This window comes from Lagenorhynchus albirostris, chromosome X, assembly GCF_949774975.1.
Source record: "Lagenorhynchus albirostris chromosome X, mLagAlb1.1, whole genome shotgun sequence".
In the NCBI taxonomy this organism is placed as follows: domain Eukaryota; kingdom Metazoa; phylum Chordata; class Mammalia; order Artiodactyla; family Delphinidae; genus Lagenorhynchus; species Lagenorhynchus albirostris.
Genome location: NC_083116.1, coordinates 20,121,433 through 20,262,054, shown reverse-complemented (window position 1 = coordinate 20,262,054; position 140,622 = coordinate 20,121,433). Strand labels below are relative to the sequence as shown.

Genomic DNA, 140,622 nt, shown 5'->3' with positions numbered 1-140,622 from the left:
GGGAGTGGGGCAAGGGGAATATGTATAGCAAATTGATAGTGCTCAGGAAGCATCAGCAACTGTATTTGGACATTTTTTATTTTGAGTTGCTCAGTATTCAAGCACTCTGATGATTTGAAGCAAATCCCAAGACACACGAAGGCAGATATTCCCTTTCTCTATCCACCAGCAGCTTGGTAGCAGGGATATGGCCCAGGGTGTGCCAGTCAGATGCCCTCTCTCCCTCTGGACTTTGGAACTTGAGTGGTACAGCACTGCAGGGGAGAAAAGCAATTATTCCTGGAGATCTCAGCAGCCAGACATGCAGAAGAGCAGCAGTTAAGTCTCTGGAGGGGACCATGCAGTCACAGCATCCCGGGCAAGCACATCCTTGGCATGATCCTGACTGTGCCTGCCTCCCCTGCTTCCTACCCTTTTCCTGAGGCTGGTTCTTTAACATAGTCACGGTCACAGTGAGATCCCCAATAGCCTCCCAACAAACTCCTTTCCTGCTTCAGTTAGTTCGAATTAGATTCTGTGGTTTGCAACCAAGAACCTGACTCATCAGGCTACTAGGATTTAACTATGGAATTTACATTGGCAGATGGCATGAGGTGCTAACTTTTTTCCCAAAATAATCAGATATCCACAAACCATTTGTTAAATAATCCATTCTCTTCCCACCGACGTGAAATGCGTGACATTGTCCACCGAATGAGCTTTTGCTCTTGGGACTGTCCCATTGACTAGAATTCCTTGTCTCTCCTAGAACACCAGAGGGTTTTTCATTCTCCTCTCCCCAAGGGAAGTCTCCTGTTCTAGAACCCCAGACTGCCTGCTTCACACTGAACACTCTGGATATCTCAGGACTTCTCTCTCTTTAAGCTGGAGGACTGCATTAAGAAACATGTCTGCTGACTTTAGGTCTCCCCATAGCAAGACATCTATTTGACGATTCCAGCCCCCATTTGGAGAAACTCAGAGGGGTTAGAAGTGCTTACCTAATGAAAAAAGAAATGCCCCAAGACAAGCACCCACTCCCACTCCACCCACCTCACTGGTTCCTTATTCTGTGTAATTCTCACTGTCATCTGTGGCAACGCCCAGGAGAGAGGAGGACCTACTAAGCTTCCTCCAGACACAGGAGCTTGATCTATAGCCCTCCTGAGACCTGCCAGAGGCTACAGTGCTTGTCTCCTGGTCTATTTTCTTGGTGACATCAGAACAGGTTGTTGGGAGTTCCCTGGTGGCCTAGTGGTTGGGATTCTGGGCTTTCACTGCTGTGGCCCGGGTTCGATCCCTGGTCAGGGAACTGAGGTCCCGCAAGCCGTGAGGTGTGGCCACAAAAAACATAAACGAAAACAAAAAAACTGAAACTGAGGTTGTAGAGCAGTGGAGGTGCCATCTCTGGCTGGAAGGGTGGAAGTGGAGTTGGCATCCAGAGAGTCCTTAAGGAACTCGCAGCCCAAGCTTAAGGGGCAGGCTAGGGAGTGGGGAGAGGCAAAGGTGGTGAGGGGGAGGAGGAGAGGGTCCTCTGAGGCAGGCACTGTGTTGAGTTACAACATGGTACCACACGGCCTGAGAATGTCTGGCTGCCAATGAGTGTATGGAAGGGCAGACACTTGTGGAAACGCCCAGGTGAAAGGACCAATCCATGTCACAGAAAATAACTAGATCTGAACGTGGCGGGTGGGAAACAGGTGCTTCCATAATTGTCTTCAGCAAAGACATGGTATTGCCGGGCTGGTCATGGGTAAAGGATAAAGGAGACAGTAGGACTGGGAGCTTTCATTTATTTTATTTGTTTATTTTCTATTTCCCAGCTTTATTGAGAAATAATTGACATATAACCTGGGAGCTTTTAAAAAGCAACAGGAATCGACACAAGGGGCTATTACATGGTCAATAAAATGATGTTTACAAGGATCTTTTTAATAACATGAGGAAATTCTTATTATAATTTTAAGTAAAAATAAAAAAGGCACGCTATAAAATGGTATATTGATGGTATATCACAAATTGTATGGAAAAACTATGCATTTTTGAAAAGACTGGAAGGAAATGCACCAAAATATTGACCGCAGTTGATTGTCTTTGGATGGTAGTTATTTAACAATACTAGGTACAGGCAAACTATCAAAGACCTATTAAGTATCAGGTCTGTGCTTGGCATTTTACTTAGATAAATTATCACGTCTTTGCACAACAACCCTGTGAGGCAATTACTCCCACTTTACAGGTGAGAAAATTGAGTGTCCCAGAGGCTAACTAGCTAAAATCCACACAGCTCGGAAGTGACATAATTAAAAATTATTGATTAAAAATTATGTTTCTACTTTTTTCTATTTTCCAAATTTTTGACAATGAACATGTGCTTTCTACCTTTTCCCAACTGTCCCTTTCTTCAACTAATTAATCCTTCTTGGATTAGGAACAAAGGGAAGCATTCTCTCCCATTCCTCAGAATTTGTGATCTCTTTCTCAGTAGAGCAGGAGTTCCTGGTGGGGAGGGACTCAGTCCCCAGTCCTGAACACAGACGGGCACACAGTGATGCTGAATAAATGTTTGTGGAATAAACGGACTGAATGAAGGAATAAATGAGTAACAGTCGTAAAAAGTTCATTGTGGTGATGTTAATACCGTGTGTCTACAAGGTGTTTGGGGAAGAGACGGCCCTTTCACCAGAATGTTGAGAAGGGTACCTTTAGGGCTATACACCTTCCTATGAGACTTGGGTCCCCTTGCCCTGAGCAACCCAGCTAGTCATATCTCAAGTGATATCCCTAATCTTGGGGACTCCATGTACTGGGCCTGCCACCCAAGGCTTGTAGCTACCATGTCCTTCCTTCCACTGAAATACCCCTGTGTTTGTCAGGCCCCAGCTCCTCGCGGGCTGGAGCTGGGAGGGGGTCTAACTAAGCTCAGGGAGACGCTGGAATTTCAGAGCATCCTGGAAGGCCCTGAGGATAACAGGGAATTGACGGGTATCTTGCAAACTAAAAAAGATGAAAGATAAAGGAATTCACACGATTAATATGCCAATATGCAAGGCCTGGGATAGCCAAGGAACACCTGACCTGCTCACAGGGACCTGGAATCTGGATTCGGAATCCCTGCCCAGTGACCCCAATGGTGAGGCCAAGCAGGCAGTGAGAGGGGAGGGCAGGACCAAGGCAAACCTCTCTGTGCCCCTGGCCCAGACTCATCAGTGGGTGGTCACCTCCTAGCCCTGTGGGGCAGGGGGGACAGGGGACAGGATACTGACTTCATTTCCTTCTAGCCCGTGCTTCCCCAATGGAAAAAGTGGAAAAAGTGGGCTGAGGAAAGTTTTCATTGAACTGGTAGCACTTTGTAAAATTATAGCCAATTCCCAGTAATCAGCATGAACAAGGGGCCAGCAGTAGGGCCTGCAATTAGATCAAGAAAAATATCAATGTTTACAATCCAATTTGTTTTAAAACAGCAAATTTATCTTTATAATTATGAACCAGTGCAGGTTCCTGCTAGAAGGAGCTAGCCTGTGCTCCAGACCTTCTGCTCAGATTAATCCCTCCACCTGCACCTACATCCCCCAGACTCCAGAGCTCTCCTCAGCCTTCAAGGCCATGCTCCTCCAAGAAGCCTTGCAGTTAGTTCCTCGGTCATTTCTCCTTCTTCCATACTCCCTCTAGCTCTTTCCGAGTGCTGGGTAGAGCCCTTTCACAGTCAACTCTGACTGTCCGACTGTGACCGCCTCTCCTAGGGCGGAAGCTCCCAGAAGGGAGGTCACAGCCTTTCAGCTGTGCTGTCCATCTCAGCAGCCCCCGGACTCAGCACAGTGCCTGGCACAGTGGACTCCTCACCCAAACCTCATTTCTTGTTGCCCAATGGACAACAGTGTCTACCCCGCGGGGTCCCAATTCCCAGTGGACTTGCAGGGACGGGGGTAGCTCTAAGGTCTGGAAGATTCCGGATTCCCAGGGCCCTGGGGAAGCCCCCCTGCGGATAACAGGGAGTTGCCCTTATTCTGCAAGCTAGAAAGGAGTATTTACCAGGCCCAATTACAGCTGATTTTGTCGTTCCAGGAATGGGGAAGCGTCAAGCCTAGCTGCATGGGCAGAGTGAGACAGCGAGGGGAATAAAGGGCTCCTTCTGCGGGAGGATCGGGTCTCCGGCCCTCATTGGATCACTGGTCTCCCCAAGTGGGAGACCTGAGAGTTGAGGCTGGGGAGGAGAGGGAAAGGGAGGGGGAGGCCCGGGGCCGCGCTGCCCTCCCTCCGGCTCCTCCTTCTCTCGCGGGCCCCGCCGGCCTCCCTCTTGGGCTCTTTGTCTGTCGGTCGGTCTGTCTGTCGGCTCTCTCTCGCACTGGCTCTCTTGCTCTCGCTCTCTCTCGCTCTCTCTCCGCCCCCCCTCGGTTCACGTGACCGACTGCTCTCAACGGCTCCGATCACCTCTTCCTGAGGCAGCACCTTTCGGTTGGTAACAGGAGACACTCGGGTGTTGGGGGCAGGATGGGTTTCCTTCCTCCGTTTTTTCCTCCTCGCCTTCTCGGGCAGCTCCGGCCGCTCCTCTCGGCTCGGCCTCCGGCCCCTCCACCCCTCCAGCCTCTCCCAGCCCCCATAGTGCTCGCTCCCTCTCCTCTCCCTCCCTCCCCTCTCCCCCCCACCCCTTGCCCGGACCTCCCTCCTTCCCCGATGCCAGCCCTCTTTGGGGAGGGGGCTTCTGCGCGGGGGACAGACAAAAGGGCTCGGACGGACTCCGGGGGCACCCCTCTGCAGCTCCCCACCACGTGGCCCCTCCCTCCGCGGGCGGCTTGCAGCTCCCCCGTCCCCTCCCCAGCCAGAGGTCTGGGGAGTTAGGGCCCCCGAGGCATCATCCTTTCCCCGTTCGCGCCAATCGCTCTGCCGCGGGTGCTGAGCCTCCGGGCGCCTCGAACATCAAGGAATGCACCGGGCGCCGGTGGGGGGAGACGCTCCGAGGACCGAGGCAACGCTCTCGGTTCCCAGGCTGGGGAACCGCCAGCCTAACTGGGGAGACTAGGACCCCGCCGTCGGAAGGCTCCTGGTCCTGTGAGGGTGGATGACAAGGACTCCAACCTCAGGGAGCCAGAGTCTGATGAGAGACACTCAGTCTCCCTCTCTTTTGCAGTACAAACTCAATGAAAAAAAGGATGAATCCGAAAGTGCCCTGCAAAAGCAGAGCTGGACCTACATATTCGTGAACTTCTGGCAGAACCAGATTGTGTTTCCCTGCCCATCTTGGCCAGCACTTAGCGAACTGCCACTCCCTGGCCTACCAACCCCCGCCTCCAAAATTTGGAATTAAAAGTGAACTCTCTCTCATTCCATACCAGGGTAAATTTTTAAACAAAGGCCATTTAGAGATGGAAGTTATCAAGTAAATCAGGCAAACCATTTTCAAAGCTGCCTCACTGTAAATGCACGCTTAGCTGGTGCCTAGAGCCATGGCACTAGCCTGGCCCCAGATACCATGGGCATGTGTTTTAGAGCTTACGGAGGGACAGTTTCCCTGAGCCCCGCCCCCGCCCCCCCCCCCCCCGCGCTGACCACAACTTAAAACCATTTTAGTCAATAAAGCTAAATTCCCTCAAGGGATACTGCCTGTGGCCAAAGCCACCCTTGCCGCACCTTAGGCATATCCCGAGCCAATCCTGATAACAATTACCCAAATGCTGGGAGGGGAGGGGTGCCGGAAGGAATTCCATCTCTCCAGGATCTTAGGGAGGGACTTGAGCTGAGAAATGCCCCAGGTTTGATAGGTAACAGGTAACACAATACTTAACTTGCAATTGTGAAGCAATTATACTCCAATAAAGATGTATAAAAATAAAACTTATTAAGAATGGTCACCACAGCTACAACTTATTGAGCACGTAAGCAAGTGCCAAGTGCATAGTACACATCATATTTAATCCAATAACAGTCTCATGTGGTAGGTACTATTATTATCCCAGTTTAACAGATAAGGAAACTATGGCTCAGAGAAGGTAACTTGAAGAGGTCACACAGCTGGTTAGTGGCAGAGCTGGGTTTGGAATCCAGGTCTGGCCAACACCCAAGTCCAGGCCCTCAACCACTCACTATACTATCTCGCCTCTTTCCCACAGCGAGTGATTCTAAAACTCTCCCAGAAGGAATAGGGACAATCATGGGCCAGGGCACAATCTTGCTGGAAATTGGCTGGCTACCAAAATGTGGGGGGTCAACAGTGGCCCTGGCTTACCCCACTGGCATTGTAAATGCCACAGACTCCCAAATGAAAGTCCAGACTCCTAGATTCCGAACCTAGAATCCAAAGAACGCGTCCTGTCTGCCCATCCCCACAGAAATCATCCCACTTCCGGTTTCTGATTTTCTGGTAGTGGGGAGATTTGCAGGCTACCAGGCCTTCAGTGAGCTTTTTGGAGGCAGTGTTATGGGGGGTGGGGGTGGGCATGATAATGGACCCCCACTGCCCTACCCCCAGTCCTCCCTGGAGGGAGGACAAATAGGCCCATTGATTTGAAACTCTCCCAGAGGGCATTAGAGTAATGACTCTGGACTGTGTGATGCCTACACCCCCTTTGACCTCCCTACTGACCCCTGCCCTGGGAGGTTCCAAAGGCCACAAATCTCGGTTGCTTGTGGGCCATGTGGTTTGTGGCTGTTTGTAGTTTTGGAAGGGAGGGGGAAACTACGGGGGTAGGGGACACTGCTTCTCACTGTGCCTGGCTTCCCGAGAGAACTAGCAAGGGGCGGGCAGGGCCCCTTCCAAACCCTGCCAAGACACACTGCAACTACTGATACGGGCTCCATCATTTATTTTTGAAAGCAGCAGGGCTCTTGGCTCATTTGCATAAATGTTTGCACTGCCTGCTATATTTTGGTTCGGGAGAAGGGCACCAGAGTACAGAACATACATAACAGATTTGTAACTGGGCAGCTTGAGCCTGCCCCTGGCTAGGTGAGCTAGCCAGTCAGCCCAAGACGGCCCCTCCCCCCCCCGTGTCTACTTTTGAAAGCCCCTCTAACTGCAGAGTCCAGCACCAGGGATATGTGGCAATAGAAAGATCTTGCGCCTAAAGGGGTACTTCTAAGCCGGGTGTGTAGGTGGATGGGTAGATAAGAGAGCATTTAAAAGAAAAATATTTATTTATTTATTTGGTTGTGCCGGGTCTTAGTTATGGGATAAGAGAGCATTTTGACTTGAAAAGGGCTGGGAGTCTGGACTCCTGATTTCCATTGTTCAAAAAAGAAACATTTATTGAATGACTTCTATGTGCCAGGCATTTTATTAGGTACTGAGATCACATAATAAATATCAAGACCCTGTCTCCATCATTGAGGCACTCACAGTCCAGCAGCGCATGGGTGACAGAAACGTGATTTAAAAAAAACCAAAACAAACCCTAAGTGCGTTGTGCCATCAGAGAGAGGATAAGAGAGGATTGCTAAGGTAGCACCCAGCTAGTGGGAGGCATGGAGTCTGGAGAGACTTGGTGGGGGGATGTGATTGCTTAATCTGAGTCTTAAACATCAACCCCTACCCCATCTCCAAGGTGTGTTTTAACCTCTATTACTAATTCCCTGTGTGAGCTCAGCAAACGTCCAAGCTCTCTGGGCTGCCTCAGTTTCTTCATCTTCAAAATAGGAGCAATAATCTGTGAAGTGGGCCCCTGTGTGCCGTACCTCCCACCCTGCTTGGTCCTATATCCAACCTCGACCCCAGGTCGAGAGCATAACTACCAGTTTCATCGAGATGCCACGCAAACACGTGGCGAAGCCAGAGAGTGGGGACTACTGAGAGGTGATGGGAGTGGGAGATGCGGTGGCGTTCAGGGGGTGTGGCCCCAAAGGAAGGTGCGGGTCGGGGGGTGGTTAATCTCCTCGTTACGCAGTTAACTATCTTTCCCCGGCGACTTCTCTCCCCCGGCGTCTTGAAGCGGGAACTAAGTAGCAGCATCGGGGAGGAGAGTGGGGCTGCTGGGGAGAAGGCACCTCAGGATAGCAGTCGAGCGTCGTCTGCTTCAGGCCCCCCACTCCATGCCGTCTATCTTGAGGACGGAAGCACTGAGGGAAGGGCTGTCCTTTCCTACCTTCACCCCCTCCGCGATTGGGATCACCTTAGTTTTTCTCTGGAGTCGGGTATTTGCCCACACTTTTTTTTTTAATCCTAAATCTGGCCCACCTTTGGGGAGGGAGGGGGTCACCCGTTCCGTTAAGTTTCCTCCTCGCAGAGTAAAGAAGGGCTTCCTTTTACTCGCCCTAAACGACCCCCCTAGGGCTTCAGGGGGGCGCGAGAGCCGGGGGCCGGGCCGGGGCCGATCCGGCTGCGCTGCCCCTCCAGGATTTCCTGCACTCGGCGCGGCGAGGTCGGCTCGAACTTCGGCCTCCGAAGCAGACGACTCGGCTTCCCTTTAAAATGCAGAAACTCCCGGCCCACACCCCCGCCCCTTCGGCCACCTCCTCCCCTTCCCCCTCCGCCCCCGCCCCGGCTTAAGCTCCTCCCAGAGCCCTGGGCGCGGGGGCCTCCCTGCCACCTGCCCGCTGCCCATCCCACATGCAAAGCGTGACCGCCGGGGAAGGAAGGCGAGCGCGCGCCCACACCGGCCCTGCGCCGCGGCGACAGCGACAGCGAGCAGCTCGCCTACTCTGTCCGTCTGCGCTTACCCAGCATGCACTTCCAGGCCCCGAGCTATCTCGGAGCTGCAGCCCCAGGGTCAGAGCGGCCGGAAGAAACAGGAAGTTTGGGACGGTCCTAGTCGTGGGGCCGGGAGTCCTAAACGGCAGGCCCTTCGCTCGGCTCTGCCGCTCCCTTCCCCCGCCCCCTCCCTCTGGCGGACTTCCCTGGGGTCCGTTTCGGGGGCTGGCCCGAACTCCAAAAATCCAGATGTGTTTGGGGGGTCATTCAAGGCGCACTCCCAGGGTTCCCTTCGCCGTAGCATCTCCTGGCTTTAGGGATCGAGGGGTGGGAGGGGGAGGGAGTGCTCCCGCCCTGCGGGTGGGTGGGTGGTGGTAGGCCCCGAGGGTGGTTTGTCTTCTGCCCGCGGAGAGGGAGAAGGACGCTAGGTGGGGTGGAGGTTGAGGGCTGGAAGTTAGCCTCCCACAGCTATCTCTTGGGCAGGTAGGACAGAGGTTGGAACCTCTGGTGTCGAGTCCAGAGTTACTGTGTCCCCTCCCCTCCGCCAGTTAGCTTCGCTCTAATCTGCCCTCCGCACCGACTACGGCTACCCCATCAGCAACCATCGCAGTAACGTGCACTGCTGTTAACCAGGGCTGCCGGGGCAAGGGAGACAGGATGCCTAACGCAGCCACGTTCCTCGGGCAGAAAACTCAAAGGGCACGCCCTGTTGAAGGCGCTCTCCATCCACACACCCCTTTGGCCAGGCAAGAAGGACTGGAGTCTCAGTTCCCTTGGCCTCCCTCTCAGTCTCCATCCCTCCAACACCAGGCAACCTCACTCAACTATCTGCAACTATGGCTCTCCCTGGCCTAGAGCTGAGAGGGGTGGGGGTCACGGTGGATCCCAGTGGGTGGTGCTGATCCTAGCATGCCACTTGGCCAATCCTTTTACGGTTGTGCAGACAGGCCCTTTGTGTAGAGGTGCTGGTTCTCTTCTCATAGCCTTATACTCCCAGCCGGGAACTTCTCACTCCCAGCTCACTAGGAGTTTCTAGGTTCTCCTGGTTACCTAGACCTAGTGTGCATCTTCCTAGATTTCCTGAGAAGAAGGCTGGTTAGGAGAACAAGGATGAATATTTTGGAAGTAGGAAAGTGAAGGTGAAAGCTCATTGGCTGTAGAATGATTGTGAGACTGTCACTGTAGTTTCTGTCCCAGACACCTCCAGGCGGAATTAATTGGCCTTTCCTCTGGGCTCCCATAGCATAGGATTTATACCTCTATTATCACATTGTATTGTAATTGTTTGTTTACATGTTTCTCCCCCCTGCTAGAGGTGAGTTCCTGGAGGGCAGAAACTATGTCTTATTTATCTCTGCAGCTCCCCCGCACAGATCCGGGCTCACAAAAGGGCTGTTGAATAAATGAATCAGAAATGGAAGGGATTCAGTTAGATGACCTCCAGGATCTCGTTCAGCTCTAATATTCTGTGATGCAATTTAAACACGCACCCATAGTTGCACTTACATACATGTAAACACACAGCAAATAGACAAACACCATCATGCCACAGTCCGGGTGGAAAGCGAACAGATGTTACATGATGCCAAGTAACTGGCCTTTTGAAAGTTGAATCTTCAAACCTAAACATCTGAAGTGTCGACAACCAACGTCACAACTGGTTTGGCTCATTTTTTAAAAAAATAAATTTATTTATTTGATTTATTCATTTTTGGCTGCGTTGGGTCTTCATTGCTGCACGTGGGCTTTCTCTAGTTGCGGTGAGCGGGGGCTACTCTTCGTTGCAGCGTGCAAGCTTCTCATTGCGGTGGCTTCTCTTGTTGCAGAGCACGGGCTCTAGGCGTGCAGGCTTCAGTAGTTGTGGCTCACGGGCTCTAGAGCGCAGGCTCAGTGGTTGTGGCGCACGGGCTTAGTTGCTCCGCGGTATGTGGGATCTTCCTGGACCAGGACTCGAACCCGTGTCCCCTGCATTGGCAGGCGGATTCTTAACCACCGCACCACCAGGGAAGCCCTGGCTGATTTTTTTTCCCACTGCTCTGACTTTTTAAGTAGCCATAGCCCTACATGTGGAAACAGTGAACATTTGAGCTGAAAGGGCCCTCTGAGATGCTCTGGTACAAGTCTCTTCATTTTACAGAGGAGAAGGTCCAAAGTCAGACAGGAGCAGAAATGTCAATCCCGCATTCGTGCCACTTGGAGCGTGAACATGTATGACACGCTAGTATGCAGACACAGCTGCTGACATGCACAGACGTGGGTGCATCCCTGAAACATGTGCCACCACTACACCTGGGTACACCCTCCCCGCAACACCCACCTAGCAAACAAGGACGCCCCCACCCCCGTGTGGCTGCTGAGCAAGGAAGGGAGGGCAGGGGTCAGCCGGGCCTAGGCAGCCCTTGCCAGAGTTCGAAGGGGACCGAGAAGCCTACAGGTTTGCAGCTGCCATTAACGTGCTTGGCTCTCCCAGCTCCCCTCGGCTCTCCTCGGTCTGCAGAGGGCGAGGAGAGGAGACATTCCGGGCTCATTCCAGCGAGCCGTGTGCACGCTGCAGGCGTGGTATGTGAGCAAGCGGCGGGCTTCCAGCTGCTGCCTTCGAGGGCTGACAGGCAACCCCCTCCCCCCAGACAAAACTCCTTACCCACCGCTGGCCTCTCTTCACATGGGCATGATTAAGGCAACCAGGACCATTGCAAGCCCTTCTCAAAAGGAGAGAAATTACGGCTTTTTCTCCACCTCGCCTGCCCACCTTTTCCTAGGGGGATCTCCTCTCTCAGACCCACCTCCAAGTGGAAGTCCAGGCAGACTTAAACGCCCCGACCCCCGCCAGCCCCGCTAGCCCTCTTACAGCACGCTCCTTTAACACTCCCGTGGATAGCTTGCACTCTAATCATTGGTGCCCATTCATTTCCCGCCATCAGGGTCCTCTCTCCCACCTCTACCCCACTTAACGTGAGCATCCCTTCCTTGCCTTTGTAGGGTGCTCTATAGCTTTCAAAGCGTGTTTTATTTTACCTTTACCACAACCCTATAAGGCAAGTATTAGCAGCTTCATCCTACACACCAGGAGACTGAAGCTGAGAAGATAAGCAAGCTGCCCAAAGTCACACAGCTAATACGTGAGGATGGGGCAGGGCCACAACCTCCATTTTTGACTATCAAGGGCATGTTTTGCCCACTCTGCCACCCTAATGCCCAGTTGATGTCCAGCTCCCCAAAGCGAGGGAGACGCCTTTCTGCTTCTTTTGTACCTCCAGGGTACCTGATGTAGCACGGGCTCTGCACACAATGGGCATTCCGAGGCCTGGGTAGACAACAGACCGATGATGCCACCAGCCAGAGAATCCTGGAAGCTCCAGGAAGGGAGAGGCACTTGCAGACCAAGGGTGTTGTGTACCACCAGAGTCTTTTCAGCAGCACCCCCCCCCCGCTTGTCTCAGTCCTAACTTGCTCAGGGAGAGCAGTGCCAAGGCCAGAGAGGGGAGCATCTCTAGGGTCTCCCCTCCCCCTCTCTACTGGGGCTTCGGAGTGCTCAGAGCTCATGAATAAAGCTAATATTGGAACTAGTCGTCTACTAGTTCGAGAGGGACTGTTGTCTGGATCGTTCTTTGCAGGGACAGATTGTGCCAATAGAATGCCCCAGGCCCCAGCTCTTTCTTGCGGCTGGCTCAAACCGAGGGCGTGCCCCCCCCCCCCGCCGCTCCACACCGCCTTTTTATGAGTCTCAGCTGATTTCCCTTGAGGGCCGCCCTCCTCGGCAGCCCCGCCCCTCACCAATCGGACTCCCTCACTGTACCTGGGCCCCGCCCCGACTGTCCTCAGGGGCGGGGCCAGCCCTAGGGCAAGCTGGGGCAGGAAGTGGTTGCAATTACACACTCCCGCCCCACACTGGCTGCCACTGCTGGAGCGACAGTGCTAACTCGGCCGGCCCCAAACGTCAGGGTAGGAGCTGGAAGAGGGCTCGGCCGGGGGCTCCTGCGCTGGAGCGAAGCTCGTTTCCTGAAGGAAGGGAGCTTCCAAGGCTGGGCAACGCTGGAAGCCTCAGTTGGCTGCTGGTCACATCCAAGGATGAAGGGAGGAGATCGTGGGTCTCCGTCCCCATCCCAGCATGGCAGCCACTAGGCACAATCGTCCCTTTTAAACCTGGCCACTAGCTAAAAGCAGCTTTTCCCTGCTGTTTGGGCCCCCTGCTTGCGACTGCCAGGACTGACGGCCCTGACCCCTCCTACCAGGGGAGGACAAGCTTTGATCCTCTACTGCTGCAAATCACCAGAGCACAGTGGCTTTATACCCCCTACTCCTCTTTAGTTGCTTGGGCATTCCCATCTGGGGCCAGCTCTGGGCCAGGTGGAGGGTGTGGCTGGTATGGCCCAAGCCATGTGCTAAATACCACGTAGAGAGAGGGATGGGGGAGTTTGAGAACGTTTGGCTGTGATGGCTTCAGAACAATCTGGGGTGGACTTTCACTGAGAGCATTTTTAGCTCAGCAAATTGGGGCTGCATTAGAGGAACGGCGGGAGAAGAGGGCTCAGTGAAGAGACTGGAGAAATGAAGGGGATATGGGAGTACGGGAGGGAATGGGGATGAGTGAACTAGTTAGGGTTTTAAAAAAACGGCCTAAAAACCCGGTGGATGCAATGGGGGCTCCTCTTTGCCCTTCACTAACATCTTTTCCTGCAAGACCCAGGCTCCTTCAGTATGTCTGCACCCTGCAAAGCCCGCACTCAGCCGTTCGTTGCCTTCCCAGCTTCAAAGCCCCATTTCACATCCTACTAAAAGCTTCATCACACCCTCCTTTCCTTGTTCAACTGAAAGTGCTCCTCTTCTCCCAGGCCAGGCCTGCCCAATCCGCTGAGGTGGTTGAGGGCTCATTTGGGGGCTACCCAAAGAGGAGGGTCTCCCCTGCTCACCCCACCCATCCATCCTGGCAGGAGCCAAAGGCTTTGTGGCCCCGTTTGAGGGGCTACTGATCAACAGCCTTTTCCCATGGGCTTCCAGGCTCCCAAGAGACTGGGAAGCTGAGTCATAGGCAACTCCAGGCTCCACAGACAGCACAGCAAGAGAAAGAGGGAAGACAAAAAAGAAAAAGGTGCAAAAAGACAAACGGGGGGGCAGGTTCATTACCTGGGGAGCGGACTCTTAGCCCTGGCTTAGTCTTGCTTCACTCATACGTGGAGATCACAATCAGAAGATTGCCTCTGAATATGAAAGATGATGACAGGACACAGGATCAAATAAAGAAATAAGGATGGAGGTGTTTTGTAAACTAGTAAGTTCTATACAGATGTGAGGGATTACTATTATTATTGCTATGCATTATGAATTTTCATTTTGCTCCCATGGGTCTGGTTTATTCAATACTCTCCTTAATAGAGGAGCATGACACAGCCAGGTTAGCCTTGAGGCTTTTGAGGCCCTGAGTGAAGCAGTGTGTGTGTGTGTGTGTGTGTGTGTCTGTGTGTGTCTGTGTGTGTATGTGAGTGTGTGAGAGAGAAAGAGATCCAGAGACACAGAGGGAGGGAAATGGGAGGGAGCGACTGGGTGGAACCCCTTCCCTCAACATTTGCCCCTGGAAAGATAGGGTTATAATGAACAAGGAGCCATTTGAAGGGGAGAAGACCTCACAGATTACATGGCCAGGGAGAACTAGGAGACAAGTCTTGTTCATCTCTGCACCCTCAACACCCAGAACAAGCTCCTTCTGAGCTCAAGTGCTCAATGTCTGCCCGTTGAATGACTGATGGAAAGGCTGCTGGAAGGAAAGAGCGATGGGTGTGCCCACGCTTCTGTCTCCTCTGCTGCCCTAGTGCTGACTGTGTGCAGATGAGTCTCAGCTCCTCCCTTCAGCTGTAGGAGCCATGTGCACCAGCCCAGTCCCCCGAGAGCTGATATGTCCCTGCAAGTCTGTGACAGTCACTGTACCCCTGATGTCTCTGCCACAACTAAGTGCCTGGTGTTCGGAGGCCCTGCACACAGCCAAGGCCACTTGCACCACACGTCATTGCTCTTTGAAGCTTCACAAGACCCTCCAGTCTCTTGCAAAGCCTCGGGACCATTCTGAACATCAATCAAAAAACAAATGGGGTCATGGATGGGGAAGCACTTTGTGACCAGCAAAGCCCCATACAAATGTAAGGGATTATTGCATTGCATCTCAAAAAGAGCATTCCGACTCTTTGAGGGTTGTAGTTATTTGGATTTTGGCAAACAGGAGTTTACCACATTATAAAATGTGTGTGTGTGTGTGTGTGTGTGTGTGTTGGGGGGGCGTCTGCACAAGTGCATGTTCAGTGATAAGACCCACAGATAGAAACCTACTTGGCCAAGTAACACAAAGAGTCATTTAGACCATGCAGAGCCATACTGGTAAGTTAACAAGAATTCGAATTCCCTGGCCTTCTATCTTTTTCAATATGCTTCTATATAGGTGCTCTCATCAGATTCTCCCCACAACACTATGCCACTGTTAAGTCTCTGTGACTTGAGTTCAGTAGAATAAAGCACACAGTGAGCTCCGAGGAATCTACTTTTGAGACTTGCAGGCTCTGAGAACTTTGCCTGGGAGAAATTTTCAGGCAGAGAAAAACATGGTCTGTGTAGGTCCTGGCAGGGCGCTCCAGACCCATGCCAACTTCCCTCCATTCTCTGTCCCCACAGAGCAGCTCTACAATGCCTCCATAACGACCTCCACACCAAGAAGAAGGCTCTCTTTCAGTCAGTCATTCAATCAACAAACATGTTTTGAGTGCTTTCCCATCAGTTCCAGGCCTTCTGCTAGACCCTGGGGCTACAAAAATGAAGAAGCCTTCATTGCTCACCATTCACCTCTCGCCTCTCAAGCGACATGTTTTGTAGCATCTTTTCCCCTTCAAGGCTCTCCTTGATGTTCATTTTATTCTGCTGAGTGAAGCCAGGGCTAATGGTTTTGAATCCAGCCCTGGTTGTTCAGTCTCTGATTGGGCAACAAGGGGCCCCTTTGGAGAGGGCGGTGCTCAGAACATCAAATGGGGCTCTCAGACATGGGGCGCAAGTATCACAAACCTCCAGAGGAGATGCAAGCCTGACTCTTTTTTCTTTTTTTTGTCCACACCCTTGAAGAACCAGGAGAAAAATCATGCGATTAGCATTGTGTTGGAATAGCATTCTCACCTTGGGTTTTGTCAGAGCAGATGCTCTGCTCTGGGTCTGGAAATCCTCTCTGGTAAGTACAGCTTAGGCTGTCACCTTTTGGTGGGGGTAGTTAAAGGGCTGTCTTATTGGTCCTCAGTACATGGCCATGTGCATCCTTGGTGGGGAAACTCTAATTAGTTAACTAGAACATTCAAACAGAATGCCTTCCTGGATTTTGGAATTTTCCAATTTAGTAACGGTTAACTTCCACCTCCTTTCTTGTTTAGCTTCTTGGTGTGGAAAACCTTTCTCACGTGCATGAGACCACTTTCTAGATTGTCAGTAGACTTTAATGAGCAACTCAATAGAACCTCTCTGTTGACTGGGTGTCTTGCAGGGATTTGCAACCAGTGGATCCCAAACTGGGGTCCCTGAACCCATAAAAGCCTGGGAGATAATCAACGAATTGCGCTGGTATTTCATAAAGTCTAGTGAAACGTACCAGCATGAGGTTGCAGAGGTTAACTACAAGGGCAAGTGTTTTTGGCTTTGGCTGGAATTAAATGACCTCAGTGTGACTATCTTGGGCTGATCTGAAGTTCTGGCCCAATTTTGTATGTATCTGATACATTATTCAATGGAAAATTATTACTTTAAAATATATCCTGTTTAAGTAGATAAATATTTTGAGTACAGAGGGTTAAGAACACAGACTCTGGAACCAGACTGCCTGGATTCAGATACCGACTTCAAAACTTAGTAGCTGGGGGACTTCCTTGGTGGTGGAGTGGTTGGGAATCCACCTGCCAATGCAGGGGACATGGGCTCGAGCCCTGGTCCGGGAAGATCCCACATGCCGCGGAGCAACTAAGCCCCTGAGCCACAACTACTGAGCCTGCGTTCTAGAGCCCACGTGCTGCAACTACTGAAGCCCATGCGCCTAGAGCCTGTGCTCTGCAACAAGAGAAGCCACTGCAATGAGAAGCCCACGCACCGCAAAGAAGAGTAGCCCCTGCTCGCCACAACTAGAGAAAGCTCGCGCACAGCAATGAAGACCCAATGCAGACCCCTCCCAAAAAAACCAAACAAAAACAAAACTTAGTAGCTGGGAATGGATAAACAAATTACGGCACATCCATACAACGGAGTATTATTCGGCCATAAAAAGGAATGAAGATACGTGCTACAATGCAGAGGAACCTTGAAAACTTGATACTGACCAGAAACTAAAAGCCACATATTATATGGTTTCACTTAAATGAAATATTCAGAATAGTTAAATCTGTAGAAACAGAAAGCAGATAGGAGGTTGCCAGAGTCTGGAGAGTGAAAGGGGAGCAACTGTTTAACAGGTACAGAGTTTCATTTTGGGGTGATGAAAACATTTTGGAACTAGTTAGAGGTGTGGTTGCACAATGTTGTGAATGTACTAAATGCCAGTGAATTGCACACTTTATTTTTTTTCAGTGTTGAATTTATTTTTAATGAAAACATTGATAAATATTTTCTAGATTTCTAATTTTTGAAATGGAATGTTTTTATAGAATATTTTGTTAGTTCAAAACACTTTAAAAATTTTTTAATTGAAGTATAGTTGATGTAGAATATTATATAAGTTACAGGTGTGCAATATAGTGATTCACAACTTTTAAAGGTTATACTACATTTATAGTTATAATAAAATATTGGCTATATTCTCTGTATTGTATAATATATCCTTGTAGCTTATTTTATACATAATAGTTTGTACATAATAGTTTTATAGAGCACTTGCTTATTCTTTTTACTGAAGTATAGTTAATTTACAATGTTTTGACAGTTTCAAGTGTACAGCAAGTGTATCTTCTATACACACACATATATATATTCTTTTTCAGATTCTTTTCCATTATAGGTTATTACAAGATATTGAGTATATAGTTCCCTGTGCTATACAGTAGGTCCTTGCTGTTTACCTATTTTACATATAGTAGTGTGTATGTGTTAATCCCAAACTCTTATCTCTCCCCCCACCCCAAATTGCACACTTTAAAATTGTTAATTTAGGGACTTCCCTGGTGGTCCAGTGGTTAAGACTCCGTGCTCCCACTGCAGAGGGTGTGGGTTCCATCCCTGGTTGGGGAACTAAGATCCCGCATGCTGTGTGGTGCGGCCAAAAAGTGAAATAAAATAAAATTATTACTTTATTTTATGTGAATTTGACCTCAGTTAAAAAAACCTACTAGCTGGGCGACTTTGGGCAAGTCACCGAACCTTTGTGGGCTTCAATTTCTTCATCTGTAAAAGGGGAAAAGAATAGTATTTACCTTATGGAGTTGTTAGGAGTATTTAAAGAGTAACTATTTGTAAAATCCTTTTAAAAAATATTTATTTATTTATTTTTATTTATTTGGCTGCATTTGGTCTTGGTTGTGGCACGCGGGATCTTCCATTGCAGCGCGTGGGCTTCTTTCTAGCTGTGGCGCACAGCTCAGTAGTTGTGGCACGCAGGCTTAGCTGTCCCACAGCATGTGGGATCTTAGTTCCCCGACCAGGGATCAAACCCGCATCCCCTGCATTGGAAGGCGGATTCTTAACCACTGGACCACCAGGGAAGTCCCTGTAAAATCCTAAAACAGTGTTTAGCACACACTAAGTGACATATAACTGTGTGTTTAAAATGGGGTCTATGAGGGGGAAAATAATGAAACCTTTGGTAGTGAAAAGTTTGGGGGTCCCTGGTGAAGATAAAAATAGAAAAAGTGCTCAATGTCTTTCAAAGGGTCATCTAAAAATCCTCTGGTTCCAACTTCCCGGTAGCGCTTGTTAGAAATTCAGAGTATGAGGCACCACCCCAGACCTATTCAATAAGACCCTGGGTTGGGAGGGTGTCTTGGAATCTGAATTCTGACAAGCTCCCCACTCCCCCCAAGTGATTATTGTGTATATTAAATTTGAGAAATTTTGGTGTGAGCAATTTTTTTTTTTCACGGTACGCGGGCCTCTCACTGTTGTGGCCTCTCCCGCTGCGGAGCACAGGCTCCAGAAGCACAGGCTCAGCGGCCATGGCTCACGGGCCCAGCCGCTCCGCGGCATGTGGGATCTTCCCGGACCGGGGCACGAACCCGTGTCCCCTGCATCGGCAGGCGGACTCTCAACCACTGCGCCACCAGGGAAGCCCTGGTGTGAGCATTTAAAGTGAGTATGTACTGACGGCAGAATGCTGGCTTCCTGGATTTTAAAAAAAAGTCTAAATCCCAGGTCTCAACTTGTTTTTTTAATCATCTTGTGACGACTGTCTTCCCAAAATGGACAGTTCTTCCTCTGGAGCCCCTTGAAGTTTAATGAGCAAGAACAGACACACAAGAACACATATAACACACAGGCCCAGAATAAGCACGGTATCTTTACCAAGTTATCTACAGCAGCAAAACCATGTGCTCACTCTAGGCTGTTAATGTTGGAAGTACTATGCTGGGCTGTGTGGAGGACACAGTAAAACATGGCCCTTGCCCTCCAGATACTTGCAAATTCTAAGAGAGAAGATGGCTACTGAAAAGGCTGGGTGGGGTGTCCTGGGAGTGGTTGATTTGAGGAGTGGCGGGGGGGGGGTCGGGGGGTTGGGAGACAATAGTGTGGCCCGGACTTGAAGGGTCCCATGCCCCCACTGAACACCTACTGTCAAACAATCCCAAAGTATTCCTGGAGTTCTGCCTCCTTGAATGCTCCCAGAAACTGTGGGCGATACACCTTCTATGACTATGACAAGTCCCTCAGATGGGGAGGTAGAACTAAGGCACAGAGCACAGAAAAGAACTAAGTGCTAAGTAGTACTTGCCATGGGGCCAAGAGTTCAGAGGCAGAAGCATTCAGAGAAAGCTTCATGGCAGCGGGGCTTGAAGGATTTGGCCAGGTGAAGGGGCGCTCAAGTATAGGCACACAGATAGGGGTGAGAATAGTACGTGTAGCTTCAGCAGGGCACGTCAATCCTGTGCCAGCATCCTGAATCACCACCACAGCCAGAGGAATGCACCGCTCCAGGAACTGGAATTTGGTGAGCTCCCACTGAATGTGGGCCACTGGACTGAGTGCTATTCTCAATCTTCTTTAGCCTCTTTGGAGGAAGAGGTAATAGTTCGACTGACTCAAAGGTCTTTCTAAATTTTATTCCATTCTCCTCTTCAAAAATACACCTCTCTTTTTCTTTATGTTCAGGTTGTAGCTTTTATTCCCAGGCTTGAATTAAGCAGGTGCTCCGAAGTTCTGAACTCTTTAAAAACTCCTCACGTTTAAAAAAAAAACAAACTACTATGGGGTGTCTACTAGGGGCCAGGCCCTTTTCTAAGCACTTAACATACAAGAACTTATCTGATCCTTAGAACATTTTCAGGAGGTATTTATTAGGTCTCATTTTATAAATGAGGAAACTGAAGCTCAGAAGGAAGTCGAGTGTCCAAGGTAATGTTGCTACGAAGTGGCGGAGCCAGGATTCAAATCATATCTGTCTAACTTCAGAGACTGCATGAATTAAATGGGAAGAGAAAGACTAAAAAGGACCAAGATTTAAAACTGAGTCTTTGGGAATTCCCTGGTGGCACAGCAGTTAAGAATCTGCCTGCCAATGCAGGGGACACAGGTTCAAGCCCTGGTCCAGGAAGATCCCACATGCCACGGAACAACTAAGCCCGTGCGCCACAACTACTGAGCCTGCGCTCTAGAGCCCACGAGCCACAACTACTGAAGCCTGTGCGCCTAGACCCAGTGCTCCGTAACAAGAGAAGCCACCGCAATGAGAAGCCCGCGCACCGCAAAGAAGAGTAGCCCCTGCTTGCCGCAAGCCACAACTAGAGAAAGTGCACGTGCAGCAACAAAGGCCCAACGCAACCAAAAATAATTTTAAAATAATAATAATAATAATAAATTTAAAAAACCCCGAGTCTTTAATAACTGGCTAGAAGGGAAGCCAGGTCTGGGCCTCAGTTTCCCCACTATAAAATAAGAGGGTTGGATTAGATGATCCATTCATTCATTCACTTAACAAACACTCATAGAGCGCCTACTCCGTGCCAGGGTGGGGGATGTTTGGAGGAGAAGACGGAGCTGTGACACACCGATGAGAAATACTGGGTTCCTTCATCCAAGAAAGGGAAAATCTGGTTGGAGAGCTAAATAGGCAGAGCATAGAAGTGCTAACTAAAGGGACAAGCTCAGTACTGTGGGGTACCACTAAGGAGGGAGTAGGGAGGTAGTGGGGGTCAGGGAGTGGGGAATCAGGGAAGGTGGCAGGAAAGAGCTGGCTTAAGTAATGGTTGAGTGGCATTTCAACATTGCTGAGAAGGGCATAAGACAAAGCTGAGGGAGCAGTCAAGGAAGCGCTCCTCTTGTCCAAGGAATGGCAAGAGGGCCAGTTTGGTGAGAACAGAGGCCCTGTGAGCGACATGGGAGGAAAGGAGGCTGGAATCGGATCGGGGAAGGCCCTGAAAGCTAGGTGAAGGCTCATGAACTTGATTTTGTTGGCAGCGTGCAGCCACAGCCAGTTTTTCAGGAGGGCAGATGATTTCTTAGAGTTCCTTCCACCTCTAACACTGTCTGTTTGATTAAGAACCTTGTTAAGTGCCTAGGAGTCTTAGGGAAGGGGGGAGGCTTGACCCGGAGAGACCTCTGGGGTGATTTTAGTCCCCTTCCTCATTTCCCCCCCTTTGGCTATAAAATCCAGAAAGGTTGTTGGTTGTTTACAGAGTTAAGTTTAACCAGACATACTGTCTCCCCATCTAGACCCCGGGCTCTGAGAGGGCAGAGACCAGGCCTTCCTTAGCTGCAGTGAGCCGCTGGCATGCTTCTCCAGCAACAACCTGCTGCAATAGGGTTTGTGCATTTGAGATTTACGTGAATAGGGGGCAATGAATTTTCCCCTGTGGCCCCTCCTAGAGCATAAAGTGAAACACTTGAGAGCACATAGTGTTTGTAACTCGTGGTCAGTCTTGCTGACCTAGTACCAGCCCCACTCTTTTCCCACGTTTGCAAGGTTCTTTCTGTACCGCGATCTCCCCTGGTCTGCTTTCAACTGGGGTGACTTAGAATGAGCCCTTCAGCAGTCTTGAGACCCTGGGTTCCAAACGTGACTTCACCTTCAACTGACTGGGGTGCAGGGGATGAAGGGATGACCAGAAGCTTCAAACGTGCTTCATTCTGACACTCTAAAGATCTAAACCACCGGGATTTTACTGTTGTTATTGTTGTCATAGGGCTGGGCTGCTTTACCAGAGAGACAAGGCCTGTGATTGCAGAACAAAGCAGAGAATTAAAGCAATTATCCTATGAATTTAGCCAGAGGTTGGTTTGGAGCTTAAATTATCCTGGGACCCCCCCCCAAATGCCCTGTTTTGTCTGGTAAGCTTCAGGAAGGTAGGCCCCAGGCCAGTGTCACCCCTAGGTCTCTGAGCTACACCTAGGGAGGCTGGTGGTGCCAACGCTGATAATAATAAGTCTTGCATGAGCCCAGTGGTTTACAGTGTACAAAATTCTTTCCCATCCATTATCTCATCTGATGCTCAGGGGTGTCCCTGTAAGGGAGGTATGACAGGTGCATTGATTTCCATATTTTAGAGCAGGGGGAAGACCCAAAATACAGTACCGGGCATCAGGCTGGCACTACTTAAATGTTAGGGCTTGCTTGAGGTCACACTGCTAGCTATCGACAAGACAGGACTGGGATCTGATTCTTAGAACTCTCCAAACAATCCTCTTTCCATTACACCAAGCTGCCTCTCTGAGTCCAGCTGTTATCGATGGGAGAAACAATTAGAAAAACAACCCTGCCTGAAAATGAATATTTTGACATGAAATGGAGGTGCTATTCCATATTAAAAAGAGCTCCGGATGTGGAAACAGGACTACTGGGGTTGAATCCTGGCTCAGGCACTCACTAGCCATATGACCTTGAGCAAGCCACTCATAGCTGCTCATGGACTCAGTTTCCTCAATTACAACATCAAGAGTTGTAGTGAGAAACAAATGAAATAACACAAGCGAAAGGGCTTTGTAAACACTCTGATGTTGTACAAAGGTAAGGTATTATTATGATGATGTTGTGGTTCTAGCCTCAAATAAAAGAATCATTAAACTCTACATTCTTTACAAGGTTTCCCACAGCTCTCCCCACCCTGCTCCTTGGTTTCCCATCATCTCCTGTAGGGCAGGAAGTGTGGCCCCCCAACAGGAAAAGGCTCAGAAATGCTAGGGCTTCAGCCAGGAAATAGCCATCTTGCCCCAACCTTTATTTCGCCAGATAAATGATGCAGCCAAATGGTGAGACACAGACGAGTGGGAACGGAGGTGTCCAGAATCTGTTTCAGCCTCAAACCAAGGAGCAAAGTAGCCCTAAGGCCCTAAGGGCCTTAAGAGACGTGGAGATTTAGTAATTACCAGATTAATTAAAATCAGTGAAGACAGCCAATTTAAATCAAAGCAGAAGTGGTGGGGCCTGCATTATCAGGCCCGATAGAGGCAATTTCCCCCCTTAATAATGCATTTCGAGTTCATATGTTGATTAGCTTAAACAAATCATTTCCCAATCTCCACTTTCCCTTGGTGCAACTTAGGCCAAACACTTTTTAAGGTGTGTGGGGGGTGCATGGCAGGGCAGGAGTGGTCAAGTAAAACAGCTAGTGAAGAGGTTCCCAAAGCAAAGTAAAATGGCAAGCGGTATGTCCACACTGCTGGCAATAGATTTTGACGCTGGTGAGGACAAGCAAGAGGGGTCATAGAACACCAGGCCTCATCCAGCAGCAAAGCCACTGCAGCCTTAGAGGCTTGCCCTCCTCCGCAATACTCACACACATCCTTCAAACCAGGTGAGGGAGACATACCAGGCAAGTCTCAACTGCCATCTCTAAAGTGCTTCCAAAGGAGAGGAGAGAAGACACCCCACAGCTTAGAGATGGAACCTCTGGGCCTAGGACAAAGGAGGGGGGCGGGGAGGAGGGGGAGGAGGAAGACATTAATCCTGCAGGGCTTCCTTCCAGTCCACATCACCCTCTGGCTTCCTTAGTATAGATAAATATATAATAAATAATATCAATATATCTGCACATTAAAGATTTTTTTTCAAATTCCTGCTATTCATTTCACATTCCGTTTACAAAGCCCTGAACCCTCCAGGAACTGCAGGGCACCTCCCCTAATACCCTGTAGGTTGAGGCGATGCCTTTGAAGTCCCCACCACCAAGTCAGGGTTGGAGCTGCTAAGAAACACCCTAAGACTGAAAGTAAGTCCGCCCGGCAGCTTCAGCTCCATCGCAAGCTGCTCTCCTCAGAGTTAATGTAAAGTCATCAGAGTTCCAATGTGGACCGCAGGCTTCTCAGCCCTTCAGTGCCGGGGATAGCCTGGGATGTAAACACATACGAGGATTTATTCCTTTGGCCAGGAGAGGAGTCGTTAGGGTAAAGGGTAAGGGTCAAGGGGTTCAGTTTGGTGACTGAGGAGCCTTGGAAAGAGAGCCAGGTTTTCGGCCCGAGTCGTGCAGGCTCCCCCCTTTGCAGACCTTTCGTCCCCCTCCTCCTTCCTCCCTCGGGCCTCTCACTCCTACCCGCCCCCCCCCCAGATGCCTCCACGCCCAGGCCGGGGGCTGCCCTTTGAGTTCTGCCCACGGGGGCTGCAGACCCGGCCGTTGCCACGAAGGGTGGGCCGCCCCGGAGACGCGAGGCGAGACAGCGAGCCCCGGCATTTTCCCTTCCCCAGCACCTGTCCCACTTCGGCGCCGGGGCTGGGGCTGCACCCGCGGGCGGCCTCGGTGCCCGTGCCGGAGCCACGCACCGAGGTCGCCCGGGTTAGGGAAGTGGGGGGCCGGGGGAGGGGAGGGGCGGGGCGTCCGGTGGGGGCACCCCCCGCAGGCAAGACCCCACCCCCCCGCATACACAGAGGCTAAACGGAGAAAGAGAGAGCCACACATAAAGCTCGAGCGAAAACGCTTGCTCTCCGACCCCAAGCGGCGTTGCTCGCCCCCCCCCCTTCCTGGAGCCACGGGCTGGCCGGGGAAGGTGGCTCCGTTCTTCCCCCGTGGCCAGTGCGGGGTCTGCGGCTGCCCGGCGAGGTTCCGGCTTCCCCGGGGCTGGCAGGGGGAGCCCCGAGAACTGCAGGCCTGCCCCCCCTTCCTCCTCCTCCTTCCCCTCCTCCCCCACGTGTCCTCCCGGAGCCCAGCGGCCTGATCCCAGCACCCCCCTCCACCTCCCTCCTCCTCCCGCTTCGCCCGCTTCCCCGGCAGCGTGGAGAAGAGCAAAGTTGCGACAGCGGCCGAGGGGCTCTGCCCAGGTGAAGGGGGCTCCGTGGGAGCGGGGAAGGGGGGGACGGCGCGGCCCTGCGGCGGGGGCGGAGAGAAGATAAAGAAACTTGCTTTCCTCGGCCCCCACCCCGCGCGGGTTCGGATCTTGCGTGGACCCAGCCCTCGTGGCGAGACGCGGCAACGCCGCCGGGACCGAGGCCGGCACCGGGACCGGGACCAGGACCGCGCGCCTGAGTCGGCTCGGCGGGCGCAGGCAGCGGGCCAGGCCGGCACCCAGGCAAGGGCGGGGTGGGTGGCCGTACACCGGACCGAACCGGGGACTCCGATGGCCTGGGCGCGGGCCGAACCCGGATCGGGCCGAGTTGGGTGGCGAAGTAGGACGTGGATTCGGGGGCGGGGCGCGGCGGGAGGGGGAAACCAGGCCCGGCCGGACTGGCCTGGGCGTGGGGGCGGGGGGCGAGTTCGGGGCACTTGCTGGGCTCGGGACCGAGCAGTAGGGCGGGGCGGCGCGGCGCTAGGGGCTGGGCCGGACCAGCGGGGAGAGGGCGAGGGGAGGGGGAGCCGGGGGTGGAGTAGGGGCGTGGAGTTGCGAGCGGGGTCTGGCCTCGGCCGGGGGCGAAGGTAGATCGGCGGGGCCGCCAGCGGAGAGAGGGAGGCCCGCGGCAGCGCGGCGGCGGCGAAGGCCAGCTTCCGCGGAGTTTGTGCCCGGGCTTCCCGGGCTCCGGCAGCCTCAAGCGCACAAATGGGGCTAGGGGATTGACTGGTAAGCAACTACGAGTGTTAGACGGTGTTCGGTGGCGATTCCGGGAAAAGCTAGGAGAGACACTGTCTGCAATTATGCCGCACCCCCCCCACCCACCTCTTTAGCATCTGGATTCTGCTCTCAGGGGGCCGCGGACCCTCCCCGCCGCAACCCTTTCACTCTCCAGCACTCCCACCGCCTCCCCCCGCCCCTTGCTCGGCCATCTGACTCTCCTAGGGTTGTGTGTTTGGGGGTGGACGACGGCAGGGGGGGTAATACTTTTCCTCTCGCGGCGGCAGCCTAGTTCCTATCTTATTCCTACATGTAGCGTTGCTTCGAGTAGCATGGACATTGGGGGTTAGATAATCTACCCCCAACTAACGCCCCCCCCAAGCGATTTGATGGCTTTTAAGAAAGGGGACGAATCCCTGGATTTCCACGCCTGGGATGAGGTTTGAGGATTGGGATTCACCCCCAGCTCACTTCCACTACCAACCCCTCTTTCCTTGTGAGCCATTTCCACGGGGATCCGAACTTGAGGGGGGGGGAACGGGAGAATTAATGTGCTTCTCTATCTCTACACAGGGTCGGCGTGGCCAAGGACGGCTAGTCTCGGAGGGAAAGTAGCCACCAGTCCAACTCGGGTCGCTCCCACTATTACTTCGGTGAGGGGGGCAACGCTAAGAAGGGGATACTGGTGGGTAAGGGCCCAGTATAAGGGAGGGGGCTGGGTAGTCGCCCCCGAGGGAGTCCCTTTCTTGGCTGGGAGGGAGACGCGAGCCCCGGCTTCAAGGGAGGGGTTCCGGGGAGGGAGATGGGGGGTGGCGATGAGGGGGGCGGGATGAAGGGGGGAGTCACGCCCTGCCAGCAAGGGGAGCCTCCCTCAGGCCCCTGGGAGAAGGGGACTGAATGTGTCTGCTCTGTGCTGCCGGGCAGGGGAGATCTGGGGTCTCCGGATTTGCACACTGGATCCAGCACCAGTGGCCTGAGAAAGTCAGGTCGGGGCATAAGGTGGAGAGCGTTGGAAGAAAGAGAGAAACCCCTGGCCGTGGTGCACTGATCATTTCCCTTCCTCAACCTCCCCCTTCGTGGGGCGTACGGGGGGGGGGCGTGGAGCTCCTGCAGCCTCTCGAATTGAGCGCCTCCGCCTCTCCTGGGAGTCTAGCTTTTTGCCCGGCTTGCTGCAGCTACCGCTGCCTCCCTCTCCGGAATCCGCTCGGTCCTCGCAGCGATCCCCTCCTCCTCCCCTCCCCTCCCAGTGTCACCGGGGCTGCTTGGCTCTGCCCCCTTCGCCGCCGCTTGCTCCCTGCTTTCGTCCCTCCCTCTCTTGCTCTCTCCCTCCCTTCGCCTCCTCCTCCCCATTCCTCCCCCCGGGCAGGCGGCATTCTGGGAGTTGTAGTCCCGCGGAGCGGTGGCTGGCGCCGCCCGCGAATCCGACCGGACTCCACTTCCCGTCGAGCCCTGCGACCGGCACCCACTCCACCAGGCTTCGCTCGCACACACAGACACACACACACACACACACACCGCTCTCCCCCTCACTCTTTCGCTCGCCGCGGCTGCTGCCAGTGTGTGGCTCTGTCTCTCCTCCGCTTTGCTGAGCCCTCCCTTCTTCCTCTCAGTTCCTAGAGTCCGACCGCCGCCGCCGCCGAGAGAGAGGAGAAGGAGGTCGGTGGCAATAAGGGGCGGAGGGGGCATCAGATCGGGGCAGTATTAGGCGGGTGGTGGCTCAGAGGGGGTAAGAGGGAGTCCGGGTGGCGGCCTGAGCCTCCCCGCGGAGCCGACTCGGGAACAGGTGCGTCTTTTTTTTCTCTCCTCCAACCCCTCCACCCCTTTTGACTCCCCGGCTTTCTCGTATCCTCCACCCGCTCCTTTCTACCTCAAGCCTTTCCCCAACCCTGTCCCTTCTTCGCCCCGCGGCCGCTCTGCTTGCCCCCCGGGGGCGCCGTCCTCTTCGTGTCCCCGGACGTAGCGCTCCCTGGAGCTCGCTCTGTCCTCGCCCCTCCCTTCGGGACAGCTCCCCTCCACTTCCACCTTCGTACCCCATTCTTGCCCTACCCTACCCCCTCCTCACCCCTTCTCCCTTAGCCAGGTGAGACTTGTTCGCCACGATCCGAGAGTCTTCATCCCGGCTGGGCGGGGGTCTCCATGGAAACGGGGGTCGGGTTGATCCTGGGGGGGAACCATTGGAATTACCCCACTCCTCGGAAAGGGAGGTGGAGGCTACGGTCTTGTTAACTACCTGGCCCCAACCCCCTGATCCAAGGATCCGACGATCCGAAGGGAGGCTGGCCAGCAGGGCAGGGCGAGAAAGGGCTTGTTTTTTTTGGGGGGGGGCTGTCCGTGATGAAGTCCTGAAGAGACCAGGAGAAAATACCCTCCAACCTCAGAGGGGAGGTGCGACGGGTGCTCTTAAGGGCTGCTTTCTCCCTGGTGTCGGGGTGCAGGAACCGTAGGGTAAGGGGTACCCCTAGGTGGCGGCGGGGCCTGGGTTCGGGAGTGGGAGTGCTATGATGGGGGCAGGGGCAATTATCCGAGTCCCTGGAAAAAAGGCGGGGGATGACTTCGGAGCGCCCTGGCTCCGCTGCCCTCGCTCTAGGGGCGGGGGCGCCGGGCCGGGCGCGGCGGGGAGGGGGCTTAAATTGAAGGAGGATGAGATCGGGGGCAATTCATACTAGCCCCGGCAAGCCAGGGGGGAGATCCGGCGTGCAAGCTCTCCACCCGCTTCGCGCCAGGCCTGGAGGCAAGGGGTCTGAGAGCGAAGCCGAGGGCTGCAAGGAGGGAGGCTCCGGTTACTGGGCCGGGTTTCGGGATCGGGGGCAATCCCCCAGCCCTTGGAGAAGGAGGGAGAGGGATGGCCGCGAACCCCAGGGCTCCCCCACCCCGGGTCCTAAGGGGCGTGAGGAACGGACAGCAGGCCTGGCGGAGCTGGATTCGAACGGATCGCGGCTGGGGACTGGGGGTGGGGGGGGCTTAGTGGTGGGCTTTGGGGGGAGCAGTCCCGCGGCGGGGCGGGCGGGCGGGGCGTGGGGCTCCGGCGGGCGGCGGGGCGGGGCCGGGGCGGCGCTGCTGCCGCTGCCGCCGCCGCCGCTGCTGCTCCTGCTGGGGCCGCCGCAGCCGTTGCCGTCGCCGCCGCCGCCGCTTCTGGGTGGGGAACGGAGGCCAAAGGGAGTCCCGTGCCGGGGCAGAGGGCGCCGGCGGCGCGCGGTGGGGAGGGGGCCGTCCTGGGGGCGGGTGCAGGCGGGGGGTGGAGCCCCCGACGGGGGGCGGTACGAGCCGGGACGACGACGACGAAGAGCCCCGGGGGCCGGGTGCATGGAGGACGAGGTGCTGGGAGAAGGAAGCGGGGGGTGGGTCCCGCGACGGGCCTCGTGGGCTTGGCTCCTCGAGGTTCTGCTTCGGGACAGAGCCCTGCGGGGGTGCCCAGAGGCCCGGGAAGGGACCGGGAGGTGAGCTGGACGATGGAGGGGGCCCTCCTTGCTGGGGTCCCGCCGAGAGGGAGGCTGGGCCAGAGGGACGTCCGGGGCAAGGCTGGGAGGAGCCGGCCGCACCTCGGCTGGGGATTTCGAGTTATGGAGGTGCGGGAGATTGTTGTAGGCAAAGACGTGGTCGAGGGGAAAGGCGGGAGGGAACCACACTGCAAACCTGGGAGGCCGGTGGGGGTGCCCTTCTATTCCGCCCCCCCCCAGTGGAAGCACTCTGGTTTTGTTTTATTGTTTTGAAAATTTTCAGTGTTGGCTGTACGAAGCTGTCGATGCGGTGATACTTATTTATTCTTGGTGTCTTCTAGAGTAGACAGTAAGGACAGGCGTACCTTGGTGAGGACGCGTCTAGCCCACGGTTTAGGGGCTCTTTATGCGAGTGTGGGAAGGGGACCCTGTAACTTCTGCGGCAGCGGAATACTCTCAAGGCAGTTTGGAGACAGTCCCCGTGGCACAGAGGTGGAGTACAATTGCAGAAATGTTTGGTGAGACTTCTGGGGGTGCAACTGTAGGTTTGCATTGCCCTGGTTAGCTCGTGGTTCTTTCAACTTAGAAGGCTATTTCTCAAAGTCACATTCATTTCGGGGGAAATGAATGGGGTATGTATTCGGGGTTGGGATTAGATTAGGTCGATAATAAAATTACCAGGTTGGAAGGGACTTTAAAGGTCATCTAATTTTCTGTTTACCTGTCCTGTCCTTGAATGTTGGGAGAGAGGAAGCTTTATTTGGGGAGAGATGGTAGGCAGCACAGTGGAGCAGAGTTTAGGGGTACTTAGATTGGATGGGGATGTCACCACGTAGTACTGAAGAGGACAGTATGTAGGAAAGAAATTTGGAGGATTCCACCGGGGGATTAAATGGGGTAACCTAATCCCAAGAATCATCCAGAGGCTCCAAATAGAAGCAAAATGCAGAGGCAGGAACCTGTAAAATTTTGATGGAGAAGCAAAGTTAGTAGGAAAGACTGGGGGAGCTAGGAGGAGCAGGAGGCTTGGTGATGCAAGTTAAGAGAATCTGAAGGCTGATGGAGTTGAGGAGGGACATGGCCATCTGACCAAGCTATGTGGATATTGCTAGGCAGTCTCATCTTTTGATATGGCAACTGAGGCAGCTGCTCTTGGGGTGGATGTAGGGGACAAGAGGCACAGGCCATGGGGCACAGAGCCTTACTCAAATTGATGTTACGAGGGTTGACCCCGTTGCTAGCTTTGCAGCAAAGGTAGGTAGGTTTCTTTTTGTTATGGCCCTGAGAAGTTGCTGATGAAGGAAGGGGAGAGGACTCTGACGTCTCGGTTAAGGAGGACTAGTTCTTGAGGCCACAAGGAAGAGATGGCAAATTGTTGGGACAGGGCAGAGGAAAGCTAAGTCCTTGGGAAACTCTGCAGTTGGAGTCTGGATTGGGCAGAGTGGAGGGGGAGGGGATTTCCACAAGCAATGGTGGCTGTACCAAGGGCACTTGTAGAGTTGGTTGTTTTGATTTACCAGGAGAGGATAGGGAGGCAAGGAGGATCCCTTTCTTTCTCAGTGATGTAAACTTTCTTGGGAAGCAAAGGGGGTTCCTCCAGATGTCTCTTTGCTTTACTCATGCTACAATTCACTACATAGGAAAAAAAAGGTTAGTACAGGGGGCAGAGGATCTCAACATGATGAGTCTGGATTATGGGTTTTAGAGGGTATTCTTTTAGGGGAACAGAATTATGGGAGAAAAGGACTTGAATACTAGAAAGAAGGAAGGCAGAAAGAGAAGTCAGAAGTGGGTTGGTTGGACAGTGAAGAGGGAAGAAAGGTGATCACACTGGTTCCATGTTAGGGCTAAGTAGGAAAAAGTGGAACCTTGAAATCTCCAGGATAATGTTTTCCAAAGTAAAGTTTGAAGAATCTTTAAGGCTCTTTACACTTCCATGCTAGAATCAGTAAGGTTTGGGCAAGAGAGAAGGATGATCTTGGGTAAAAATAGGGCTACAGAGAAACTGATATGTAGAAAGAAATAGAAATATATTTACACATAAGGAAATAGGGAGTTTAGGGATACTGTACAGGCTGAAAAATGCAGAATAGAGAAAGAGGGTGGGATAACAAGCCAAAGAAGGAAGGTGTTTATTCAGATGTCATTGGGAGCTGGTGTGGGGAAGGTAAAAACTTGCCTTTGATAGCTGCTGCCCTGGGAGGGCCCAGGAAGCAGAAGTTAGCTGGGATCCAGGGCTTATAAGTCTAAGCATTAATTAGAAAATCTAGACTAAAGTAAGGATATTGAATGGGGGAAGGAATTAACCGTCCTAAATAGAATGGCCTTGAAAGAAGGAGAAAGTGGGAATACACCAGTTTTTCCAGTCTGCAAGTGGGAGGAATCCTAGATATATGGAGATGGATGATGGAAATTCCAGAAAGAAACAGGATAAAGAACAGTGGCCTGAGAGCCTTGGGCCAGAATTGGAGGGTGGGGTGGGGGCATAGAGGAGAGGCGCTAATCAGGGGTTGGACAGCTGGAGTGGTTCATTGCTTCTAGGCTGAGCTAAGTTTGAGATGGACTAGAATGGCTTCAGAGGGTAGAGAGCTGTTTTCCAGTGTCAACCAGCATCTGGGATTGAGAGAGGAGGAGTTCATGGTTGAGTTGGGTGGGAAAGTGAACACTAGAGTGGAAAGGAGAGAGCACTGGGGAAAGTGGAAATTGTTGGGATAAAATAGACAGGGAAAAGGAGAAGCCACTGATGATTACATGAGGGAGGAAGGAAGGCCCTAGACCTTTGAGTTTTCCAAAAGAAAGGAAATTTCTTAATGCTGGAGTTCCAGTTGGGTGTGAGTCTCTGCTTGCCAGAAGGTTTAGCATCTGACCGGCCAAAGAGGGAGGTAATAAGAAGTAATCTACCTTTCGGCCACTAGGATGCTATACAGTATTTTATATAATTTCACATACAAACTAGGCTTTATTAACGCCAGTTTTTGAATGGTCATCCTTAAAATAACGTAGAAACTGTTCTCCTTCTAAATCATATGCTTTCCTACTGTTCATAACTTAAAAGCACTCTTTTATGATGAAAACTTTCTTTGGTGAACTAAAGTTGAATTCTGGTCAAGAGTAAAATTTAACTCTTTTTCTATCCCCATCATTCCAATATGCTGTTCTGGTTCCCTCTTTTTTTTTTTTTTTTTTTTTTAAAGCAGAAGCCACCCTTTCCCCATAAAACATTAAAAAGTGAATCATTGTTTAAAAAGTGGCTGCAGGCTGCATGTCAAGGTCATATTCTCCCTGCCCAATGGATTGTGATGAATTTGAAGAGAGATGATTTATTATTTGTAAAACGGGGTAATTTTTAGCTTATTCATGAGAGTATGTGACGCAGGATACATCTTCATTTGGATTTTAAGAAGACCTTAAGCTAAGTATCCGTGAAGAATCGAGAGTACTGAGGGGCAGGCAAAGTTTTGTGTTTTAGGCTTCTTTGACTGTCTGCTAAGAAACAAAATTTGGTTACCTCATTGCTAAGGTATGCCTAGAAATCTTAGTGTTAGTGCCATTTAAGGGTACAGTCGAGTTTTGTTATAATGCTGGTGTCCGGGGACAAGGAGAGCAAGCAGGTTTTCATTTTTCCAAGTTCTATAGAGAAGTGCACTACATGTGGCTCTGAGCCCCGGAGTGAGGGGAGGCACTCTATACCTAGACCTGAGAGGTGATTAGGTGTCTTACTATGACAAGGCTTTACTCAGCGTGACTTGGTGGTACCACGCACGGGGTAGTGTGGTCCAGTGGTTCTCAGACTTTAGCCTGCATCAGAATTATCTGGAGGCCTTTGGAGACATAACAGCCCTCGGTTGCAGTCCTCATTCTTCTACTTCCTAGTCGTGTGGAACTTTCTTGAGCCTCAGTTTTCTCATCTATAAAATGGAGATGATAATCCCAGTCTCACAGGGCTGTGAGGATTACACAAGATGATGCATCTATAGTGCCAGGTCCATAGCAGGTGCCCAATAAATGGCATCTATTATTATAGTATAATCTAGTTTTTCTTATTCAACTGTGTCCTATGACATTACCTTTTTATATTACACTATGGTAAACATGGTGGCAGAAAGAAAACTATCAATAGCTCCTGAGTGCTCCCCTTATATCTTGTTTCTCTGTGCTCTTTCTCCATATTCCTGTTGTATTAGTACATATTTAGCATTTACGACGTGGTAGGAAGAAAGAGCTTGGCTCATCACTGCATTATTGCATCCACCTTTGAGGTGGAAGTGGCAGCTTCTTTAACAGCTGTGCTGTAACCGTGCTTAGTATTTCAGAACAGGAACTGAAGGGTGTATATCCAGTCAAAACTTCAGGGCACATTTTGGTCCGTCCTTTAGAAATGACCCAAACGTAGTTTACCAGGGTGACATTTTAAAAAGCCATTGCTTTCTGAAAAGGGCTGCTGTGTTTAATTATGACTGGTTGGGCTTTCCAGCTGTCTCTGACATCTGGAAGTTCTACAAGAGCTGGTAGATAGAGCCCAGGTCTGGTATGCCTCTATGACAAGGATGTTCATCAGTGATTGGATGAGAGAGATTAACGCCTCAAATAGCTCGGGTATCCCCAAACCAAACTTTTGGGCAGAGAAAAACGATGGGCTGTAAAATATAGTCCCTCTCTGCAGCCAAAGTGAACTTTGATGCCAACAATCAGCTATGCCAATATAGGGAGAGTGTGATACCAGGCCAATTTAAAACTAGATCAGTGAACAAATTAATAATTTCTGTTTGACTTCAGAAATGCATTATTATTCTCTACCTGTCCCCCTCCCCAGCAGATCTACCTTCCTATTTATATTATGCTTAGGCAAATATTAAAGTGAGTTGTTCCCTGAGCACACATCTACTATAAGTGGCAGAAGGCAGTCCATAAGTCGGCTGGGTTTAAAAATTAGCTGCGGCTAAGCTACAGATAATTGGAAGTTGACTTTATTGTTTTGCCCCAGCCCAATTTTATTTTATTTCTGTGGTTTCTTTATCATGGAAGTAAGGAGAAGAAAGAAAGTTTATGAGAGATCATGGGAAGTAAAAGGAATTCAAAGACCCAATGCCTTTTTTTAAAAGTTAACTAATTATTTATTTTTGGTTGCGTTGGGTCTTCATTGCTGCACACGGGCTTTCTCTAGTTGCGGCGAGCAGGGGCTACTCTTCCTTGCAGTGCACGGGCTTCTCATTGTGGTGGCTTCTCGTTGTGGAGCACAGGCCCTAGGTGCGGGTGCTCAGTAGTTGTGGCTTGCAGGCTCTAGAGTACAGCCTCAGTAGTTGCGGCGCACGGGCTTAGTTGCTCCATGGCATGTGGGATCTTCCCAGACCAGGGCTTGAATCCGTGTCCCCTGCACTGGCAGGTGGATTCTTAAACACTGCGCCACCAGGGAAGCCCGACACAATGCTTTTTACTTGGGGTTGTTCTTGGTTTCTGTATTGGGTAGAGGGAATTTTAGTTTTTCCCTGTAGTTTAGCAAATAATTATCTAGCGCATATTGTGTACTTTGTGTCATGCTAGACACTATTGGGAGGAACTATTAAAAGAAGTAGAAAATATTTTTTCTGGCCTTGAGAAACCTATAGACTGGTAGCAGGTTGAGCCAATGTTGAGAGTTTGAAATTCTGTGAGCTAATTTGTGTGTGTGTGTGTGTGTGTGTGTGTGTGTGTGTGTGTGTGTGTGTGTACCTTTGAATGAGTAAATGTACAAAATGAGTTAAGCCCATATTCTGGGGTGAGAGAACAGAAAAAAAATAGGCTGATAATGGCCTCTCCAAGTATTTATGTAAGAGGTCCAGGAGAGTTTTTTTTTTAAAAGGCCAGGGCTTCCCTGGTGGCGCAGTGGTTGAGAGTCCGCCTGCCGTTGCAGGGGACACGGGGTCGTGCCCCGGTCCGGGAAGATCCCACATGCCGCGTAGTGGCTGGGCCAGTGAGCCATGGCCGCTGAGCCTGCGTGTCCGGAGCCTGTGCTCCGCAACGGGAGAGGCCACAACAGTGAGAGGCCCGCGTACCGCAAAAAAAAAAAAAAAAAAAAAAAGGGCCAAAGTTTGGTGAGGAGGAATTCTCTTTAGGTGAAAAATTCCATATCATGCATGCTGTATACTGAAATGGAGGACCTGAGAGCCACTGTCACAGTTTATGGCAGGGAGGACACAGAAGCATCACAAAAGGGATTGAAGTCTCAGATTACAATGATTCAACTTTGGAGTGTGAAAGACACACCAAATATTCACATGGTCCTGCTGAAGACCAAATTGAGGAAAGCCAACTCATTTTTTTGATCTAGTAGAAATGAGAAGTGTTCAAAGGATGACCCTAGTTACTTAGGGTGACATTTTGAGGTGGCTTTGCATTTGGAAAAGGACTGATTAATTTCATGATGTTTAGGTTTTCTAGATATCTGTGACATCTAGAAGTTGCACAAAATCTTGTTCCTAGAGCCTAGGTCCAGTTTAAAGCTATGATGAGGTATTTTCCTTAGATGGAGTAAAATAATTTCCTTGCAGCAGGAAATGGAAGTGAGTACTATTTGAATAATAGGAAAAAAGTATCTTGGCAGTGGGTGGAAAAGCTAAAATGATCTGGTGGTATGAAAATATACATGAGAGATTAAAACTTTTGTTTTTGCCTACTAAACTGCTGAAATCGATTACCTTTGGTCTGTTCAAGTGCTTTTGTGTTATTCTCAATTTTTGCAGATGACATAGTAACTGCATATAGTGAGATGTCTCAGATGGTTGAGAAGTGGGGGCTGAAAATGCCCTCCAAGTTTTGCCCCCCCCACAGTTTAGGCTTTGGGTACTATCGTACAGCCGTCCCTTGGTATCTGCGGGGTATTGGTTACAGGAACCCCCGTGGATATCAAAATGGATACGAAAATCCGTGGACGCTCAAGTCCCTGACAAAAAATAGCGGAGTAGAAGGAACACAGTCGGCCTTCCGCATTCGCGCGCGAGGTTTGCATCCCCGATTCAGCCAACCGCGGATGTGAAACCCACGGTTACCGCCGGTAAACTTTATATCATTCTTCAAGGGTATTGCCAGTTTTGTGATTAGATGATTCTGAATGGGTGTTGGCAGTTTTAAAACATCAAAATGACTCTGGATGGATTCAGCGCTTGTGAGGAGACTGAAAAGGCTGTGAGTTGGCTTGAGAAAGGTTTGGATGGTAATGCTCACCGGGAGAGCTCCAAAGAGATCACAAGCCTTGGTCACTGCTTTGAGATGAATGTCTAGCTTCCCAAAGTGACTACTTTGGAGGTAACGACATTTATTCATTTGAATGAATAAGCTCTCATGCGTTTAGCAGATAGTTAACATTCCTTTGTATCCAAGTCTCATAAATGTTTATAAGGCAGGGTTTTCAAACATGGAGGTACCCATGGAGTCTGTGAAGGTGTCTTTGCTAGAGCCGTGTGCAGACAACTCCTTAGCCTTCTCGGTAAATACAGGAATGAATGCATCTGGGAACAGGATGCAGTGTCCCTTATAAGACTTATCCCTTGGAGTAGAACTTGTGGAACTATTTGGATGAAAAAAAATAAAAAACTCAGGGTAACCAGGAAGTGCTAGAATAGAAGGTGGGGATGAACAGTGCAAAGGGCCCCTTCCTCCTTTCAATTGCCCAGCAGATTATTTTCAGTTGATTTTGTGTGTTTGTATGTTTGTGTGTGGTGGTGTATGGTGGTAGAGGAACCTGTTTTGCATAAAGGGAAGCAGAATGATTGGGGCATGTATACAGGACTCTTGAGTTTCAAGGAATGGTATTTGGTTAATGGTAGGGAAAGAAGAGGGCATATTGATATTGAGGGGAGAGCCAGAGGAGAATATTAGAATATCCTTATATGGGAAATCATTAAATTAGACAATTTAAGTTGGAAGAACTTCCTCATTGGGGGGTGAGGTTTCGGATATGTAATTAAGTAGGAAAAATAGGAATGCTAGTCCTACACGTGGAAGAAGGCAGAGGGACAAGGAGGGTAAGACCTGTGGTGAGGGTTCTATATCTAAAGTCAGGTAAAGTTATCCTTGTTGGGTATGTGTAAACTTTCCTATTGAAAACAATGATTTTGAGACATTTTGACATCTCTCTAAAGGCACTCCAGTGACTGGGTGGAAGCCGTGGCCTTTTCATGTTCCCTAGGATCTCAATGCCAGTGATCACTTGGATCTCCTTGGGGGTGTCTTAGATGCTGCTTCTCCCAAAGTGGGGTAGTAGGGTGGCCTTTCCTTTGCTTCTGTGAAATCAGAATGCGAATACCTCTGTCTTACGGGAGCTTTCCCCAGGGCTCTGGACTTCTCTTGGAGCAGTAGGTCCCAAAGTTGGTTTTCTTTACTTATTAGTCATCACTGACCCAGCCCTCCTTCTTTAACTGTCTACTGGCCACGCCTATCCTCTTGAGGACAGATTCAGGGCCAGGCTTCAAGAGGAATATTTTCCGGCTCTTTCATTTTTTTAGAGTCATAATTGCTTCCAGGTCACAAGACAGTGTGAACCAAAAGAGTCCTGGGGGAGTACTACCAGATTTAGTTTAACTGAGGCCTTCTTAATCTTGAGTTTCTAATTTACTGTCTGGGTGGCAGAGTCCAAGCTGGAGTAAATGGGCAGGTTTCATGCTATGTGTAGGGGTCCTAGTTGTATCCCATGCGTTGCCAGCACCAGTTGTTCTGCGCGTAAGGGGTCTTTGGCCACAAAAGGAGCTACGTGATTCTGGGGAACTGGTCCACTAGACTAACAAACACCCTGTCTGGTCATTTTCTTTTCTTTCCTTTTATTTTTTAATAAATTTATTTATTTATTTTTGGCTGCATTGGGTCTTCGTTCCTGCATGTGAGCTTTCTCTAGCCCCACGGCGAGCGGGGGCCACTCTGTTGCAGTGCGCGGGCTTCTCATTGAGGTGGCTTCTCTTGTTGCGAGCACGGGCTCTAGGCACGCGGGCTTCGTAGTTGTGGCTCACGGACTCTGGAGTGCAGGCTCAGTAGTTGTTGCGCACGGGCTTAGTTGCTCCACGGAATGTGGGATCTTCCCAGGCCAGGGATCGAACCTGTGTCCCCTGCATTGGCAGGTGGATTCTTTTTTTTTAAAATAAATTTATTAATTTTATTTTATTTATTTATCGTTTCTGGCTGCATTGGGTCTTCGTTGCTGCGCGTGGGCTTTTCTTTGGTTGCGGCGAGTGGGGGCTCCTGTTCGTTGCGGTTCACGGGCTTCTCATTGTGGTGGCTTCTCTTGTTGCGGAGCACAGGCTCTAGGTGTGTGGGCTTCAGTAGTTGCGGCACGCGGGCTTAATAGTTGTGGCTCATGGGCTCTAGAGCGGAGGCTCAGTAGTTGTGGCCCATGGGCTTAGCTGCTCCGCGGCATGCGGGATCTTCCCAGACCAGGGATCGAACCCATGTCCCCTGCACTGGCAGGTGGATTCTCAACCACTGCGTGGCAGGCGGATTCTCAGCCACCGTGACACCAGGGAAATCCCCTGTCTGGTCATTTTCAAGGGTAAAAACTAAAAGTTTTTAACAATGTCTACTTTCGTAAAAAAAAAAAAAAAAGTCAGATAGATGCTCTGTTACCTCCTGTCATGCCCTCCTCTTCCTCACATGCTTTTGCTTGTCGTTGTTGTGAAATCTGCTTGTTTGGGCATCTTCCTTTCAAAACAGAACCAAAAAAGTCTACCCAATCTGTACAATCTCCTTTGAGATTTTAGTGCTGACTGTCCCTTACTACCAGCTCTCTCAACCCTAACTTGGGCTACAATTCGATGTTCTTCCCCTTTTGAGAACATATTCTCTCTAAACTTTTCTAAAATGTCTGTCTTCAGTGCTTCCCCCCAGTGTTTCAGTTTGGCCCACTATGGTGAAATATTTCAGGTTCCCCTATTTCATTTTTTTCTTTTTTGGTTGTTATATGCTATGGGCTTCTCTTTTATGCCTTTCACACCTGCACTTGTCTTCGAGCATTTTTTTTTTTTCCGTTTGGATTTTTTGGGGAAAGAGTTCTACCTCATCATGGTTTTTCGTCTGCTACCTGCTCGCCCTCAGCTTAGTGACGCTTTTCACCATTTTAAGGTTATTGCTCTCCTATTAGTCCATTTCTCTTTGGTCTCCCCCGTTTCATAGGGCGGTGATTGTGCCTGGCTACCTGCTTCTTGCCGCCCGCTTCTTGGATTCATTCCCTTGTGTCTTGGTCAGTCCTTCTACTTATGTGTACATGTGCCTTCTAAATCAAAAAGTTTTCTTTCTTTATATTTTCAGCCACACTTATCACTTTGGATTGGTGGAGCATGTGTTCTCCTTTGTTCTCACCACGAGTTGGATGTGTCTTTTGAGTTTTTCCCCCCAAAGTGGGGACAGCTCACAGTGGTCCTGCTGCCTTCCAGGCAGTGACCAGCATTCGATTCTGGGGCCGTGCAGCTGTTCATTTCTTAGCAATTACATGGTTGTGACATCTGGGAAAATCCTTTGCGGTATTTCGTATCCCTGTGCTTCCTGGGTCACTTGAGATTACCAGGTTTCTTCCAAGTTCCTTTTAGGAACTTCGCCTTTTGCCTTTGATGTGATGGTTCCCATCAGAGAGGGAGTGAGAGAGAGATGGAGAGTTGTACACCACACATGCGTGCAGGCACTACGAGCAAAAGCAAGCTGGGCCCCAAGTGTGTACACCAGTGAAACCTACCAAGTGTGGCGTGTCTGTAGGATTTTTCCTTTCTGCTCACCTCTCCTGAGGCGTAGTGTACAGCTGAGTGGTTATTAATTTGATTGGATATGATAATAACAAAACAAAACCCTGGGCCTACTGGATTAGAATCTCCAGGGCTGGGACCTATGAATCTGTATTTTGAACCAGCACCTCGGTGATTCTGACTCTTGGGAAATGTTGGTGTGCATTGTCCTTGACTCCTCCTGCCCTATGTGGGCATTGACGCCACCAGTGCCTCTTTAGAAGTTCCCTTTGCCTACTCTCTGGCTTGGGAGAACCCATCTTTGCTTCTTGTGTAGACCACTTAGCTCTGTGCTCTCCTGACTGTGCTTTCTACCCCTCTCCTCCCCTCCCTGCCTCCGCAAAGGCTACTATTAATTAGCAGCAGAGGACTTCACGTAAGAAGAGGTGTTGGTCTGACAAAATCATAGTGGAAGAGTGGGAGGTTGAGATTTAAGCAGATGCTCTATCTTCAGGATCTTGTGAAAGTGGGGCTGCCTAGGGTCAGGTTTGCTCTCTAGGTGGTCATAAAATGCACATTGTATGGTAATTATTTTGGTTTTTACTTGCTTTTCTTGTTGTTATTATTGTTATTTGGGGATTTGGGGGGTCTAAAAACTCCCTTATCTAGGTAATGATGTTTTATACATTATTCTGTTTGCAAATGCCAGGATTCCCCCCTCTGATTTCTGTCCCAGGCTGGTCAGCCAACAGGCTGAGCTGTTGTTTCCTAAACTGGGATATTCCAAGATACTCTAAGAAACAGTCAAAACTTGATCAACCGGGATGTTTAGGGAGTGGGATCCCGGTGACCTGATGTGACGCAGACAGTCAACCCATTTGTCTTACCCCTTGTGGAAATCTCTCTAAAATTATGTGTGAGCCCACATAACTGTTTTAGGAATGTTAAAGATAACTTTCAGAAAAAGATAAAATCATGAGTCTCTTACAGATATAAAAATGAACACGTATTAAAGATTTTATTTTACTCGTTAATCAGCAAGAGAACCAGACAGATGTTATAGCCGGTTCAAAGAAAAAGTCCAAAAAGCACAAATTTATATGGAGTAAAGGAATTGAATTGCAAATGGAGGCAAAACTGGTTTTTCCACAGTGGGGAGGAAAGTCAATCCAAACTGCATGGGACAAGACAGAGTTTGCATATCCATCAGTTACCTGCAATTTACAAAGGTGCAAAATAACTCAAAGACAATGAACTGGGCTAGAATCAGGCAGCTTGGAAGGGTGTGCTATAGATAGTGCATAGCGTTTTCATTGAAATACATTTTTTTTTTAAACAGTAAGCATGGTGAATACTTTTTAGGGAGGTTTCTTTTGCTTCATGTAATTTCTCAGGGTCACCACCTCAATTCTCATCCAGGTTTCACTTCCATATAACACGTATATACTGAGTACTTACTATACGTAAGATATCGCAGAAGAACCAGAGACAGAAAAGACAGTATTTCTTACCGTAAGTAGCTGATTGTCTGGGGGTGGGGGCAAGACAGATGTGCCACATCCCCAACTAACCACACAGCAGAGGGACTAAGAATCTGTGCTGTGGTAGGGGTGGGAATGAAATGTTTGAGGAGAACCAGAGAGGGAGGAGTTAACCGACCAGGGGCTGGGGCTGGGGAGATGACATGATGATATTTAAGCTAGGCTTTGAGAGAGGACAGAAAGGAAGAGGGGACACAAGAGAGGCCACTTCAGGGAAGGGTCAGGAGTTGGGGTGGCAAGGTTGCAGGGAAATAGGATGTGGCTGAAGAGGAGGCTAGACAGGAGGTTTGAGACCAGGTTGTGGAAGGCCCTGAATGCTGTGCTAAGAAATGTGGGCTTGATTCTGAAGACAGAGGAAAGCTATTGAAAGCTTTGGAGGAGGGAGGGGGTGACGTGATCGAACTGGTTCTTTAGAAGATGAATTGATTGTAGAATTAAGAGATTGGAGGCAGAGGGACCAGTTAAGAGGCTAGTGTAATATTCTGGTCGAGAGATGATGAGGGTCTGCATCAGGGCAGTGGTGAGAGGGGTAGAAGGAGAGGATGGAGATGGCATTATTAAGGCTTGACTCCTGATGGCATGTGGGTGGTGGGGGAGAGGAGGAGTTGAATGCTGAAATTTCCAGGCTAGGGGATAGTGGCGCTATTACCTAAGGTAGGAAACACGCTGGGTATGGGGGTGGGGAGCAGGTTTATGGTAACAGATAATGAGTTCGGTTTGATACACTGAGTTTGAGGGGCTCGGTGGACATCCAATTAACAGCAAGTTGCTGCCAGCTGGAAATTCTGGTCTGGGTCTAAGGAGAGAGGTCAGGGCTAGAGATACAGATTTGGGAGTCATCAGCGCACAAAGGGGTGAGTTGAAACTGTGGGAGCTCTTGAACTAAGCGAAAAGGAGGGGCAGGACACACACACACACACACACACACACACACACAGAGGGAGGGGGTTTAGGGCAGAGGGAGGGGAGCGGAGGGGTTGGGGAGAGCCAGACTTGAGCTAGAGAGACAGGAAGAGGAGAGACAGAGGAAGACAGAAGGACAAGAGAGGGAGACTGAAGGCTGAGGCCCGAGGACTAAGAGTGGGAGGGGGGCAGCGGGGAGGGAGGAAGGGAAGGAGGAGGAAAGGGAGGAGAGAGTGGAGCCTGAGGGGAAATAAGAAAGGTGAGATAAAGGAGGGAAAGGACAGGGGCAGGAGGGGTGGGAACGGGAAGAACATTGGAGGAGAGGGGACCATGGCAGGGGAGGAGAGAGAAGAGAAGCAGAGGAGAGGGGAAGACAGCGAAATCTGGGAGAATAATAGGGGGCAGGGGAATGATGAGGAGAAATAGAGAGAAATGGGAGAGAGAGATTGAGAGAGGAGGGGGAAGGGAAAGAGACAGAGAGATGGGTGGGGTAGGAAGAGAAAGAGGGAGGGAAGGGGAAGGGGGATAGGAGAGGGTGGCAGAGGTAAGGAGAGACCGAGGGCCAGGTTTCTGGGGTGGCAGGAGAGAAGGGCCCCAGAAAGGCCAGCAGGCACTGGGTCTGAAAAGCCAGGAAAGGGGCAAGTACAAAGGAAGGGGCAAAGGCAGCGGTATCCTATGCGACAGGGACAGGAGTAGGATGAGGACCAAGGAGAGAATGGGGGATGTGGCCCTGCTGTCCTCTCACTGACTCTCTCCCTTGTCTGCTCCCTCTGTGCCAGCCACGCTGGCCTCCTGGCTCTTTTCTGATCTTAGCAGGCACCTCGTGCCTTAAGGACCTTTGCAAGGTTGTTCCTTCTGCCTGGAATGCTCTTCCCCAGATATCCACATGGCTCGCCTCTTTGCTTCCTTCAGGATGTTTAAATGTCTCCTTCTCAGCAAAGCCTACTCGGTTCACGCACTTACACGTTGCAGCCCGTTCCACTCCCCACCCCCAACCATCGCCCTTGCCCCTTAGCCTGTGTTATACCACCTTCTAACATACTGTAACACAGACTCATTTAACGTGTTTATTGTCCATCTCGTCCCACTAGAATATAAGCTCCATGAAGGCAGAGATTTCTGGTCTTTTTTGTTAATTGTTAAATCCCCAGTACCTAGGACAGTGCCAGCACATAGTAGGTGGTCAATACGTATTTGTTGAATGAGTAAGTGATATTGTGTTGAATATGGACAATCTCTGAAAATTGTATAAAGGATAAATGAAACAAATTCCTGAGGTGACTGTATTTTACTGTGGTTTACTTCTTTGGAAAGTGGAGAACAGCATAAAATTCTGATCACTGTAGGGTTTTGTTCAGTTGAGCTTTGATGAATAAGGCTTTTAGCTAATAAGTTAATTCGAGTTTGAGGGTCTCAAGACAACCTCATTGGATAAACCTCTTTCTCTTGATGCCTCATTTTCTCTGGAAGGTGAATTGGCTGTGCAGTGGTTGTCAACAGCGAGAACCCGACATTGGCTGGTGAAGGGGGCGGTAGGTCGTGGGGATGACAGACAGATAGGAAGGGCCAAGGGCAGACATGTGCGGTTCTTGATGGAGCATTGTTTTCTGTTTGTTTGTGGTCAGAGCACAAGGAGTATGGCATCTGATCTGAAGGGCACTTTAAACCAGGTTAGGTATATGCATTATATCTATATAACTCCTAACTTGAAATTAGAATGAGTATTTTTGAAGGGCTTATAAAGAAAGCATGTGCTTCCTCTGGAGAGTTTAAATTGGTTATGTCACTCAAATACTTCAGTACTCATGGATTGGAGAGTTGACGAGAAAAAGATTCCCCAGTAGTCTTTCGATGCCCTGTTCATATATGGGAATGACCCCCTAATTGTAGTTGGTTAGGCTAAAAGTGTGTAGAACAATATACTGGCATCTCACTTGTCTGAAATAGATTGAATTTCCTCGAACACTCATGCATATCTGTCTTTCAGATAATTTAATCACTCTAGGTGATTAACAGCATCCTCGTCTCCATCCTGAAACCTATGGATTCCTGGAAAGCTGGTGCCCCCTCATCCCCATTTGGACCTTAATTTTCCATAGCAGGCTGGCTTGTGAGAGACTGCTTTAACATTTTGGTGCTCTAATTACCTTTATTTATTTAAATGTTTCCGCATAAAAGGTGGTTAAAGCAGCTGTCCGTGTTACAAGTTTTGATTTTTGGGAGTTCTTTTTCCCCAGGGGGAGTGGCCACAGCAGGTCCTAGCTGGTGGTGAGTGGCTGTCATGATCTCTACAGCACCGCTCTACAGCGGCGTGCACAACTGGACCAGTTCTGACCGGATTCGCATGTGTGGCATCAACGAGGAGAGGTGAGAAGGCTGGGAAGGTGGCTGTTGCCGGCTTCCAGTGAGCGGTGCCTGCTCCCTAGCGAGGTAGCTGCAGCAGCGCCTGAGGGGGGACCCTGGGGAGGAGGCTGCTGGTTGTTTCTAATTTTCCTGAGATGGGCTGGGGCTGGGGCTGTGTGAGTGGCCTGCTCTGCCATGCCATCCCTGTTCAGATGAAAGTGAGGAGGCCAACAGATGACCTTTTGCCGACTAGTATTTGTCTGCTCATTAAGAACTGTCAGATTGTGGATTAAAGGGAAGCTTGGGCAATTGCAAGTTTTATTTGCTGCATCCATGTTCTGTGCTCAAGGATACGTGTAAGATATTTTTGGTCCTTGATCTAAGCCTGGAAGAAAGGCGATTTTGTCATTCAGCTTTATACTGGAAACTGTTAGTGGGTATTCTGGTGATCAGCACTTTCCTGCCTCACGAGGCTAATGATGATTCGCAGTGAGATCCTTATGAAGTATCAAAGGAGGATCAAACTGCTTAACGTAGTTTTCGTATGAAATTGAGAGTTGGTGATGCTTGCCTGATCTGCGTGTGTTTTCAGTTTTCTGTTCACCAAAATACTGGGTTGACCAGGCTGTTCCATTTCCTGATCATGCCCCATGTGAAGAGCACTCAAAATGGCCTTCAGATTCTACATTTGATTTTCATAACCCTTGGCCAAAGAGCTGTGTGTGATGGTTACATTGCCTCTCCCATTTTTAGAGAAGGTATGACTCCCCCATGCTTGCTGGTTTCAATATATCGACTGTTGAAATCCAAATACATCAAGTCAGTCACCTAGAATACAGAACGATATGGCTTTTCCTGGGACTCAAGATCTGACATTTCCTTGGGGAAATCTTGGAAGTGTGTGCATGGGTGTGTGTGCATGTGGGAGAGTGTTGGTAATATTGAAGGGAAAAGGAATGGGCATCTTTGTGTGTATCTACTTTCTTCTGTTCTTAACTGGAGAAGTATGTACTTGTGTGAGGTTCAGGTTAGGAGAATAGACCTTTTTATTATTTTTTTAAAGCCATTAGCTCCTGATGGTTTAACGCTGTCTATACTGAGGAACAAGTTAGAGATGGACTTAAAAGGAATTTAATTTTAGAATATAAAAATCAAGATCAAGGAAAATAAGACAAAATTCTCAGATCTGCACGAGAAAGATATTTTCCTTTGCATATGACGTATGTCCTTAGATAATAACTAATAGATGATCTGGGGAAGGCAGAGTGCTGGTATTGATTTGCGGGAGTATTCATTGACAGCTAGTTATAAGTAGTTGAGACTTTGATGTAGAGATCTGGACTAGAGCCTTCAAAAAATCAATGAACAAGTTACCTTAGTTTACTGTCTATTCTAAATCCCCTCTGAAAAAGGACCAGGAAGTGGGCCCGAACCTGATTTTCCCTCCTTATGGACCTTTCTTGGGACGTTAGATTACCAAATATGCCAAGTGGTTAAGATGACCTTTTTTAAGTGTTGTCACTCCTGATCTCATCTACCCGTTGCTGTCACCTTCCCGCTACAGCCCAGGCCATGCTATAGCTGATTTCTAAAATGTGATCTCACCTTATTTAAAAACCATCTTCCTTAGCCCTTGACCACCTGTAGAACTTCGACATTTTGGGTGTAAAGCTGCATCTGGGGGTTAACTCTTAAAGTTATGTTTGAGAAGCCTGCCTAGCACCATCAGATGTAGCTGAGGGCTGTAGAAACTGGGGACAGGGGCTTTATGCTGGCCTCAGGTGGCCGACTCTAGACAAGCCTCCAGCTAAATCCCTCTGCTTGCTTGCTGCTTCCTTTCTTGTACCCATTCATGCCTTCATTCACCAAACATTTATTAAACTCAATCAGAGCAAACCAGTAGTCATGGGATATTGGTGGTAAGTGCTGTTGAGTGGCGTGTACAGGTCCCGTGGGAGTCTAGAGGCCAGAATGAAAAACTTCCTGGGGGAATACAGGAGGGCTTCCCAGAGGCAGTGGCCTTTGCGCCGGGGCTTGGGGGATGAGTAGGTGTTTCAGGTGAGGGCTGGTATTTCTCACACGGTGTGTTTGGGGGAGACCTTGGCTGGAATGAAGGCAGTCTTGGGGTGCTATGGGAAGTCTGCAGGGACTGCGATCTAAGCGAGATGTGTGCCATGTAGTTAGGACCCAACAGGAAATGAAAAAGGTCTGGTTTGACAGTGGTGCTAGCCCTTAATAATTAGGAAAACAGCCCTGAAAGGTTATGGCTGTTTCTGGTTTAAGTTCAACAAAGCCTTGAGCATAACGGCCCAGGGTCATCTCTGTTGGGAAGAAAAGGTGGGATTGATTTTCAGACCTGACTGAAGACTGCTTTGACCCCTGCTCCCTTTTCCCCGCCACCCACGCCCTCCTAATCTTGCCCGGTTGACCCTCCTCTCCCCAGGCACCCCTGCCCTGCAAGCTGTCTCTGTCCCAGGCTCTTCTCTCAATGGAGCAATTTAACGTTTGCTTGGCTTTACACACCTCTCTCCTCAGAGGGTTTGAAACGTGGCCACAGGGCATTTTCCCAGAGCCTTGGGGGCTGGCACTCAGGTGTGGGTATGGCTGGAGTAGCCAGGACTGCTGTTGTCGCTGCCACCTCCAGAGTCTCTGGGCCGGTGGCTCTGCCGTTCTCTGGTGGCTGCCTTCGAAGGCAGGGTGTCTACTTTCAAGGTGACTTTATGCAGGGTGGGAGCCGAGCAAGGAGGGCCGAATATGCAGCTGAACTCCCCTTTGTATGGTCAGGACGGGGGAAATGGAAATAGTGTCTCCCCTCTGCGATCCCTCATGTGGGGCTGGTGAAGGGGGTGGTTCCCTGCCGCTCCTTTTGCCTCGTCACCATCCTCCCCGCAAAACCATCCCTGGCCTGGCCTAAGGCTGGTTATTGGTCTTGCTTTTCTGGGCTCTCAGGGGTTGATGTCGAAGTGTGTTTGCCCTTTCCCTCAGGCTCCCCTTCCTCGGGACCCCTGACTGCATCTCCAGCCCTGCTCTCTTCTTATGATCATTTCTGTTTGTCACCAGCAGTCACTGCCAGCAGTGGAACCCTCCCACTTCTGCCAGCCTAGATGCCTTTTAAAGGGAACAAGCCTTTCCCCCCCCCGGTTAGTCCCTTCTGGAGCCCTGAAAAGATGGGGAGAGGCCCGCGGTGATCCCCTTGCCTTTTTTGCTTCTCTTGCCCCAGGTGCAATTTTGGGGTCCATCAACAGTGCCCTGTTCCAGTGGGAGGGAAGGAGTTAGTTCTTGTGGGGGTTGGTTGTGGGCGCCCTGACTGCCCTTTGGTTAGGATGGCTGGTGAGGCAGCTGCTGGCTTCTTCCCTGGCTGTTGCAGAGCTCAGGGCGAGGCTCTGAAGAAGGGGGGCAAACCCCAAGGCAGTCTAGCTCCCCAGAGGTGCACAGAGCATTCCTGTGCTTTGCACCCTAGGAACCACATCTCAGGGTTTCTTCTGGAGCTTTATTCTTGCACCTCAGCTTTCCACTTGGCCACTCACACCATGGCTCCTGCCCCACTGGTGTCTTCCCTAGGGCAGCAGTGGCACGTTCTTGCTATAACTCAAAATACCAAACTTCCAGGGGGTGTTTGTCTTCTCTTCAACTTCACCCTCCCAGTCTGACCTTTTTTTTTTTTTTTTGGTCAGGATATACCATTTTCTAAGATTCTTGCCCAAATTTTAGAGAAGACATTTTGAGGAGGTGAGGGTACAGTTGAGTTTTCCTCCTTTGGGAACCAGCTCTCTGGCCTTGAGCATTTCCCTCTGCAATATACCAACTTGAATTCGGGGTCTGTAGCCTTGAAGGCTTCCTTCCCTTTGCGATGGGAGAAAATGCAGTGGTGCTGGGAGGCCAAGCAGGGAGTGGGGGAGCTGGCAGGGGATAGGATGCAAGCAAGAGCAGAAAGGTAGGGAGGAGGGTGCTGGCTTGAGCTCTCTGGTGCCCTAGAGAAGAGGAAGAGATACCCTAGAGGGAAAGAAGTTGTGCCCTTGAAATGCCCCTTGATGCTCAGTGACCTGCCTCAGATGAGTATCATTATGTGCGCTAGTAAACGTGTACCTGCTCTAGGCAAGCTCGTCGGGTGACTAGGTGATGATTTGGATTTGGAACATGAAACACAATGGGGGTGGTTATTTGTTTTAGGAAAGGGTTACCCTTATGGTACCTGCAGCCAGCTTTTCTTGTAGACTTAAAATAAGATCATATTTACAAGAAAAGCAGTTTGCATGCCTTTTGGGATCTTCTGTGAATGACCTCTCCCCTTCTGGCAATGCTCAGTACCTCCTGGGCGGTCACCTTGATGGATAAGCTCTAGGGACAAGGCAAAGGTGCTGGGGTCCTCCACACTCCTGGTGAGAGCCCTAGGACACACAGCCCAAAGAGGGGAGTCTAGTCAGATCAGGCTCCTTTGCAGGAACTTGAAAAGCTGGGCACAGAGGCTCCGGTTTTCAGCCTGGACCTCCCCCACCCCTAGTTCCTTGTGATTTTCCCCAAGCCACCAAGGGAAGCGAGACAGGAGGATTTTGTGGGAACCCAGGCAGGCAGGGGGCGTTCTGGGGAAGGTGGTGGTGGCCTGAAGACTAGGTCTCATGTCCCTTTTCTGGTTGTGTCTCCCATGCTAGAAGAGCACCTCTTTCTGATGAGGAGTCCACGACAGGTGACTGCCAGCACTTTGGATCTCAGGAGTTTTGTGTCAGCAGTTTTTCCAAGGTAAGGGGCCATGCAGAACCACATGCCACCTGCCAACGGGTGGAGCTGAACTGCTCAGGCAACGTGCCCAGCCTGCCATCCCAAGAAGGGGGCCAGGAAAGGACAGGGTGTTTCCCAGGAGTTGCTGTATGTGAGACAGAAATTGGCCAGCTTCTCTTTGCTTCTGCCTGGTTGGTCGAGTTGCAAAGAGGACCAGCAGTCACCTCTCCCGGGCCTCGGGACACTTGCACGATCTACAGAGAGCTCGCTAAGATGGGCACGCTGCTCTGTCGTTGCAGGTGGAGCTCACGGCAGTTGGAAGTGGCAGTAATGCCCGGGGGGCAGACCCAGATGGCAGTGCAACAGAAAAACTTGGGCACAAGTCAGAAGACAGGCCTGACGACGCCCAGCCGAAAATGGACTATGCTGGGAATGTGGCAGAGGCAGGGGGCCCCTTGGTGCCACTGAGCAGCCCGGGAGACGGGCTCAAGCTTCCCACTTCTGACGGCCCAGAGGCCAGCAACGGCACGGCAGACTGCTCCTGGACTCCCCTCAGCACCCAAATGAGCAAACAGGTGGACTGCTCGCCAGCTGGGGCGAAGGCTTTGGACTCTCGGCAGGGTGTCGGGGAGAAGAATACTTTCATTTTGGCAACTCTAGGAACTGGCGTCCCCGTGGAGGGCACCCTGCCTCTGGTTACCACTAACTTCAGTCCGCTGCCAGCCCCCATCTGCCCCCCGGCTCCCAGTTCAGCCTCTGTCCCCCCATCTGTTCCAGATCCATTCCAGGTCCCCCTCTCTGTCCCCGCCCCGGTGCCCCATTCTGGGCTCGTTCCCGTCCAGGTTGCCACTTCGGTTCCGGCCCCTTCCCCTCCCTTAGCACCAGTCCCGGCTCTGGCTCCGGCGCCACCGTCAGTGCCCACACTCATCTCCGATTCGAACCCTCTTTCGGTTTCGGCCTCAGTCTTGGTGCCCGTGCCAGCTTCTGCTCCCCCGTCGGGCCCCGTCCCCCTGTCGGCTCCAGCCCCTACCCCCATCTCAGTCCCAGTTTCAGCTCCTCCCTTGGCTCTGATCCAGGCTCCTGTGCCCCCTTCGGCTCCGACCCTGGTCCTCGCACCTGTCCCCACTCCAGTTCTGGCTCCGATGCCGTCGTCCACGCCTCCGGCAGCTCCCGCCCCTCCATCGGTGCCGATGCCCACCCCGACCCCGTCCTCTGGCCCGCCTTCTACCCCCACCCTCATCCCTGCCTTTGCTCCCACGCCGGTGCCTGCACCCACCCCAGCCCCAATTTTCACTCCAGCCCCCACGCCCATGCCGGCTGCCACGCCCACTGCCATTCCCACCTCTGCACCCATCCCGGCGTCCTTTAGTTTGAGTCGAGTGTGTTTTCCTGCAGCTCAGGCACCAGCTATGCAAAAAGTACCCCTGTCCTTTCAGCCAGGGACAGTGCTGACCCCGAGCCAGCCGCTGGTCTATATCCCGCCTCCAAGTTGTGGGCAGCCACTCAGCGTGGCCACACTGCCAACCACCCTGGGAGTCTCCTCCACCCTTACACTCCCTGTCCTGCCATCCTACCTGCAGGACAGGTGTCTCCCTGGGGTGCTGGCCTCCCCAGAGCTGCGGTCTTACCCATATGCATTTTCTGTGGCCCGGCCTCTGACTTCGGAGTCCAAGCTGGTCTCTCTGGAGGTGAACAGGCTCCCCTGTGCTTCCCCATCCAGCAGCACCAGCACCCAGCCTGCACCCGATGGGGTCCCCGGGCCTTTGGCAGATACTTCCCTCTCCACTGCTTCTGCCAAGGTGCTTCCACCACCACAGCCTCTGCTGCCAGCCCCCAGCGTGAGCTCAGCCCCACCGCATCCTGCCAAGATGCCAGGTGGCAACGAGCAACAAACAGAAGGGACTTCCGTCACTTTCTCTCCCCTCAAGTCACCTCCACAGCTGGAGCGAGAGATGGCCTCTCCGCCTGAGTGCAGCGAGATGCCCCTGGACCTCTCCTCCAAGTCCAACCGGCAGAAGCTCCCGTTGCCGAACCAGCGCAAGACGCCTCCCATGCCCGTGTTGACCCCCGTGCACACCAGCAGCAAGGCCCTCCTCTCCACGGTCCTGTCTAGGTCCCAGCGCACGACCCAGGCTGCCGGCAGCAATGTCACCTCATGCCTGGGCTCCACTTCCTCGCCCTTCGTCATCTTTCCTGAGATCGTGAGGAACGGGGACCCAAGCACCTGGGTGAAGAACTCCACTGCGCTGATCAGCACCATTCCCGGCACCTACGTGGGAGTGGCCAACCCAGTGCCTGCATCCCTCCTGCTGAACAAAGACCCCAACCTGGGCCTCAACCGAGACCCCCGTCATCTCCCCAAGCAGGAGCCCATCTCCATCATCGATCAAGGAGAGCCCAAGAGCACTGGTGCCCCCTGTGGCAAGAAGGGCAGCCAGGCTGGGACTGAGGGACAGCCAAGCACAGTGAAGCGTTACACCCCAGCCCGCATCGCCCCTGGGCTGCCGGGCTGCCAAACCAAGGAGCTCTCCCTCTGGAAGCCCACAGGGCCAGCAAATATTTACCCACGGTGTTCAGTCAACGGGAAACCCACCAGCACCCAGGTCCTGCCTGTTGGCTGGTCACCATACCACCAGGCGTCTCTGCTTTCTATCGGCATTTCCAGTGCCGGGCAGCTGACCCCCAGCCAGGGGGTGCCCATCAGGCCCACCAGCGTCGTTTCTGAGTTTTCTGGTGTGCCATCCCTTGGCCCTAGTGAGGCTGTGCATGGACTTCCCGAGGGGCAGCCACGGCCCGGGGGCCCCTTTGCTCCAGAGCAGGACACGGGCACCAAGAACAAAACTTGCCGGATTGCTGCCAAGCCTTACGAGGAACAAGTGAACCCTGTCCTCCTGACGCTCAGCCCTCAGACAGGGACCCTGGCACTGTCTGTGCAGCCTAGCAGTGGGGACCTGAGAGTGAATCAGGGGCCTGAGGAATCAGAGAGCCACCTCTGCCCCGACAGCACTCCTAAGCTGGAAGGCCCCCAGGGGGCTTGCGGCCTGAAGCTGGCAGGAGACACGAAGCCTAAGAACCAAGTGCTGGCCACCTATATGTCCCATGAGCTGGTCCTGGCCACCCCCCAGAACTTGCACAAGATGCCCGAGCTGCCTTTGCTACCTCATGACAGCCGCCCCAAGGAAATCATCTTGGACGTGGTCCCAAGCGGCAAGAGGGCCTCCAGCACAGACCTTGCACAGCTCGGAAGCCAGGTGGACCTGGGGCGGGTGAAAATGGAGAAGGTGGATGGTGATGTGGTCTTCAATTTAGCCACCTGCTTCCGGGCCGATGGCCTCCCAGCAGCTACCCAGAGGGGCCAAGCTGAAGTGCGGAGTAAGGCTGGGCAGGCTCGAGTGAAACAGGAAAGTGTAGGTGTCTTTCCTTGCAAGAACAAGTGGCAGCCAGACTCGGTGGTGACCGATGGGGTGACCGAACCTCTGCCACCCAAGAAAATGAAGTGTGGCAAAGAGAAGGATGGAGAGGAGCAGCAGCCGCAAGCCAAGGTTGTGGTCCGCAGTTCCCTTGGACCCAAGGTGAGTGCTGGGCTGAGGTTGAGGGCCGGGCCGAGACCCCAGCGGTCTGCTTTGTCCTGCAGACGTCAACCTCGTGCAGCGTTCTTTAATTTTAATCTATCTATCTATCTATTTATTTATGGCTCCGTTGGGTCTTTGTTGCTGCGCATGGGCTTTCTCTAGTTGCGGTGAGCGAGGGCTACTCTTCGTTGCGGTGCGCAGGCTTCTCATTGCGTTGGCTTCTCTTGTTGCGGAGCATGGGCTCTAGGTGCGCGGGCTTCAGTAGTTGTGGCACGTGGGCTCAGTAGTTGTGGCTTGCGAGCTCTAGAGCGCAGGCTCAGTAGTTGTGGCACACGGGCTTAGTTGCTCCGCGGCATGTGGGATCTTCCCGGGCCAGGGATCGAACCCGTGTCCCCTGCACTGGCAGGCGGATTCTTAACCACTGTGCCATCAGGGAAGCCCTCGTGCAGTGTTCTTGAGTAGCTCTGTGAACTGAACTGATTGGAAGGCTTGTGTAAAGTGAATCATGACCCTTACCAAGTAACATTCTCCATATATGGTGTTTTAGCGTGGGGAGGGGTGGGCTTCTATTTTGTAGATGTGGGAAATGATTCGGTCCCTGAGACTAGGAAAGCCATTGTCCCAGATGAGGTTGGAAAGTGGAAGAATACCATACGATATGGGGAGGGAAATCAATTAATAACAGGCCCTTCCTTGCATGGCCATTCTTCCTTTTCCTCTTCTAAGATGACTGCTGGCCTTGAGAGCTTAGGGTCCAGGGAGGCAAGGGGCCTTTGACAAGGTTGTTCTCTGCACCACCGGGGTAAGCCTGCTTAGGATTTGCTTGGAGTTTTGTGGGGCTCGAGCCAATTCAGCTTCTGGGCTTATCCACCAGTTTCCTTTCCCCCTAATGCTTGGGGTGGCAGCTGTGGGTTTCAGCCCATTGGGAATTTGATGTCCAAGGCAGATGGGCATCTAGGTCTGGGTTCTTAATAGGCTAAGGATGATGGCAGGGTTCTAGGCAAAAAGGTGGGCTAAGAGGACTTGGCCTGAATCCAGTGTTCCTCCAAAGAGGATCTGAAGGACACTAGTGATCAAGGAGATTCTTGAAGCAGTTGAGGATAGGTAGGGCTTATTCAAAATATGGAGCAATTTGAGGTTATGTTAACAGCCTTCAGATTGGATGTTGAATAGATTTCTAGCCAGAGCACTATGAATTTGTTTGTGGCAGAAGCTCTTAGTCTTTTTTGGACCATAGAGCACTTTGGGAAGCTGATGAGAGCTGTGAACCCTGTCCCCTGAAACATGACCTCAGAACTTTGCCCATAATTTCAAGGGGCTCACGGACCCAACCCACTCCCCAAAGCCCACCCATGGACTCCAGGTTAAGAACCCTGGGAGTAGAGTTTGGGTGGGTTTTTCTCAGTGACCCCATGACCACCTCAGTACGGCAGAGACATGCCAAGTAGGAACATAGGTCATTAAACAGTACAGCGTATGTCTAGCGTTTGCTCAGGTGACTGCAATCTGCTCTTGGTGGTAATAATAATAGTTCATGTCGTTATAGTTGTTACTGTTTGTTGAATTCCTACTACATACCAAGTGCTTTCTACGTATGTTATCTAACTTAATCCTTCAAATAACCCTATGACCCAATTCACAGATAAGAAAATGAGTAAGTTACCCAAAGTTACACCGCTACTAAATGACAGAAGTGGAACTCAAGCTCCAGTCTTATTGGCTCTGAAGTTCACGTTCTAAAACAACTATACCCCAATTTAAAAAAATTAAAAGAAAAAGAGAAAAATAAAGTTCATGTTCATCTTGAGCTATGCCACACTATCTTCCACTCTGCTTATGTATAGCTGTTTCACTGACCATTTAGCAAGTGTTTGTTGAGCGGCTACTATGTGCCAGTCCTTCCCAGGCAGTGGGAATACATCTTCAGGAGGACAGTACAGCATTTTGGTGAGGAGTATGCTTTCTGGAGCCAGGCACAGTGCCTGAGTTTGAATCCTGGTTCTACTTCTTCCTAGCTATGTGATATCAGTCAAGTTACTTCATCTGTCTCGCCCTCAGTTTCCTCATCTATACAATGAGACAGTGATAGTACCTACTCATAGGGCTGTGTAAAGACTAAATGAAATGATGATGTGAAATGTCCAGAATGGGCAAATTGACAGAGACAGAAAGTAGATTAGTAGTTGCCTAAGGCTGGCGGGGATGAGGAATTGGAGAGTGACGGCTTAATGGGTACAGGGTTTCTATTTGGGGTGATGAAAAAGTTCTAGAACTAGATAGTGATGATCCTTACACATTTCTGTGATTGTATTAAAAACAATTGAATAATAAACGTAAATAAGTGTATGATATATCTCAGTAAGTTATATGTCAACAAAGCTATTGTTAAAAAAAGATAAAATGAAGTGATATGTGTAAATGCTTAGAACAGTGCCTGGCACATAGTAAATGCTCGGGAAGTGTTAGTGGCTGCTGTTGATATCATTAGTATTACAAATAGGATAGACCCTCATGGAGCTTATGTCTTGCAGGCGACTCGCTGACAGGCAGGCACTGCCCCTTCCTATATTAGATGAACAGTTCACTGGGCCCACTGACAGATGCAGAGGGCAGAGAATAAAGTCACAGTGTCAGGAGCCTTGAAGCAGCCCTTGGCAGCCGCCTGTAATGATTTAGTAAATGTCCATTTTTCCAGAAAGCAAATAACTTAGATCTTTCTTTTCTTATGTTCCATTTTCCTGAGAAAGAAACCATTGATAAGCAAAACTAAAATCAGGGGTCACCTCTCCACAGTGCCGGAAGCCCAGTCTCCAGGGTATGGCCCCTTTCAGGGTATGGCCAAGAATCAGAATACTCTCCGTAGTGTATACAGCAGTAGGAGTATAATGTTATGTACATGAAACTTATATAATGTTATAAACCAATGTTACTGCAATAAAAAAATTAAATAAAAAAAATTTAAAAAAAGAATCAGTCTCCTGTCTCCTACACCACCTGCCCCAAGGCCGTGCGGAATCCTGAAGGACCTTCTGAGTCATCAGCAAAGAAAGTTCTGCTTCATCTGGTGCTGGTTGTCTTCTCATCTTTTGGAAAGTTCTTTGGAAAACCCTTCAAAACTCTGTTAACCAGAACATTCATCTTACATGGTCTCTTCATCACCGCAACTTTTTGCCTAAGTTGGAGTGTGCGATATATTTTTACTCTGAGTGTTGCCCTTGCAGAACATACAGACACAGATCCCTTCTAGATGTTCTGTTTTACTTGTTTTTGTCTCTCTTAGGAAGTAAAAGTTAATGATCTGTACTTGAAAGAGCCAGCTAAAAATGATATTCAGAAATAAATGCGACATGTTCAAATTGACATGCACTGAACTTTATTCCGCCTGACTTGAGGTAGTTGTTCTGTGGCCATACCTGAAGGTCACACTTTAAGCAGCAGTTGCCCATCTTCCTCTTTCCTTCCCATTTCTTTCTTTCTCCTAACACTTTGGTTTATAGGAGCTGGCAGCAAGTAAAGGGAGAAACTGAATTTTCAGCTCAGCCCTCTGCTGAATAAGAAGCAGGAGTTCATGGGATAGCAGGAGTCCCTGGAATTTGATGGGGAATGGTGGCTCTATGGAGACATATTCCCCCCGCCCCCACGCCGGAAAAATGTTGCGTCAGTAAGACATCTGCCATCCCCTTAGCTGGAGCTGGACCGTGATAACCTTTTAGAATGTGGCGTGCGGGTCTGCTTAGGGGGAAAACAACTCTTCCTTTCTTCCTAGGGCCCACTGTCATTGTTAAAATGTTTTGCTTACTCTGCACTCCTTGGATACTACAATACTAGAAATCCCTACCTTGCCCTATTTCTTGTTGGGTGGCGTGGAGAGATCTCAAAGCTTGTGAGGATGTGTGACTGCTAGGCTCAAGAGTGTCCTTGCAATGTGTAAGCACAACCATTGTGCCTACCGCATGCGCTGGGCAGTAGGTATGAGTGGGGATGACCAAAACCAGTGGAGGACACAAGTGAGGGAGAAGAGGAGTGAGAGCTGAGGTGAAGAGGCCCGGGATGGGCGCCAGGAGCCCTGGGTCTTAGTCCTAGCTCAGCCATTTTCTCACTGCAGGCACAGAGCAGCTAACTTGCAGGTTTGCCTGGTCCCGGACGGCCCCTGAGCAAGTGGACGCCTTGGGCTGTGTTGCCCTGGACAAATCATTTAACCTCTTATCTTGGAGGCTCAGTTTCCTCGTCTGTTCAAGGGTGTGATATTAGGTTTTCCTCTCTGGGTTGTTGGGAAGAACAAATCGAATATTAGAGAGAGTGTTTGGAAAAGGTGAAAGGGCCTCAGAGTGTAAAGGGTCATTATTGAAAATGCCTGGGCCTTTTCGGTGTCTTTCCTAAGTACGGGGAGATTGGAATTGCTGCCGTGGTAGACTTTTCTTCTTGCCTTAGCTGAATCTTTTTTCTGGTATTAATCTACATGTGCAAATAGATAATTTTTCTTGAGTTGGCCCATATGAGAATTAGTTTCAGTTGTTGGTGTCAGTACTATTCACAGTGAAGTTATTTGAACAATGTAGTCATCCAACTTGCAGAAGAGGCATTTTTGTTTTCTGTCCATCTCTCTATTGCTGTTCGGATATAGAGAGTATGGGGCCTGACTTTGCACCTTTTCAAATGACTTTGGGTGTTTATTCGGCTTGTGAATGCAGACTCTGTGGACGTGTTTCAAATGATGGGGTATGGATGTCTGTGGGGATTAGCTAGGGCACTGGATTCAGTCCAAAAAGCCTCTGTAGCCCACTGTGGAAGGCAGCGGGCGGCCCCTTCCCCCAGCCTCCACGTGGGAAGCTCGTGTCCGTGTGTCAGTATCAGGGCACAGGGCTCAACATTAAGAGAGCTTTCTTAAGAGGTGAAACTGACCTCAGACCTGACTCTCTCCACCTCTCCACAGTGCCGGAAGCCACCTAGTGACCCCCAGGAACCCACCAAGAAAAGCCCCAGGGGGGCTTCAGATTCAGGAAAAGAGCACAATGGAGTCAGGGTAAAGCACAAGCACCGGAAGCCAACAAAGCCGGAGTCCCAGTCTCCAGGAAAACGAGCCGATGGCCACGAGGAAGGTAGGCCCCGCGGGTCCTGGCCCTCTTGATGGGCTGCAGAGGGATCCCTATGGCGGGTGGGGGGGGGAGGGGCTCTGCAACTGACCAGGAAAGTGAGACTTCCTCACTGTGGGAGAAAGATATAATTTGAAAAAAATATTTATTTATTTATTTGTTTGGCTGTGCCGGGTCTTAGTTGCGGCACACGGGATCTTCGTGCGGCGTGCGGGATCTAGTTCCCTGACCAGGGATTGAACCCGGGCCCCCTGCATTGGAAGCATGGAGTCTTAGCCACTGCACCAGCAGGGAAGTCCCAGGAGGAAGATATAATTGACACCTCTGAAATCTAAGCGGAGGGAGAAGGGAGACAGGAGTGGGGGCTTAATGCTGCTCACCCTGGTTGCTAGAATAAGGCACACTCTGAAGTGGTGCTTTTCAGATAGACAAGAGTCAGTCCTACAGCAGAGTAGCCAACCTATTACCCTGAAGTGGGTCTAGGCTCAGGGAAGAAATGGGTTTAATGAGGATTAAGACCAAATGGGGGTTATTTACACTGTTTTGTCTACCTTTGGTATATTTGGAAACTCCCATTATAAAAGTTAAAAATTAATAGCTAGCTAGCTAGAAGGGTTGGAGGAGTCCTAAACCCTTATTATTTAGGGACACACAGGGTGTTTGGGTTGGGGAGGTGTGTACGTAACCCGTATGCTCTGCCACTAATAGTTCCTTGGCGCCCTCAGCAGAGAGAAGCCCGCGTATTCCTGCCCATAGTAGCCGGTGTTCGTAGCCTTGCCTGTCTGATGTGACCTGCCTCTCTCTAGTCTGTTCCTATATAGCAGTTTTCCGCCGTCCGCCGTTCCCTGCTCCCATCTTCCTGCCTTGCTCAATCCTCTGCGATTCATGGAGGTTACCCTTCTCTGGGACCTGCTCCAGCTCAGTTATAACGCTGTGGAGGCGCAGCAGCCTCACAGTCGTCCAGACAACCGGGCCTTCCACTTTGTGGCGTGCCGGCGAATCGATGCCGTGCACTGCCTTTTTTGGTGTCAGCAAAAATGACCCAACTCCCAGTTTTCAAAAACCACCGGGAAAAGCTCCTTCTCTAAAAGAGATACGTAGGTGATAGCAGCATAAGGGAAATTAATAAATGTAATGCAGGGAGAACACAAACCCTCCCTTGAGTTCTCCATTTGAGCCTCTCGGGTTGGGAGGGTGGGGGAGGCTTTCCCGTCCTGAGACTCTGATTGTGATATCTCTGCCTTCTGCTCTCAAACCACACACCACTCCAGGTTCCTTGGAGAAGAAGGCAAAGAGCAGTTTCCGCGACTTCATCCCCGTGGTCCTGAGCACCCGGACGCGCAGTCAGTCTGGTGAGTGAGTCTGAGGCTGAGGCCCACCTTGGCACTCCTCTGCAGAGAGGTAGAAGTCTGGTCGAGCGACCTTGCCATTGGCCCAGGTGGAGAGTTGGGAATTTGATTCACCGTGCCAAGATGCCCAGCTCCTTGCAGAGACGAGAGAGCCCAGGGTAGGAGCTGGGTCGTTGCCCACGATTTTAGGATGATTTACTTAGCATTTCATAACAGGGATTTGACATCTCTTGTTGGCAGCCAGTGGTGGAAGGAGGAAAGGCCTGTGCCACTCAGGAAAACTGATTCTACTCCAGGCTTTGGCATCTCGTGATTTTGGGGGCCAGTCTCTGGCACAAACATTTAACCTTTGGGCCTCTGTCCTCTTGCCCTGTGTGCCAGGTATCCAAATTGGAAATGGTCACTGAGTCGTCAGGGCCAGCAGAATCACCTCTGGTCCCCTGAACTTGTATTGGTCAACCCCCAGGGTCTAAAAAAGGATAGCCCTTTCTAGCTACTACTGTTGCCTGCTAGCCTCCAAGTTGGTACTTAGTGCTAGAAATGGTTGCCCCGGTTCACCCAGATTTCCATGCAACGTGGGTGGAATGGGGAAGCAGGGCACAGTGTAAACTCAGTTATCTGACATTCTATTAACGGGCACCTCAGCACGTGGAGAGCGCGGTGGTAATTGGGGCTCGTAATGACAGCCTGGAGGCCTCGAAAAATCCTGAAGTGTCCTCTGAATCATCAAAGAGCGATTACATTACAGCCGTTCCCATTTCAGTGTTAAACACATTGTAGTGTATTTGATTCTTTGGAAATTGGTGATCCCTGTGTGATCTCTATGGTGATTCGTGTTAACCAGAATATTAGATTAACTAGAACACTTCGTTCCCTGCCTAGTCTGTATAATGGAAAGTTTCCTGGATATTTGCTGTCTTTAAGCAGTCTGACTGACTGACTTGAAGCTTTGGTCAAGAGCCACTGCCACCCTGTTGGCCTCGAACCTTTTCTTTGTTTTTTGGCTGCACCGCTAGGCTTGTGGAATCTTAGTTCCCCAACCAGGGGTTGAACCTGCGCCCTTGGCGGTGAAAGCGCGGAGTCCTAACCACTGGACCACCAGGGAATTCCCTCGAACCATTTCTTTCTTCTGACCTCGCTTGGGTTTGGGGATTGTTGAGTTAATAGCTGGGCCTCGGGAGAAAGATGGTGGTATCTCAGAGCTGCTTCTGAGAAAGATGTCAGATCTCCTGGATCACTAAACCGGGCCAATTGAGGACTGTGTTTGTTGTTAGCAGAATTGAAGGCAGGCGTGGGGAGGAAAATGGCCTCTTGGCCGGGTGGCAGAGGAGGGTAGGAAAGGTCCCCTCATCCTGGGGTGGTGAGGAGAGGAGGGGGAAGTGCCTGCCCAACGGTGAGGAACAGCTGCAGTGGGGCAGGGGGTGGAGCTGGAGAGAAAGCTCCACCCCTGGACTCTTGGCTGCTCAGTAGGAGGTGGGGTCAATGACGGGAAGAGGGCGTGGCTGAGGAGCATTTGGGCGGGACTAACGCAGGCTGTGTCACAGGAAAGGGGCTCCTTCTTGCTTCACTCTTCCTGAGACTCTTTGGTGACAACTCTGCTTGCCCAGGGTGGCTCTGTCAGCAAGATTGGGGGGTCACATAGTGAGCACGGGCGGGAGCGCCATGTCAGTCTGCCCTCCCCCACCCTCTACTAAACCCTGTGGCCCTTTCCTGCCCCTCAGACAAGTCTTGGCACCTTATAAGCACTAAGTAAGAGTTTGTGGAATGAATGAAAGTGGCAGGGCAGCGTGGATGAGGAAGGGTGTGTGGTTTGGATACTTGATAGCTGTGTAATATATTGGACTCTGTAAAGCGCTTAAGGGTGAATTATCTCATTTGAGCCTCAGAACAGTCCTGTGAGGTCAGTAAGGCAGAGAACAGTATTCTCATTTTATAGACGAGGAGACAGAAGTGAAGGAACTTTCTGAGAGCATACAGCCAATAACTGGCAGAGCCTGAACTCGAACCCAGACCTTCAAACTCCTAATCCAGGGCACTTGCTTCGACACCGTACTCTTGGTCCTTTGAAGAGGTACCTGACCGTCCTCTGTACATCCCGTCCACAGGAAGCATCTGTAGCTCCTTTGCTGGCATGGCAGACAGTGACATGGGAAGCCAGGAAGTCTTCCCCACCGAGGAGGAAGAGGAGGTGACCCCCACCCCGGCCAAGCGTCGAAAGGTGAGAAAGACCCAACGGGACACCCAGTACCGCAGCCACCATGCCCAGGACAAGACCCTGCTGAGCCAGGGCCGCAGGCACCTGTGGCGAGCCCGAGAGATGCCCTGGAGGACAGAGGCTGCCCGGCAGATGTGGGACACCAACGAGGAGGAGGAGGAAGACGAGGAGGAGGGCCTGGTGAAGAGGAAGAAACGGAGACGGCAGAAGAGCCGAAAATACCAGACTGGGGAGTACCTGACTGAACAAGAAGAAGAGCAGCGGCGGAAAGGGAGAGCAGGTAAGGCCGGCCGGGGGCTGCTGCCCCAGGGAGCTGCTGCCCCCCGTCCCCAAACCACAGTGACTCTGGCTTCTGGGGACCCTCGGGCATCTTGGGTGTTCCCACCTCTGCCTCCTCTACGCCAGCCAAAGGCCTCTGCACCCAGAGAAACATGGTGCTATGAGCTCCAGCTGCCAGAGGGGGTCACTCAACTCCAGTCCCGAGGTCTTGGCTTGGGGTTGAGATTGAATGACATTGGACTGACCTACAGGTGAGCTGAGGACATGTAGCCCCGAGCTCTCCAATTTTTTATAAAAGTCTGGACCTGTGGGCAAGGCCACAGTGACGTCCTTGGTGTGGGACAACTCAATACCAGGGAGTTCTCTGGTTGGCTTGAGGGAGTCGGGTCTTTTGGGAGGTTGGGTTTTCTCTCCTAGAATCCTGGCTTCAAGAAGAAAGAGGGTATTGGCTGCCTTTCCTGGGATGCCTCCAGCCCCTAAACTAAAAAGAAGCACAATGGTTTCCTCAACCCAACAGAAGAACTTCAAGTAGAAGCGGGCACAACTTGGCTTTCTTAGTTAAAGCCACAAAGGTCATTAGGAGGCAGAGTGAAGCTTTCAGATGACATCATTTTTGTTGGACCTGCAGGCATCATTTTTGTTGGAAAAGCAGGCAGCCCAAGGAGAAAACACCAGGCTTTGTTTGGCCACGTTAGACGCTGTAATATGTAATCATGGAGGCACAGACCGTCACCAAGGCTAATATCAGTTTGTTGGGCTAAGCGCTCTTCGGGCCCATTCCTATAGTGGATTTCTAGATGAGCAAAAAGCACGTCTCTGGGTTCAATGAGAATACCTCTGTCTCTCACTCTCTTTCTCTGACCTCTGCCCCTGAAACAACAATTGATTGGCTCCTATAATGTATTCATCCTGAGCTGCCGGTAAATATCTGCGGTCTCCATATTAGTGAAAACTGAATAACCACATGTGAGTGGGTAGTAGATTCTGGGTTTGCTATAATGCAAAGAAGGCTAAGCCTCATTTCCAGCTGTGTTTAAGTAGAGATATACACAATACCTATTCCCGCACTTAAGAGAGTGATCGAGCCAATTTTCATCAACCGTGTGAGAGCGTGGAGATGATTTTCCCAGTTCCCTGCCACAGCCATATGGATTGGTCAGGAGTGAGTTGTCAAGCAGTTGGCCTCAGCCACTTGTGTTAGGATGAAGAGGAGCTTTTGTACCACCCAGTCTTCTCTAATGAGATCTGGTTTCCTAGAAGCTTGGAAGCTTCTTATGGAACTTATCGGCTTTTGGAACCAGAAGGACCTTCGAGATTACCTGGCCCAGTTTTCCACTCAATGCGGAGATCTCCACAGCACTCTGGACAGGTAGCCTCAACCACCTCCAGGAGTATGGGAACGCCACTCAGCAAGGCATCCTGCTTGTCGTGGAGGCAGCTCCGGCTGTTGGAAAGTAGATCATTCTCCCTCCATGTGTGTCTACGGGTTTTGAGTTGAGTTTGTTGGCTTTGGCCTGTGGTCTGGTCACCTTCCTCTAGATCTGATGGTGACTCTTCATGAAGGAATTGCCTGGCAAACATCTCTTTTCTCCGAAAGCTCTGATCCCTCCTATTGCTACCCTCTTTCAGGTTGACATCAGAGAGTCAGGCAGAGACCAAACTAAACAGGTCACTTTACTCCTGTCTGGGCCTCATGATCTTTCCTTTCGTCCTTGGCTTGGGTCTCTCTCTTCTTGATTTGCGGAGGGGATAGGAAGAGCAATACACCTGCTACCTTCACCCTCTGTTCCTTTCTGTGCTACTGTGAGGCTGCTCCACCACAGTTGAATAAACTCCACAGCCTGCCCTGCCCTGAGTACACAGGGAAGGGGCTGCTGCTTTTCCTGTGGCGTTGAATGCTGTAATATGGCTTCCCTGTGTTTCCTGAGGTCCTCATAAGGCACGGTTCTGTTCCTTCCTCTTTTGCCTCAGCCCAAACTTGTTGCATCAAAAGGCCTGGTTGAGAACGTGCTGGCTGGAAGTGCCATTAGAAGCCATCCAACACAGCAGTTCTTAGACAGACGTGGGGACCCACTAGTGGGTTGGAGCTAGTTGGGAGGAAGGGGTGGTACGGCAGCTGGCCTTCTAAGAGCTGTGCATAACCTGCAGACAGTTCCTCATGCTGTAATGATGGTTCCTACATCCGGATCTGCCCTTGGCAATTTCACACATAAGAGCGCGTGCAAAGGTCAGGGGAGGCGAGTTGAGAACGCTTGGATCTTGCTCAACCCCTTCGTTTCACAACCTGGAGAAACTGAGGCTGAAGTCACTCACTTCACAGACATACTGATCTTTTGCCGTGTACTAGGCATGGTGGCCAGGCCTGTGGGGGAGATAAAGAACACACGGGCATGGCCCTACCTAAAGAGCTTACACTTAAATAATACGATAATGATACCTTACTCTTTATAACACTTTATAAGGGGTTATGTGGGTTTTATGCTCCCCATTTTCCAGACATGGAAACTGAGGCTCAGGGAGATTATGACCTGCCCTCAGCAGTCACACAGCTAGTGGCCAAGTCATGTAACAGTAATGCTAAGAGATAAGGATAAACTCAATCTGTCCCCCTACCTCTGGAGTTCAGGACTGACCCTGTGGGATGAGGCTCTTGGTAATGGAGTTCCCAGCAGGCCTTTTTGAAGCTGGAATGTGCTCTGTTCAGTGAGCTATGGCTAGAATTAGAGATGTTGCCCAGTGTGTCCCAGTGACTTGATTTCCAGCCATGGAGGGCAGCAGGTTTCTGTGATTGCCCACCAGTTAAGTTGGCCCATGGCAGCTTCTGGTTTCAGGGAGTTTCTGTGGCTTTGATCTTTGTGTGCTTGGAGAGAGACCAACAGGGCAGTCAGGCGGGTAGAGCTGAGGCTACGAAGGAAGCCTTCTACCATTTACTCCCCACCCCAGTATACTTCACATTTCACTTCAGCAGAGCTGCTAAATTTGTTTTCGTATTAGAGTGGAAAAAAAGACAAAGTGGGGAAAAGCTGAAAAGAAAGTTCTGATTTGCTCTGGGCTATGGGGAAATCCTTTTAAAATTACCCTCATCTTAGGGACAGCCAGATGGGCCACCCGCTGCTAGCAGGGCTGGGAGTTGTCTCCTGCGTGTAGAAGAGGGACTTTGATGCGGAAGCACAGTGTCCGTTCGAGAAGCGTTTAGTGGAATAGTCAGCACCGTGCCAGATATGGGTAGCGAATAGTTACACAACTTTGTACTGAGGTTCTAATCCCCAAAGTCCTCTGATTCAGCTTAGAGGAAGGCGTTGCTTTTCTGTGTTCCATTTCCCTGACATCCATTCTTTCCTGTTTCTTGCCTTTAGATTTAAAGGCCCGTAAGCAGAAGACTTCCTCCCAAAGTTCGGAGCACCGCCTCAGGAACAGGAACCTTCTCTTGCCCAACAAAGCCCAGGGGATTTCGGATTCACCAAATGGTTTCCTCCCAAATAACCTAGAGGAGCCAGCCTGCCTTGAAAATTCAGAAAAGCCATCAGGAAAACGAAAGTGCAAGACCAAGCACATGACGACGGTCTCAGAAGAGGCAAAGGTACATTACCAGCCAGGGGAGCTGTAGAGAAGGGGCATTGTGGCGGCCGGGGCCGGGCTAGGGTGGCACATTTTCCAGGCAGGCTCCTCAGTCAACAGTCTTCCGAGTGAGTGAGTACACCGTGGGGAGGGGGGGGATCAAATTAACCCATATTTATTAAAATATTTTAAACTAGTTCTAGAAGGGTTGGGGTATGGATTTGAAGAATGGGAACTAAAGTTAGAGCTGACAAGAAGCATCTGCAAACTATGGGGTTTGGCCCATGATGGCTTTTCCTTGACAATCCTTGAATCTCCTTTGAGTTAGGGAAGAGCTAAAGAATATGGCGGGATGTTACCCTGAATAGCTTGTTAACATCCAATCAAGAAGCTTTTGTATGGGCTTAACTCACTGGAAACCGATCAGGGAGCTTTCTGAGTCAATCAAGGTAGAAAACAACTTACAGAAGCAAGGATGTTGATGTCCAGACAAAGGTTGCCTAAGGGTGGGGCTGAAGGAATTCTTCCACTTGGGCCGGTCATAGCTGTACTTCCCCAACCCCACTCCTCAGTTCCTTTGCTTCTCATGGAAGCAGAGGAGCAGGTAAGTGGGCACTCACCGATCAATAGCTAGGCAAGCGTTCTAGAACCCCTGTGCAAAATTGACGTCTCTTTTGGGTCTGATGTTCATGGCACTGGTGTTGAGTTCCGCATTGCACAGTTCAAAAAAAAATGACACCGTCCTTATCCTGGGTGAGCTGTACATTTGAGAGGAGTGAGGTTCAGGTTCAAATGTTTACCTGTAATATGTGTTTGTCATGACAACTAAAAAAAAGGTCATATTGGGCTTGTTTTGGTGGTTGTGATCCTTATGGTTCTCTCCAGCTCCAGAGCAGGGATCCCTGTGTGGCACTGGCAAAAGGTAGGAGACCCAAGTGCCTGAGTCTCCCCTCCTTTCCCCTTCCTTCTTCTGGAATCTGGTTCCAGCTCAAACAAAGTACTCAAGCCTGTTTCTTCATCTTTAAAAATGGAGATGATACTTCATGTCCTTTCCATCTCAAGAGGGTGCTTGGGGGAAGAAAGGAGGCAACGGATGTGAAGGGCTTTGAGAACAGTAAAGTGCTCTCTCTGAGGCTGGTGTACATCCTCGAGCTTCAGGCCGAGGTAAGAATGAGGGGACAGAGGCTCGGAGAGGCAAGGTAGCAGTGCCAGTTCCCTGGGACCTAGGGGAAGGAGAAGGGGAAGGAAGGAGGGGGCCTAGGAAGGAGAGGGGAAGTCTGGTCTGTGCCGGGTGCTCTGCTTGCATGATCGCTCTTAATTCCCACAGTAGCTGTCCTCATTCTATGGTGAGGAAACTGAGGCTTGGGGAGGTTAGGGGACTTGTTCGAGGTTACTCGGTGACCCGAGTGAGAGACTTGGGGTGTGAGGCCGGCCTGGCTGCCCCTGGCGCACGCCCCCCACTCTTTGCCTATGTCTCCACCCTGTGGATGGGTGGCTTCTGTCTATCCGGGGGACACTGGGGGAGGGGGCAGCTGGGCAGGGAGACACTGCAACCCCGAGCAGCTCTGGCGAAAGCTGGGCGTCCCCCTCCCCTGCTCTTCCCCACACGCTCAGATGACCCCGTCCCACGCAAAGGTGACCAGCCGCCTCGCGTTCAGCAGCACGCGCTGATGCCTCTGTCTGGTTATTCTGCCTGGCGGTGTGCCCACCGAAGTGTTCTCCCAGAGAGGTTTTCTCCCTTCACAGGGCCTCCCTTTCTCCCTCCCACCTTTCTTTCTCTCCTAGTCACCACCACCTGCTCCAGTTGCCCCCATGGCACAGTGCTTTGTAGTGGGAAGCAAGGTGGTGGGAGGGCGGGGGACGCACCTGCAACACTAAAGCTGGGGCATCGGTCAAAGGCTTCTTCCCGCAGGGGCTCCGAGCCAGGGAGGAAGGGGGGAGGGGGAGGTGGTCCCCATTTGCTGTTGCTCCTCCCTCAGGCAGCCTCCCTTGTCTCTGGCAGCCTCCCTTGTCTCTGGCAGCTCTGGCGCCTAGAAGGAGAGTCACCCTTTGGCTCCTGGCTTGGCTTAGCAAAAACCTGGGTACTTTACCCAGCATCCTCCAGTATCACCATAATGCACCTCTATCCTCCCGGCAATAAAGCAGCATTCTACACTCATAGCCGGTGCCTTCCTGCCAGCTGTCGTACCTCTCTGCCCTTCTGGGATGTGGACGTATAGCAGCTCTTGTCTTGGGATTTACCAGAGGAAACAAATGCCCTGGGACCTTGTCTTTTCCCTGCTGCCATTCCTTTCCTGGCTTCGTGTCTTTCTAGGCAACTCTTCTGGCTGCCCAGGGCTCTATATATAGCTGCCTTGGATCAAGTCAACAAATGCTTGTTGCAGCGATGTGCCCAACCCCGAGTTAAGTGCTGTAAGGAACAAAAGGGAAGATGAAAATGTGAACCCTGACCCCGGGGAGCTTCAAACGTAGCAGGGGAGGCCAGACTTGTCTGTGAGACAACCAGAGGAAATTGACAGTCAGACATAAGGCATTGGATTATGTGATTCAGACTAGGTGTTCTGGGTGTTGCAGAGAAAGAGGGCAGTGGGGACCAGAGTGTTGTAGAATGTTGTAGAAGACACAGGATTTAAGTGAGACTTTGATGCTCTGAGGGACTTGGGGAAGTGTGATGTATTAGTTATCTGTTGCAGTGCAACAAACTACCCTAAGATTTAGCAGCTTAGCCCAACAATAAACATGTATTATCTCGTACACTTTCTGGGGGTCAGGAATTCAGGAGCAGCTTCGCTGTGTCTGGTTTGGGGTCTCCCATGCCTGAAGTTGCAGTCATGGTGTCAGCCAGGGCTCCATTCATCTGAAGGCTTGACTGGGGCTGGAGGATCTGCTTCTAGAGTGGCTCCCTCACATGGTGGCAAGTTGATGCTTGTTGTTGGCAGGAGGCCTCCTTTGCTTGCCCCGTGGGCCTCTCTAAAGGGATGCTTGAGTGTCCTCATGACTTGGCAGCTGGCTTCCTCCAGAACGAGTGATCCAAAAGAGAGCAAAGCAGAAGCAACATTGTCTTTTAGGACCTAGCCTTGGAAGTCACACACCGTCCTCTCTGCCTTCTCCTGTTGGCTACACAGATCAGTCCTCTCCAGTGCAGAAGGGGGCTACACAAGAGCATGAATTTCAGGAGGTGGGGATCATCAGGGACCATCTTAAAGTCTGATGAGGGTACATTCTTGTCCTCAGGCCCCCCAGTGATTCATACCCTTCCACATGCAAGTCATACCCTCCTCTCCCAAGGCCCCCCCAAAGTCTTGTCCACTTATGGTATCAACTCCAGGTTTCGAATCTCATCATCTAACTTAGGTCCAGGTGCAGATGAGGCGCCTTGGGTCTGGTTCCTCTAGTACAGCTCCTCGAACACAGTTCCTCCCCATCTGAAGTCCCCTCCCTTCATCTGAAAGAGACAAGTTACCTGCCCCTATAGACTCACTAAACAGTGCTGGGCCAGGCATGGGAACTTTCTCTAGACATTCCAGTTCAAGATGGGAGGATAAAGGAGACATGCAGGGGTCATTCATGAGGAAAGGACACTAACGTTTTGTGAGCACGCACCTTGGGCATTGTTCTGGAGCTGCTCTAGTTCATTATCTCAAAGACCCCGCAAGGGAAAAAGTGAGGCTCCAAGAGGTTGGGTCTTGCCCCAGGTCTTGTATCTAGTGGCTGGCAGAGGCAGGATTCAAAAGCCGGTCTGTCTGCTTCGTGGGCTTGATCGCTTTCCACCAGCCCAGCGGGGCGTGAGTGTGATCGGGGACACAGTGTGATGAGAGGTGGGAAAAGCCTGGTGAGGGCTGGATGTGGGGGAAAGGTTTTTGCAACACGAGTGAAGGCTTCCACAGCCGTGCCTCTTTAGTCAAAGCTAGCTGTCTCCACTTCTCTTTACTCTGAGAGTTTGCTCCCACTTATTTATCGAGATGACTTGTAAAAACCGCAATAAACGGGGACCGAGGCAGGTAAAGACGGCATGCAGAGTGCTTGAGAGAGGCTGGGATGTCTCCTCAACCTGTGCTTTCCAATCCCATCATTATTCCTTGGTTTCTGGGGTTGAGGACTTGAGCCCCTTAGCATCTGCTCACCAGGTAGAAATGAGTGAGGACCTGTGCTGATCTAGGACTGCGTCTCTGCTTTCCAGGGCAAAGGGCGTTGGAGCCAGCAGAAGACACGATCTCCCAAATCTCCCACCCTAGCGAAACCCACAGAGCCATGCACGCCCTCCAAGTCCCGAAGTGCTGGCCCAGAGGAGGCCTCCGAGTCACCCGCAGCCCGGCAGATCCCCCCAGAGGCTCGTCGGCTCATAGTGAACAAAAATGCTGGCGAGACCCTCCTGCAGCGGGCGGCCCGTCTTGGCTATAAGGTAAGGAGCACCCCCCCAGCCACAGGATGCCATTGCCCGAGCATCTGTGGAGAAGCTTCTCCCCATTGGCTCTTCTGTGGCCTGGGCAAGGCTTGGTTTGGGGCTTGAGCCCAGGCTGGCCTCCTCCTACTGCGCAGACGGCCTCTGGGGCCGCCCTGACCCTGGCATGGTGTGTGGGAACGCAAACCCTTTTGAAAGGCAATTTAGGATGAACAGAATTGAAATGGTAACACAGTATCATCCAGTACATTCCTAGGCCAGAAATGGGATTTGGGGGTTTTTATGTCGTCTTGAATTTCCCTGTGCCATGGCTCCCCCACTCAGAGAGGGACAGGGGTGATCATCGCTCACTCTTTACGTCCCTCTCCAGCTTCCCCTCGTTTTGGCTTCTGGTAGTGGGGGAGTCAGGAGTACATTGGAGGGGCAGAGATGAGCTCACCCCACCTCATGCTACTTCCCTATGGATCGAAAAGAAATTAGGAAAGGAAACTGGTGTTTATTTTGTCGTGTTGAGTTCTCATTACGTCGTGTCCTTTCATCTTCACCGTAAGCCTATGGCAGTAGGTTTTATTAACCCCATTTTATAGGTGAGAAAATCAGGGGTTAGCACTGTTAAGTGATACATCCACAATCACTCAGCTACTACGTACATGTGAGTATGAATTCACACCAAAGTCTTTTTGATTCCCAAATGCCAGGGTAGGGGTAGAAGCCTGACTCATTTGCCATCATGCAGTTACCTGGTTGGACATTTTTGTTGATATGAGCTCCTTGACCATGTGCCTTTGCCCGCCACACCAATTATTTCCCCAGGATTTGCTCTGAAGGGTGGAGCTGCTGGGCTTCAGAGTAGGCCCTCTTTTCTTTTAAGGCTTCCGACACCCATAACTGACTCATTTAAAGACAGCTGCACTCCCAGCCAGCCTGGTTGGCATGGGAGAGCCGCTTTGACAGTGTCTTACTGGCAAACCACGTATCTGTCTCGAGCACCTCGTGTGGGGGCCTGGGTAGCTGCCAAGGGAGATCGAAAGAAAAAATGATGACCAACGCTTGCCCTTTAAGTGAACTTCTTTTACCTGGGGCCAAACCAGCCAACAGGAAACCACAGGCCAACCAATCAGGATGGGGCAAGAGCAAGTTGGACAGCCTGTCATGGGAGGGAGGGAGGGAGGAGTAGTCTGAGGCCTGGAGGAAGAGGCAACATCTGCACTGATGAGGAGGGTAGGGGGCCTTGTGGTCCCCTGGGTAGAGGCAGCGGGCACACGCAGGCTTGCACGCTCGCTAGCTCTAGCCAGCCAGCCAGCCAGTGAGCTAGCTGTCAGTCAGGACGGCTGAGTCCCATCTCACCAGGCCCTGGGCGAGCTGATGAGAGGCCCCTGGTAGCTGCTGTCAGCCTCTTTCCCTCAGAAGAGGGGCTGCCTCTCCCCTCCCCGTCAGCGTATTCACCAGCTTCATCCTAGACTAGCTAGGCAGCTTCTAGGCCTGGAGTCCCGCTTCTGGTCCTGTCGTCTCAGCCCAGGGAAGCTAATCACTACTATGGATGAGTGACCTTACTGGCTTATCCTTGGAACAGTCTTGATTTGAGGGGAGGCCTGGAATTGACTGCCCAGGGATAAACATCCAGCGATAGTACTTAAAACAATTAAAACCAGCATCCAGGGATAGTACTTAAACCAATTCTTTCTTCCTTGTTCTCAAATTACTGCCAGGGGCTGTGCTTGCCAGCACATGTCTCATTTCTTTGGTCTGGGGCTGTCTCAAAAAGCCCCAGACTACAGAAAGAGTGCTCAGACACTTGAGGCCTGAGGGTTTAAGCTCTGGGTGGGCAGGTGAGCCTCTCTGAGGGCCTCAGCCAGCAAACCACACCCAGACGAGTGTTCTCAGTCATTAGAACTGCCTCCCCGTGGCTGAGGACACGGCCGGAAGTTGAGCCGCTGGCGAAGGCACCTCAGGACTGATTTTGTTGGCAAAAGATTTTGAGATTTGCCTGTCAGTCTCTGGACTAAAGAGCAGGTTCTGAGACTCTTTGGACAGTTGGAGAGCTTCAGACCTAACTAGGGTGATTTCCAGAGTTTGGCCTCTGTTTGCTCACGGCGCTCTCCCTGTTCCCACAGGACGTTGTTCTCTACTGCCTCCAGAAAGACAGTGAAGATGTGAATCACCGTGACAACGCTGGCTACACGGCCCTGCACGAGGCCTGCTCCCGGGGCTGGACTGACATCCTGAACATCCTGCTGGAGCACGGTGCCAACGTAAACTGCAGCGCGCAGGACGGCACGAGGCAAGAAGGCTGCTCCCCTTACCCCCCGCCGCCTCCCAACTCCCCACTCAGCCCCTCCCTCAAGAGAACCTGCCCCAGTTCGGACCGGTTTAGGGCAAGGCTGGATGAGTTCCTGCTGGCCAGTCCACGTTGGTCACTGAGGGGAGGCTGGTGTTGTCTAGGGATCATCCTGTGCACCTGTCTCAGGCAGAATCTCGGGCTTTAGGAATGGGAGGTTGACCTTAGGGTAACATCCCAGATTTGATTCTTGAGTTGATCTCTGTATACTTAAAAAAAAAAAAAGACACCTGCCATTGTCTTAAAGAAATTGCACCCATTCTCCTGTGCTCTATTCGAGGGCCTACTTCCTGAGTGAAACTGACACAAGTTGCATACCGAGTGGGGGGACTTGGGTCAGAGGGTGTAGGCTCCGCTTGGCCACCGGCCTGGTGTGTGGAGCAGCCCTGCTCATCCCTGCTCTGGGGCAATCATCTGGGTTTTTCCATTCATATCCCCCAGCATCTGCTCTAAGTTTATCCTCAGTCAGGGACCTGTTCTCTCCTGAGCTCCAGAGCTAACAGCGGAGCTCCGTTGTGCCACGGGGACTGTCCCGTCATGGTGGGGGAAAGATAAGAGAGAGAAATGGGAGGGAGGAGAAAGGTAGGGATAGAGGACAGTGCAGGCCAGCAAGTGGTTCCCCTGCCCTAAGTCTTACCCACGTTACACTGGGGTCAGCTCAGTTTGCTTTCCCTGATGAGGTGGCCTGAGGCCTAGACACCCAGGTTCCCACTTGGGCCCTGCTGTTCTCACCCTGTATCACCTCGCAGGCCAGTTCATGATGCGGTGGTCAACGACAACCTGGAAACCATCTGGCTCTTGCTGTCCTACGGGGCTGACCCCACGCTGGCCACCTACTCGGGACAGACGGCCATGAAGCTGGCCAGTAGCGACACCATGAAGCGCTTTCTGAGTGGTGAGTACGGCCCAGACTCAAAACCTCGTTCCTGGGGCTGGCCTCTGATCCCTGAGCTCCCGAGATGCCCTTCATCTTCCTCCATCTCAAGCACCTCCTGTGAGGGGTGTCAGCCCTCTTCACGGGCTTTCCTTCTGGTGGCTCAGAAATCTCTGTGAACTTTAAAAAGTCAGAAGGTCGCTTCCTCTTGTCCCTGTGCTTTGAGCGTCCACGTCACACGCATCCTCTTCAGGGCCCTGGTAGCCCGCGGGGACCCATTTCCCCGTTTGGTATGTGGGGAGGCCTCCCTGTGGACAGCAGCCCCACTAGTAGATTTAGTTGGGGGCAAAATGTGTGGACTTGTGCTTTGAATGGTATGTCGGTTGCAAAGAAGTGACACTTAACATTTTGCTTTTGTTTTTGCACTTTGTATTTTCTCCCTGTTGGTGGTCAAAGTCCAACCCTTGGGACCCCTCCGATACTTTATTCCTGACACTCTGTGGTAACTCTGATGTTCCCTCTGCATCCTCCTGTTCCTTTCTCTTCCTCCCTCACCTGCCCCCTCTGGAAAAGTAGTGTTAAGGCCCATGGCAAGGGCCACAAGCCAACTTGCCTTTATTTTCTTATTAGCGGATGACAGCTGTTTGTCTGCAGTTAGATAGCTCTGGCGAGTTGGGCAGCAGGGAGGAGGGAAGGAGGGAAGTCTAGCTTGGGCATGCTCAGTGGGAATCTCCTCAGACTTGACCTCCGAATGAAGGAACCCCGCCTCCTTCGTGACATCACAGCTTGGCCCTTGCGCTAGCAGTGACTTCTTCAGGCTGCCTGAGCGGCACTTGGTCAGATGGAGCAGCTGGGAGTTGTGTCGCTGATCCTCCTCGGAGGCTTCAGTGTTTGTGGTTCAGCGCCTCTCGCCTGGAAGCCCACAGGGTCAAGGATTTGCCCGAGGCTGCTCCCTCTCTCCTGGGCTGTGGCCTCAGCCCCGAACTCTCCCCCCATGCCCCCACGCCCCCCCCCACGCCTCCCCCAATACAGTCCTGGGCTCCCAATCAGGGGCTCATTTGTTTATTGAACAAAGGTTAACTAGGTGGCTGATGATGGAGGAAGAAACAAAGGAACCTGAGCTAAAGGTCCCCATGGAAGGAGGACTAGGTGGGAATTGCCTTCTAGGTACTAATGAAAGCTGGAGGGGGAGCGATAGGAGGCCGCTGAGGGAGCCCTTGACTCCTGCTCAGCCAGCCTCCAGCCAGTCCGCAGCCAGACCAACTCATCCCTGTGGGCCCCCCACTGTGTGCAGGCCTCCCGCCCCCAGCAGGACCCAGCCTCTCTGGCTGGAGCAGGACTGCCTCTTCCCTCTGCCGGCTCTGGGGTCCCAGGCCCCTGTCTGTGAGGGGTGGAGCCCCTTGGGGATGCTCCTTCAGGCATTTGTTCTGGGCCACTGAGGACTCTTGTTCACTTTAGCTGGACCATCACCGGGGCTCGGGGCAAGCCACCCTCTGTGGCCTCTTCCTGCATCCCACGCACCGCACGCACTTTCCTCCACGCGCACGCATGTTGTCTGCACTCCACACAATTCCCAGGAAAAGCTGCCACACGGGGCCATCCAGAGCATCTCAACATGATAAAAGCACTGCACGAAGCTCTCCTTTGATCAGCAGGTCTCATCTAGGGGTGTCTTTGGGCTAGAGACTGCCCTCCTGAGGGCTTGGGGCCCTCTGGGTCCAAATAAAGCTGTCTCTGACCACAGTTGTAAGCAAAGTCTTTTCTTCCCGGACCCCTTCTCCAAAATCCCCAAGGAGTTTGAATGTTGAAACCATTTTAAGTAGTTACAAAATTAGAAATAAACACGTTTTTCTCTCTTCTTCTCATGTCTGTTAACTAATCCCAACTACTAGAAAGCCTTTTGATGCCTCCTTAAACTAACTTGGATGCTAGTCTGTGTTGCAGACGCAAGAAAAGACTTTTCTTAATTGTGGCACTTCCTAGCCTGTCCAGGCTGAGCACCTTCATTCAAATCTTGACATTGTTTCTCAACTTTATGGGCATGGAGCTATAACTTCATAGTGGGAGCCAGGAGCTGAAAGGAGTGTTAAAACTGGGCCACCTCTTTTCCATGCAAATACTGAGTGCCGATTGAAGACAGAGCTCTGATTGGCTGTTAGGGAAAGTGCTCAATCTGGCTAGGACCTTGGCAGCCGGGGGAGGCAGGCACCGGGAGGAGGGACTTGAGGCCAAAGGCTGTTTTGGGGGGGATGAGAAGTATTACTCAGGGCCTTTTTTAAAAAAGAATAAATAAATTTATTTCTGGCTGCGTTGGGTCTTTGTTGCTGCGCGCGGGCTTTCTCTAGTTGCGGCGAGCAGGGGCTACTCTTTGCTGTGGTGCGCGGGCTTCTCATTGCGGTGGCTTCTCTTGTTGCAGAGCACGGGCTCTAGGCGCACGGGCTTAGCTGCTCCGCGGCATGTGGGATCTTCCAGGACCAGGGCTCGAACTCGTGTCCCCTGCATTGGCAGGCGGATTCTTAACCAGTGCGCAACCAGGGAAGTCCCCCCCCCACCGCCTTTTTTTTTTAATTGAGAAACTCACCTAACAGGACCATTTTGAAGTGAACAATTCAGTGGCATTTTGTACATTCACGATGTTGTGCAACCATCACCAGGAGCTTTTTGATTCCTTGAACCGGGTATTTCTCTTTTTTCATCTCCGTAGCTCTCCCCTGCCCCAAATCTCAAGGAACCACTGGGTAGAGTGGCTGCAGGAAGCACCACGAGGTTGAGGGTTAGGGAGGCCCCTACACCTAGATGCCTCCGTGTGGACTTCCGGGTTTCTTTTTACCTTGCCTGTCTGGCCGACGTGGTTAAGAAGCTTTTTGCTTTTCATCCCCAAGCATTTGCCTGACCAAATTCTCCATAGATTAATTGTCTTCTTCCTCCCCTAGTGGAGATCCCACTGGGCAGCAAATGAAGGCGAGTCCCTGTAGGGTGTAAAGGGCGGAAACGGCGAGCCAGAGAGATTCTCAGGGTTGTGCCCCATGTAGAGCATCCTCATTTTGTACAAGTCCCCTGTTCTGGAAAAGTCTGGGAATCAAATCCTCTTTTAAATATACAGGGATGGTATCCTGTAGTGAATTCTTCTGTAAAGCAGAAGACGCTGGTAATTCGTGTGGGTTGAAAATGTGGACTTTCCTACATTGGCTTGGCCTAACACTGTCTGGAGGTCAGACAGTGAACCTTTTCTCTCTCGTCCTTGGGCTCGGAACACCAAGCCATCCAAACCTTCTGAGAGGCCTTTGGAAGACCTCCTCCTTGGGCCAGATTACAGGCAGGCATGTGACTGATTTCCCTTTGACCCTTTGAAGAAAAGAATAATATCCAACCTACCCAAGGGAAAACAGACTCGTTTTTCGTCCTCTGTCAGAAAGAATGTGGGAGCTGGGGGGAATTGTTGCAGTTTGGGTTGGGGCATTGGAGGAAGTATCAGGACTGCTTTTCCTTCCACTGATGAAAGGGTTAGCCATTTACCACTTGAGGTCACTGAATCACAGGTTTTTGTTTTTCCTGCCAGAGACCTCAGCCATATGACCCCATGTCGAAGACTGCTTGTTTTTTGTTTTTCTCTCCTTTCATGTCCCTCAGCTGGTGACTTGGTTGGAGGAGATGGGGAGGGGTACGATGGGACCCTGGGACATAGAGAAACTCTGATTGCCAGGGTCACGGCTCACATTGAGTACTTTAAAAAAATTTTTTTTTATCAAGGCAAAATTCACATAACATAAAAATAACCATTTAAAAGTGAACAATTCAGTGGCGTTTAGTGTGTTCACAGTGTTGTACAACCACTACCTCTATCGAGCTCCAAAACATTTTCATCTCCCCAAAATGAAGCCCCATACCCATTAAGCAGTTGCTCTCTACTCCCACGCCACCCCCCAGCCCCCTGGCAACCACCTGTCTACTTTGTCTCTGTGGATTTGCCCATTCTGGACATTTCATAGAAATGGGATCATACAGTATGGGGCCTTTTGAGTCTTACTTCTTTCACGTAGCGTCATGTTTTCAAGGTCTGTCCACGTAGTGGCATGTTTTTAAGGCTGAATGATATCCACTCGTATGGATAGATCACATTTTCTCTTATCCATTCATCAGCTGACGGACATTTGGGTTGTGGCCACCTTTCGGCAATTGTGCCTAGTGCTGCTGTGAACACGCGTGAACAAGTATTTGTTTGATTCAGTATTTGTTTTCAATTATTTGGGGTATATACCTAGGAGCGGGATTGCTGGGCTGAGGGTTCTTTTTGAAGGCAAGGAAAGCGGAAAGAACTGAAAGTTAAGGGGAAGGCAAGGGAGAATCAGGGAAAAGGAGTCACTCCTCATCCTGATTGTACGAGAAGACGTGTGAGGAAACGTGCCTCAAAGCTGCCCCGTCAAGCAGACCTTGATGGTTCCTCTTGTATGCCACTCGTGGGCCTGTTCCGACTTCGGCATCTTTGCCTGTGCCAGTTAACTTCGGGCTGTCTCAAAAAGGCAAATTCACCGCAAATGACAAAGATCTGTCGCCAGCGAGGAAAATTAGAGGAGTGTGCCGGGGTCTCTGAAGGCAGCTCCAAGAGAAGAGCCCCAGGAATGTGGTGAGCGAGGGCTGCTCTGATGGAGTCCTCGTGTGACCTGTGTGGGGGACAGCAGTCACTTGAATGCATATGTTCCGGACCCAGGCTGAGTAAGCACATGACTTTAGAGTCTCGCCTTATAGTAATTTCTGCCCCGCCGCCCACTTTTTTCCCCATGTGTTTATTATGCTCTTACTGTGTGCCAGGCACCTGGGCTTTGGTACCAGGGAGACAGTGATGAACAGGACAGGCGTGGGCCCTGCCTTTAGGGAACTTACGATCTCATTCCTTTATCTTCCGGGACACCTAGCACAGGGCTAGGCACAGAATAGACACCTACCTGACAGAGGCCTTTGGAAGGAATTACTTCTAACTCCCAAATGGCACACGGTACAGAAGAGGAAATAAGCTGGCAGCCGTGACCTCAGAGTTTTTTCATAGAATGCACAAAAGATCTAATGTACATGACGATAGGTTTTCCCCTCCGGCTGCTCAGCCATTACTTGAATGCTTCTCTCTGACTGCCTTTTCCTCTTGGAAGAAACCCTTCATCTCCTAGAAGGTTGCTAAAAAACGATTTCTTTCAGTAGCTCACAACAACTGATGGGCATTTTTGCTGATAGAATGTGTGACCCAAAGGGAAGGTATATTGGACCGTGGCGGTGCCTTCCATCCGGGAAGCTTAGCTCTGCTCCTTTAAGAGTGGCTGCCAGCTTCCTCCTGGGATTTGGTTTTCAGGGGGCACCCTCACCTCACCTGTGCCCTTTGGACTCTCTCCTGTCCTGTTGCCCAGGTGTCACAGCTAAATCAGCTTGTCAACTGTACTACGTGGCATATTGGCAACCACTGGGCCATGTGCCCACAGATGACACAGTTGAATTTGTCATGGAAACCTGCTTTTTGTCCACGTGGGGCTGAGAGGTGAAACAATTCACCTAGATGATGCTTAGCTAGGGAACAGGGAGGCTAAGGGGTGACCTGATGTCTGTTCTCAGATCAAGTAAGCAAAGGCTTTAAAATGGGGTTTTTTGGGAGAATTTGGTGGTCCAGTGGTTAGGACTTGGTGCTTTCACTGCCAGGACCTGAGTTCAATCCCTGGTCGGGAACTAAGATCCCGCAAGCCATGTGGTGCAGCCAAAAAAAAAAAAAAAAAAAAAAAAAACACTGAGTCCTAACCCCTTAGCCTCCTTTTTTCCTAGTTTCATCCATGTCATAGTGTGTAACAGCACTTCATTCCTCCTAATGGAGGATTGGATAATATTCCATAGTGTTTATCCACATTTTTTTTATCCCTTCATCAGCTGAATGACATTTGGGTTGTTTCCACTTTTTGGAGATTGTGAATAGAGCTGCTGTGGGACATTCACGTATAAGTTTTTATTTGAATACCTGTTTTTTTAATTCTTTTGGGTATATACCTAGGAGTGGAAGCAATAGGTTTTCATGAGGATAAACTTGGCCATTCCCCTCCCTACCATGTTTTCAAAGACGAAACAGAAGGAATTATGCTTCCTTATCTTACTTTGAATTGGCAAGATCGCGATTGGATATATGAACATTGTGACCAACAGGGAATTGAAATCCTGGGATAGGTCTAGGATTCTGCTTGCAGAGTAATTCCCTACATCATTTGAAGCAGGGGTCGCAGGCCTAAATGCCTTTAGGCTGATCGTGTTAGAGAGCAGAGCAGGCTGGGTGGGGCCTGCTGAATTGGAGAACGCACATGTCGCCTCTCCCTCCAGCCAACTGTTGACATGTAGGAATGTGGATGCAGTGTTGCCAGATCTCCTGATTTTTTTTTTTCAAGAAAAGTTGGAAATCCGAATTTTTAAGTGAAATTTCCCAATTTTAAAATGTTAGAAGTTAATTAAATTATAGGGGTTTAAAACACTGGGCCAAAACCTAGACAGTAAGCGGGCTAGAGCTGGTTGTTGGCTGCTGGTTTGTAACCTCTGATGGATGGCAGGAAGCGGATTTCTCTTGGGTCGCTCCCAGCCCCTCCTATGGTCCTTCCTTTCCATCTCCCATTCTCCTAACCCCATATGGATATACTTTGCTTCTAGGTTCCTTCTCTAGCCTACCTCCTTTTCTCACTTCCCTCTCTTCTTTCATCAGATCACCTCTCGGATCTTCAGGGCCGGGCAGAGGGTGATCCTGGCGTTTCCTGGGACTTTTACAGCAGTTCTGTGTTGGGTAAGCCTTAAGTGGGATTCTTCCCACCCTTGTCTATGGCTCAGAGGTTTGGGATCTGCTTTGGGTTTCACTGATTCTTCTCAAAGCCAGGAGTGACCTAATGGAGGTAGCCCTTCTTCACTCGTTAGTAGCTTACAGGCCCTTTCAGCCCACACTCTAGCCCATGCCTCCCCCAGACTCAGAACTTGTTGGCCAAAACCAGGAGATGCCATTGATTTGGAGAAAGCCATCCGTCATTAGCCCTCTACCACTCCCCACCCTGGGTACTTGAAAAATTCTCTCTTTTCCAAGTCCCTTTCTCCTCCGTTGCTTTGTCCTAACCCTGCCAGAAGCGCCTATGTGCGTCGTCACCTCTTCTGGTATTGCTCACACTCCAGAGGGACCCAGCCCCTCATCTGGCAGCTACCATTCCCTCCCTACCCTGCCCCCAAGATGCACACAGGGTTTCTGAGATGATAGCTGCTGTCTCCCAAGCCCTTAGCCTTCTGGCCCGAGCTTTCCTTTGTTGGAAGAGCAGTGAGCCTTTATCTGTGGCCGTCATCCGGCATTCACCCATTGGACCAGGGGCTGCAGATCGAGGGAGGCGCCCGCTACTAAGCTTGGGGGAAGTTGGACCAGGAGAGGCAGGCCACACCCGAACACACGGCTGGGGAAGGGAACAGGCTGAGCCCCCTCCGGGCTTCTGGGGACGCCAGCAGGCTTTCTGGTGGCTTGGGAAAGCTGCAGTTTGAAGGGCAGGTGTTTTCCCTTGCCTTCAACTGCCGATGACATCTTCAGGCTTCTGTCTCCAACAGTTGGGCAGTGTATCCTTCACACCACCTTGCTTTTTTCCGGTTGAAAGGTGGAGGAGTATAAGGAATCGCTGGCCACAAAGTACTACCTCCCGGGGCTAGAACTTTCACATGCCCTCCCAAGGCTGTGAGCCATGACATCAGAGACACTTGGCCCTGACTGGGGATCTGGTTCGTCTGATCACCCACCGCCACTCCTCTTTATCTTGTTGGAGCATTTCTTTTCTTTGGTCTTAATGCATGTAGCTAAGTCCTAATTCCCTGTATGATGTCTTTACAGAGGAAAAAGATGGGTTTGCCTGTGACCTCCTCCATAATCCTCCTGGGAGCTCCGATCAAGAAGGAGATGATGTGGATGGGGATGATTTTATGTTTGAGCTCTCAGACAAGCCTCTTCTCCCTTGCTACAACCTCCAGGTGTCAGTGTCCCGCGGGTGAGTGTGTGAGAGATCTATGAGGACCAAGCACTAGCACCCCGGGCCAGGGCCCGCCTCCCTGAGAATGCTGGAGTTCTCCAGGAGGAAGCTGAGACCTGGAGAACAAGTGCTAGAGCATAGGAGAGATAATATATGACCAAGTCCAGCCTGACTTTCCAGCCCAGATTAGATATGTTCAGAATAGCTCTAGGTACATTGACTATGTGTGTTTTGCAAAACCAAAATCTCGATTCACTCTCTGAAGGATTTTTGCCCTGTTCCTGGGTGTAAGAGATGATCTGGGAGATATTTGGGCTGGTGAACTATTAGAATCTCTGGAACATTTTTGTGGTTTCTGGGGACAGCCAGACAGAATATTTGAAATTGAGATTCTTGGAAAAGCTGGGACATATGGTTGCCATAGCTATGGGGCCACCGGGGTCCTTAAGTAATCCACAGGCTGGTTTCTCATTGCCTTAATGTTGGCGAGATGATGGCATGGCTGCTGTCCTCTCAGATTACCGTGCATATTATAACGAGGGTCACCCGTTTTCAGAGACTAGGATATACTTGATACTTAGCGTTAGACTGAACCCAGTTTAACCTTTATTTGATGATTCAGAAGGGAGTTCAGCAGCCTGCAGGGCCGTGGCTGAACCGGTTAGGAGGATGCAGGATACACTGTCCTTTCGTTCTTGGCCTCCATCATTAAGTGTCCTCTTCTTGGTGTCTTCACGTATTTCAAGTACCTTTGCAGACACTTTTAAGGATACTTTTTCTTTGATACCTATTTTTAAAATATCAGACCCTATGTTTTTTTAAATGAAAGCACATGAAGTGCACATGATAGACGGGGAGGAGGGGGCAATGGATTAGGAACCCTCTGAGGGAGCCCCTCAGTTGACGACTCTAACCACTAGACCACAGTTTCTTTGCATCCCTTCCCTCCCCCCGGCCTGATAAGAATAAAAATAGCCTCTATGATGACACTAGTAGGGATCAAGTTTCACGGGCTTTTGGTCCTTATTCTTCTGGGCATAAGCTGATCCCTGAGGGCGGGGCTGGGCCTCTGGGATATAGTATTGCACAGTTAATTAATTCCTCCAAAGTATTCAGCACCTCCTTCTCTGAAACAGGATCTTGGGCCCCAGGCAGTAAAAGGACCGGGGTAGTGTGCTTTAGGTGCGGACAGAACACGGGGCAACCGAGGGCCGCGCACCACTCAGCAAGCTGGGCGGCAGGCAGGTTTTCCGTTGAGAGCTTGGTACCAGCAGAGCTGGTTTTCCTGATGTTACATCTTCCAGCGCCACTTCTGAATCTGCCCTTCCACACGGCTACAGCACGATGTGAATGAACATTTATGTTCTTAAAGAAATGTGTGTGTGTGTGTGTGTGTGTGTGTGTGTGTGTGTGTGTGTGTGTGTAGAATGATGACTCCGAGGCCCTGTGGCTTTCAGAAGTGCCTTCTGACTCATCAAAGCAAGACTGAATTGTGATCACCAATGTTAATGTTCTGAGGGGGTTTTTCCTCCATTCTTGGAAAGCGATGTCCAAGTGTCTGGCATCTGTAGTCCCTTTCCCTTAACCCAGAACACCCCATTCCCTGATTGTGTGAGATGACAGAGGTTATTGTCATTTGTAAGAAATGCTGCATTTCAGGGATGAGGACTGTGGGTCTGGGTAGAAGTTTTAGGTGCTGTACAGAACATTCAATTCCAGAAACATGTCTTAAGCAGTTGTACCAGGTCAAACCCTGAGGGCTAGAATATAGCTCTGGCCTTCAAAGAATCTCCAGTCTGATAGAGGACACAGACAAGTATACCATTAACTCTAATAAAAGACCGAGTTCCTAAGCAGATTTACTATTGTAAAAAACTCAAACAGTTCAGAAGGGTGTCAAGTGAAAAATAAAAGTTCCAGTCCACCCCAAGTCCCCATTTCTGTGCCACAGAGAGAACCACAGTTTACATTTCTTGTATATTCTTTCTGAAATGGGCTCTGTTACAGGTATTATAATAAGGGTACAAGCCAAGTGCCATGAGACTGTGGAAGATGGGATGAGCAACCGGTTACATGGGGGGAAGGCTTCACGGGTGACAGGGAGTCTGCACTGGGCCAGGGAGGAGAGGAGGATGGAGGGTGTGGCACGAGCAAAGGCACTGAGACATTCAAGTTCAGAAAACAGGGCTAGTCCTTCCTCAAATGGCTGGTATTTGGTGGGATGAGGATACAGTGTGCAGTGTGTGTGTGTGTGTGTGTGTGTGTGTGTGTGTGTGTGTGTGTGTGTGTGTGTGTGTGAGAGAGAGAGAGAGAGAGAGAGAGAGAGAGAGAGAAAGGGAGAGAGAGAGAGAGAGGGAGATTGGGTGGAGACAGGGCTGAAGGGGTCGAATGGGGTCGTGTTTGAATGAGGTCTTGCATGATAATCATGCTAAAGAGTTTGAAGGGTTTTTTGCTGGAGATACTGGGGATCCATTGAAAGTGGTTTAGGGAGCAAGTGAAAAGGTCCGATATTCTTTTTAGGAAACGAAGAATAACAGAGGACCCAGTGAGGGTGGGTGGGGGGTGGCTCTTGGCAGAGCGAAACCAGTTAGGAGGCTGATGCAATATAGTCCAGGCTAAAAGTGGTAAAGGCTGGAAGTGGGACAGTGGAATGGCGAATGGCGAGGAGGGACAGCCCTGGAAACAGGGACCACTGACATGGGGATGCAGCGTTTCCTCGTGGTTTAGTCAAAGCAAGCGTTTGGCCCGGGCCAACCTAGCAGCCCCCCTCCTGACTGCCCCCAGGCTGTCGCCCAGTCGGGTGTGCTCAGCAAAGTCAGACTGGCTGTAGCTGTAACGTGAGCTCCGGCCCTGCAGAAATGATGGTGCTCCGCTGGAGAAAAAACTTGTCTAATGCATTCCAGAGCCAAAGAGAAATGCCTTTTGGATTACCCGCAGTTTAGGCCTTTCTCCACGGCTCCCCCTCTGCCGGGGAAGATCTTGGAGAACAAGGAGGCAGGGGAAGCAGGAGTGAGAACAGGAAAGGGAAACCAGACAGGCTGGCAGGGATCGCTGGGGGCAGAACTGGTCCCAGCAGATGGTAAATTCCAGGTCACGGTGCGGGTAAGGCCTGGGGAAGCCTGCTCAGAGTTTTAGGTTCTGGAAGGCCCATTTCCCTCCCGCTCCCCGTTTTTGGAAGAGGTCACCACTCATGGGTTGAGTGCTCGCCATTTAGCTGAAAGCTGGGCCTGCCAATGTAGGGGACAGGAGAAAATATTCACCTCCGCTACACTCATGGGGTCTGTGGCTTAGTGGAGGGTGGCCAGACCGGCAGCCCTCCCACCTGCTCCCAGCACCCCACCCCCGCCGCCCCGTCCCCTTGGCCCCCTCCCCTAACTCCCATTCTTGCCTTTTCTAGGCCCTGCAACTGGTTTCTCTTTACCGACGTCCTGAAGAGGCTGAAGCTTTCCTCGAGGATCTTTCAGGCTCGGTTCCCGCACTTTGAAATCGCCACCTTGCCCAAGGCCGAGTTCTACCGGCAGGTGGCCTCCAGTCAGCTGCTGACCCCCGCCGAGTGGCCTGGAGGCATGGACGCCACCTCTGCCCCAGGCTCCTCTGAGACTGTGGAGCTGGTGCGGTACGAGGCGGAGCTGCTTCGGCTCCTAGGGTCCGAGGTGGAGTTCCAGCCTTGGAACAGTTGACCGGGAAAACAGCCCCTCCCTTTTCTTCTTTCTCCTCCCAAGTTCACCCTTCCCCCACCTCCCATGTCTTTCCCCCACCGAGCACCAGACTGCAGAAAGAGGCAATAATACGGACCAACAAGAAGCCGCCTTATCAATGCCAGCATTAGTGACTGGATTGTTTTTTTGTTTTTTTTAATTTGGTTACAGTTAGTTCTCATCTCCCTGTCATCGTCATTGTTGTCGTGGTTGGTGACGGGGGTGGAAAGTTGAACTCCACGTCTGAGGACAAGAGGTCCCAGGGGTGGTGGGAGGTGGCGCCAGGGTCCCTTGGACTGGCCTCCTTGTGTGTGACCAAGACCAAACCTGGGCCCTGGGTGGCCACGGCCTGTCCGGAGGAGAAAAGAGAAAAGCCCAAATCTCTGAGCGCCCCCTCTGTTCCCCTGTGTTCTTTTGTCTTCCATAGTATTTATTTTATTAGTATTTAATTTGTATTGTTTCATTGGTTTCTGATAAGTCTGTATCACTGTGACGATTTGAGACAACTTGTTGTATTGAGGGACTTTCTTCACCTCCTTTCTTTGTCTTTCTCGATTAAGCTCTGAAGCTGTTCCCTCCCTCCGAAAAAGTTACTCCCAGGGTTTTTTCCACCACTGGGGAGGGGGCGGGGAGGGGTGGGGGGGGCCACTGGCCTGTGACTAATGATGGTGGCTGGTGCTGGCCCAGGTCTGGGGGGTGGGGGGTGAATCCTGAGTCTTTGGTGCTCACCCCTCCCCCAGTTTTTCCCGTTTCACCCTCCTGCCCTTTGCAGCAGCCCTGCTGTCTCGAGATTAGTGTTTACTGGGGAGGGGAGGATTATGGGAGTAAGGGGTTAATGAGTGACTCTTATGGAGGAGAGTTGAGAACGGGTCTGAAGGATAAGGTAGCCCCCTCCTTGCTGTCCTCACTGCCCTCCTCAGAGTGCACAGTATGGGTTTGTTCCTGCAGCTTTCCCCCCTGCGCCCCCGGCCTCCCTGGATACTGAGCCTCTCGGCTCCCCACCCTTGTCCCCATCTCTCCCCCTTGCCTGACTCAGAGCACCACTTTCCTCTCTCTTCTCTCTCTCCTCCCTCATTCTCCCTCTGCCCCCAACCTGTTCTCCTTTGGAATCTGCAGAGGGCTCTGGGATTGCCTGCCAGATGTTGAACCCAGGCCTCAGCTATTTCCTAAGATGAGGGCAGGAGACTGGTCTCCTGCCGGCCTCCACTCCTGCCTGGGGACCTGGGGCTGAGTGTGCGGCCCTAGCAGGCTTCCCTTCCAGCGCTGGGTTTGTTCGTGGAGAGAGGGGGAGGTGCTTGGGCTGCTTCTCTGTCCCGGCCCCCTCTGTGGCGTTGTCTTTCCCACTCTTGTTCTTATTTTTCTATCGATTGCTATTTTTCCGAACAATCCTTGTAGAGAGTGTGTGCCATCCAAAGGCGGGAGGGCCTCCCTACGGCCAGCTCTGGTTGGAGATGGTACAGTTTTATTGTACAGGTGCTAAAACAACAACAACAAAAGAAGAAAATGGAAAAAAAAAAGGACAAAAAAAAAGGCAAAAAAAAAAAAGCCAGTTTGAGGATGGGACAATCTGTTCTCTGGAGACTCCTGACCCTTGCAGGAGCATTGGTGGTTATTTTCTTTGTATTGTGTTTGTTCTTTGTCCCCAGGGGGAAGTTCTAGGCCCCCTTCTGTAGGACTGCTCCCCACCCCCACCATACTGCCCAGTTGGTTTTGAACAGTTGTTCTCCCTTTCTAAAAAAAAAATATATATATATATATATATGTATATATATATATATATATATATATAAAGATGAGGGGTTTTTTGGGGTTTTAACTTTTTGGTTCTGTTGGGGGTCATGGTATTGTGTGGTTTATTTTATGTTTGCCTTTACTTTTTTGCATTTGGGTGTGTATTCTGGCTGCCCTTTATGTTTAATTTTAAGCAACTGGCTGTGGAGTCAAAAACACTTGCATACTGAAAAACCTGTGTCAGGGCTTCTGTCTCCTGTCTTCTCTCCTGCCCGTATTGGCTCTTCCGTGGTTACAGAAGGTGGGCGTCCCCATGAAGTCAGTGGGGAAAGCCCTGATCCTGCTTTGCAGTTTTGGGTCCTTATGGGCACAGCAAATGAGGACAAGGTGGAGTGGCCAGTGAGCATTTGGGTCACTGGGGCAAGATCTGGAGAGGAAAGGAAAGGCCGGGGCAAATCCCGGGGGTGGCCAGTGGGGAGAATTGAGCACCTGCGTTGGTCTGGCGCGGGGCGGCGGGGGTTGGTGGGGTCCCCCCCAGGCGTGCGCTGCACAGGAGGAGCATGATGCGGGGAGGGACCACCTTTTAGGTGGCTGTGAGGGATGCCGCTCTTTAACTCAAGGAAATCACCTGCCTGCCAGCTCTCTTGCCTGCCCTGGGCCACCGGTGTCAGCAGCTGACTTCATGGTCTTGTCACTGCCCTCACTGTCATGCCGGTGTGCCCCCTGCCCCCGTACCCAGTGCAGTTTTTCTGTGGTTCTGCTTTCCTAAGACCCCGCTACTATGGAGGCAAGATACCCATCCTGGATTTTACAACTTTTCTCCCTACTTCTGAAAAACAGTGGTAGAAGCTATAATTCCTTCTGACTGCTGGCTCCAGAATGAGCCCGTTATTGTTTGAGGGGAACGGGATGCCTGCAGGCCTGGGATGAGGCCCTTTTAAGCTATGTTCTTAGGACCTCTCACTGTGGCTGCAGTCTCTGGAGAGTCGTATCAGCGTACAGGCCAGGGGTCTGTGTGTCTGGCCGACAGGAGCCCAGCCAGCCCCAGGAGTGATCTGTGAGCCTGCACTTACCCACTTTCTGATCCTGAGGCCTCGGGTTCCCAAACAACACCTGAGGCCATGTGGCGAGTGCAAGGATCCAGCTAAGCCAGGGATGCTATGGGAGCTCAGAGGGATGGGCAGGGGCACAGGGTTGTTCAGAAGTGATGCCTAGTTGACAAGTAGGAAAATGGGAATTAGGGGTGGTAGGGAAGAATCTTTGAACTAAGGAGACATCTGAGCACAGGCTTGGAGACAAAGAAGGGTAGTATGTGCAGGAAACTACAACCCACTTCAGTGTCACCGGAGCTAGAAGGTACAGGTGGGGGAGGAGGGTGTAGGAGCCCTGCCAGCCATGCCACAGAGTATGGCTTTGACTTTTGCCTGAGGTGATGGGGAACCATGGGAACTCTTTAAACCAGGTATGACAGAGTATTTTTTTGGTTTTCTTTTAATACATTGGTAAAATGTGCTGGAGGTAGGACAGGCAGAGGGAGGGGAAAAGGTGATCCCTTGAGATTCAGAAGAAAGGATGAAGGGAGAGTCGTGGGGATGCTGTAAGGATTTCCATTTAGGGCAGGAGGGACATGCTGTGGGCAAAGTCCGAATGACTCCAAAGGAATAGGTGATGGTCCTTTGGGGACCCGTGGACAGCCATGGGTGTTTGGGGTGTGTGGGTGTGCACACCCCTTTATTTCTCTGGAGAAAGGGGATGAGTTAAAAGCGGGACCAAACAGCAGTTTCTTTTCTTGCTTTTGGGTTCCCTTCCCCACACCTTTTCTGGAGTCCTCTCACTGCCCTTCTGCCAGAGTGGGAAGAGCAAAGCAGGAGGTACGGACTGTGAATCCCATAAAGCAGGAGGTAAATCTGCATCCCTGGTCCGGACTGGGGTGAGGACGATGGCCTCTTATTAAGTGATCTAATCCTTTCAGTGCGGCCTAGGGGAAAGAGCCAGCCCACCACTTACCATCTAGGCTGACTTCGGGTGAGAGAGAACCTAATCTTTCGAGCCTTCATTACTCCATCTGCCAAATGGGGCTCAATTTACTGCCGACGGAAGAGAATCACACTGAGTAAACATGGCTGTTTAGCTGAAGTTAGTTCCTCCTACGTGCTGAGGTCACGAGCTTACAGTTAATGATGGTCTTACCAGAATGTTCATTTTTGGGGTGCAGGGTTGAGAGGGAGGCCCTGTTCAAGTCTCCGTACTCTGAGAAAGGACGACCCGCGATCTATTTGGGTTGGGGGGGGGGAATTGGGCGGTAAGCTCCTGCCCCTTCCATATTTTACCCTGTGCCGGGGAAGCTTGTTGGGTGCTTTACGGTGTCCCGTCCCTGCTAAGACAAGTGCGTGTGTGGTTTGCGGAGGATGAGGTCCGCCCCAAGGCCGACCTGCTTAGCTCCCAGGGGGAGGGGCCAAGTGCTGGAGCCTTCTGGACCCCGCAACAGGGCGGGCCAGGCTCCACGTGTTCCCCGAGACCACGGGTTTCCATGGCGAGGCGGGCTGCTAAGCTGCAGCGTTGGGCAAACGGACTCGGACGCCTCCCAGGAACTCGGGCTCACGCCGCGGGCGGTCGGGGCCCTCCGCGCGCAGACGGCTGTCGCGAGTGCCTCGATCACTCTCCGATTTCAAGGTTGAAAGCGGCGGTGCGCGCAAGTGTAGCTAAACGCAGGCCGCGGTGGGGAGGTGGCCAGGCCGGGCGCCCCGCGACGGGGGGCGGCGGCCCGGTCTCACTCCCGCCGCCCGTGCGAGAGTGGCGGCCGGCGCAGGAGGCCAGGCCCGCCGCGTGCTCACCTGCTAGTCCCGGAGGCTGGGGGTGGGTGGCTGCGGGGCGGGGCCAGGGAGCGACCGGCCAATGGGGAGAGGGCATTCATTCGACTGCTGAATTCCCCCTAGAAAGGGGAAGGGGAGGGGGAGGGGGCCGGGGCGAAAGTTCCAAGGTAGTGAGCGATGGAAGGCCTTGGTGGGGGCCGGAGCCGCCCAGGGACAGTTTGGGGCGCAGGGTCAGGACAGAGGCAGAGGAAGATGCCGGCCGCGGCCGCCTCCGCCAAGAGCGGCACGCCCCGCCCTGGCCGCCTCTCCCTTCCCGGGCTCCGCTGGGTCACCCGCCCGCCTGCGCCGGCTCCATAGCGCCACCTGCTGGACGCAGGCCGCACGCCTGGCGTGCCAAGGCCGAGGCTTTCACAGGCTGCGACCGCCTTGGCCTCCCAGGCCTGGGAGCAGCCGGAGGGGAATGAGCGCACTCACCTCGGATCCAGCGGCTTTGGAGCCGGAGGCAACCGCCTCTTTAAAAATACATGATGGGGGTCAGAAAGACTACGATCGTGAGAATACCTTCTTGTTCCGCCCCTCCCACAGGGCCTGACGCTTCTACCACTCAGTCCCACCCAGGGATGAGGAAATAGTGATGAGTCTGTCCCAGGAAGGGGGCAGCAGAAAAGGGCAGGAGTTCAGAGTCTTCGGGGCACCTGGTGGCAGCAAGGCATTGCTGGAAGCAGCCTTGGTCTTCTTGTGGACCTTGCTGTCGCTGTCCTGGGGTGGCTGCAGACGTGGGCAAGGGAGGCAGGTGCCTGCAGTGCTATAGGAGGGGAAAAGAGCCGTGGTAGCCCCCAAGTATGGGTTGTCCTTTTCTCGCCCCTCTTGCCTGCCTTAGTATAGGGCTGAAATCCCCATGGTTAGAAACAGGACTCATTCATTCTTTCAATAAACATTTATTGAGCACCTACTGTGTGCCAGGCACTGTGCTAGGCGCTGGGGATACATCAGTGACTAACACACAGTCCCTGTCCTTGAGGAGCTCACAGTCTATCGGAGGAGAAACATACATAAACACATAGCTAAGGAGCTACCATGTGCTAAGTGCTACAATAAGAGGTATATACAAAGTGCTGTGGGAGCTCAGAGGAGGGAGTAATGCATCAGCTGCTGGGGGTGAGGAGCAAGTCTCTTGACTCTATTAACCATTGCAAAGGCAGGGATGTTGTTGCCACGTGACCCTGGTTGAAATGAACCTGTCTCCTGAGGCTCTCCTCTAGCCCTCTCCCATAACTGTATCAGCACAGGTTAGTTTATCAGATTAGCTAATTTAACACTTCGAGTAGGAAAGAAACTGGACAGGGAAGTTTCTTTAGGGGCAGGGGATGTTCAAAGTAGTAACAACTCTTGGATGCTAAGGCTGGGGGGTGGGGTGGGGGTACCATGAGGGCACTGAGCCAGGGAGGGCAGGCCCTGGGCAGTGGAGCACCTGGGGTGAGTGCCTGTGCAGAGGGGAGGTTGGAGGTCACCTACCTCAAACTTTGGTCCCCCATCTCTCACCAGCTCAATCAGTAACCGTCCGCTGATGCTCACTAGTTTCTTCGTAGTGTGCCCTGCTCTTTGGGTGATACAGTCCCCTGCCCCTCAGAAGGTAATTGGGGAGACTAAATAGGTTCAGGTCATTGAGGATGTAAGTAACAGTTTGTGATTATTATAGAGATGTCACAGGCTGCTCACAATTGGTTGCCAAAACTGCCAAAACTGGTCTGGGGAGGCAGCTTCCATGAACCAAGACTTGAAGGATGGATACAACTTAATTGGTACTAGCGGGGTGGGAAGACCATTCCGGTTGAGCAGAAGCAAGTAAAGCAAAAGCACAGAGGTGGGAAACTCCAACAGAGGCACATTCAAAGGCCAGCCAATCCACCCCTTTGACTGGAGCAGTACACAGGTCAGGGAAGCAATGCTGAGCCGACTGGGGAAGTCAGGCCCTGATGGTGAAGGGCCTTGCCAGAAGGTCGAAGACTTGGGAACTTGTCTGAAGACAGAGCTGATGCTAAGCGCAAAATACTTCTGGAACGGCTGACCTGAGCCCTCAAGTGCTCCCCCACACCTCCTCCAGGACCCCTGGACTGCCTCACGATTCAGAAAATAAAGGGTTAATGCCCAGCTGCTCAGAACAGATTGGAGGTTAATTTTTTTTTTTTTTTGGCCGTACGCGGGCCTCTCACTGTTGCGGCCTCTCCCGTTGTGGCACAGGCTCCGGACGCGCAGGCTCAGCGGCCATGGCTCACGGGCCCAGCCGCTCCGCGGCGTGTGGGATCCTCCCGGACTGGGATCCCCTGCATCGGCAGGCGGACTCTCAACCACTGCGCCACCAGGGAAACCCGGAGGTTAAGTATTTTGAGTGTCACCCCGACCTGGAGGCATCCTGGCAGAGGAAGAACAGAGGTGGTGCCCTGGCAGATTGGAGGGGCTGAGTCGGATCACCCTGGGGGGCTGCCAATATGTCTGGGGACGGGGTTAAGCTCTGAGTGAGTTTGAGCTAGGCTGGGAATGTGGAAGAACGGCCAGATTTGAGAGACAATGGCAAACTGCGCTGGAGTTCAGGAAATGGGGCGGGGACAGGGTCAAGTGAACACAGCCATCAGCTGGCTCTCAAATGTCAAGCTTAGAAGGTCAGGAAGATGGTGGCAGCATTAAGAGAAACAGGCAAGTCATGATGGCCTTTTTGTTTCGAAAGGTTTTGTGTGTGTGGAGGACTTTCAAATAGCCATTTTTGATAGAGGGGCACTCTTTGAGGGACTGACAGGCACCCGGGTAGAACTGTCCAGCAGACCGCTAGGAATGTGAGCCACAAGCTGAGGAGAAGAGTGAGGGCTGGAGCTCTAGATTCCAGACCCAACCCAAAGAGCCCTCCTGGAGCCAGGAGGGTGGATGAGGCCCTTGGGGGCACCCACATGTAAAGTGGTGGATGTGGAGCCCGACGGGCACAGAGAGAGAGGGTGACGGAGGACTCGGATGAGCCCAGCTAGTGCCCAAGGGGATGGGAAGTAGTGTCATGTGCCGTGAGGGCTCACAGGGGCCAAGAAGTGTGAAGAAGACCTTCGTATGATGAGTTCTATGGGGTTGGGGTGAGGGGGGCAGGGCCAGTCTCAACCCACGTGGCACCTTTGTGCCAAAATTACTTTTAAAGGTGACCCCCTTCAAGATGCTTTACTTTCCGCCACCAGGAAATGGTCATAATAAACTGATTTTATTAGAAAAAAATCACGTTAACGCCAAGCGCTGGAGACGTGTGAGAAATACACCTGCACAACCATGTATGCTTCCCTCCTGGGGGGAGAAGAGGGAGAACAAGAGGACGATAATGGGCTTGGCAGTGACCAGGAGAGAGAAGGGCAACCAGGGGAGGTAGTTAGGTCACGTGGCTGGTTTTGTGCCAGGGACATAGCAAAGGTCCTGAGGCACTGATTCACATTAACCAAATTCACCAGATAATATCACTGTTTCCAAGGCTGACATATTAGAGCTCTTAGGCTGGCTCTGAAACGTGGCGGAGAGAGGAAAGCGAATTCACAGAAGAGACAGGGGACAGGATGGAGGCCCCAGGCCGAGGGGTTGACTTCAAGAGAAAATTGGCTGACCCCTTCTCAGAAAGAGGAAAGATGGAAGGAAGGCACATGGAGAGACAGGAGGAACAGGGAGCTCACAGCTGCTGGCTCCCGTCTTCGTGGAGGAGGAATCAGGGTGAGGTGAGAAAGCTGGAGGTCAGGGGCCGCGGCCCACTGGAGGTGGTCTGCTGCAGCGGTCGCGGAAGTGGCTGGGTGGACCGACCTGTGAGGGGAGTAGAAAGTAGGCTGAGCAGCAAGTAGGCACGAGCGGGGACAGAGGTGGGCCCGAAGCACACCGCTACTGGATTATCCGACTGTCCCCGGCCCCGCCTGCCAGCAGGGAAGCGGCAGGGGCAAAATTAATCAAGAGGGAAGCCAGGATTCGGGGTGCAGGGCAGGGCGCCCGTGAAGGCTGGTATTACAGCCCGAGCCCTTGGCGCAAACATCCAGCTAATTTAGCCCCCCTCCCCCCGGGGACGTTGTGGCTGGGTCTGCCCCTGGAGGGGCGCTTCAGCGAAGCGCTCTGGGGAGCTGATGTTTCCGGCCTGCTGGCTAATGACTGGTGGGCAAAGAGGCTGACCCCAGGAAGAAAGCGTCTTCCCCAACACACATGCTCATCGAAGGTCTCTTCCCCTGGACCTGCTCCAGCTCTGTGACATCTCTCCAGATGTGGCGGCTCCAACCTGTACCCCATAGGCTCAGAACAACCGAATCTTGGTTTGTACAAAGGGAACCGGAGAAGGCTTTTCCTTAAAACAGAAAACTCCCCATCTCTGTGGCTGACCCACAGAGAGACACACACCCTTGAAGACCTCACAGCTACACCCCCGTCCTCACCAAAGAAATGGAGATACAGACCCACGAGTACACACAAATACATACAGAGATATTCACGTACGGGATAGTAAGTACTCTGTGGAGGGAAAGAAGATGGTGAAATACAGTCAGGCAAAAAGACTCTTCTCACGAAGCCCCTACCCCAGCCCTGGCTACAGACGTCTCAGGAGGTCTGCCCTCCGTCACCAAGTCAGCCTATTACCCCGACAAGAACATAGCCCCTAGTGCTCTTGAAAGCTGTGGTCTGACACCAGGGATGCTCCGACTGGGCCTGTCTTGGCCATGGTGACGCCGGGCAGGGGTGGGGCACGGGGGTGTGGTGTACTGACCCCCCACTGAAATATAAGGGCAGGTGCACTCCTTCAGTCAGGCTCTTAGAGGAAGTCCATATACAAATGCTGCTCCACTTTGCCTGGTGGGTCACACTTCCCCCCAAGCCCTCCGTTTATATGTCATGGGGCTCCATCTTAATGAGGGAAGTGGGGTTGAATGGGGAGAAGGGGGCTGGGGTTGGGGATCTGGTCAGTAGGCTCCCAGATGTGGTCACACTAGGCTCAGCCGTAAACAGGGACCCTGAGCCCGAGGAGAGCTCAAGTTCAGCCACCGGGGTCAGCCCAACAGTGGGGCGGCTGGGAGGAGAGAAAGTCTGGTTTCCCAGAAGGCTCGGATTGTGGGAACCCCTTGCAACTACCTGGGTTGGAAGTGGCTGAAGGTGAGCCTGATCCCTCAGGAGCTCCCTCAGGGTCTCTTCAGGAACCAGCAGCCCCTCCATGGGGGCCCCAGTCATCATGCCCTGTACATAGGAGGAGGGCCTCAGAGGCCCCTCCTTGACCCCAGGGGCTGCTGTGGCACCGGAAGTCCTGATGAAGGCCGCAATCACAGTCCCGGGGGGCTGAGAGCTGGGCCCTGTTGGGCCAGCCCCTGTGACCGAGGGTGGTGCTGGATTGGTCGGACAGTTGCCCCCAGCCAGAATTTGGGGGAGGCTACTGAGAATCAGCGGAGCCCCTGGTGCTGCCACCTGGTTCTCTTGGAAACTGGTGTTCAGGGGGAAGGAGGCCTGCAAAGTGAAGGTGTCCTTGAAGGTCGAAGCAGGCGGAACACTCTGGAGAACGAGCTGGGTTGAAGCAGTAGTACTGGCAGGAGGCCCGTTGGTCAGCACTGTGGTCAGCGGGATGGTCTGCAGGGTCAAGGCCGAGCCTGACCCGACAGGGGCCACTCCTAGGTGGATGTTGCTGGGCACTGAAGAAGTACTGAGGAGAAACAGAAAACAGATTTGGTTCAGGTAGGAGGCTCAGAAGGAGGGCACAGGAGGAACGGAGCTGAAGGCGTTTTCTTTGTCGTCACTTTGGCTACCGTTTGTTGAGCACTTAGTAAAGGTCAGGGATCATTCTAACTGGCTGGCATGCAGGATTTCACTCAATCTTCCGATCAGCCATGAGTCAAATAAGATTAACAATCTGATTTTACTGTGTGAGGAAACAGGAACAGAGAGGTTAGGTAACTTGCCCTAGACCACACAGCTAGTAACAGGGACACAAGGCTTTCTGACTCCAGAGCTCGTGTTTGTCACCGCTCCACTCTACTGCCGTCCCTCTTCAGAAGAGCATCCCTGTGGCCCACACCAGCGTAGTGACAGGTACATACATATAAACCAGACGAAGGCCAAAGTTTCCACGGAAAATTGGAGGCACCTTAGTGTGGACAAGAAGTAGCAAGAGCTTTCCTGGTGGGCTTGGAGGGCCTGAGGAAGGCAGGATGTTGCCTCTTTTCTGGAGTGGAGGAGGCTTGGGGGGACGAGCCCAGGAGTAGAGGCTCCCGGTGGCTGCTTGGGGAGCACTCTGGGGTAACAGAAACAGCCCCAGCTGGCAAGAGAAGCATCCCAGGTCAACAGCTGGCTTGGCCGTTACATTGGCGTGTGACCTCAGGCAAGTCACTTTTCCTCTTTTAACCAACAAGTGTCCCACTGGCTTCCCAGGGATGCCACAAGGGTCCCAGGAGACCCGAGAGAGAGCGGAGCTTTGCAAGAAGCTGAAAACGCTCCCCATCACGAGGTACTATGGGAAGACTTGGAACGGCCTGGGCGCACTTACCTCACAGCTTTGGTGCGTTTGGCCTGGCTCTCTGGTGGAGAGACAAGCACCGTGGAGGTAGTGGGGATCTCCTCGTCTAGAGACAGTCCCGATTCCAGACTCGCAGATGGCTGTAGACCAACGTGCTGAACCTTTGGCTTTTCCCAGGAAGTGGCGCCCTTGCCATGCGGGGCAGCTCTGGATGATACCCTGGAGCTGGCTCGCCGGGTGGTGCTGCTGGACGAGGTGGAGGGAGTGGAGGCCTGAGGGGATGTGGCTGGGACTTCACTTCTCTCGTCCTCATCTTCAATCACCACCAGGTCCTTGGGCATCTCCTTAAACTGGTACACCAGCCTCTGCCCTTCCACTTTGGCAAGGATGCCTCTTTGGTAGTAATATCTGTGGGACACGGGACAGAAAGTGGGGGGTGAGCCAGGGACACACCACCCTCCCGGGCAGGGTGCGCACGAGGTGGAGGCTGGTCGGGGAGCCAGACGGGAGCCCAAGGGCGAGGGAAGGGGTAGGGCCAACTCTCGGACTTGGAAGGCTTTTATGAAATTTCTGATATCTCCCCCCTGATGACTCAAAGGGTCCACAAGCAGGGATTTCAAATGCTGACCCCCATCCTGCTTTGGGGCAGAGGACGGGAGTGAGTGAAGGATGGGAGGGGTGGACGATGGGGGTTCAGCAATCCCCCAACCTGAGAGACCGACCGTGGGTAAGTCAGGCCCAGCTTCCTGGACCCCTAGCTTGCAGAATATGAAGGAAGCCCTTCTTGGGGATGGGGGGCCCTAAAGTTCTCTTTCTGCTCTAAAAAGAAAAAAAGGCTAGGACAGAAATGCAAGAGGAAGGGGACTGTCCCTCCCAGGCGGGACCTGGGAAATGGGCTGGGGGGCAAGCAAACGGGAGAGTCACAGGAATTCCCTCCTCGGAAGAGCGTCCCGGTGACTCAGGCCACAGGAGCGAGGCACTTACACATCACCCAGAGCCCAGTCTTTTCAGGGAAAATTGGAGGCCCCTTAGCGACGGGACTCCCTGGACAGAAGGAAGAGCTTGGTGACTCCTCAGGGCAGTGGCTCCTACCTTAGTGCCCGTCCCATCGTCTCATAGTTCATGTCAGGCTTGTTCTTCTGCTTCCCCCACAGCTTGGACACCGCTTTGGAATCCACCAGCTTGAAGATACCTTTCTCTCGCTGGGTCCACTTGATGTACTTGGGGCAGGTGTTCCGGTCTTGCAGAAGTGCGAGGAGGAACTCCCACAGGTAGATGGTGCTGCCTGCAGAGTGGCAGGCGGTGAGGGGGCGCCCAGGCCCCCCGGCTCCCTACCCACCTCACCTGCCTCCCTGCCGTACCTTTGCCATCCTTCGATTTCTTCCGAATGGGGATGCTGGGGTCAGTGATGGGTGAGCTACTGCGGTTGCCCTTGGTCTTCCGGACTGTGGGGGGATGGTGGGAGCAGGGTGAGGCTGAGCCCAGCCAGGGTGAGCGCTGAAGGGCGGCTCCTGGGAGGGAGGGCCCAAGCGCTCACCAAGTTAGGTGATGAGGCAGACAAGGCAGAGGCCCCGGGAGGCCCGGGGTCACTCTCCACAGGCACAGCCTTCAGGTGCCCGCACCTGCCCAATGGCCAGCCCTCATTTTCAGGCCCCAAAGGTAGAGCAGAACACTGCTCCTGTGTGGGCAATGGAGTGCTTACTGATGCGCCACCTTTAGAAGATCAGAATCCGCCTCGCCTAATTTTTGAAACAAAAAGGCAGCCTAAAGGCGTGACTGTGGTGTGGATAAGTGTGGCACCAGGGTTTGGTTGCCGCGCGGACGCGGCAGTATCGACCAGCCATCGCCTGAGTAAATCAATAACACTGGGGCTTGGGAAAGCCCAAAGTCCTCTCCCATACATGGTCTCAGCTCCGTAAGCTCCAAGAGGGAAGATAAGAGCATGGGTTGAGGCAGAGGCCCCCAGAGGGCCAGGGACTGGCCAGGGGGCCAAGCCTGGTGTCTGAACACTCAGTACAGGATTCAACCCACGGGGATCATTGGGTTTTTAAGAGTTTACATATCTGCTGGGCAGATGGGGGTGGCCTGGGAAATGTCAGGCTTTGGGCAGGCCACCTGATGGGGCCCGTCTTTCCAGAAGGGAGGACTTTCTGTCCATCCCGCCACACCGGAGAGCTGTTCTCTTAAATGTGTCCGTGAACCTAACCCCGACACTCACCCCTACTTATGGTATCCCTGAGCCCCTCCTACTGCCCACCCCCCTAAAGGAACACTCTCCCCTCTCCCCCCCCTTCTCTCTCTTACGTCTCTTCTTCGATTTTCCAGTCTTCTTGGTACTTTCTTCTCTGGGGACCTTCTCCTCCAGACAGCACTCCTCCTGGCCACCAGTGTCACCAGCCCTGTTCAGGGCGTCGGGCTCAGAGACAGGAAACAGGTAGCTGGGCAGAGTGACGGCTGGAGCAGGGTCCGGGTCTGGAAGCATTTCGGAGGTGCTGACTGCAAGAAGAAAGGCCTGAGGTGGGTGCGGCCCAGGGCATGGTCTCCCAGTGCTCAAGAGAACAGTGGGCTCCTGGCGGGGCGGGGCGAGGCGCCATTCCCCACGGCCCCAGACACAGGATACACCTGAAAACGCCTCCCGTGTCTCACAACACTAGGAGAGGAAACATCTGCAGAGCTGTGGGCACGAGCTGGCCCCAATCACGGCGGCCACGTTTATAGCGCACTGCTGGTGGTGGGGAAGTTCCAGGTGACACCCAAGGAAAAGGGCCACCTTGATTTAGTCATCTACTCATTTCACAACCGGAAGGAGCCTTAGACATCATTTAGCCCAATTCCTCTGCTTTTCTGGTGAGGAAACTGAGACCCAGAGATGGCAGAGCATGTGCCCAAGGTCACACAGCAAGCTGGTCACACATGCCTGGTACATGCAGGCACTCAGAAAATATTTGTTGCATCCTGAATGAATATTAGTGACAGAGTCGGGATTAGGAATGCTAGGATTCAGAATTTGCAGCTTCAGGGCTTCCTTTCCCCCACTGTATCCCAGTGCTTCCTTGGGAAGGGGCAGTTGGGGCCAGGAATCCTCCTGTGGAGTCACGGCAAGTGCGTGGGGGGTGCTGAGGGAGAAGCCTGCCTCGGGGGCCATCGGAGGAGGTAGGGGCCAACCTCCCAGAACAGTGAAGGGATGAGGAGGCCACGCCCTGCACGGTCTTCCTGGGAGCTCAGCAAGACAGCAGAGGGGCCTGAAGTTACCCTGACCAATAGTATTCAGCCTTAGAAAGGAAGGAAATTCTGACACATGCTATACATGGACGGACCGTGAGGACATTACGTAAGTGAAATGAGCCAGTCCCTCCAAAACAAGTACTGTAAGCTTCTACTTATCTGAGGTCCCTAGAGGAGTCGAATTCATTGACACAGAAAGTAGAATGGTGGTGGCCAGGGGCTGAGGGGAAGGGGAAATGGGGAGTTAGTGTTTCATGGGGACAGACTTTCAGTTTTACAAGGTGGCGGCTGCACGCTGAAAAATGGTTCAGGTGGCCCATGCTATGTTATGTGTATTTTACCATAATTGAAAAACTAGAAAAAAACCCGAACAGTCACCCTGGCCATCTTTGCTTGTCTCCAGTGCCGTCCTGCCCTTCCCATTCCAGTCACAGCCAAAGAGCACGTGCACGTGTATATGGGTGGGTGTGGGTGCGCGCACATGTCCCTGAGAATCTAATACACGGATGTGATATTTTTAAGGGAATTTTGTGTTGCTTCAACTTAAGGCGCTAGGGTTCAAACTTACAGATCTGCTTCTCATCCAGGATGTCATTGGGAGACTCGACGTTCAGCAAGACTTCAGTGGTTGACATGGTTTGCGAGGTTGCTTCATTGTCATCTGGTGCCGGGTTCCATGATGTGGGGGAGAAGAAAAGTTCCCTCAGGGCATAGGGCAGTGGATGCAGCTACAACCAGGGCCAGCTCAGAGAATGGAGCTAAGGAGCCCGGGGGCAGCCGGGAGGGGACCAGCGCGCCTCCCACCCTGATTCTCCACCTTTCTCTACACCCATCCCAGCTGGTCTCCCCTCACTGTCCCGCTCCATCTCAGGAGATCATGAATCCATTTAGGTGGTTTCCTCCTCTCTGAAGTGGTACTACCTCCTGCTTATCCTAATCACCCCATCTAACTTCCAACTGTTGGGGGCCTTGACCTTGGCTGCGTGGGGTCACTAGAAGCCATTGTGGACTACTGTTCCCTGAAGACAGAACCCTTTTTTCCTCCACACCTTCTCTGCCCAGGAAGGAAACAGACCTGCTAGCAAAAAACTACCCTCCAGGATCTGATCCTGAGTCATGCACAAGGTCCCGTCTGTTATGATGCCATTGTGAACGTCGTCCAGCTCCAGGCCTGAGTACAGATGCAGTAATTCGGGGTAGGGGACCTGCTCCACGATCACAGCTGGGAACACTGAAGGGTCTTCCAGCTATGGAAAAGAGAGGGATCTGGTTCAGGGCTCACCCGCCTCTCCCAGGAAGCCCTCCGTACTGACCCTTCTTGCAATTCCTAATTCTTGGATCCCTCAGGGGCTGTCCTTTGTAGGGCATGACATTGCTCTGGGTCCAACCTCACTAGGTGATGCTTTGAGTGGGTTCTTAATGAATAGAGATGGGTTAACTCTGTACCAGCTGCACTCAACCAGGGGCAGACAGTTCTAACTGGTCGTAGTTATGGGTTAATCGGTGAACAGGGTTAGTGCTCAGTCTATGAGAAGGATAAAGCTCATTCTGAAGCCAGTGGGAAAGGATTCGTCAATGGCAAAAAGGGCGAGGGACTCAGCCTGTGCTCAGGGTTGAGTACCAGGGTTAGGGGCTCAGATTGTGAACATCTTAGGGCTCAGTCTGTGGTGATGAGAGTAGGAATGAAGACAGAAGAACAGAGGCATTATAGAGGTAGGAAGGTAAGGGCCTAGTCCCTGCCTGGATGGGGGAGAGGGTTCTGATTTCCAGCTTGATTCAGTGGGTGCATGGGGATACTGTTCTTGTTAAGGGGGAACCCAGAATGACGAGGAGTAGGTTTTTGGAGAAAGATAAGGGAGAAAGTGTCTGAATATGGTGAGTTGGAGGCACCACTGAGATACTTAAAATGGAGACACCTCAGGGAGTCAAAAATATGTATCCAAGAGCTCATCCCTGGGAGTGGAGAAAATTATTGGGATGAGAATTTGACCCCCAGAGGACATAGTTGTTCTAAAATCAAACAAAGCTAAATTTAAAAAATGAGTGCGATCACAACTGTTTTTTAAAAATGACGAATAGAAAGAAATATACCAGGATGTTCATAATAATTATATATTTTGGTTGTGAGACTTTGGGTGATTTTTTTCTTTTCTACTTGTCTGTATTTTCCAAATTTTCTTTCATGAGTCTGTTAATTCTTTCTTCATGAAAAAAAGAACGAGAATGCTCAGTTCTGCCTAATGTTCCTGAAGGATCCAGAAGAATAAAAGCGATGAAACTGGCTTTGGGTTTGGCCGCTGGGCAGTCACCTGGCTAGAGCAGTTTCAGGGGAGTGCTGGGGTCTCAAAACACATTACAACAGATCTCAGGGAGGACGGACAGAGGGAGGCAGGCAGGTGGGCGTAGTGATTAAGGCCACAGAGTCTAGAGCTACCAGTCCAGTACCGTAGCCACTAGCCACCGGTGACTGTGTACCTTTTTTCAAGATTAAAATTTCAGTTGCACCAGCCATAGTTCAAGTGCTCCATAGCCACATGGCCCCACATTGGACAGCGCAAATCTAGAGCCAGACTACCTGGGTTTGAAACCAAACTCTGCTATTTACGAGCAGTGTGATCTTGCGCAAGTTACCTAACCTTTCTGTGCATCGGTTTCCTCCTTTATAAAACTGGGGCGGTCATATTATTGACCCCATAGGGTTTTTTAAACAGATCAATGTAGATAAAGCGCTTAGAACAGGGTCTGGCATACAGTAGGTTCTCATTAGGTGCTTTAGGCATCAGGGGCTTCTAGGAGACAAGTAACGTTTTATTTCTTAACCTGGGTGGTGAGTTAATGCGTGTTCACTTTATAGTTATTCTTTAAATATATATATATATATATATATAATTTATGCACTCTTTTGTATTCATTTTTTAAATTGAAGTATAGTTAATTTACAATGTTGTGTTAGTTTCAAGTGTACAGCCAAGTGATGCAGTTATACATACATACACACACATATACACACACATATATATGTCCTTTTTCAGATTCTTTTCCATTATACGTTACCTCTTTTGTATTCACAGTATATTTTGCAACAAAAATTGTTTCCTAAAAAGAGTGAGAGAAGGGAGGTGAAAAAGTAAACCCAGAGGGTGGAGGCTACACTGGGGAGAAGAACAGACCTAAGAAGGTGGTATGTTGGAGGAGGTGGGCAGAAGGGAGGAAAGGGTTTCTTTTAGGGCTGGGGAGACATGAAAATGTTCTAGGTTGAGGAGACAGGTGTGGGAGGTCTGAAAGGTACGAGAGAGAGGAGGTGATGGATGGTGTGAGGTCTTGAAGGCGGCAGGAGAGAAGAGATTAAGCACTGGGGTAGGTGTTACCCTTGGAAGGAAGAGGGTCACTTCTTTGTCCCAGGCCGGAGGAAAGGAAATAGGAACAGGTGATGTTATTGCTAAGGGGGAGAAGGGAGGGAAAGTGAGGGCGTCCCTGGGTTTGAGCTTCTCTGTGGATTGGAGGAGAGGCTGTCTGCTGAGGGTGGAGGGGCAGGCGTGGGGTCGGGAGGGAAGAACAGCTTCGGTGAAGAGCAGCCTTTATGAAGAACAGAAATAATTGCTGAGTGGACTAGAAACAAGTTAAAAAGTGACTAGCGGAGTTGAGAACCCAGGTAGAGTTAGATTTTTCTTCCCTTCGTCCAGGAGGTTAGGCACGCCAGAGATGCTGGATAAAACTGAGCAACTTTAGGTTAAGACCTAGCTGGACAGAAAGTACCATGTACTCCAAGCCCACTAGGGGGCAGCCTTTGGTAGGTCACTAGAGATTGGACAAAGTTTCCCATCCTCACAGGGATCTGGGATAGACAGCATCAGAATTAGGCTGGGGTGCCCTTGGAGATAATCCAGCTGGACCTCCTCTTGGTGAAGATGGGGAGATGGCAGCCAGATAGGGTCGCGGACAGGACTTGCCCAGGTGACACTGTGGCCACACTGGGATCAGAACCCAGGGCTTTGGACTTCTAATCTTCCATTCCTTCTGCCGGACCTGGCTGCCTCTTCTCCTCCAGTGTGTGGAAGGAGGGTAGCGGAGGGTAGGGATGAGTGTGCCGGGACACCATCCAACGGGTACCCTAGTGCCTAGGCCAGGCCAGGCATGGAGCAGTGGGGGCCTGAGTGCCAGAATCCTGTCCTGTTTTCCAATTTCCTCCCACCAGAGGAACCTATCTCCAGTTTATCCTGAATCCTTAGATCGAGGCTGAAAAGACGGTTATGGAAGGGCTCATCCACCGGCTAGAGACATGAGTCTGGAGGTGCTGGGGGTTGGACTGTACCCTGCGGTGCCAGCTGGCAGTTCTCAGTCCCGCTATGTGGTTGTCCCAGCACCTTTCTCACTGTGACACTGGAGGTGAAGCAAAGTGGCCAAAAATGCACATGGAGGTCAGTGTACACGTGTGCATTCAGCCCGTTGCTGACTGACAGCTCAGCTAGTGTACTTAGCAGCTGCTTGGCTGGCCTGGGAACTTTACGTGCCCTGTAACTGCACGTGGGCAAAACCAGCTCACTAAACGACCACGCGATGACTACTGCCTGGCCGCATGGGGCGCGTTGGTGCACAGTCTGGCTGGCAAGCAGCCCCTATGTCCTAAACCTAGTAGGTGCTTGATCAATATTTGCTGACTGGGACTCTCCTGGTGGTCCAGTTGTAAAGAATCTGCCTTCCAATGCAGGGGATGCCGGTTTGATCCCTGGTCAGGGAACTAAGATCCCACGTGCTGCGGGGCAACTAAGACCGCGTGCCACAACTACTGAGCCCGCATGCCTCATCTAGAGAGAGAAAACCCGCATGCCACAACTAGAGAGAAGTCCAAGCGCTGCAACGAAGAACCCGCGCACCACAACAAAAGATCCTGCATGCCGCAACGAATATCCCGTGTGCCGCAACTAAGACCCGACGCAGCCAAAAATAAACATACATAAATGAATAAATAAAATATACATTAAAACAACAACAACAACAATATTTGCTTTCTGGCTAGCTGGCTGGTCGGCCAGCTCACTGGCTGTCTGCCTGCCTCTCTGTGTCTATCTGATTGTCTGCACTGGCTGACCAGGTTCTGTTCTCTGGGGCCATACCTGGTGGATGTCATCCATTCCGTTGCTTGCAAACTCAAAGATCAGGTCACTGGGCTGCAGAGTAATAGCCATGCTGTCTTCTCAGAGAGCTGACTGCAGGATCCGCAGGGCCCTCTGGAGGCGTGGGGTTTCCTAAATGAAGAGATGCTGTACCTTGGAGCCTAGAGCCCACACCACGAGCCACGGTAAAATAGGGGTTGTAGACAGCTGGAGTAGGTGGTGGCCTAAGCCAGGTTCAAGGCTGCATGCTGAGCTAGGCCAAGCGCAGGAGCGACCTACAGAGAAGGGAGAGACGGGGCAGTGAGTAAGTCACCTTCCTTGAGCTCTGTTCCTAGGACAGACTGCCAGAAGAGGGATAGCCAAAAGTGGAGGACAGTGGGAGCAGAAGGGGGAGGGAAAAGAAAAGGAGGCAGGTAAGGAAAGAAGGAAGAAAAGAAAATTGAGTCGCCTTGAGAGGGAAGAGGCTGAGCCTCGATGCCAGTCTGGGTCACCAGCATCTGCACCTGAGCTGGCCTCCCTCCCTTCCCACGCCCTCTGGAGAAGGTGAGAGATAGCGGGAGTTCGGGCTCTCTCCACTCTGAAGATTAATCCCCAGGATGTGGCCACAGGGGAAGCCAGGGGCAGCCCATCTGGCCTCATGGATGGAGCATGAAGAATCCCTACAGTACCCTTGGCTGGGGAAAGAATCTGCGTGCGAGACTTGGGGTGGGGACATTTGGGCGCACAGGATGGTCTTCTAGGCTCTGCCTGGCTTGGTTTGCCTTGGGAGTAGAGGCCACTGAGTTCTGAAGGGCAGAGTCCACAGTGGAAGTCATGTCTCACTGTAGGGGTTGTGTTGTCAGGGCCAGTGACAGCCTGACCCTGCTTGAGGGGATGGGACTCTCAGACTCAACCACGCCTCCAGAGAGCCTGGAGACAGAGGGACAGGTGGGCCGCATGTCCTGCGCTCTCGTCACCACCCAGCCACCGCCGCCGCCCGCCAGAGATGATGGCCTCTGTGCCATATGTGGCTTGCGCTCTTGGTTTAGCTTTGCTTTCAGTTTCAATACTGAACTGTCACCCTGGGAACCGGCGAGGAGAGCCGCAGCTGGGGGAAGGGCGCAGGGGACCTTCCCCATCATCCAGGGCCAGCTCAGGGCCCCCCTCTTCCAGGAGATCTGTCTGCTGCAGTCCACACGTCTGTCCTCTGTGGCACTCACAGTCTGTACCTCGGGTGCTCACATGGCACCCGGGCCTCTGATTGTTTCCTGTGCTCGCTGCCCTTCTCGAGGCGTCTGCGCAGCACCCAGGCCTGCCTCCCAGAGCCCTGGCTCCCCTCCCACGCCCCTCCCTCCCCTCCCACGCCCCTCCCTCCAGCGCGGTCAGCATCTCCAGCCCCAACACTCAGGTAGCACGGCTTTGGCCCCGAGGGTTCTGCTCTGCGTGGTACCCGCGTGTGTGTAGGTGTGGCAGGTCTACGAACAGCCTGGTTCAACCATAAGCGTCTGAAGAACTGGCTCCACGCACCATAGGAGGAGCGACACACTTGACCCCCAGCTCCTCGACACTCCTTTGGCTGTGTCAGGGTGGCAAAACCTTCTCCTGGCCCGTAAAGAAAGGAGGAACTTCAGAGAGGGACAAAGGGGAGGAAAGGGAGGGGGATATCACGGGTGACCTCCCTGATGAGCACTCTCCCCCACAGGAGACACCCAGGCCTCTCCCACTTCCTTTCCGTTAGCCCACAGGGCTGGCTCCGCCCCCCCCCACACCTTTCCACCCACCCCCAAGCAAAAACTTTGAGAAGTCTCTCAAGTCAACGTGGCAGGTCTTATTAGTTTCCCTTTGGGTGAATGAGAGGCTGAGCCCTGCTAGCACGGCTTTCCACCACCACCACCACCCCGCCCCCCCCCACCTGCACGTGACCCGGGAGCCTGTGGCCTCCTGGAGAAGCCTCCCAGGGCCATTTATGCTTGGAAGGTCTGTCTCCCCCAGCCAAAGTGCCCCAAGGCCCGCATTCCGCAGCTCCCGCCCTCCCACAGGCCAGCCGTCTGCCCCCAGGAAGCATTCTCATACTAATCAAATGAAAGGCGATCACTTTCACCTAATCCCACTTTGTCTAAACATGAAACTCCTGTGTCTGCCCCTCTCTCCTCCGAGGTCATTCCGCTATGGCCTTTCCCTCCAGGTTTGCTCATCAGTTTGGCTTCTCTTCACAGTTCTGTGCACCTCCCTTACCTCCCCCATTAGAACGTGGCTTCACTGAGGGCATGGATGAAACTTTAGCACCTTGCACGGTGCTGGGCATGTAGCAGGCGCTCAATGTATGTTTGTGGAACGAACACATGAATGAATGGTACTGGTCAGCTAGTACCAGTGAGGTGTGTTTTCTGGGCAATAAGTATACCCATGCATACACTGGGTGTGGGGTGGGTGTCACGTGCTCTAGCTTACAGGGGAGAGAGAAACGTGTGCGCTCTGTGTGTGTTACATCTGTGTATTTCTGCACTGTAATTTACAATGGGGGAGCTCGGGAGGGGGTTTGCTGTGGGTATGCAAACACACTGTAGATATACATATGTGCAGGGTGTGGGGATATGTGCGTGAGAGCCTCTGTGTGTCAAAGGGCTCTGGTCCTGTCTGGGCCAGCACAGCCACAAGCTCAGTCGTCGGTTCCTCCTCCGCCAGGCCTGCCTTTGTGAGAATGACAAGCCCGAGCTAATACTGGCTGCACACCAAGCCGATGCCGGCTGGCAGAAGCTGGCTGTGGTGGAGTGGGCCGGGGCGGGGCCCAGGGTTCTGCTGGCGAGAGGGCCGCCACGGCCACCTGGCCCCACACACGGAAAACTCAAAGTCCTCTTGCTTCCCAGGAGAAGAATGCCAGTAGCAGAATGTGTACGTGGCCCATGGGTCCTTGGGGTGAGCCCCCACCAGGCCCGCTCTCCTAGGGGGGTGGTGGGAGAGGGAAGGCAGCTCCCACTGGATTGGATGGAACCCTTGGCCATCAAGGCAAAAAGGAGAGGTTTGAAATACAAGATAGAGACAAATCCAATTGCCGTCTTTAGGTATCAGCGTGTCTAAATATCCAAATTCAGGACTTGGTTGGTGCAGGTCCCAATGGCCCAGAATTGTGGCTACTGTGGGGCTGCAGCCAGCACCCAAGGCTGATCCTGGTCTCTTGTTCTGCCCGAGAGCTCTAGCCTGAAGTTAAGGTGAAGAGGTGTGTGGGGTGGGGGTGGGAAGCTAAGAAAAGTCTCCCCTCACCCCCATGGAACCTTCCAGTCCAGAAGGTTTCACCCTTCCCCCTTCAGATGTTTGAGGATTTGAAAGTGAGAGGTGGGGAGAGGCGCATTTGCATGTTCACTCACTCTCCCCCAAGTCCCTCAAAATAACCTCCCTCTCCCAGGAACCTGAAACCAAAGAAGCCACCAGCACAAGAAGGCCCGCCCTGCTGGAGGCCGGGGAGGCCCGCACAGGGGCTCCCCTCCCTGGCGTCCTTACAGACGCCCTGGGACACACATTCACTGGCCTAGAGCCCTGGACACCGCCTCATGGGTGAGTGGGGGGCTAGGAAGGTCCACAAGGACACTTGGCTCAAGGAATCGGGCACCTGGTTACCCTTAGTAACCGGTGCTGAGTTCCTCCCACCCCGCCCCATCATTGCAAAGCTCACAGCTGGCTCCAGTCAAAGTCCACTCCCAGGGTGGCAAGAGCTCCACTCCCTTTGAGGCCACTGCAGTATCCCTGGCTCCCATGGCCTGTCCTACTTGGGCTGAAAGCAAAGCCTTTGTGAGAGCATATGGCCCCCGGCCTGTGTGTGTGCACACGCACGCCACAGGAGGGAGCAAGAAAGCGAGGGTGCCCACACCCCCCGCCTGCAAACACACACCTCTGGTTCTCTGTGGTTGTGATTGCATTTCAAAACCAAAATAGCAAAACAGAAGTGGTTTGGGCTGTTCCTGCGTCATCACAGCTGGGCCCCCTTCAGACGTACAGACCCTTTCTGGGGCTGTCACTGGAACATGTCAAGCGGTGTCCAGCACCCACCCATCTGGGCCTCCCCTACAGGAAACAGCCCCTATGTGAAAGCCACGTCCACAGTCTCCATGGAGCAAGTTTAAATCTACACCCGTTCGGCTGAGCCAATGGCTCTCACAGAATCACTAATAACACCCGTGGCATTTTCACACACGCCGGCAAACATGGGGGCCAGATGGTCAGCTGGGCCCACAGAGCAGAGTTCTCCAGTTCCTCGCCCTCTCGCAGCCAGCTCTCACTCCTGAAATACCCCGTCCTCCCTGAAACCTTTCTGGAATTCTCTGGAAAGGAAGTGACAATTTCCTTCATGCCATTTCCCACTCCCTCAACACCCCGCCCCCACAACCACAAACAAAATGGAAACTACCCCAGGAACAGCTGTACCCTCTACTTAAAAACAGCCCCTCCTCCAATAGTCATCACGCTGCACGTTTGCACACTGCACCACATGACCAATGGCGTGTATTTAAGAGGCAGAGGGCCAGACTCGGGGGTCCAGTCTGTAGCCATGGACGTAGCAGAAGTAAGCCAAGTGTGGGACTCCTGCACAACCTTGGTCCAACTAGAGCTGGACTCCAAGCAGCCAGCTAGACCCCCCTCCTCGAACAGATGCCCAGCGAAGGGGCCCCGGCCACAGCTATTTTGTCAGCTTCTTCTCCTCTATTCCTGCCTTCTTACCACTCCCTCCATTTGAGATGAAATCAGGAAGAGGGAGGGAAAAAAATAAAGGTTTTGCAAGCTCTGTTGGTTGGGGTTTCTCTGCGCTTATTTACAAGAAACCCAGTTTCCTTCCTTGGCCCTCGGTCACTGCCTGATTCCCGTGTATGGTTTGTCACAGCTCTGATGGTAAGGCAGGCCCAGAGCTCCTCTCCAACTGCCCCTGCCCTTTCTCAGCTCTAGGCCTGCCCCTACTTTCCCGCCGGAGCTGGCGCACTGGAGGAGGGGTCAGGGCTGCAGGTCGCAGGCACAGAGACGTCTGCTCCTCTTTCTCCAGGAGACCCAACAAGAGGTGTGACCCTGGAAAAGTCAGCCATCTTTCTGGGCTGTGGTCTCTGTCATCCTTAAGATGGGTGAGGGCTGAGGGGAATCCAGGCCTAGCAGCTGCTCACCAGGGAGTCTCGGGTGAATGAAGATGGTGGTGGGAAAGTGCTTTGAAAATTAAAACACACTCATTCAGATGATGAGTTCCAGGTGACCTCCCAGAGAGCAAGGGGGCTGGGGACCCCATTAAGCTCCTGGATGCCCCCCATGGCTCTAGAACATAGATAGGGTGGGCTGCAGGCTTCCAGTTGTTGGCTTGGAAGGGGCTGGCTCCTCTCCTGGGATGGGGGCCCTGTAGGGAGGGACAGGCTGCTGTGGTTGAAGGAGTGCTCCCAGTCCCCTGTCCTCACCACCTCCAACCAGCCCTAGCCCTCTGGGTTGTGGTTATGTGGCAAGAGCACTGAAGAAGCCCCAGTGGGATGGGGGGAGGGCTATGACAAAGGGAACCTATTTCCCCAGCTGTCCTGACTCCCAGGGGCCTGGCGTGAGAAAGCCAAAAGAGCGCTCCCTGGAGGTGCCTGCAGCCACCACACCCTCATCTCCGGAGCTCCAGGGACCAGCAGGAGGCAGAGGGGCACCAAGCGCTCCTGGGAAGCGAAGAACAAGTCAGTGATGGGGAGAACATGCTGCGGGAAAGCGGGCAAAGCCAAATCCAGGCCAGCTACTGAACCCCAGCGGGCTGCGCTGCCAGCCACAGCCTAGAAGACCCCAGAAGTCCCTGCAGACTGTAAGGGCACGGGCTTCCCAGCGAGAGGACCCAGCTTTGCCTTGGGGCTTAGGCAGGTCACCCTCTTCCTCCGGGAAACGAGGCCATCCTCCCTAGCTCACGGGATTGTTGTGGACGGCCAGCAGGTCAATGTAGGTGAGAGCCCTGTGTTACCCCCTAAGTGTGTTTTTAGATTTCCTGGTCAGATCCGTGTCTCTTTGGCTGAGGTCATGCATTAAGCATTCAGGATATCTTTACCTAGATGGACAGGAAGAAAGGGAAATGGAGTGGTGGGATGAAATGGAGGCTGAGGGGGGGACATAACCAACAATCATCAAACATGGTGGAGAGCGGAAACCAGTTTGACTATGGGGAGGAGGTGGGACTGGCTGGGGGGGCAGGGAAATCAGGGGGATAAGTGCATAGGCCTCGATTCACCAGGTGGTGGAATTTGAACTTGATCTGGAAGGCAACTGGGAGTTACTGTTGATTCTTGAGCAAGGGAGGGGCATAAAGCAAGCAGTTCCCAAGGAAGATCAGTTTGTTCTGAGTGCATGAGTGGAGGAGATGGAAGGGGACCAGGTGGGGCACCTGGAGCCAAGGAGGTGAATCCCAGGGCCACCCTGAAGGAATAAAATGACAGAGTACAGGGCCATACAGTAATTGCAGAGACCTCAAGATTGCAACCTGTTCTTGCTGTGAGAATTGTAAAGATAGAGTGACTGGGGCAGGAAATATGGCAAGAACATGAGCTCAGTTTGGACATTTTGAAGTTGGGATTATCTTGAAAAATCCAGGATTAATGGTGGAAAAAAGAGGGCCCAGACAGTCATTTTGCTAAACACACACACACACACACACACACGAACACGCAGACGCACACGCACACACACACCCTGGCCGGTGGGGCCTCGACAGGCCTTCAGTGGCCAGAGGAGCAGGCCTGGCCTGGCGAGCCTGGCATTCTGGACACTGTAGCAGAAAGCTGCATGTGCTGAATGAAAATGCTTCGAATGGCACACACTCCACCCCCACCCCTGCCCCCAGTAAGGCCTGCCTGCTTCCACGGGGGGTGGGGGGGGATGGGCGGGGGACAGACACACTGACCAGAGACTAATTAAATTTATTAGTGGGTTTTTTAGAAGCTGGGGCAATCTGTGGCTGGGCACCAAAAGGATATTAAGTCAGATAACTTTTATTGAAGGGACAGTGTTCTTTGTCTAGGCCCCTGCCAGCATGTGTCCTAGAAACGAATGCAGAGGCTCCCTGCTGGGATCTGGGGCTCCCCCAGGTGGGAGGGGTGGCGCGGGGTTTGAGACCTGCTTGGCTCTTGGTGCCCCTTCCAAACGCCCCCTTCCCCTACTGGCTACTTTCCAGGCAAGGAAAAGCAAGGGGCAGTCCAGCGTCCCCTGCACAGAGAGGCGGGCTCGAGAAAGCATGAGGTGGAAAGAGCCTACAGGCTGGGCTGGGCAGACAGGGAGGGCACCTTCAGCCCCGATGTAACCGGGAGCTCGCGGGGGCTCCTCCCTCCCCCTCCCCCACATGGCTGAAAGCCTCTCCTTGACTCAGTCTCAGGATGTCAAAGTTAAAAGGGACCTGAAAGATCATGGCATCCATCCTTCCTGTCATCCAACTGCAGACACCGAGTTCTCGAGGAAAGAGAAGTGACTTGCTCAAGGTCACACAGCTAGTTGCCGTGACTCCCAGGTGACCTTTCTTTCTCCCCTCCTCATTGTCTCTCCGGCATCCTCAAAAAAGCCAACCCTTTCCTTTGGTGATAACAGACAGCAGCCAAAGACCCAGGGCTGGCAAATAACAATGAGGCCACACATGTGCAGAACACATTTAACATTCGCAATGACTTCCCCACCTCTGCGTCTTTGTTCACACTGTCCCCTAGGCCTGATATGCCCTTCCCCAATTTCTGCAGCGCCAATTCCCACACGGTGTTCAAGATCTGAAGCAAATGTCACCTCCTTTACAAAGCTTTACCTGCTTCTTCCTCACCTGATATATCTCCTCCTCCTTCTCCTCTTCTTAACACCTTAGCTTGACTTACATTAAAGCAAGGGGTCTGCAAACTATGGCCCATGTGCCAAATCCAGCCCACCGTCTTCTTGTGTGGCCAGTGAGCTAAGGACGGTTTTTGTATTTTTTTAAGGATTGGGGAAAAAAATCAAAAGAACAATATTTCCTGCCACAGAAGAATTATATGAAGTCCAAATTTCAGTGTCCACAAAGAAAGTTTTATTGGAATGCAGCTACATGCATTCGTTTACGTATTGTCTGTGGTGGTTCTGCATCGTAAGTTGAGTTGCTGTGACAAGAGTTCACATGGGCCGCAAAGGCTAAACTACTTACTATGTGGTCCTTTGCAGGAAAAGTTTGCTGACTCCTGGACCAAAGGCTTCACTCCCCTTCAGAGTGAATAAATTCAAGCTCCTTTCGTAGAAGAATGTCACGGAGACTCACAGGTGCCTGGAGGGAGGCATGGAACATCAAGTACAAACTGCCAATTTTCATCAGAAAGTTCTAGCCCTGGCTCTGCCCACGGTGTGACCTTGAGCAAGTCACTTTTGCTTTGTTGGCCTCAGTTTCCTCAGCTGCACAGCGAGGGGGGTTGGACTGGATGGCCTCAGGCCCTTTCTAGCCCTACAATTTAGAGACTCAGCAATCTGCTGCATTTGCAACTCACAGTTTTGAGCAGGCACCATTCTGATCATTTTCTCTCAGAACAAGACCTTACAGAAGGTTCCCCTGCCCAGCTGTGGCTTTCCCTACTATTGTGGGCCCCCTCACTTATACTCACTTGCCCCGCCCGACCCTTCCCTTCTGCTGACCTGTCTGCCCTTCTCTCCGAACTCCTCTTCCGGCAAAATGAACATGGCCTCCTCTGAGGAAGCACCGCCCCCCCTCACTCAGTGGTCCAGGAGCCTCCATTTTGCGGGGTGGGGTGGAGGCAGGGAAAGAAGGGCTCTCGGCTCTCCTCGGCCTCGCAGGGCCCACAGCAGACAGGCAGTGGAGCAGGAGATAGGGCCAGCCCTCCCCGCACCCCTGCTCTGCCAGAGGAAACAGCCCCTCTCTGCCACTTCCTGTCCCAGGGGTTTCAGCAGTTTCCCCTTCAGGGCCTGCGGGCCCTCCCAGCCCCGCCCCTGCCCCACACAGGTCAGAGAGTGCAGAGAGGGGAGGGGCCCTGTGGGTGAGTGGGGAGGATCCCTCACAGGAAGGCTGAAGAGACAGCTGTCTACACAAGGGGACGCCCCAGCAGCTCCTCTGCCAGCCTGCTTGGGCTGGGGGAGCCGGGACCTGGGAGGGAGATGGGACTGTCTCCACAAACCCTCTCCTGTTAGCAGATGAGTACACATGAGCTCATCACCTCACCTAGCGATCACCTTAGAGAGCACAGTGAGCCTGCTGGGTGAAAGAGTGGGCTGTAAATGCTGAGGTCAGTTCTGCCTGGGCTGAGGACCAGCCCTGGGTGGCTTCAGATGGAGAGACGGGTTGAAGCGAGAGAGCCTGGGGAAACCAGGCCAACCATGGTGGTTAATTCGGAGCAGCAGGTGACACTGAAATCAATGGCACGTCAAAACTTTGCATGATTTTGTCCCTAGCGCCGATGGACAGAGGCAACAATGGAGAGCAAAGTATTCTATTACATGCGGGTCAAGGGTAGTGGCATTTTCTGGGTGATGGAACAGGAAGCTATCACGTTCCACAGCTGCTGCTGATTTGGTGTGGTGACTTCTACTTGTAAATACCTCCCAGTTGCCTTTGCAAGGTGGGGCTCCTAGCAGTGGGGCTGTGAGCCCGTGAGGGATCCGGGCAGGTGACCGGAAGCTCTGCCAGGCCTTCCCAAGGCCATAGGTCAGAGGAGCAGTAGTAGCCTGAGGCTCTGCACCTCTGCCCAGTTGTCAGTCCCCCTGAAGACAAGTTAGAAGTACATGATGATGGTTCTAGAAGCCTTGGTGCCTGGGATGGGGTCCTAATAGTGGATAGACACAACCACCTTGGCCCCCTGTGGTAATAGTGTTCCATGAGGTTCAAGTAGCAGTGAGCGAAGCTAAGGGTAAGGGGACCCCTAGAAATGATGGTCTGAATGGGCCAACGAAAAGGGATGGGAAGATGGTCTCCCGGCTCTGAGAGGTCATCTTCTTGTGCTTTTGGCTAAGAGCCCTGACCAGCCAGGCCTCCTGTCAATAGAACAGTCTGGCTTCGCCCCCTCTCCCCTCCCTCCATGCCTCCAGAGCCAAAAAGACCCAGCGCCCCTGCGATAGAGCCCCATCGCCCCTGAGGGGCGTGCCCGCTCCACCCCGCAAGTTGGAGTAAATACTGCTTCACAGCTGATATGGAGGATGCCAAGGAAGCCTCAGAGACAACATCTGGATGTGCACCCAGGCTCCTGCCAGCCCCTCCCTACATCTGCAGTGCAAACCCAGGGACAGGGTTTGGTTACAAGCCCAACTCAAAGCTGGTGGCATGTGTTTGGAAAGCACACCTGACTGGGCGGAGCGGGTGGAAGCACTTGAGACCGGTGCCAGCTCAGGGCAAGCGCTTGCGGGGTTGGCACTGATCTGAGCTAGTGTTGGACCCGGGATGGCGGGTGTAGCCACTGTGGCCTCAGCCGTGGGCATGTTGCAGGAGGGGCAGAGTGGCGTGGGTACTCATTTAAAGTGGGCAAGATTTTCTTTTGTGCCCTCTGATATCACGCCAGCCTGTTTCCTCTGCTTCTGGGGAAGGGGACCGAACAGTAAAAATTACAGGGTGACAGGGTGGAGCATAGGGAAGATGGCACGGATTTACATTTATTGGGTACAAGCCGCGGGGCTGGTGTCGCGCCAGTCACTTGCCGTAGGGCTATCTCCTTTCATTCTTACAGCATCGCAAAGTAGCTGGTCAGTGGCAGAGCCCGGGTTTGAACCCAGGTTTATTTCCAACTAGTACGCTCTTTGAACTTTGTTTCCAGTTACATCTCTTTTGGTAATAATCCTGTTTTAATAGTTCCATTTTACAAGCAGGAGAAGTGAGGCTTAGAAAAGATGAGGTAACAGGACCAAGGTCACACTGCCTGTCAAGAATGGAGGCAGAACTCAAACCCAGGCCTGTGTGACCTCAGAGTCTGTGCTTTTTCCCACTGCTCCATGCTGGCGACCACCTGCTCAGATTCCTAGCTCCGAGCTTGCTCACAACACCCAACGTTGAAGGCTCGGAGCCCCTACGATGTCCTTCAACAAAAGCTTCCCAGGCCTGTGTCCCAGATGCCTCAAAGCTCCATCTGATAGGTGAAACGTAACTTTCTGGGCAAAATGGTGACCAGTTGAGCCCCTGTGGCCAGCTGTGGAGGAGAGGTATTGTGGAGTACAAGGCTTCCGGCTCTGTTGATGAAGGAGGCTGACTCTATTCCTGTACCTCAGGAGACTACTGCTTCCAGAGTGTTGCTGGCTTCAGACCTGGAGTGGCTTAGGCATGGTCCCTGCCCCATAAATATACACTTGCTCTCGCCTTACACATAATTTAAGTCTGGGTTCTTATCTCAGGGTGTTGGTTCACATGTTTTTTCAAATATTTATGGAAAGTCAGCCCTGAACACCTCATAGGTGCCAGGTCTGTGGCCAGGGGCCTATCGCTGGGCCCACCCCATTCTTCTCTGTGGTAGGGTCTATTTGTGTCTAAGTTCCCGGTAAGCTGGGTTAGCCCATCTGCCTAAACAACATTGCTGGGTTTTTTTCCCCTTAAAACACTCCTATAGCCAGTGTCTCTTCAAAATTGAGGCTCGGAGGTTGGGGGAAAATGGGGAGTGACTGCTAATGGGTATAGAGTTTCTTTATGGGGCAATAAAAATATTCTAAAATGGGTTGTGGTGAAGGACATACAACTCTGTGAGTATACAAAAAGGCATTGAATTATATACTTTAATTGGGTGAATTGTATGGTATTGAATTATAATTATATCTAATAAAGCTGTTATTAAAAAAAAAAAAGTGGCCCAGAGAGGGCTCACTCAAGGCCACACGCAAGTTCATAGAACAGCTCAGGCCAGACTCCAGGTCTTCGGAGTTCTGATTCTGAAGCTCCCTCCTCCCATCAGCCTCCCCATAACCCTGAACAAGCATAACTGCTGAGGTTCAGCGAGTGTGCAAGGCAGCCCTATGCATGAGGGTTGGCGGCTGGATCTAGAGCAACAGGGTAGGAGTAGAAAATGCTCTAGAGCTGGGGCTTCAACTTAGGTCTCCATGAGCGTGGCCAAGTCCCTGCCCATCTCTGAGACCCAGCAGCCCCATCTGTTAAGTGAAGTGGATGAGTCTGGTGATCCTTTGCAAAAGGCTCCACCAGCTCTGACCGTCTGCAGTTCTCATTATAAAGCCCTGCAGGATGGAAGAGACTGGCATGTTGGATACGGGGCTCTTCTTGGAGTGCTGCAGGGGGCCTGGACACGATTAGGTGTTCCAGCTGATGCTCCTCATGCAGAGTGACGACCAGGACTTTCCCATGAGAGTCAGATGCTTTCAGAGGATTCCACTGCTGAGTTTCTCTATGGGGGGGGTAGCTGGTCCTGATTTCACTCCCCCCCACCGCCCCTGCCCACCAGCAGTGCTAGGTGGTAGAATAACCCATAATAGAGACCCATTGATCATGTCCTTTGGAGATGTCAGGAATCAGGTTCTTGGCCTGGCCCCTATGCAGCCCCACCGCGTGCTAAGCTTGCCTCCGTGGTGGAGGGAATGACTGCTGATGGCCACCAGTCTAGTCCCCACTGGACAGGATGTTTCCACATCAAGCCCCACTTCCTGCAGCTAGGCCTGGGCTCCGGTTTCCCCCTTCTCTTGCCATGTGGTTGCCTGCCCTCTGCCCCCTCCCCTTGCTGGGTGTTTACAGGCTGCCTTATCAGCCTGGGGAATCTGGGCCTCACCCAGTCGGCTGCCCTGCCCCGCCCGGCACAGCCAGCCTGCCCAGGGCCCTACCTGCTGTGGTTTCGTCACTCCAGGCAGGCACCCCTACACCCCTCGCAGGCAGGGGCTGTGGATGAGAGCTTGCTGCCTGCCGGAGTGAGAGCTGAATATTCATAGCGCGTCGTCCACCTTGTACAAGCTGGGGGAGGGTATGCCCTCTTTCTACATTGTCACTGTCTCGTATCTGCAGGCTCTCGGGACAGAAATGAGGCGCTCGGGCTGCTGAGGAGGCTAACTTTGGCCTGGAGAGCCTCGACGGCTCTTCTGTTCTCAGCCACAAAGAGGTGAGCAGGGGGCTGGGGGCGCAGCAGTAGGCTGGAAGGCTCTGAGTGTACAGACAGTTGGTTGTTGTTTTTTTTAACTGCAGAGTACTGTAAACACCTCACGCTACAGGTGGGGCGGAATGAGGGGCTGCAGACTGAGTGTGGTGGAGGAGGGAAGGCTGGGGAATCCGTGGGCACAGCCTTCAGAGCCCAGACCTCAGAGCTTCCTGGGTCCCACGCTGTCTCCATCTCACCTTGGGATCTGGTCACCCACCCGAAGGCTACGATGAGGCCAGGGCCAACCACTGAGCAAGTCCGATGACTTCCCCTCAGAGCACAACAGCTTAGATTTTTCCATCAAATGAGTTTGAACTAAGGAAGGGGACAGGAATGGGGACAGTGGGCAAGTAAACATGCAGGAGGTGATGGATTTCCCTTCCAGCACTTTGGGCTAATACCTCGAAAGTTCACGTTCTGACCTGTTCCTAGACGGGTCCCACAGGGACAGGGCTTGCTTGCCAAAGCTGACCAATCCCCAGAGCAGGAATCAAAGCCACAGTCCAAACCTGCTCATCTTCCAGGGGCTTCCATTTTGTTCACTGAGAAATCAATTAAAATATGCTCAGGCAGTGGACCGCGGCATCACACTACAGATAAAATGCCATACTTCAAAGAAATTTTATACAGCTGTGTCTTTCTAGGTCTCTAAGATACAATTCAATAGTTTGGGGCGCTTGGGTGGGAAAGTTTGGAAAAACTCTGCTCAGGCAATTTTGCCATTAATGGGCTATGTAACCACAGGCATGCCATGTCACATGGCTCTCACAGCCTCGGGCTTCCCCCGCCCCCCTCCACCAGAGATTTCATGCTACTCAGAGCTTCTCACAAGCTTACTGACCCTAGTAGCAGTCAGGGCTCCGCAGGCCACCCCACCTCCCCAGAAATAACTTCCCACCACTCAGAAAAATCATAAACCATTTAGTGTTAATGTGTTAATGGGTGATACTGGGTTAATGTGTCACCTCTCTCCTCAGCACATTTTCATTTTAAAAGGCCATCCGGAGCTACCCTGCTTTAACCTAAGGAGTGGCTCCGGGGTTAATAGGGGTGCCAGTGAGCAAGGGAGGGTTTCTTGCTGACACCATTAGCCCTGGAGCGAGCCGGCCTTCCCCATCTACTCCCCACGCCTGTGGTCTCTGTTGGGAAGCTGTATAGAGGGGATGTGAAAGTCTTTGAAAAGCTAGCCAGGCCTGGTGCAGCAGAAAGCCCACTTGACTGGGCATGAGGAAGAGTAAGTTCCAGTCATGGCCCTGCCTCTGCCTAGCTCCTCCCCTAGCCTCTGAGCTGGCGCCTGCCCCTACTCCAGGGCACACATGTACATCTATGGCTGTGGCCACACCAGCCGTACTCGGCAGAGCTTTACAGTCCAAACTCATCTGCTTGCTTTCCAAAGGTCTTTCACAGTCTGACCCCACCCTACCTACTCAGCCTCGTTTCCCATGATTTCCCAACTCAAGCCTGGGCTTCAAGCCCAGTGGTCTCCTCATGGTCCCCTGAGGGAACATTCCAGGCTCATTCACGGAGTTTCTCAGGCCTGCCAGGCCCTTGCTGCTCTGTTTTGGTTAATCAAATAGTGCCCATCTAGCAAGGTCCCAACCAAGTTCCCCAGATCCATGGAGCTGGTTGTGCCCTGATAACGAGAGTCCACACCAATGGAGGAGCCCCCTTCTAAACTCCCATAGCCCTTAAATTTGACCACAAGATCTCTTAATCCCACGCAATCTTGAATTGCTCTTTATTTCATGTGTATGTCTTATTTCCCCATCAGGTGGTAAAATCCATGGGATCAAGGTCTATTTAATCTTCTCCTGACTCTAACAAACACAGGTCTGGGCATTCATGAACTAAGTCTGTAAATTCTCAGCCCAAGTGAGATCTCTAGAAAAGAGACCCCGAATCCTGATAGATCTGAGGGCTACAGTCTAGGGGTGGGGATAGGGATAGAATTAGGGGGCAAAGGTCTCCAGGCTCAAACATTACTAGTCTTCTCTTGCTCCAGGCCTCTATTAAGGAAAACACCTACCAGCTAGAGTCATTTATTCCAAACAGCATCAAGAAGGCGGTTGATGATCAATCAGGTCATCATTAAAGCATTCTCTCTTTGTACAAAACCACAGTGTTTCTACCTGGTGAATATTCGGTGCTGCTCTGATCACTGGACCCTTGGGAAAGACTTCATGATGCTGGATCAGTTATAAGAGCTAAAGTGGTTCAAGAGAATGCGGTGTGAGGATAACTTTTTTTTTTAAGAGGTCTTTTGTTGGCTAGACAGACAAGGTTGAAAAGGGATATGACTGTCATCTAGAAAATGATGTATGGAGCAGATAATGATGGAACCCTGCACCAAAAATAGGTTATAGGGCTTCTCTGGTGGCGCAGTGGTTGAGAGTCCGCCTGCCAATGCAGGGGACACGGGTTCGTGCCCCGGTCTGCGAAGATCCCACATGCCATGGAGCGGCTGGGCCCATGAGCCGTGGCCGCTGAGCCTGAGCGTCCAGAGCCTGTGCTCTGCAACGGGAGAGGCCACAGCAGTGAGAGGCCCGCATATCAAAAAAAAAAAGGGTTATAAACAAAGGGCAAATAATAAATAGTTCTATTTTGCAAACGCATAGTAAAGTTAAGAAACTCTTTACTGAAGAATATCAATGAGGGACTCCCCTGGTGGTCCAGTGGTTAAGAATCCGCCTTCCAATGCAGGGGATGTGGGTTTGATTCCTGGTCGGGGAACTAAGATCCCCCATGTCGCGGGACAACTAAGCCCACGTGCCGAAACTACTGAGCCCTCGTGCCTCAACTAGAGGGCCGGTATGCCACAAACTATGGAGCCCACGTGCTCTGGAGCCCGTGAGCCACAGCTACAGAGAAGCCAGCGTGCCACAACTAAGATCCCGCATGCTGCAACTAAGACCTGACATGGCCAAAAATAAATAAATAAATAAATATATTTTTAAAAGAACGAGTTTAAAAAAAAAGAATATCGGGGCTTCCCTGGGGGCACAGTGGTTGAGAGTCCACCTGCCGACGCAGGGGACACGGGTTCGTGCCCCGGTCCGGGAAGATCCCACATGCCGCGGAGCGGCTGGGCCCGTGAGTCATGGCTGCTGAGCCTGCGCGTCTGGAGCCTGTGCTCCGCAATGGGAGAGGCCACAACAGTGAGAGGCCCACGTACCGCTAAAAAAATATATATATATATATTGGACTTCCCTGGTGCCACAGTGGGTTAAGAATCCGTCTGCCAATGCAGGGAACAGGGGTTCAACCCTTGGTCCGGGAAGATCCCACATGCCGCGGAGCAACTAAGCCCATGGGCCACAACTACTGAGCCCGCGCGCCTAGAGCCTGTGCTCCACAATAAGAGAAGCCACTGCAATGATAAGCCTGCATACTGCAATGAAGCCCCCGCTCGCTGCAACTAGAGAAAGCCCATGCACAGCAGCGAAGACCCAACACGGCCAAAAATAAATTAAAAAAGAAAAAGAATATCAGTGAAGAGATTAAGCATCTTCTAAAATGACAGTAACATTAGGGTCATCCATGATTATAAAATAAGATCACAAAAGCACAGCCAAACATATCTGCTATAACAGTTAATGTAAATAGAATAAATGCAAGTATTAAAAAAAGATATTATAAATAAGCCATAAGGATATATTGTAAAGCACAGGGAATATAGCCAACATTTTATAATAACTCTAAATAGAGTATAACCTTTAAAAATTGTGAATCACTGTGTTGTACACCTGAAACTTATATGATATTGTAAATCAACTATATGTCAATTAAAAAATGATACTGACAATCTGATTCTAAAATTTACATGGAGTTGCAAACGACTTAAAATAGGCAAGAACAACTTTGATAAAGAACAAAGTTGGAGGGCTAATACTACCTGATTTTAAGAATGATTATAAAGCTACAGTAATCAAAACAATTGGTATTAGCATAAGGATAAACAAATAGATCAATCAACAGAACAGAATATAGAGTCCAGAAATAAACCTATATATAAGGACAACTGTAACAGACTAACAATAACTTTTTCAACAAGTGGTGCTGGAATAACTGGATATCCATATGTAAAAAGAAGAAAATGAATTTGGATTTGTACCACTCAGCATAGAGAAAAATTAACTCGAAATTGATCGAAGACCAAATGTAAAACCTAAAACTACAAAACTTCTAAAAGAAACCATAAGACAAAAATATCTATGGCCTGAGGCTAGGTGAAGCATTCCAAGATACAACACCAAAAGCATGATCCATAAAAGTAAAAACGGATTGGTTAGACTTGAAAACTTCTGCTCTTCAAAAGACACTATGGGACTTCCCTGGTGGCGCAGTGGTTAAGAATCCACCTGCCAATGCAGGGGACACGGGTTTGAGCCCTGGTTTGGGAAGATCCCACATGCCGCAGAGCAGCTAAGCCCGTGTGCCACAACTCCTGAGCCTGTGCTCTAGAGCCCATGTGCCACAGCTACTGAGCCCATGTGCCACAACTACTGTAGCCTGTGCGCCTAGAGCCCGTGCTCCGCAACAAGAGAAGCTACCACAATGAGAAGCCCATGCACCACAACGGAGAGTAGCCCCCGCTCACTGCAACTAGAGAAAGCCCACAGCAATGAACACCCAATGCAGCCAAAAATAAACAAACAAACAAGTAAATAAATGTAGTAGTAATATTCTAAAAAAAAAGACACTATGACTCTGAAGGCATGTCTACATTAATAATAACTTAAAAAAATTCTTCTAGCTCATTCTAATCACTAAATGGCAAGGATTTTATGTGGCTATTTTTTGTCTTCAATAAAAAATTTAACCCCCCCCCAAAAAAAGACACTATGAAGAGAATGAAAAGACAAGGCACATACTCAGACAAAATCTTTGTAAAGCATGTATCTGATAAAGGTCTTATATCTAGAATATATAAAGATTTCTCAAAACTCAACTACAAGAAAACAAACAAGTCAATTTAAAAATGGGCCAAAGTTTTGAACAGACACCTCACCAAAGTAGATATATTGGTGACAAATAAGTACATGAAAAGATGTTCAATTCATCAGTCATTAGGGCAATACAAATTAAAACTACAGTGAGATACAACTGCACACCCATTAGAATGGGTAAAATTTTAAGACTGCCCACACCAAATGTTGACAAGGATGTGGAGCAACTGAAACTCTAATACACAGCTGGTGGGAATGTAAAATGGTACAATGACTTTGGAAAACAGATTGATAGTTTCTTAAAAAGTTGAACCTACAACTACTGAATGATCCAGTCATTCCACTCCTAGGTATTTGACCAATAGAAAAAGACACATATAGCTATAGAAAGATTTGTACAAAGATGCTCACTGCAGCGTTTTTTGTAATAGCCAAAAAGTAGAAAAAATCAAAACCACCAGATGTCCACCAAGCGATGAATAGATCAACAATATATGGTATATCCATTCAACAGAATTCTACTTAGCAGTAAAAGGGAGTGAAATACTGATATAGACAACAACATGGATGGATCTTAAAATAAATATGCTGAATGAAAGAAGCCATACAAGGAGAGAGTACATCCTATATGATTCCACGTATATAAAACTCTAGAAAATGCAAACTATTACACTGAGTAGTGAATAAGCCCTAGAACTCTAATGCACAGTGTAGGGAATGTAGACAGCAATATTGTATTAACAACCATCAAACTTGCTAAGAGACTAGAACTTAATTATTCCAATCACTAAATAGAAAGGATAATTATGCAACATGATAGAGGTGCTAATTATCACTACAATGGCAACCGCATTACAACATATAAACATATCAAATTACCATGGTGTACACCTTAACTTTACACAATGTTATATGTCAAATACAGACGGTCCCCAACTTAATGATGGTTCAACTTATGATTTTTCAACTTTACGACGGTGCGAAAACGATACATATTCAGTTGAAACTGTACTTCAAATTCTGAACTTTGATCTTTTCCCGGGCTAGTGATATGTGATGCTGGGCAGTGGCAGTGGCAGCCACCACATCGCCCAGTCAGCCACGCATTCACGAGGGTAAACAACCAACAGACTTACAACCATTCTGTACGCAGACAACCATTCTGTTTTTCACTTTCAGTACATTATTCAATAAATTACATGAGATATTCAACACTTTATCATGAAATAAGCTTTGCGTTAGATGATTTTGCCCAACTGTATGCTAATAAGTGTTCTGAGCATGTTTAAGACGGTAGGCTAGGCTAAGCTATGGTGCTCAGTAGGTTAGGTGTAATTGATGTATTTTCAGCGTAAGATAGTTTCAACTTCCGACGGGTTTATCAGGATGTAACCTCATCATAAGTCAATGAAGATTTGTACATTTCAATTAAAAAATGAATACTAACTGATAGTCACAGAAAGCAGATAAGTGGTTGCTCAGGATGAGAAGGAGGGATTGCCAAGGGGCACAAGGAAACTTTTGGGGGTGACTAGTTTCACGAGTATATACATATGTCAAATATTATCAAATCGTACGCTTTAAATATGTGCAGTTTATTGTATGTCAATATTGCCTCAATAAAACTGTTCAATAAAAAGAAAGAAAAAGGTCCCCAGGTCGGGTAAAATGACAACAGCAGCATTTACTCTGTAATTTTAGCAGAAGTAATATTACTGCGTAATTTAACTATGCAATAGTATCAATATACGAGAGCAGTGAAGACAAGAGGCAAGAACACGCATGCTCTCCTAGAAAACACATTCCTTGATGCCACCAGTGGAGACAAATTCTGAACCCTGGAACGTACTGATTTGTTGTTTTATCTTTTGCTCCTGCTCCTGCCGTTGTTATTGTCCCACTGAGCCTGGAAGGCCCCTAGAGCACAGGCAATGCGCTCTCTTTCCTCTTTTGAAAGGCCATCTGCCCTCTCACTTCCAGGAGACCTTCCCCAATTAAGTTAAGGAGGGAGAAGAATGATCTTCCTCTAGGCAAGCCCTCCTCGAACCCACCATCACCTAATCTACAAACCTTAAGTGCCACAGGCTGGCTGGTACTTCAGCTCCCGCCCGCTGTGAGGCTAAGTGCATGTGTGTTACTAGAGCTCCAGAATTGGGTTTAGATTCTTCAGAGCAGGGGCCTGGGCCTGCTGTGTGTTTTTTTTTTTTTTTTTTTTTTTAGGATCAGGATGGCGCCAAGAAAGTGGTCACCTAATGAGACAGGTGTTTTCTGTGCATGGATTCTCACAGAATCAGCAGAGCTGAACTAGCCTCTCTTATCCTCTGGGGGCATTATGGGAAAAAGACAGATTATCTCCTAAATCTATGTCTTAAGTACCTCCTTGTTATCAGGTCATCAGGAATTTGGGGAGGTTAAGACTAATTGCCCACTCTCCCATCCCCCATCCCATCACATCCCCCAAGGCCTACGGGTGGGGACCAAGGGACTGAGTGAAGTGGCTCAGGGGTGGTCCAAGGGTGGTCCAGGGCCTCCTGCCCTTGTGGGTGGTCACAGGCTTCTCAAGCAAACAAAATCCACTTGCTAGCAGATGGAACCTCCAAGTTACTTTCTGGGAGGCCTTTGGAATAGGAGTGGCCCCCAGCCCCCCAGGAACTCTTCTGGGCAAAGGCAGTGTCCCAGCTCCAACCCAACGCCTCTGGGCATAAGCGAAAGGAGGCAGAAAGTGAGCAGTGGTTGGCCGGTCGGCTCCCAGAATTCTACATTCAGTAGGGTAATAACAACAAACTGATGATTGCTAAATACTTGCCAGGGATGGAACATGAGGTCTTCTCTCAAAGGAACTAACTCACTCGTATTCCTACAGAGAACGAACCTTGAGATGAAGTGGTGAAGAGATAAAGATGGCAATGTTAATAAAAATGTTAAAGACTTGATTTTTACTCTTCACTACAGCACTGCCTGCCACTCAGATTTTAACACACACACACACACACACACACACACACACACACAATCTTCTTCCACATCCCTTCCTTATTCTGTGTGACAGCAGAGTTAACAAAAAGTTAGCAGAAAGATGTGGAAAATCTCCCTGTTGGTTTTATGAATGGGCATTGTGTGCCCTGCCAGCACTGCCAGAGAAGCAGTTGATCCCTGGAGCCTGGCAAAGTCAAAGGTGTGGGAGGAGGAAATGATAAGAACAACATCAACAATAATAGTAAGAGCCACAGAATAATAGCAGCTAACACTTACTGGGTGGTTACCATGTGCCAGGCACCATGCTGAGTGCTTTACAGGCATTATCTCATTTAATCCTCACTCAAACCCTGGGAAGTGGGTTCTGAGACTCAGAGTGGTTATGTGACTAGTCCATAGTCACACAGCCAGTAAGTGATAGGTCTGGGATATGAACGCAGAGAGCCTGTGCTCTTCCTCCTCCGGATAATACCGGGCTCGAGAAGAATACTGAGTTAGACTGGAAGAGGAAGGGAGCTTCGGGAAGGGCAGGTGGAGTGAGAAGTGGAAAGTACCAGCACTGGGACAAGAAGGGGGTCCCTCGAGAAGATGGGAACCTAGGGCAAAGTTTCCTCAATCTGGGCAAGCTGTTTAACCTCTTGCTTCTTGTTGGTCTGGCTGAGAAATGTTCTGGCACTTTCCCTCGCAGATCCTCCTGCATGAAACACCCCTCCCTGCTCTGCTTGACCCTCCTCACCACCCTGGGAGAAGGCTGGGTGGGGTCTCTTTGCCAAGTAACTCACGTTAGGACACAATTTCCCGGGCCAAAAAGTCAGGGCACTCTGGTGTGTCTGTGGTTTTGCAATGTGCTGGGGAGGGTGCAGGGCAAGAGGGCAGTGAGAGAGGAAAACTGATGCATGGCGGGGGCGGTATGTGTGTGTCCAGGTGTTTTTATCCAATTAAATCCAACAAGGACCAAGTCCCCCTCCACATCCAGGCATGGGAGATGCAGAAGTCCCAGAACAAATACATGGCTAGTCCTCGCCCTTCCCCAGGGGGTCTGGACAGAAACATGTGGGACATTTTAGTTCTCGGCTGGCTGAGAAAATGAAAATCTCTATCCTCTACCTGAACCTCTGGGCTTCCAGAGCAATCCCAGGACCCTGGGGAAAGATGGGACTCAACCAGCCCGTGCCTGCAGTAACACCTGTGGCGGGGCAGTTTTCCTGTCCCTTTGGTGCCCTCTGCCTCTCTTTTTCCCCTCTCCCCTCCAGGGCCTCTGCATGGGCGGTGGAGGGGATGGGGGAGGCGGGAGATCAACATGAAATCCCCTCAGCTTGTGGGGCAGGAAAGCCTGGCCAACCTTTGTGTTTTATCAATCCGTCCTGGGGGCGCTGGGCTCCCCACCTGGGCCATCCACTTTGCATCTCCCAGGATGCAGACTGGGGTTTGCACCGAGCCACCCACACTGGCTGACCTGGTCTTTTATGTGACATGCATTCGCCAAACAATTATAGAGGCTTTGAAGGTCAGCCTGTGGCCAGGAAAGAGAGAGAAAGGCGTCTTCTCTCCCTTTTCTGCCTAGCCCAATCTCCCCCGCACCACCCTGCCCCCTTCAAGGTCTAGCTCAGAGCCGAGGCCCTCACAAAGCCTTCCCTCCCTCCTCCAACTGCTGCTGACCTCAGAGCCCCGGCCGCCTCTGGCCCCTGCTCCAAGGAGCACAATTAGCACCTGACCAGCCGCTGGCCTCGCCTCTGCTTGTATCAGTGTCTTAGTCATCTCTCCCACCCCACCCCCTTTGCTCGTCTCCCCTACAGCACCTAGCACAGGTTGGGCACACAGTAGGTGTTAATAAATATCCTTTGAATTGAAACTCAGCGGCCCCTATGAGGTCAGAACCGTCATAAGCACCCCGACCAGCAGTTCCTTGGCAACCAGCGCTGGGGTCCGAGCTATAGGGCATTAGCGGTGCGGCTGCTATTACAGGCCATGCAAGACTCAGCGGCCAGAGATTTGCAGGCAGGTTGGTGTTGATGAGAAAAGCCCCTGACCCCTAGGAAAGCGCCCATGGGATTCTGGGTACCTCGGATGAGTTTCCTCTCTCCCCTGCAGAACTAGTTTTCAGTCTGAGAACCACAAAGGGAATAAATTGGCAGTGAATCCAGAAACCTCTTTGCAGCTTAGAAATCCTGGAGAGAGAAGCAAGCCTGCGTTGGGGTCAGGCCCAAGCTTGAGGGGAGAAGGCTGCCCAAGGCCCTTCCAAGCTTGGTGGGGGACCTCCGGGAGGTGCTGGGGGCATGGCAGGCAGAGGGGCTAGAGGGGAGTCTGGGGGTGGCCCTAAGTAACGCCGTCCTGTCCTGCAAACCAACAAATCACACCACTGAATGCTTGCCACCTGCGGCCCACACAGGAATTGGGTCTCCCCCTCCCTCTCATTCACCCAAATCCCAGGGCAGGCCTCTGTCCAGGGGTGGCGTCCTGACCAGAGCCCAGCCAGTGTCCCCAGACAAGGAGAAGCCTCCAAGTCTGAGGTACCTGGCTCCCCACACTGGCTTTGAATTAGGGATTCGAGCCCGGCTTCAAATTTTGGTTATTTATATAGATGACCTAGCCACCCTCTCTGGCCCCCTCCCACACTCCCCACCCTGACTCTGGCCCATGCCAAAAGGTACACACAGTCCCGGAAGACAGGCGGTGCCTTCTTCACCTCTGTATTTCCCTCACTGCCCGTTCGCTGATGCCTAGTACTGGGACTGGTTCTCAGCAAATGTGCGCTGAGTTGAATCTGAGTTTTAGGCACCGTGTAAGACAATACCATAAGGCTCGCTTGCGCTTACCATGTGCCGTGCACTGTTCTAATAATAAGCAGCTTATGTGTATTGATGTATTTCACCCTTAGCAAAACTTTATGAGGTAGGTCTGATTTGACAAATGAGGAAACTGAGGCACACAACTGACTGGGATCACACAGTTAGTAAATAACAGAGCTGGGATATAAACCCAGACAGTCTGGCTCTAGGGATGGGAGGGAAAATGAAAAAGTTGAGGGGTGAGGGGTGAGGCTCGCAAGGACCAAGGCCAAACTTCGGTGCAGAGCTTTCCCTGGGAAAGCAACCCCCTCAGCCTGCGTCTGGCTGGGCCTCTCAGGGAGGCCCTGAATTTTGCAGGCTAGGGATATTTTGGACATCCTATTAATCAGGCCCCTGAATGACGGACCACAGCACCCTCGTTTTTAGATTCCCATGTAGGACAGAGGAGACAGAAGCTGCTGTCCCACCACTTAGCTCAAGGCAGGGGGAGGGCTGCTTTCAGGCCTCCAGTTTGTCCAGGGGTGGGCGCCAGTTCCTGAGCAACCACCGAGCAAACAGTGCAGCAGTGGGAGGAATGCCAGACATAGTTGCAAACAAGCCACTCCTTCGGCTCACAGCTAGAGGCTGGGTGAGGGTGGCAACGTGGAGCCTGCTCAACGACCCCCACCCCTGCAACTCACACCTCCCAGGCTTTGAACCCAGAGACAACCACTTGCAAGGCAGCCTCTTCCCCACACTGGCCAGGATAGGAAGTCCTCCAGGATAGTTAATTCCTCCACTTAACTCAAGATAGCTCCCCGTTATCTGTTACTGCTGTGGGTCTACTGAATTAATGGCTGAGAAAGTGCCTTATAATCGGTAAAACCCTACATAACTAACCGCGAGGAGGAATCTGCATTCTTGCCGTGCAAACGTGACCCTGAGCATTTTCAGTGCCAAAGTGTCCTGTCTCCCCAGAGGAGAGAGTTAGATCTGATCCCTTCACCTCCCCCCCTCCAACCTGGCACTCAGGCCAGGGGTCAGCTCGCAGTGGGTGAGTCCCTGATGGGTGTGCCCACCAGCTGTTGGGGCCAAGCAGTGGTGGCTCTGGCCCTGGGGTGGTGACCTCACTTCCGCTCCTACCTCCCCAGCACTCCTCCCATATGAGGCCCCACCAGGCCAAAATCGAGAAGTTCAAGGTTAACTGATCCTCCCCACTTTAAGAGCTAATTAAAATGATTAGCCACAATGAACCGCCAAACATTAACCATAAGAAGCTGCAGGACCAGACAGGCCTCTATCTCGGGCAGAAGGATGAGGGGCAGGAATCAAACGGCCATCAAATCCCATGGCTGGCGTGTGGGGGGTGGGCAGCCGGGGAGAACCTGGCCGAGGCGCGGAGCCAATGGGGTCAGGAGGTGACTCTGGTCAGGAAGGCCGTGTAGTGAGGGAAGGGCGGCAGACTTCGGGTGCGACGGAGGGACCGGGAATCCATAAAGCCGCCGCCTCAGCAGTCTCCAAAAGCAAGGCGCTGTCGGCAGGGGACCCCGCGCTGCGCGGCTGCTGAGTCCCCGTGCCGGCAGCAGAGGAGGGAACAGAGAGGCGGGAGAGCCCGGGAGAGCGGGAACACGGGAGCGGGAAGGCTGGCGGCCGGCTCACACCGAAACTCCGGCCCCTGACGAGAGAGGTCTCTATTTTGGCGACCCAGTTATCCAAGTCATAGGTTCATAGGGGTGTGTGTGTGTGTGTGTGTGTGTGTGTGTGTGTGTGTGCGCGCGTGTGCGTGTGTGTGTGTGTGTGTGTGTGTGGAGAGAGGGAGAGAAAGAGTGTGTGTGTGTGTTACCCTAAGGCGCCTGGTCCCAGAAGCCCTAGAGGCCGCCAGATCAATCTAGCAGCCCCGCCAGTGAGGCCCAACCTCCTGCCCTCGGGCACCGAGCTGTTGGGGCGGGCTGTCACGATAGGCCCAGTCACGGACCCCGGGCTGCCTGGGGAGAAGGCAAACCGGCCCCCACCCCGACTCAGGAAATCGACTCAGCTTCTAACCCAGGATCCGTGGTCCGGGTTCCACAACGCACACGCGGTGGGGCGAGGCAAGGGCGGGACTCAACACGCCGCCGCTCTCCCACCCTTCCCTGGGCCCCAAGCCCCTACGCTCCGGGGCCCAGGCGTCCCCTATCCCGCCCTCAGGCAAACTTTCTGAGGTCCCCGAAGGCTCAGAAAACCGGCGCCATCGACGTACCTGCCGCCGAAGGGGCTCGGTAGCGGGGCCGGGGTCGATCGCCGCGGTCCCCTCCCCGCTCTGAGGGCCGAGACGCGGGTCCCCAGCCCGGCCAGCCCGCTTTCTCCCCTCGGAAGCCGGGCCGGGCGAGTGGCGCCGATACCTCGGCGCCGGCGAAAGGAGAAGTGGAAGTTGAGCGCGGCGCCCGGTCGGTCCCCGCGCCCGCCGGGGCCACCGTCCTCCACCCTCCCTCCCTCCCTCCCTCCTCTCCTCCCTGCCCGCCTGCCCCCGCGGCCCCGCGCCCGTGACTCACCTCGGCGCCGGGGCAGGCTGGTCCGGGCGGGCGAGGCGCAGGGCTCTCCCACACGTCGCGCCGCCAATGGCAAGTTGGAGGGCGAGATGCAAATACCAGGTGAGACGGCGGCGCCCCTGATAAAACGACTCCGGGGAGTGGGGTGGAGTGCGGGGGGAGCCGGGTGGACGCCGGGGAGGGTCAGGCCGAGGGAGGGGGCGGCGGGGGCGCCCGGGGAGGGGGCGCGAGCCAGCGGAGACCTGCAATCAGACAACCGAGCGAAAGGGGAAATTGCACTAGAGACACACACGTCCCCGCAGGCGGCGGCTGGGGCGGGCGCGAAGGAGGCAGGGCGGGAGGGAGGGAAGAGCCGGAGGGAGGGACCGACGGGAGGGACCACGGGCGGGCGGGGGGGGAGGGCGCGAGGGAGGGACGAGGCGTCTTGGTGGAAACAGCGCCCCTCCACCCCCGGCCCGCCGCGGTCGCCAGCACGGCAGGGGGAGCCGTGCCAGGGGCCCGCGCGGCCTCTCCTTCCCCTCCCGGCTCGCTCGCCCCCGGGGAACCGCGAGAGCAGGACTCCCGCGGAGCCCACTTCGCGCTCCCAGCGCCCCACCCCCCACCTGGCGCGTTCCGGGGCCCGCAGCTCCGTCCGGGAAGCCCCTACACAATGCCTCGTAGAGAAAGCCGCTCCATTCCCGGGGGACTCTGGATGGCTATGTCCGGCCCCCTTGGCCTGCGCGCTCCACTCGCTTGACGCCTTTGGCCCCAGCCCTGCGCTCCAGATTATTACTGAGCGCCTGCTGTGTGGAGGACCTGGCGTGAGGGCGGGCCGAGCGGGTGGGTGAGGCCAGGAGATGCCCAGAGGATACAATTCGGGAACGATATGCCAGATGCCGCGGAATCCCTGGCCAAATGCTCGTGCACTTGGCGCGACTGGAGAGTTTTGGGGATTTCTTAGGGAAGTCGAGCTTAGGGCTCCGGGTGGGGGAGGCCAGGAGGATATGAATCCGGGGAAGGATTGGGGGGAGAGGGGCTGGTGCAGCAGGTGCAAAGGTAGCCAGAGTTGGGGTGCTGGGAAAAAGCTCATGCCCCTTTCTGTCCAGAGCCAGGCTGCTCTGCTTGAGGCATCTACTTGAACCCCAGTCTCCCATTCTGCCTCCCCCTTACCCTCTACTCTGACCTGCCCCAGCATCCTACCAGCCCGCACCCTCCTCCGTCCCACAGCTAGGAGGTTCTAGGAGGGAGTTGGCTGGGAATTCTCACTTCTTATGGCTCTGTATGGTCTGGAGGAGGGGCCCAGCCAGGCCTCAGCCCCGCATCTACCACCCGGGCAGAAAGCAGCAAAGCGGAAAGGGCCCCATGGGAGGAGGGCTCTCTGGGGGGTGGGGGTGGACCAAGGGCCTGAGGTTCAGGGACCTGCTCAGCCACCAGCATCTGTCTGCTTCCCCAGCCTTGGTAAAGGAGAGGCCCTGGCACAGGACTGGGGAGCAGAAGTGGTGGTGGATGATGGTGGTGAAGGTAGCTGCAGATTACAGGTTTCTGGGGGAAGACCTAGGGGCTGGACTGGGGCACGGGGGCACCTTGAGACCTCTTGGCCACCTAAAGTTAAGTCCCTGAAATAAGTGCCGAGGGCAAATTTCCAGTTTTTTTCTCTTGTAAATGGGCACACTTTCCCCAGGGGATTCTGGATCAGGAGACACAACAATTTTTTGTTGTTCTCTTGCCAGGGAGGCTCCCCTCTCAAAATTGTGGTAGGTTCCAGTCATCCCTAAGCCCCCTTTACTTGACCTTCACACACACACACACACAAACTCACACACACACACACACACACACACACACACTTTCCCATTTTGCTGAGAGTTCAGTGGTCTCTAACATCAGACAGACGTGGGTTCCTATTCCAGCTGCACCATTTAGCGGCTGTGTGTCTTTGGGCAAGTCGCTTAAACTCTCGGAGCCTCACTATCCTTATTTTTAAATTGAGGATAATAAGAATCTGCCTCCCAAGGCTGTGGTGAGGCTTGCATGAGATAGCCTGTGTCTGTGGCAGTGCCTGGCGCTTAGTAAGCCCTCAATAAACGTTAGCCTTCTTCAGCACCATCTCTGTCTCATCTCGTTTTCCCTCAACCCAGCTATCAGGAGAAAGTCTGCCAGGGCCGGAAGCTGCTGAGGAGGAATGGTGGATGCCTCCTATGAATGTTTGTGGTTTAAACCAAGGTTGAAGCCTCAAGGCATGGAAGTGCCAGAGGAGAGGCCTTCATCTTGGGACGGGCAGGGAGAGAGGACAGCACCGGGCCCACCAGCTTACGGTGACAGGCCCTGATGCCTGCCAGTGACCTGGAGCCCACGGCTGTGGGAATCCCATAAGTTCCCACCTTCCGCAGCCACTCGGAACTAACCGCAGCCCCATGATCTGAGAGTTGCAGCCAAAGCAAACCCCACCCCCTTGATGAAAACCTGGTGTTGCCCTCGCCTTAGGGAGCCATAGGCCACCTGAATGACCTTCCTGACTCCACGGCTCCAGGTCAGCCGGGCTGCCCTTCCCGATGACCTTGCTGCTGCCCAGCCCTTCCCCACCTGGCTCCCCGCTCTTCCACTTACCCGTTGGGTGAGCCCCAGCCAGGTGGGGCCAGCCGGCTGAGATCACCACTCCTGACGACAGGCATGATGTCTCTGCCAATGGCTCATTCCCTGACTTGGCAGGAATTCCCCTTCTCGAGTTGCTCGTGAATGCCCAGGCTGCGCCATCCAGCTCTCAGCCTCTCTCCTTCCAGCCCTGTTTCCCCCCCACACTCTCCAACCCCAACTCTGTCCTCTCGGGCCTCAGAACTGGGGTCCTCCTGGAAGAGGAGGGGCCTCCTGGCTGCCCAGAGCCTGTGTAGGGCCACCTCCCCACTTCTGCACTCAACTTGCCTTTCCACCTTGGCCACTTTCTCAGCTCCTCTTTGTCCCCTCTTTTCAGCAGTGCCTGCTAGCCTATGTTCTCCTGCAAATTACCCCAGGTTCTCTGGAAACAAGGTGGCTGGTTGCTTCCTCCCTCCCTTAACCCCTGAGCCTCAACAAATTCTATTCAAACCTGTGGCCAGAACAAAATACCACAGTGCCACAGCCTCTGTGGCCATGGCCTTTACTTTCCACCACAGACACATGCTAGAAAAGTTGCCTATCAATCAGACTTTCAGAATGAGAAGCATATTCAAAAGTCAGGAGAGAAGTTATGGTTTAAAAGGAATCCTCCCACCTGTAAAGCTGAGATGTCCCCTCTAATCCTTTCTCTACAGCCCGCAATCAATTCCTCTGTTGATATGTTCGACAACTCCAGATTTGCCTCTATTGGGTTGACATGACAAGGCCCTAGATAGATGCAAATGACGGACGGAAATCTCTAAGTCCCAGGCTGTGGCTGGGCATCAGAAGGAGCGTTTGTTCTGAAAAGATTGTTGAGTAGCTGCAAGATAGAAGAATTCCTTGGGATAGGTTATACCAGTGTGCTCCTTCCCGGGAGACGAGCAGATCTACTGTCTGGCACATACTGGGGGGTGACGGAGGTGGGGTGCCCAGGCCAAAGCACAGGCATGCTGGTGGGAGAATGTAGTTGGGAGCAACTTCCCAATTATGACTTTCATCTGGCCAGCCACCTTCCTTGGCTGGGGCTCTTGGAAAGCCGCTTGGTCCCCACCCCTCACCCACCCCTGCTCTCATGCAAATGGAGAGCTTTACATTTCTCCTCCAGGCCTTTACTGGGACACGACCTGGCATCCTCAGAGCCCCTACAAAATTTCAGAGGAGCGCTGGGTTTCACTTTTTGGAGGGGCCAGACAGCAGCTCAGGGGCCTGCCTGGAGGGAGATGCCAGCCAGATATAGAAGGTGCCACGGGCCCTGAGTGAGTGCCCTGTGTCCACCCTGGGCTCAGCGGCTGCAGGGAGGCGCTGTCTCCACTGCACGCACTGCCAGGGGAGCCGGCCTAATACTGTATTTGGGAAACAGATTCAGTGCCTCTGGGTTGGCGGGAGATTTGGAGGGTGGGTGTAGGGGGAGGGACCCAATCCTGTGGTTCATTTGCAAAAAATAAGGAAGAATTGGCTCAGGCAGAGTTCAGTAAATGAGGGCAAGCCCTCTGGAGGCTCTAATCCCACTGGTCCCTAGCCCCGATCTTGGGGCCTAGGCTCAGCCTGGAAAAGTCCCTTGGAGAAGAGCCGAGAGCAGGCGACTGCTCTGGGGCACCTATCAGAGGCAGCACAGCATCCAGAGTTTTTGGGCCACTGTCCAGTGGAACTAGAGTTAACCCCTCAACCCCCGACATCTGCTGGCCCGGCACCCATCTGGTGTGGTGGGCAGCCTCGCTGTGCCCCTCAGCCCTGCGGGGATTCCAAATGACACTCCAGAGGTGCCTCCCCTCAAGGCTGCAGGAAACACGAGTGGGCCTAGGGAGGCCTTGGCCCAAGGAGCTGCTGCTAGGGGGCAGGGCTCGAGATGGGGGTGCAGAGGGATGCCAGCACATGGAGGCCCTGCCGGAGGACAGCAGCGAGTGATTTCCCTGGCACTTGAGTGTGCTGGGGGACAGGGACACAAGTAGCCACTGAGCTGGGCGGTACCTCCTCAGATGGAGAAGAGGCTCAGGAGAGAGAAGGGGGCTCCAGTCACGTTGTATGGGGTGCTCGTGTTCTATACGGCGAATGGCGCCTCCTGGAGTTGTGCGGGAGAGGGCAGTAAGGACAAACCCAGGAGAGCTGGGGAAGGGCGCTTGAATGGATGGAGAGAAGACGAAGGGCTCATTTTGGAACACCAAGTGGGGGCACTGGGCCTGACTGCAGGTCCTCGGGACTGGGGATGCGGTGGGATAATGGGGAGGGGCTGTGAGGGAGACTTGGCTCCCGACTTCACCCACTTCACATCCTGCCAAGGGGCGGGTCCAGGCTGAGCTTTGTACCAGGAGGTAAAGGACTCTGCCCTTTCAGGATTGCCCCATCCCACAGGGAGGCAAGGACAAGCCTGAGGCGGGCGCTAGACAGAGGCCCGTGAGGCAGCACGCCTCACTTCCCCTACCGTGCCCCCATGACGGGGGGTGGGGAGAGGGTGGTGGTTGTTGTTGTTGTTGTTGTTGAATCCAGAAAAATACAACATTTAATGTCTATAAAGGTGCAGTATGAGTCATTTCACGGAATGTCTAGGCCCCTTCGCTGGCAGCAAACAAACTTTCCAGCCCTCTTTTGAGGAAGCCATCCAACTGGGCTGCCGCTGCTCGTGTGTGTGTGACAGTGTGTGAGTGTGTGTGTGGGTCTGTGTGTGGGATGGGTCTCTGGAGGGCCTAGCCTGCCTATGTGTGACTCCGTGTGTGTCCCTCAGATGTGAGCGAGGGTGTAACCATGGCCAGTGTGTGCATACACACACACACACACACACACACACACACACACGGGCTCGACTCTTGGATGTGAGTGTCAAGTCCCCTCGTGCATGCATGTGTGTTTGTGGAGGGCGTGTGCATGTGTGTGTCTGCAAGGCAGTGTGGTATGTGAGCCTGTGCGTCTGAGGGTGTCTACGTGTACATTTTTTCCTCATCGCTGCCAAATTATCTTCCCATCTCTCCCCTCACGAAGTGAAGGGCTGGCTGAGGGAAGCTAGCAGTCTAAGTGGGGGGGGGGACAGCCGCGGAGGGGAGAGGGGTTGGAGGAAAACCAAAGCAATTCCACTCGTCAGAGGAAAGTGTCAGCCAAGGATGAAACTGAAACCGAGGCAGCAGCTCGAAGGCACCAGCACCCTGGGATTGTCCCCAGGCTTGGGTTCCTCCCACTCCCCGCCCCCCAAGCCGGCTGTGGAGATTAGTCAGCCTGCAACCTCAACTTGGGGTTGAGGCAGTGAGGCCGTGGTTAGCACGTGACCCCATTAGTGCCCATTATCACATTAACACAAATTAGTATATCAGATCCTCTCCCAGTCACCTAGTGGGGCGCGGGGCCAGGCTGGAGGGAGAGGCCACAGCTCAGGCCCTGCTCCGGGAGGAGAAGCCAGCATGTGGGCATCAAGGGAGGGGGCAGGCTGAGGACTGTGGCAGGTCAGGTTGGGGACAGAAAAAGGGGACGGGGGACATCAAACTTTGACAATACGATCCTTTTCCTAGGTCGTGCTCTGGGAGGAGACACTTTGGGGAAGGGGTTGGTAGAAAGGAGGGGGTTTCCAGGAATAGCTGGGCACCGCCCTGTAGGAAGGAGGCCCGGGCTCTGAGGTCTGGGCGGGAGACAGACGGTATTTCTCCTGGCACACAGTGAAACCTGGGAACGTTTAGGATCCTTTGGGTTTTTTTCCCCCCTTTCCTCTCCTTTATGGAAAATCCTTAGATAACTTTCTCAGATGGCTTTGGACATCCTGAAAGCAGAGGAGCTGGACTGATTGACGGAGGAGAAGAGGCACCCAGAACCCTAGTACAGGGCATAGCTTTTATATCTTGGCACCGATAAGGGAGACACACTCTATCCATATAGTTATATGTAAAGTTGTATCATGGAAAGAGCCAGCCACTGGAGCTTCTGGAAAGGGTGAGGCTGGAGCCCCCAACAACTTTTTTCTTTCAGCTTAAAGGTGTCTGGCCACAGGTTATTTTTGTGCCCTGATACTCTCAATATGTTAACTAACCAGCCACCACATAACCATGAACCAACATGGGAAGGTCAGCTGCATCATGACTACTAGAGCTCAGGGCCTGCACGGAGGTAGGGCACAAAGCTCTATCAACCGAGGCCAAGGTTGCAAGTTTGAGCCCCAGATGGGCCTCTTCGCTTTTTGTTTTTTACATAGTTGCTGAAGACCGGGTTGACAAGCATGGAATCCCTAACCATCGCCCTACACCTAGCCCAAAGCTGAGCCCCTACCCCTCATCTAGCACAAGCCCTGGTCCCAGACTGCACCCCAACGCCGGCCACAGCCTGTCCCTTTGCAAGAGATGCATCCTTGGTCTCAAGGGAGCCAGGCTGGAGAGTAGCTGCTCAGGGAAACCCACCCCTAACGCTGGAGAAGCGATTCAAACTTTCCATTCTACTGCCCGCGGGTCAAGAGCGCCATCCCCGGAGAGGAAACGCTGCCCATAAACCGCGATCCCTTAGCTGGAGGCGAGCCTCCCCGAGCTCTGCGGGACCCGATAGGTGCCCCGAGGGACCCTGAAGAAGCGCGCACCAGGCGGCCCCACGCCTGGACGCTAGCGTAGCAGGTCGGCTCTCCGAACTCTGCCGCCACTCGGGTGGGAGCGCCGGGCCCGAAGGACAGTGGGGGTTGTGGCGGCCCCTTGCGCCTTCCCCTCGCCATCCGTTTGCATGGGCCGCCCACCCTGCACCCCCGGGATTCCCCGCGGGTGAAGGCAGAGCTCCCCACCCAGACCCCCAGCAGCGCGCCCACGGCGCCTCAGCAGCGCCACCTACAGGCGGAACGCGCGCCACGTCTCGGGCCGAGGCGGGAACTGGCTGCGGCGGAGGAGGAGAGGGGGAGAGGTCGGCGCCGCTGCCCCGAGCGGTCCCCGCTTGCCAGCGGCCTCCTCGCGCCGCCCCGGCCCCGAGCGACCAGGCCAGCCCCGAACCCCGTCCCGTAGCCCCGCCCAGCGCTCCGACCTTCCACTCCAGCGGCTGCACTCCGAGCGGCCTCTTGCCCCGGGCGCCTCTTCTCGGGAAGCAGTGAAGTCACACTGAGCCCGATCCGCTGACTCATGAGAATCCTCCCCCCTCCCCGGCACACCCCTTGAAACTTCCCCTCAATCCCTTCTTTCCTGCCCACCCCCCTTCCTCGCTCCCCGTCGGGCGAGAAGGGGCGGGTTCGGACTCCCGGAGAAGGACTCGGTGGGGCAGCTGGGAGAGGAGCGGCGGGAGGGCGGGAGTCCTTGTGGAGACCACCAAACTCGGTCTCTGCCCCCCACGCCTCTCTGTTCTGGGGAACAACAGGTGGTGACCGGGAGGGCAGTGTACGTTTGCAGCTTTAGGCAAAACTCCCATCAAGGTATCCTTCTGCAATTATCCATCTCACGCAGTGAGCCTTGCTGCTTCAGGACTGGCTGGGGAGTTCACTTGGAAGCTGAGGTCTCTTTGGAACCTCCTGTTCTAGTGAACAGGCCAGCACAAGGGCTGGCGCCACCAAGGGGACAAAGGCGGAGTGCTCTGAGCTTTGAGCTGCCCTCCACCCCCTGCATTAAGTCAAGCTGACCAATTGCTGAGAGGTCGATGTGGCCTTTCTCCTAGAACTTGGTATTGGCCCAGGCCAGGTTGAGGTGGGGGTGACTTTGAGGTCAAGGATTCCCTGTTTTCACCACCAGTCTCTGCCCCCCACACTGTGCCACTAGTTTGAGGACTCCCACTGTAGTGGGAGACCAGAATCTCACTCAGGCTGCTTGGGATATTAGCCTCAATAAAGGTGGCCGAGGACCTCAGGCCTGGGCCAAGGAAGGCTTCACGCTGGCGGGGCTCTGCAGGCCTGCTCTGAAACACCTAAAGCTCCCCTTTCCCTCTGGACGGACAGAGATCCTTAAGCATCCTTTTCCACCTAGCAAATCACAGTGCTGGATTTTCGTTCTTTCCCTGTATGCAGTTTCCTTTTGTCTCTATGGTAAGAATCGGGTGGTGAAGCTTGCCAGCTTCCTGGCTCACTTGTCTCTGCACTTTGGGGCAGGGCTCTGCCAGGACCATGGCTAACGTGGAAATGACCATGGACTTAAGAGCAAAGGGGGCGTACAAGCTAGTTTCAGGACTTGGGGCTTATGTGGTATGAGGGGGGTTTTCTGAGCTAATTGTCTCAGCGTCAGGTTGAAAGCTGCCTGGGTTAAGGTGGCTGGTCACCGGCCAGCTCTGCAGGGTGTGTTTGTTGGGGACTGGGAGCCACTGAATGGTTGTGTAGGAATGTATGTGCTAGGATCATGGCTGAGCATTGTCTCACCATAAAGCCTTCCTGGGGAAATTCTGGGCTTTCATGGAGCGTAGTTTTAAGGCTGTTAAACTCTCCATGGAGAGCAAATCCGGCAAGGAGCGATTTCTAGGGGACTAGGTCTAAATGTTACTTGCTGAGTCAAAGAAGAATCATAAGCCTCAAACTAAAACAAACAAATAAACAAAAAATCTGTTGAGCCAAAGGGACAGCAGAGGCAATGTGGGGAGACATTTGCCAAAGGCTTTAGGTCCCATTAGCATCTGCTATAGACTTAGAGATGAAAGGCAACTGAGTCCACGGAGAGATGAAGAAGCACCTGAGAGACTTTTCCATACACAGGATGTTAGAGCTGAGGGTGGAGGGGTGATCTAGTCTGTTCTCTTCATTTCACAGATGAGGCCGCCGAGACCTAGGAAATTAGCTGCTCTGGGTCATCCAGGAGTGAGTGGCAAAGCTGAGACACAGATCCCAAAGAGCGCTCCTTCCGCTGTGCTCCCCAGCTTCGGGAGGAAGAAACACGGGCAGGGAGCACTTACTGGAACCTGAAGAAGAAACACAGGGAGAAGGAAAACAAGTGGGCGAGGAAGGAGGGAAAAGGAAGGGGCTGAGGAAAAGTGAAGAGGAAGAGGGGTGATCTCTTTGGGCAAGGAGGCTGGCAGCTCCATCCTCTGTATTCAGGATATTATACATATTTATTTAAGAAAACATATTCATGTTCTGCTCCTAGAGATGAGAGAAGTTACAAGCAGGGAATGGAGGAAGAAACACAGTTTGGTCAGTGGAAGAAAAGCCTGGACTAGATGGAAGCAGAACAGTAAAGCCATCTGAGGAGTAACGAAGTTCCGATGTGAACTCACACATCATACTCCCAGCACTTCTGTTGCACTGACGGTTCCTGTTGACCCATCTGTGTCCGCCACTAGGTTCTAAAGCCATTGAGGGCAGGGACTGTATGTTACTCATCTTCTTATCTCTGGGGCCTATTGGCCCACGGCATGCAGCAAGTTACGCAGTTATGTTTGCTAGCTGACCAATAAATCCATTTACGAACGTATGTGTGTATTCATAAATGCAACACCCATGTTGGGTGTTCCTCCAGAAGCATCTCCGTGTTGTGCTGCAAATGCCAAGAGAGCAGAGGCGGGAACCTGCTTGGGAAGCCAGACACCTCTGTCCAGGCACCAGATGAGACTCCTGGCCTTCTCCAACTGAGACACAGACCTTGGAGGCTCCACTGGGACCAGGTAAGGTCTTCAAGAAGGTATGAGACTAGGCAAAACTCACAAGTGGGCCTCCCGAAGGTATTTTGGCTCTTTGTCTCCAAATTTTCAATGCCCACCAGCCAAAGACCACCAGGGCACTCTTGTAGTCGAACAAGTTGAGTTCATTGCTC

The 140,622-nt window shown here is 52.1% G+C and overlaps 2 protein-coding genes across 10 annotated transcripts; one reads left to right on the top strand and one right to left on the bottom strand.

Moving 5' to 3' along the window:
• Positions 1–25,605: 25,605 nt before the first annotated feature.
• On the top strand, positions 25,606–84,845 carry BCORL1 (BCL6 corepressor like 1). 2 transcript variants are annotated; one of them, XM_060138357.1, is made up of 15 exons: positions 25,606–25,732; positions 26,297–26,376; positions 44,518–44,647; positions 49,273–49,360; positions 49,639–52,911; positions 57,845–58,010; positions 59,276–59,356; positions 61,459–61,848; positions 65,204–65,427; positions 69,586–69,807; positions 71,922–72,088; positions 72,895–73,040; positions 79,738–79,815; positions 80,887–81,040; positions 84,420–84,845. In XM_060138357.1, the coding sequence occupies exons 3-15, from the start codon at positions 44,562–44,564 to the stop codon at positions 84,700–84,702; spliced, it is 5,358 nt and encodes a 1,785-aa protein (XP_059994340.1). In that variant the 5' UTR covers positions 25,606–25,732; positions 26,297–26,376; positions 44,518–44,561; the 3' UTR covers positions 84,703–84,845. The 2 variants fall into 2 exon arrangements, with proteins under 2 accessions (XP_059994340.1, XP_059994341.1); XM_060138358.1 differs by lacking the exons at positions 25,606–25,732; positions 26,297–26,376 and adding an exon at positions 27,315–27,379.
• Positions 84,846–90,186: 5,341 nt separating this feature from the next.
• On the bottom strand, positions 90,187–137,982 carry ELF4 (E74 like ETS transcription factor 4). 8 transcript variants are annotated; one of them, XM_060138747.1, is made up of 11 exons: positions 130,346–130,529; positions 130,054–130,195; positions 104,097–104,371; positions 100,058–100,229; positions 99,551–99,643; positions 98,062–98,253; positions 97,119–97,202; positions 96,850–97,042; positions 95,788–96,165; positions 94,389–94,947; positions 90,187–93,773 (listed from the first exon to the last, which is right to left on the bottom strand). In XM_060138747.1, exons 3-11 carry the CDS (start codon positions 104,166–104,168, stop codon positions 93,279–93,281), a joined length of 2,238 nt encoding a protein of 745 aa, XP_059994730.1. In that variant the 5' UTR covers positions 104,169–104,371; positions 130,054–130,195; positions 130,346–130,529; the 3' UTR covers positions 90,187–93,278. The 8 variants fall into 8 exon arrangements, with proteins under 8 accessions (XP_059994730.1, XP_059994736.1, XP_059994732.1 ...); XM_060138753.1 differs by lacking the exon at positions 130,346–130,529 and having other exon boundaries at positions 90,187–93,083; positions 93,759–93,773; positions 130,054–130,258; XM_060138749.1 differs by lacking the exons at positions 130,054–130,195; positions 130,346–130,529 and adding an exon at positions 137,927–137,982.
• Between the last annotated feature and the right edge of the window lie 2,640 nt (positions 137,983–140,622).

Bases quoted from the DNA above. Each gene is read 5' to 3' on its own strand.
- BCORL1 (XM_060138357.1), top strand. From the start codon at position 44,562: ATGATCTCTACAGCACCGCTCTACAGCGGCGTGCACAACTGGACCAGT. The intron at 72,089-72,894 runs GCAAGAAGGCTG...ATCACCTCGCAG, and splicing joins AGCGCGCAGGACGGCACGAG to GCCAGTTCATGATGCGGTGG. The intron at 79,816-80,886 runs GTAAGCCTTAAG...ATGTCTTTACAG, and splicing joins TTACAGCAGTTCTGTGTTGG to AGGAAAAAGATGGGTTTGCC.
- ELF4 (XM_060138749.1), bottom strand. From the start codon at position 104,168: ATGGCTATTACTCTGCAGCCCAGTGACCTGATCTTTGAGTTTGCAAGC. The intron at 99,644-100,057 runs GTCTGTTTCCTT...ACCCGGCACCAG, and splicing joins GGGTAGTTTTTTGCTAGCAG to ATGACAATGAAGCAACCTCG. The intron at 96,166-96,849 runs GTAGGAGCCACT...CGTGTCCCACAG, and splicing joins ACGATGGGACGGGCACTAAG to ATATTACTACCAAAGAGGCA.